General features: G+C 36.6%; 4 protein-coding genes across 4 annotated transcripts; 2 read left to right on the plus strand and 2 right to left on the minus strand.

Moving 5' to 3' along the window:
- Nucleotides 1–39914: 39914 nt before the first annotated feature.
- On the plus strand, nucleotides 39915–76736 carry LOC129261332 (cholecystokinin receptor type A-like). The gene is made up of 6 exons (XM_054899399.2): nucleotides 39915–40278; nucleotides 56575–56831; nucleotides 64004–64121; nucleotides 66602–66918; nucleotides 67427–67639; nucleotides 74466–76736. Exons 1-6 carry the CDS (start codon nucleotides 39915–39917, stop codon nucleotides 74553–74555), a joined length of 1359 nt encoding a protein of 452 aa, XP_054755374.2. The 3' UTR covers nucleotides 74556–76736.
- A 4613-nt stretch (nucleotides 76737–81349) lies between these two features.
- On the plus strand, nucleotides 81350–99424 carry LOC129261331 (acid-sensing ion channel 2-like). The gene is made up of 12 exons (XM_064099111.1): nucleotides 81350–81516; nucleotides 82314–82467; nucleotides 82791–83011; nucleotides 83302–83469; nucleotides 84433–84594; nucleotides 86005–86129; nucleotides 87496–87683; nucleotides 88810–88954; nucleotides 90139–90195; nucleotides 90828–90990; nucleotides 91933–92024; nucleotides 97336–99424. Exons 2-12 carry the CDS (start codon nucleotides 82315–82317, stop codon nucleotides 97551–97553), a joined length of 1692 nt encoding a protein of 563 aa, XP_063955181.1. The 5' UTR covers nucleotides 81350–81516; nucleotide 82314; the 3' UTR covers nucleotides 97554–99424.
- On the minus strand, nucleotides 99053–105855 carry LOC129260152 (probable G-protein coupled receptor No18). Its single transcript, XM_054898192.2, has 2 exons — nucleotides 105729–105855; nucleotides 99053–102463 (listed from the first exon to the last, which is right to left on the minus strand). The coding sequence occupies exon 2, from the start codon at nucleotides 102441–102443 to the stop codon at nucleotides 101211–101213; it is 1233 nt and encodes a 410-aa protein (XP_054754167.2). The 5' UTR covers nucleotides 102444–102463; nucleotides 105729–105855; the 3' UTR covers nucleotides 99053–101210.
- Nucleotides 105856–110785: 4930 nt separating this feature from the next.
- LOC129260151 (coelenterazine h 2-monooxygenase-like) lies at nucleotides 110786–112964 on the minus strand. Its single transcript, XM_064099112.1, has one exon. The coding sequence runs from the start codon at nucleotides 112954–112956 to the stop codon at nucleotides 112453–112455; it is 504 nt and encodes a 167-aa protein (XP_063955182.1). The 5' UTR covers nucleotides 112957–112964; the 3' UTR covers nucleotides 110786–112452.
- Between the last annotated feature and the right edge of the window lie 7518 nt (nucleotides 112965–120482).

The raw sequence follows: 120482 nt of genomic DNA on the forward strand, positions 1-120482 counted from the left end.
TTCACATGATCGTATTGCGTTTTACATCCTATATCAGATGTCAATCTATTACCTGGGTGGAGAGCGGCCGCTATGGAACGGCGTCTTGTTACAAGAAAATACCGCAGAGGATTGGAATCCAGCACGCTATGATTCACGGTCCTGGGGCCAGTAACACACAGTTTAACAATGATCGTAGAACACTTTTCTACGATTGATTCCATTGAATACAATGTACAATCAATCGTAAAAGTCAAGCGTACAATCAAGCGCAAACATTTGTGTTAAGGGACCCCGGTCTAGAATATAGTAACTCTTCAACGTACTCACACCATGTCAATCTGAAGGTCCACCAGCTCTCAAACTTCCTTGTTTTGTCTCTCTCTTTATCTCTCTATAACCTGCTATGTTTTATGTTTACTTCTTTTGACCCACAGTCGCACTTTGCCAAAGAACTGACGCCCATCCGTCTTGTATCGTAGCTGACGTCGTTCCTGACGTATCGCCGTGGCGTTTCGATGCGTCCTTGTCGAATCCTGCTTCCCTGCCGCTCCATCAAATGTTTGACGCGGTCCTTTAAGACTGCACTTGAGTCGGGGCACTCGTGCGGGTTTCCAGGGCAGAAAATATGCGTCTTGGTCTTTTAAAACGGATTGTTTACGGCTGGGTTCGTGATCATGAATTTGATGAGATATTGAGGAGGGGAAGTCCAACCTCTGAAACCACTGATCTTTGGGGGTTTTATGCATCTGTCGTACCATGCTCTGTTTGACGATTTTTTTTTCGTTAGATCAGCCTGACTTTTAGAGTTGACGTCGTCGAATGATCGAATCCCCCTTTTAATATGTCCCCTCTCCCCCTCTCTTCCCTCCCTTTAGTTTTCATCTGTCTCTCCCCTCTTTGCTCTACTCATCTTATATTGTGCATGTTGTATGCCGCCATGTCTTATTTATTCTCATTCATTTTCCCTTATTCAGGCATACCATATTTATATAAATCTGTTCCCAATTGTGTCCGTTTTCTGTACATGTTCTCCATGTAATGTTATCTGTACATGTTTCTCTGTCTGTCTCCATCCATTATGTCCACTTTTTTCTGCGTATTCATTTTCAACCGTCATTCCTTAACCTCTCTCGCATCTCCGTCTCCCCACTTCCCCTTTCTTATTTTTTTTTTTAATACGGAATGTATATATATATATATCAACCACTTCCTTTTCGTTTCCGTTTCTTATCGTTTCCTTGCCTCAAGAACTAAATGTATTTTGTTAAATCTTAGAAATTATATCATTACTGTATCAACCCTTACATGAAATTGAGTTAAAGAAAGAAAATATAACGTCCGGGCTTGCTTTTGATCGTATCATACACATTTATTCGGGGCAGAAAATTTGTAATACCCGTCGTTTCTTTCTCTGTTTAAAGTATACTCTCCGAACATTCTCCCTTTGACGTATTTCCCCCAATAAGTCCCTCATGCCTGAAGCGATATGTCTTATATTATTTCGGCACATTTAAATCTCCCTCCCGCCCCAGACATTTTATTTTCCCATTACAATTCACTTCACGGTGCATCATTTCGCTGTTTGTTCCGATCAAAGCTTTTATTTTGACGTCAATAGCAATTGGATAAAAACCATTTTGGTCATGTATGAGTTTTTGTTTGAGACCTAGTTTTAGCTATGTAATGTTTGGTTGAAACACATAGAGCAGCCCACAAAAGTCCTTTGGTTTTCTGTAGTATACAATGATCAGTATTCCTACGAGGTCTCGAATAGTCCACTGTTCTGCTTCGATTTAAAAATTAGGACTGTTGGATTGGTAGCCTCGAGCTTATACATTCAGGTCTTATTCACAAAACTCGACCGTCTAGGTGTCCTAAAAGTGTTTTTGTTTTTCAAGATGATAGTTGTTTTTTCGGATACATGATCAACATTGATCAATGTTTTTGTTTTTGTATTTTTTTTAATCACGTGCACACTAATAATGCAATGAATAATTCAAAATTTATTTCATGTACACAAAAGATAAAAATAATTTAGAACAATGTAGATAAAGTACCTTATTTAAGGGCCGTACCGGGAATCGAACCCAGGACTTTCATGGTGTAGTCGAGCGCCTCCGGCCACGCGATCCTACTGGAGATGTGATTCACACTGAGGAAAATGCTCGATTCAACAGTGTAGAGATAATTTCTCACTGAGAACACCAGCTGTGCGAGTGTTCACAGTGTGTTCACAGTGCGTTCACAGTGCGTTCATAGTGCGTTCATAGTGCGTTCAAAGTGTGTCTAACACCAGATATGTGTTTATACAACACCAAATTAGTATTAAAATAGCATCGGTTTGATTCCAAACTGGTGTTATTTCAATACTTCTCTGGTGTCGACATATATAGATTCCGGGCTGGTGTTAAATCAACACCGGAGTTTTTGCAGTGTACTAAATATGAGGTTTTATGGAGATAATTTCCTACTTTGGACACCTCTACTGTTTGAATGTCACAGTACACAGTGTGTTAATAGTGTGGAGTCTTTGAATATGAGCTTCACCATGTTAAATCTGAGCTCTATTAGCAATGGGGAGATGATTTCACAGTGTGTTCCACACTATGGAAACCCTATGAACAGACCTTATGCTATGTTCTCTCGAGTATAGAAACTCTAGGCGTTATCTAACGACCTGCGACCCCCAAAACAACAATAGGTCGCTAAATTATTTTTTTAAGTGTTACTTAAAAACACACACATGAGTTTTAAAATGAGATATGCATATTAAAAAAAAAACAACCAACAAACAAACAAACACACTACTACTTGATTAAATGTAGGAGATTGAGTGAGAGTTTAAAAATAAGGAAAATCTTCCAAGCAGTCCACAGAAACACGTGGTAAAGAAAGACTTATATATTGTTTGAGTTGAATTTACAACTTGAAATTCTAATAGTTCCAAGATTAAAGAAGAATGATTTTTTTTTATAGATAAGTTAATTAAAGTTCTAATTCTAATTATTATATTACTTTTAAAGACCAATTTGCTATTTTAGCTTTTTGAAGAGATCCCTCCCTGGCGACTTGTTTTTGGTTTTTGGGTGGCTGGTCACATAGCCTGTGCCCCTCTCCCAGCATGCAGGGAAACTCCATGCGTTATCCAATGAATGTATGAAAGCATCCAGGTAACATGCGACTTCAATTGCGCAGTCACATATCTCCTATAGGGCGGCCATACGACGAGTCGAAAACTGCAGTTTTCACATTTTTTTACCAGCTGCATTGAGGTGGTTTGAATAAAAATGAATAAAACGGCTGTTTTCGACTCACCGTACGGCCGCCGTAGGTGAAATGTGACTGTAGCATCAACAAAGGCGGGTTAAGCGAGTCTGTTGTGGTAATTTCATGCTAATGCTGTATCATATTTCACAGAGATGAATAAATATGTATAACGATTTTATGCAAGTAAACAAAGAAAACTTGGCACACATATTTTACACTTATCGTATTAACCTATTTTATTTGAAAACTTACGACATAAGACGAGCACAGTGCTAACCTTTTGATTTTGGTAAGGAGAATTATAACGTTGCCTCCCTTTTGCAATAGCCTGTACTTGATCATGTCAAGACATTTCTTTGAAGCAAAGTGGATAAAAATGTAAATATTGAATAATCATAGAAGGGGAAATATTGTGAACTGGGAGAAATGGAAGAGAGGGATACGATGATGATAAAAAAGAAGACGCAAATATATCTATGCAAGCAAAATAATTGAGACAATTGCCATTCATTTATTCTATCCATCAACATTTTCCTCTCTCGCTTGCACCCCTGTCTCTCTCCTATTCAATTATTAATCGTATCATCGGATATTTGGTCTATATTTCTTTCAGAGGGAAAGGAAATCGCTGTCTTGGCCATATTTGCTCTAGTTTATATCGGGGCTTCAGAAACTTATCCCACTTCTGTCAAAGTCTTGCCGCGTCCTGGTTTTAACTTCAATGTCACGAGTTATCAAGGATTTTTTTCTTCAGAATTTGCATGGATGCCATGTTTTGCTATCGCGAATGTGCGTTTTCTGTGTTTGCTTTCACTAGAAATGCAATCTCTATTTTGTTCTTGCTTTCTCTTTTCTCGTCCCCGGTTTTTCTCTTCTCTTCATTGATCTAACGCAATATTTCCTCCCTTCTCTGTTTCTCCCCTCCCTCCTCTCACTCTTTCTTTACTCACGTTTAAGTGGTATATGATAGGCTGATTTGTATACCTGCCATATTTGAATATTGTGCCAAAGTCTATCTTCATCCTCTCTCTCTTTGTTGCCCATACCCTCTCTGTATGTCCTTTCCCACCAACGTTGTGCTTTAATATATCTTCATCCTCCTCTATCTAACATGTACATCGATTTTATTTTCTCCCCCCTCTCTATCTCTCTCTCTCTCACTTTATGTATACTTTCTTTAAAACTGGGTTTTTCCCCGAATTCACAAAAAGACGGTAAGTTGTGATTGTTCAAAAATTGAGACCCAATTCAAACGACCCCAAGGCGATGCATCGTCACAGAATATTACCATTGCACTTGTCACCTACTTACTTAAACGGGCGCCAACCGAACTCGCGAATTGTTACGTATACCGTCTCTTCGTCTTTTCCAAAATGACAAATTTGATTTGTATGGTGTCGTTGTAAGTGTTGGTGTTCACCACGGTGTTACTAAAGTGTATAGAGTCAGATAATTTAACACCTCTACGCATTACTTTACACTACACTAGGAAGTAAGTTGTTCTCTGTCCTAAATAGGTCATGGCAGAGGCGTCGATCATGGGGGGGGCAGGGGGGGCGATCGCCCCACCAATGAAAATATTGGGGGGCAAACATATCGTTTTGCCCCCCCAATAATTCTGCATGTGCAAAAAATAAAATAAGATTGTAATATTACACAGAAATCAGCAAGCGAGATTGAGATACACAACTCGTTCTTTATTTAAAATCGTGCTCAAAATGTCAGCTTTTCAGAGTGGAATACAAAAATTTTCAGCTCGCGCTTCGCGCTCGCATCATTTCTGTAGCAAAAACCCATACCTTTCAATGATTAAATAGGTGAATAGAATATCCCGCTTTCAGGTCTAAACCTCAAAAGAACTAACGCTTCGATATGCAATAATCTTTTGTTGAATATATATCTTGTTCTGTATTAAAAACGTCCACTAAACTCATTTTTTTTTCAGATCGAAATATCAAAATTTTCAGCTCGCGCTCGCATCTTTTGCTTTTTTTTAGATACCCATCTTAATCATTGGTACCAAAAATGCTTAGAATATCAAGCTTTCAGGTCAGAATATAAAGAAATTTCAGCTCGCTCTCGGCACTCGCATTATTTGTGTATTAAGATATGTATTCTCCTCAGGAGTTACTACTACAAACAGTCCTAAACAGGCACCTTTTTCCTGTTATCAGGTCAGTATACTAAAAAATTTCAGCTCGCGCTTCGCGCTCGCATTAATTTGTTGATGAGATATCTCATGAGTCATATATATATATATAGGCATATGTGTGTGTGTGTGTGTGTGAGTTTGTTTTGTGTGATCGAGCGCCTTTGGAAAGTTGATTCATGATTTTGCCCCCCCCCCCCCAATCTGAAAAATGGATCGACGCCCCTGGGTCATGGACATCCCCCAAATGACTCGGAAGTGGAAATGAGCGAGATATCATTGCCATTTACAGCTTAATGATCAGAGGGATTGTTGAGATTCGATGATAACAGATCTAATGATCAGTCGAAAAGTGGTTTTACGCTTTACAGGGTCAGCAATTATTCTATGCTGAGGCAACTGTGACAAACAGAACATGAACTCTTCAGTTTACCAAAATAGCGAGGTGAACGTAAACGCGTAAAAATGACAGACGTCTAAAATATTTAAAAATAAGTTTGGGATCTCCTGTACGAAGTCTTAGTTAATTGACCACATGGAATGTATTTTTACGGTAACAGATTAATATGCGGGTATTGGAGTGAAACCATCATCATCATCATTGTCATCATCATCACCGCCACCACCACCACCACCATCATCATCATTACCGTCACCATCATCAATCTTAAATTGTGTTTCTGTTATAATAATAATGACGATAAATTTGTATAGAGCAGCCACTATATAATCTACTGCGCTTTGGTTACTCCTATTGCTTATACTTCTTACTAAAATGATGATCTACTTAAACGCTTCTCTACACAGATGTATCTTCAATAATGTTTTGAAAGCAGGTACAAATTGGGCCCTTCTAATTTTAAGGGGAAGTTGGTTCCACAGTTTTGGAGCTGCGTAGCTAAAAGCACAGTCTCCAAGAGTTGCTTTGGATATAGACTAGGGTATTTTCAACAGGAATCTATCCTTAACACTTCGCATGTTGTTTGAGGTTGATGGCAATTTCAAGAAAAGCAATTCTGAAGACTTGGCCATTCAATGCTTTAAACACCAGTAAAAGCATATTGAATGTTATTTGATAATTAACAGGTAACCAATGCAATTATTCTTAATAGGTGTGATAATGTGAAAAGTTTGGTGAGTTAGTCACAAGTCTAGCACAGGAATGTTATCTTGTTATCATTATCATTATTGTCAATACACATCCTTCCTTTGAAGGAGAAATATATATGCCTCCTAGAATTAGCCGCCTCAATCACCTTGTATTATTATCCCATCTACAGTTCATATAGCTGCAGTAACGCAAACGAAACCGACTTCAAACAGACCGATAACATGCCATTAGTAATAACGTAATAACTTTGATCGGACTGGAGTCTATTTCGCCGATATGACCGTGTAGTATTAATTCATAGTCAGACTTCGGATGAGTGGAGGTTTTAATTAATTTGGAAATAAAAGGAATCGACAAAGGCCCGATTCGTGTGAATGCGTGCCATTCGGGGGTAACCAAAAACACGTGTATTCATTACTTAAGACCATCCATTATTCAATTGTCGATTGGATTAATAACTCTTTTTATCGTGACAGAATAAACGATCGGACAATGATTAACGAACCGACCTCGACATTGAGGTAGCGGAAATGGACGTTTGAATTCACGTTATCAATTTGTCACGGGATAATTTAATCAGCACGACAGATATTTTCCCCCTGTTTTTAAAATAACATACCTTCCGTAAACAGAGGGAGAATTTCAGGATGTAGTCTATTTATGTATTTAATTTAAAATAATATGTGCAATGTCCTGAAGTATTTCTATAAATGAATATTGTTTCTAAGAATACAAGTATATTGTTAATTGTAATAATAGAGCCCGTTAATTTTGAAAAATAATTATCTCTACTTTTGAATATAAACTCTTTGATGAGCCTCTCTGACAAGCAAATTTGAATATTCTTCTTGTTTGTTTTCGGTTTATAACATAAAAGCCAAAAATATAGAAAAGTTACTCATATTTTTACCGTATTTAATTGACTTTCAATAATTACCTTTTTTCAATAAAATGTGACAAAACTTAGCGAATCGGCATGCATATTCTTCTTTACAGATCAGTATAATAATATTTACTTTAACACTATGTCATCATTTATGTCAGTGGCGTCCTCTCTAAAACTGGAAATCTCTCACCGAATGGTAGTCTTGACCTTTATAAACAAATGATTGATGAGCAACTATCTTCTCTACCAGGACCATCTGAAATATATTTATGCATGTGTAAACGTTTGTAAAAGGATGACAGCTGATAGATAGTTGGAGGGGGCGCTCAAGAACCCCCCCGATTTTCAAATCTAGACTTGAATCTCTTATTGCAAAAGTGCACTCAATTTCCTATAGTTTTGTCGAATGTCGTTTGTTGTTATTCAAATAGGTACGTACCCAGTGCACGAATTAAAAGGGCAATGGACGAAAATTAATGATCTCATCAGTGATGGGCAAAATATTTATTTAAACCACACAAACTTGATAGTTATGAATGATGAAAATATGATAGGCTTAGGCCTAGTTTTGATAATAACGTGCAGGCTCCTAAAGGAGACATCCAAGATTGTAACAAACAAGTGTAAGGCATGATCAAGCAGTAATAACATTCCCATACACGCCAGCCCTTTGTGAGTACTCATCTCTCCTTCTCCCAAAATGTACATTGACCTTAATGCTTTGGTGCAACGTTAACACCTCATGGTATCGCAGCCACACCGACGAATCCGGTTCTCAACCGATCACAGATATTACATTCTTGTGCATAGCATTCCGTCGATCGGTTTGTAGTCGGTTTTTTTGTTGTGACTGTAGCAGTTATACCGCAGTCACACAAATTAAACCGACTCCTAACCGATCACAAATATTACATTATTTTCCATATATACCATCAGTCGGTTGAAGTCGGCTTCGTTGGTGTGAATGTCGGATTTTAATATCACAGTCGGGTCGGTTTTGTTGGTTTAACTGTAGCATTATATCGCAGTCACACAAATTACACCGGCTCCTAACCGATCACGGATATTAATTTTCTTGCATATCAGTCAGATGAAGTCGGTTTCATTGGTGTGACATTATATTAACAGTCACACAATCCTAACAGATAACGGGTATTACATTCCTTTAATTAGCATACCATCGGTCGGTTTGGGGTCGGTATCGTAGGTGGGACTGCCACGCAACAATGGATGTTAATCAACCACGCATCCTTCCTCATTATTTCATCCCTGAATGGGTGAAGGAAAACAAAACGCTTGTAAAATTGATGAGGCGTCAAGCTTCGGTCCCTGATCAAAGGGTAGTAAGTTCATTTACGATAACTGCTATACAAGCACCTCTGAAATACTCCGCTAAATCCATCTATTATTTATAACCATGACATTGACGCGGTACTGAAACAGTTAAAGGACTTGACGTTAGCCTTCAGAAGGTAGAATTCAAAGAATCGCCAACCGGAAATTATGGTATTATATTGGCAATCATGATTATTTGTTTTTAGAGAACCAACAATGAAGACCGTTCGGTTTTCTTTTTAATTACTATATCATATGTCAGCACATTTGATATCGATGTAGAGGCTTCACCATGTATTCTTTTGCGGGCAAATTCGATACTACATGACGATAAGTCTGCAGAGGTAAATGTGCTTCATACAAATTGACCGCAGTCATGTTGACGTGTACACCTTACTATCGGAAATGCAAAATTTATGATGAACCTTTAAATCTTATTTTCCAAATATGCATAAACAGTTTCTACATTTTGAATTCTACAGCGTTAGAGGGCATTAATTTTGAAAACGTGCCTTAATTCTCAGTTAGAATCTGACGTTTACGATATTAATCCGATATCATGCAGGCCAAAATTTCAGACAAATAGATAATCATTATTTTTTGTTGATGAGTTCTGTTGGAACAATTTTGAGCATCGGTGATCACTATATGTATATCTCATTGAGTGGAATTGAAAACCCAATTATCCGAGACTTCAGACAATTGATGCGAGTAGACACTAACCCGTTATTCGAGATGTTTACGTTTAACCCTTTTCCATTTCTGTAAAGCATGTAAGAATTGAACCCCAGTGGTAGATCAACGGAGGGGGGGGGGGGGGGTTCGAGACCCTTCCCCGGGTGATCTGGTAATGCATTTATTTTAAAAGATAAGGCCCCTTGAACTGTTCTGTCATTTATGTTCATTTATTTTTCACATTTTGCGGGAGAAAAACGTCGAGAGAATGTGTCCTTATCTTTCGTGTTTATCTTTAAAAACCGCTCTTTTTATCCTGGGCCCCGTCACGGGTTCCCACAATAATGAGATCCTGGTTGCATCGTTGGCTGGCGAACCTCATTCTGATGAAGATATATATATACAAAATGACAAGAAAATATAAAGAGAAAGATATAACGACATAAATGATAAAGGGAAAATTCTTTTTTTCTTCAAATCTGTCCCAGACCGAAGGCAAATAACCTCAAGTTACCTGTCACTAATCTGATCTACTAAATTTCCAAACATGCCTAGCCAAGTAAAAGTAATATATCCTGTTCCACAAATCCAATAAAACTTTATTGCTCTTTTGATATACGGATGACATTTTGGCATGTTGCAAGATCGCTAAACACTGAATAATTAATAAAACGATTGTCATGGCGCATATTGCGACAAAATCTATATTTCAAATTTTCCTCAGCAGCTTTTTTGTTAAACGCCATTCAGGTCAGTGAATCAGTGCTTATATGCTACATGATTTATCAACATCTATCAAACAATTTCTTCATCAAGTATGTGGACTTGCAATGGGTCAATGTTTAATTTGCTGAATATGAAAAAAAAGTATAATAAACTGTAATGGGTCACCATTTATGGTAAAATAAGTAAACATTCACTTATAATTCGGATAATAGCCAGAGTTGTGGGTTATCGTCTTCCTCCACTTGTACACATGGGGGCCGTTTCATAAAGTTGTTCGTAAGGTAAGAGTGACTTTAAGAACGACTGGTGATCCTTCATTGCGGTAAATGATATTCATCATTAAATGTTAATTGGTGGTTATTTAGCGTGTAAGAATGGTTCACCAGTCGCTCTTAAAGTCGCTTTCAACTTACGAACAGCTTTATGAAACACCCACCTGATCTTACTTAAGTACATGTAACTTCTTCATATCTATTGACAATGGTATATTAACTAAACATTTACTTCCAATGGGAATATCTTCAATCTAATGTAGTAAGAGTAATGGGTTAACATCTACTTAAGATTGTACAGTTGATTTTCTATAAGAAACAGCTTTCGGTCAATGTCGACTTTAAATCGTTACGTGATTTAGTAATCGTAACGGGTCATCGTCCACTAACGATGGTTTAAAAATTGTAATGGGCCACCACCCACTTAATATCGGATAACCGATCTATCATGGAGTTTCTAATAGGTTACTATCTACTCAAGATGGTATCATTGATCTTGTATAAGAAGCCATACACTTATAAGCGATAACTTATGTCATACATTATATGGTATAAAGGAAACTGTACTGGATATTTATATACTAAGAGGAAGATTTTGTCTGAATAAAAAGTAAGAGGTCAACATGTACTGATGGTCGTATGTAGTAAATAGGAAACTGATTATGGAGATTATCTACTAAGATTATATAATTATCTGATGTTGTGTTAAAGAAGATATAGTGATGGGTGAGTTTATATTTCTAGATTGTATATCTAAACTCGTGAATAATAAATATGGTCATTGTCAACGAAAATTATATGTCGGATGGGTTAACATCTACTTTAGATGGTAACCGATCGTGTATTATGTAAACTCGCATGGGTCAATACCCACTTAAATATCGTTAGGATATTGTTATAAGATATTGCTGAGATATTGTAATGGGACGTGGTCTTCTTTTGTGGTATAACCGATCATGGATATTGCAATAGGTTAGTATGTACTCAAGATGGTATAAGTGGACATGTACTACAAACTATGGACTTTTGATCATAAAAGATATTGTATAAGAAAAGTTATTTGATCAAGATAAATCATAATTGACCTGGCAAGATAAACTACAATATCTCATTCTGATCATATATCTTATCTTAGATATAGGAAAGTGTCATCTTTGTATACTAAAATCTAATCTCGTTAAATGAGGGTAATAGGTTAACATCTACTTGAGATCGTGTAACCGATCTCATGTGAGAAACTTAAATCGATTTATATCGACTAACAATTGCGTAACTGATCTGGGTCAGATGTCTATAATAGATTTCATATATGAAATATAATTAATACTAGAGAGGAAGAGAGAGAGAGAGAGAGAGAGAGAGAGAGAAAGATGGTGTGCAAGCGTGTGTTTGTGTATTTTGAAAAGTAAAGGGTTTACCAGAAAAAAAACTGCGTGCATTGATCACCTGTTTTTAAACAATTAAATATTTCAGCTCTTTAACATCCTAAAGGGTTCAAACTCACGGTCACATTTCCAGTAGTTAAACATGCAGTATTTCAGCTGTTGTTATTATTTGCGTTATGAGCCCCCCCCCCCCCCTCCCCTCCCCCAACAAAAAAATAGGGGTCCAATCAGGCGTGTGTAGCGAAATTCTGAAAACGTCACGAGAGAAAGGAAATTTGACCTTTTTTAAATGAATCTCTTATATTTTTATGGATCATATTTCCCACACACATGTGTTCGTCGGGTACTTCGAGGCACGGTAGAGGGTTAATCCCGATTGGCTTTTTAAAACGATTGTTTTAGCCAATAACTTCCATTTTGTCAATAGCTTTCAAATATTGTTGATTTATTCTATTAAGATGCGATTTTAATCCCATTTCGTCAGAATTTTCAAAATGCTTTTGACATTATTTCATTCCTTTTAAAGTACTCTAGGTAAGGCATTAAATAGTCAAATGAAGTCGGCTTATAGCATGACTAAACTTGATTGTATATCTCAAATATCAGTTAATCTTTTATCAACACAATGAATATCATGAATATAAACCATGTAAACGGATATACACGTAAGGTTTTATCAAAGTAATATTTTGTTTCTTCCTGAACAGACTATCATCTATCTGTTATGTTCTACTGAAATCCAAACGAAAGTATCCACCCTGTTCTTCGAAAGTCATATGCATTTGGTAAGTGTAATATATAAATTATGATATATAGACTCTTAATAATTTGGTAAAAGAATATAATTTTGTGAATATGATCGTGTCCGATCCAAAAAAAAAAAAAATAGTTGACAAAACCAATCGGAATATCTTTACATTATTACTATTTTTTCATTTTTTTCTTTTATTTTTGGTGGGCAACGTAATGCATTCATCAACACAATAAGTAGTTTGATCAATCTTTTAAAAAGATATAAGGAGTGACCTCCTATTTCTCAGTAAACGGTGATATTCGATTATGTAGAAACGATCGATTGATTGGGAATAATATTATATTTTTACATTTGGCTCTATGCAACAACAAGTAATCCAAAAAACACCGTTTTATTGATAGCAGAAACACAACATTTGCTCTTTTTGAGTGTGACATAAAACTCAATAACGGCCTTTCATCGCAAACAGTAAATTGGAATGGTGTGCTCACAATTTCCTTGGGAAACTCACCGTTACGCGTGCAAAAGAGCATGTCATACTACATCTTAATTTTACGCGTCATTAGCCGCGAGGTCCCGCTAGCTGCCGTCGGTTGTTCGTCCCTTGTCATTACCGCGATATTAGGGAGGAAGCCGCGTGACTTTCTGCTACTATGCCGATGATAATCACGATATATTGCAAGGTATCAAAGTACACTTAACTTCCTATCATACCGTTGTCGCAATTGATTAAGACTTGGCGCTGCCTGCCCATGTGAAACCACAGCTGGCGCCGGTAGCGTCACGTGACCGCACCTTGTGCATCTTGTATGCATTTTGACACGTGATCACATACTAGTATTCATCTCTGCAGACGAAAGCACAGCTTGAATGAATGTAAAATAATTTAAGTCTGCCGACTTAACATCTACCCAAAAGTAGACCTATCGGAAAACAAAACATTGTTACGACATAAGTATTTCCATAATTTTGTAAACGGAAGTTCTAAAGCCCTTCAAAATTATTTGAGAGGATTCACTTTGCAAATCAAATTCAAGAAAAGTTGTCATATTTGACAACTTATCAGACAAGAAATAACATTGAAATGCTGTTCAGACATTATTTTGAAGTAAGATGATGTGCAGGAACTGTGAAAATTCTCAATAGTCCGAAAACAAATTTTTTATTAAAAAATCTCGTTTGTTACATTTACACATTTTGTTGACATAATGTTAGAAGAAAGAATTATATTTCATTCGGTAGAGTCAACAAATTAGTAATGTTGAAGATCAAAGTAATCTATGTTATCACTCTATTCGAGTGGCAAGCCTATCGTTGGGGGATGATATGGAGTATATTTACAACACCCCCTCCTCGCTTGATTAAAACGATATGACAAATCGTCGTTATTGTTTTTTTCAATTGCAGTACTAATAAAATACTCGTAGGCCTAACTTCAAACTTATTATTTTGGGGGATTTTGTAGTTTTAAGCTGGGCGTTCACAAAGACTTATTTCTCGGATTTTATCCTTTGATGGTACACGTGGATAAAGTTGAATTGTTTTGCATCACGGGGACGTGAGTGGGAAGGGGGCAAGCGACTAGAAACTCGATCTAAGCATTGGCTTCGTAACGGTCCATGGTTCGTATCAGATATACGCAAAGATCGATACCAATTAGAGTAATCGATAGTAACCTAGAATGCATAAGTGTATCGAGAGCCCCTGCTCGATGGTGTTAATTTGAATTGAGACACTTTCCGCGGGGCACCATATTGTTGTCAAGTGGTGTTTTTGTATACGCAGTCTTCCAGGTCAAGCTCAGAAGATAACTAAATAGGTAGATTCCGATTGACGCGACGGGACAAAACAATCCAAATATTCGAGAGAGAAGAAAGTGTAGGTGTTTTATGAATTTCCAAACATATAAACATAATGGCACAGCTTTCATGAAGACGGCTACATCCGTGGATCAGTTCAAGGAGTTCTCGAAGGCCAATTTGTTTTGTTCATGAACCTGGAATGTTTATCACTCATGTCTCTTTTGAAATGCTATTACTGTTGAGTGGCCAACATATCATGTGGAGCAGACTGTGAAGCGCCTTGTTACCACAAGGTAAGGCGCTGCTTCCACATTATAAAAAGCAATAATAAAAAGGCACACGAAGAGATTTTCGTAAATATGAACAATCATACTTATGAAAGAATTCTAGATCAAGAAGTTTAATGCTACGTTGGTAGAGCAAAAGTCACCTCATAACCTAGTTTGCACAATGAAAACTTCCCTGGCACGATTCCCAGACGTAGGTTTTCCTAGAGTATCCTTTCCCCATGGGGAAGTTCCGCAGATGACTATCCAAATCCAAACAATGACTTTGATCATACACGATACGCATGATATGCCAACCTTTGAGGACAACTGCCAGTCACTGTGAGAGTTGCCCTTCCAGAGATGCTGTCCACAGACCAATATAGTACCATCACATTCTGCTCGGTCCTGGATTTTAAAGCAACGTGTCCCGCCTTACAAAGGGTTTCGATAGGTTCAAATAAAACTCAAAATAGGAATTGATGTCAAATTGTGCCGTGAAGAGATATGTATCTTTGCCCTTTCTTCCGAATGGTGTGTGATTGACCATATCGGTTTCAAGTATGCAAAGCCAACAGGGTCATAATTCTTAGTTTAAATGCACTTAACCCTTTGTAGACAGGCAGATTCATGATCATGATACTAATGGACTCAAACTCTCCCAATGCATGAGTGCAATCTAGGTTTTACGTTTGTTGTCATATTTAGGCTAGAGGACATAAATTGGAAGGGCATGCTATTATGTATTCTAAATGTTGGTGTCGTTGGCTTTCCATAGTTGAAATTGATTGAATCAATCACAATATTTTGTAAGACGAATCCCCGGTCAATTTCAGTGTGATTGTGAAGCTATCATAGATTCTGCATGTTCTGGCACATAAGTCAGGCTGCTGATTACAGAAACAATATAATATATAAATTATTCTTGTTGATAATACCATACTGTGGGGACTATACAAATCCTATATTATTATTATCATTATTATCATTAGAAACCGATAAATAAGGACACTGAATGTATATTGTGTCAGGTCAGTGTAACGACATAATGACAAGATATTTTAATTGAGAAGAGAGAAACAATTTCAAATTACCATGGCAACGGAAAGCAATCAGAACGAGGGATCTAATGTAAATAACCTACGATCTGATTAATGACTATAAAGAAAAAAAAATTAAAACCAGGGCAGGATACTTTGTATTGAGAGACATGTATGTTTTCCAAAAAAGTGCACGAGGGTCTTACATGTAAGAACTCGCACTTTTGGCTTTGTTCGGTTATATTCCGTATATGTTAATTCATCTCGAGCTCTCAAGATAATTTATTTGTGTCGGTGAGCGTCGAATGAAGATTTGTCGTCCTTATCCCTAGAGTATGACGATCTAGTGTAGCCATGTGATTCTGGAAAAAAAGTGGATATTGATTGCATGAATTTGTTTATCAAGTAATAACAGTGTACTTATGTTTATCATATTACAGTGATACCTGCGATTCACACTTTGAACTTTCTTTTAAAAGTGAATTATGTTGTGCATATACTGAAAACATTCTCAACTACACTGCTTAAAATTTAGCCTTAAAATAAAATAAGTCCCTGCAGCAGAGTCTCGAGAACACCTGTAATCTTACCAGATTGCATAATCTTACAGGAAATTGGTATTTGGTGTATGGAACCTTACACATTTCCTTTAATAAAACACCCTTTTCCCCCATTTTAAACAGACCTGTTCTGTTAAATTGCAGAAAGACTCCTGTTTTATGAATTTACAGAATGATTCTGTTATTGCTCTCTGCAAAATCTTCTCTTTTTTCTTTAAAATCAGGTTTTCTTTTAACAGTGTAGAATAATGTTTAACTTGATGAAACTTAATGTTATTAAACATTTGTGAAGAGAGAATCAGAGCTAAAGTTAGAAGAATTTGTTTCGATATAATTGCAATCTCAGATCGGTGCTAAATAATCAGCAGCAGTTTGACTTACCTTCATACATTTAATCTATTCATTATAGACCGAAAAGATAGTCATGTCAAATTAATTCAATAAAACACGTTGATTGAGTTTTAATTTTAGTGAATCCATGTAAATTTGTTTAACCCGGAAGCAGTTTCAGACAGTGCAAAAAGCCCTTCCGGCTGCAATAATTCAGACGGAAAAGGGACAATAGAAACAAATAAATGCGTGACTTTCACTGGAAGTGAAATAGTATCTGGAAACATAGGAACCTAATATTCTTAATCAGGAGTTCCTCTTTCGAAGCGTGCATGGAAATATATATTCTATGGTAGGACTAAATTCTCGACTGAGGATGGAGTGTTGATGACCGTGTGCTTTTCTTCCAAGAAGCGGGTTTTTTTTTCTTAGCTGGCCTACTTTTATCACCGGAAGTTGAAGTAATTTTTACTGTGTTCTTTACACATGTTTTAATCGATGAAACATGTATTTTAGCTATTATTCCCATACAGTTATCAATAAAGCTAAGCACAAATTGTTCTGATGAATTTAATCTATATTGTTAGAGATTCATGTCACAATTGGCTTTCCATAGTTTAACCACACCAAAGTTTACATTAAACCAGAGTTCAGAATACGGGCCTATGAAGAGAGAGTGATAGCGTGTGCACATGAGCAGAATGAGTGTTGGCGGCTTGGATACGCATTGTTCCCAAACTTCCCATTATATTGTTCTTATACTATTTTACTTTTGCATTGCGTGCTAAGAATTACACAACCAATATAATTATCTCCCCAAATGCGCCCGTATATTAAGATCATGAAGTTCATAATAAAACGAAGAATACTGATTATTATGTGTTATTAAAAATCATATATCAAGTCGAAATATCTCTTCCACTATTACCTTCATGACGACGTTTTTGTTTTTGATGTCATTCCTCCCCGTCCACTCATAACATTTAAAAGGCATTGCCGTTTAAAATTTTACATCATCCTTTGGTCGGCTTGATGTCTTTTCTTAAGATTTTGCCTCCCTCAGGCAGATTTATGTCGGAAGCAGTTTTCTCTATTTCAAAATGGAAGTTACAAGAATCGTGCAAAATTGATTAAAGAAAAAACCCGCCGAAACAGGCGCGGAATAATGTCATATCAATCTCTAAAATCCGTGTTGGGTTGGAGAGATGAATTCAAACAAAATGACATTAAAATGGAAACAATTTTTCAGTGCACGATCGTGTAAGTTGATATTGTTTTCTGTAGGCACGTCCGAGTGGGAACAAAATTGATTAATCAATAATCTAACAGACATGTCAACATACTAGTAAGTTGTCATTTCCTTATCGCAAAAATCAATGCGAGAAGGTGTAAGAAATATATTGGTGTCTTAATGTCAATTTCTATTATCTTGTAAGACTGCTACATCTGCTGAAAGTTGAAAGTTTGTTGAAAGTAGAGGAAGCTATATTATATTAGTTTCATGGTATCTTGTAATTCCACAATCATGAAAAGAAAGATAACTCTTGCTTCGAAAGGAACCGAACACAAAGTTATAGCGGATTTTACTGCTATGGAAAAAGGTATCCTTATACAAAAAAAGGTCATCTTGCAAAATCATTTACCTATAATAATAATAATAATAATAATAATAATATACAAAATTTATAAAGCGCCTTATACGAAAGTTTCAAAGCGCTAAAGAAGGGGGGAAAATACAAGATATCCCAGTAAAAGAACAACGAAGAAACTGAAAGTGAAAACATCGTTACGAAAAATTAATTATACGTACAAATAAAGACATAATCGGCGAATATACAACTTAAATAAAACGGGTCGATTATCATGTATGTAAATTTAGATAATCCTAATAACTAAGAACACAGTCCGCCTTAAAAAGATCTGAACACAATACACTGCAAAAACACCGGTGTTGATTTAACACCAGCCCGGAATCTATATTATGTCCACACCAGAGAAGTGTTAAAATACACCAGTTTGGTTTCGGTCTAACACCAGATAGGTGTTTATACAACACCAATTAGAATTAAAACAGCACGGATTTGATTCCGAACTGGTGTTGTTTCTATGTTTCTCTAGTGTATATATATAGATTCCGGGCTGGTATTAAATCAACATCGGAGTTTTTGCAGTGTATGATAATGTAAATTAACTGAGGGGTATAATTCCATACACAACACATTAGAAGCGAAAATATAGGAAAGTGAAACTTATTAAAAGAGGTGCACTGCAAAAAGTCCGGTGTTGATTTAACACCAACCCGGAATCTATATTATGTCCACACCAGACCAGTCTCGTTTTGGTCTTTTAACACCAGAAAGGTGTTTATACAACACCAATTAGTATTTAAACAGCATCGGTTTGATTCCAAACTGGTGTTGTTTCAATACTTCTCTGGTTTGGACATATATAGATTCCGGGCTGGTGTTAACTATACGGGTTTTTTCAGTGTGGGTTTTAAGGAGGGACTTAAAACAGTTCTAACAATGGTGCCTCACGAACATTATTGGGGGAGATTATTCCAGAGAATCCAGTAACCCATCCTGTAACCTTTCGCTTGGGAGGACATCAAGCCAACGCGCTGGTTTGACATTGTGTATTTCTATTCTTTTCTGCTTCCAAATCACACTGTCTGGGGGGGGGGCACCTGTAATTTGGGAGAAATATAAATGGGAAATTCAACCATCACCGGAGTCATTTCTATATATTGGATTGCTTCTCACATAGGCCCATATTGCATTTCAAATGACCGCAACTAACTGAAGGAAGTTTTTCTTTATGGGACGTTAGTCATAATGAACCCCCTTCTATGCACGATGTTTTCAATCATTTTCTAATAGGAGGACTATACATGCAATATCAATGCGTTATCTTGCAATAAAAATGTTATTCGTCATATTTGACATTAATGCATTAGCATGACTGAGAAGAGTACAGGAAAAACAAAGAAGAAAAGAAGTATGTTTGTGACCATGCGACTGTGCATACAATAACAAAATCGGCTGTCGATTGCCATTTATCCTCATAAAAGGTAAAAAGCCAATCAAGAGTTTTACAACTCTGCCAAATGGGAGGATGTCCACGTTCAAATGGTCGTAACTTATATTTTTTTGTGTATTGAGTTTCCTCAAACTTTCAACACAGTGTTTCTCTGATTGTTCTGTTTACACGACAAGGTAACCTGTTAAGCACTAGCGCACACTCTGCGATTCGTTGCAATCCGAATTTCAAAAAAATTGTAATAACATTTAATATGGTCATTCCAATGAAAAAAAAACCCTTAGCGATCAGAGTTCAGAATGATGGTAGGACTACTGAAATTCCAGTTCGAGTCTCCCTGGAGGAATAAAAACAAATTCAATCCAAATCGTAATCATCGGCTGCGACTTGAAGCCGATTTTGGACTTTACTCCGACTACAAAGCAAAGTAAAATTGTGCATTGTGTTATTCCTAACATTTTGCTGAACTAATAATTTTACTTCACTTTCGCATTTAATGCAAATTTCGATGTATTAAAAATCGCATCGCATCGGCTCGCATAGGAGTGTGCGCTGGGTTTAAGAGTTGGATGCAGGACTTATATGAAATGATGGGTTGACGATAATGATAGAATAGCAAACGACACGGAGTACCTTCAAGAAAGCAGAGGTGAGGGCTATATTACAAGAGGTATCAAGAAACGAAAAACCGACCCTTGTTTTTTCTTATCGCTGTCCTAAGTATCCATTCTTAGAGTCCAGAAGAGTGTAACCACGTCATCATGACGTTCCTAATGGTCCTAAAACCTGTGATTCTGATGATAAAAATAGAAGGATTATCGAGTGCGATGGTTTTAACTTTTCGGTGTTGAAGCGGACGATGATGTCTGAGTATGCCACTTGACGCCTCCAGAGAACTTGTCTAGTAGCATCATATATACACCCTTGCAGGTATTTGACTCGAGATCTAGCTCCCCACTGGGACTCTCTCCCATTTTCCAACACAAACTAAATACTGGCATAATTTCACGAAACTCTCTTGCCATTCAGACCAGAAACTTATAATAGCAATTTACGACCCTAGTTCTTTCCCGTCCGTACTCATTTACTTAACCCGAGTTGAGTGCAGCACGATGTGGATGATTTTTTTGCTTAGGAAAATTAACGCCGTGACAGGAAATTCAAATGTACGACCTTCTGATTGCAAGGCGTGAGTAACAACCACTAGACCGCGACGTTCCCTAGATAGTTTGTTATAAATGTATCATTATCATCTTGCATAATTTATCAAACAATACATAAAGAATATTTTTCATTTAATGTTTAAATCGTCGATTTTGAATAGAAATTCATGTAAAAACAATCATTTGAATTAGCTATTCCTAGTGACGATAAATATTTCTTAAGCAAGTAAATAATGAAAAAAGGGGGAGGATGCCTAAATTATTGACATGTAGACCCCTCCTCTTCCCTCTCGAGTTTGTCTCTTGAGGAGAGTGTATCATCAACATTTTCATCTGACAAATTGTCAAATTTGAAAACTTTCCTTGATTTTGATTGGGCGAGTATGGTGACTATCGGATAAAACAAGACTTGTCAGATAAAATGTCTGACAAATCATTTCATGAAACACTCCCCAGATTTACCATGCTTGCAATGCTCTAATTTCTTTAGAAAGACGAACAACTTTTGTCCAGCAATTAAAGATGGAAGCCATATAAGAGTAGTGATGACCATTAATGCGTTACATCAGTGGCCGCGTTTTCATCCATAGGTCACAAGTGTGTCCAAGTGTCTTGGGTTGGTTTTGTATCTTTACCTAATTGCATGCGCCTGACAATTCAAAGAAGTCTTTCTCCGATTCAGCAAAGATGATGGTTTAGCAGCGGTAGAAAAATGGAAATTGACTGTTTATCGAATGAAACCGGAGAATCGGTTTCTATCAACAGACTTAAAGATGCCATGAAAACCTTGAGAAGGAGATGGTCATTTTTCTTTGTTTACGCGAGATTGTTTCTCCGGAACAAGATAACGTGACGTTGATTGTCGTTGCTATGGTAATTTATGTGTGAGCCAGTTCAAATCTAATTTGCATTTAGCAGAACGAGTCCTAAGACAGTGTAAGACAGCCTGTTATAGATAGGAAAATTTTGTCAGCAAACTCGAAATAACCCGAGATCCTTCGGGTATTACTCCAATTACTATATTTTGATTGCACGTGAAGTTCGCAAAGTGAATAAGTGAATCTTTTAGTTCGCATCCCAACCTTCACTTTATAGTAAGTTATGGGAAGGGTCGGGGGGGGGGGGTTTGGAAAGCGAAATATGAATAGAATATATGATGCTCGAATGAAGATTACCCAATACTGTGTAAAAAAATAAATATGCATGTTTTTTTGCCTAAAATAGTAATCAAAATAAAGTTTCTTGGGAAAATATTCACTCAGCATTTTGTAAGATTTACACATCATTGGCGTTACTTTACCCAACAAACATCCAATTCCCCCCTTTTGTTAATCCTTGATAAGATAATAAGAATGATTCTCTATTATGTCGGCTGTTGACGATCAATAACTGTATATCACAATGGATTGTTAACTTGTCTTTCTTTTAAAGGTAAAAGAAAACAAACAAGGATCCACTGTCAGCCTTGGGTCATCAGCGAGGGCAATCATAACAAGGTTTTTTTTGTCATAAGTGCAAGACAGCGTCGTAAATTCTCTTAAAAAATGGATTGATTTAAATTAAGTTACAAAACATTGGACAGGTTCGAAGCGATATTTAAAAACAAGAAGAAAGTTCTATAAAGCTGTTCCTAATTTTGACTAACAACTGCATCTATCAAACTGTTAAGGGATCAATAAGATTTTTTTCCTTGAAGTAATTCCCGTAGATACTCGGCAAAGAAGCCTTCCACCGCATCAACGCCAAGCATTTGTATATAAGCAAGTGCAAAGGAAACAAAAAATATGTTTAGGTTAATCAGTCATCGCGGATGAACTTATAGACGAATGGAACTATATACTCTCGAGCTTATTTAGTTAAAGTGGAGAAAATGACAAATCTGGGATTCGAACTCACCACTTGTCTTCACAATTATGAGTCCAATGCTCTCGCCACCAGACTATTCTACCTTAGAAATTTGATTTCCCCATCTGTTACAGTTGGATTGTGATTTTTTTTTTTATAGATTAAAGTACTTGTTGTTAGCAAGCGACCCATGTAAAGTTTGACAAAATTAAATCCTTGATTATAACAAATCTAATTCCTTCGGGTTAAACAACCAACGAAAATAAAACAAAAATTGAGGAATTTGCTTTACCACAAGAAAATCGCGTTCAAGTTGTTCTGGAAATCTTGTGTACTCTACGAAAGGCAGTAAAGATCACCCTTTGGTTTCAAGCGCACACCGTGATTTCCCATGCCAGTGCTCGTATTAACTCAACATGCTTGAAAACGTGTTATAGATACTTCAACATCCCATGTGATCTAAGTTCTAAAATTATTTTACAAGCAAAAGTTTGTCGTGCATCGTAGCACAGAGACTCTTATGAGAAGCAGTTTCTTCTGAAATACACTTTACATTCATCATGATTTGGTAAATTTCGAATAGATATTGCTACGGACATGATTATGGAAAGATAATTAGATATTTATATGCGAGCAATTTGAAGTTTGATATTTCGTCATCAATTTACTGGGCTCAGTGTTTTATATAATACATATTTCCAAGCTTTGTAGGTGATGTCATTGATCGATTGATCTTTCTCAAGATTTCTATTGGATACACAATCTTATTTCATTTATTCATTTCTGCTTTATTTGCTTATTTCCTTAAGAAAATATTCGATGCGCAGTTACAGTATTAAAAAAACCCCGGTGTGTGAAGGGGTGGAGGTATGATCTGTTAAGTTTCGCATTTATATTATCATTTACCGATCACCCTATGTATCTATCTCTCCCTTTTGTCAGTCTCTCTCTCCCTCTTTGTTTGTCTCTCATCTCTCCCCCTTTCTTCTTCATAGTTTTATCATGCCGCCTTCTCCTTTCTCGCCTCCAACATCCCCAATCCTTTTCTCTTTTCCAATCCAATTCTTTATGCTCTATCTTTCCTAGCTCCCCTCTCTCTCTCTCGCCTCTCTTCCTCCACCTCCCCCCCTCTCTCTCTATCCCTCTTTCCCTCATTCTCCCTATCTCTTACCATCTTTCTCGATACCTACACCCACTCTCCTCTCCAGTCACGCTGGCAGCTTACCAGAATTGGATGCTGTCTTCCACAAGGGCATGAAGAGTGCTTCAGTTTGATCAGTTTGATTGCAATCATAATTGATTTATTTCTTGGAAAAGGTGCCTCGCCTACATATTTACACTATAAAGCTGTGCATATAAAGTATTTTTGTTCTCTGTCCTTCCTCATCATAATGCTATAGCATTCTTTTAATATTGATGGTGAAAAATATTGTTTTGAATGTCACCGTGATTGTTGCTGACTACAAGAGCAATTACTACCGTAATTGTGCGGCCAATATCATGGCTAATTTCGAAAACGGTTGTGAATTACGATGTAAGATTTTACCTTATATTTTATACGCTGTAAAACATTAGAGTATGTATTACAGTAAATTTTACGAGGTAAATTTTCAGACTCAATTGTAAAATTTGAAAAAGACCAAATTAAGAGGGGAAATGCTGTGAACTCATAAATGTTACAGTATAAAAACACACAAATTTTACGGTAAGCCGTTATTGCAACTTGCTGCGCGACGTTTTACAGTAAAACATTGGGGCATGTTTTTTTCATTGCTAAATTCCATCTTCCGTAGATTTGAAGCCATTTTCACGGTAAAACTGGCCGAAGAATTATGATTTCACTGTAATTTCTCCATAAAATACGGTATTTTTTCATAGAGTAGATTTCTAGATAGCGGCCATGTCAGATAATTATAGATACAAAGGCCTGTATTTTGAAGTTGGGTTTAATTTAAACTCTGGGCCCCGTCTTACATAGAGTTACGATTGATCCGATCAATCGCAACTATGGACGGCCAGCAACGTCAACATGTATTATTCATGTTTGTTCAAAATATTGTCTAACTATGATGTATATTTATGCATTCATTGTTTTTTTGAAAATTCAATGTTTACAAAGGACATTGTGCAAATTTCCTGTAGAAAAAAATATGACACTGATGGATTTCCATAGAGTTACGATTGATTGGATCAATCGTAACTCTTTGTAAGACGGGGCCCTGATCTCAACTTGTGGTTTAATTATGGGTAGCCGATTGTGACATAAATCTGTAAGAGTAGAGGTTCATAGCATCAACCCATTTAACTCTCAAATCATTCTTAACTGTCTGGGAAAGATTAATAAGATAATTGTCCCCACCTTTAGATAATTAGGAAAGAGCACAGCAGCACAAGAAACATACCACACTCTTAAAATTGTTGGGCAACATACTGTCCCCACAACAATTTTTTTTTATCAAATTCTAGGTAGGTTTAAACCAATAATGTGTGCTTTGGGTGAAAGCTACACAGTATTGGTTGAAAACTACCCAAAGTTGGATAATTTTTTAAACCAACTGTTGTGTGGACAGTATGTTGCCCATCATTTTTAAGAGTGCATGTGAACAATTTTGACATGTTTGGCTTCCCATAATTTTAGCACAGAGTGAGACCACGGTCTAAGTATAAACCCGAGTTCAGATTACGGCCCAAAATTTTCAAGAGGTATAGGGGAGGGAAATAATATATGAGCGTCGAGGATTGTTCACAGATTACCTCCAGGGACCCATAATGAACTTGATGAAGTACACGTACCGGAACTCATAAGGTATGAAATGACATAGGAAAAGGAAAACATTTATTGAAAACTGAAACGCCCGATTACGCGCCCTGTTTCCTATCGGGACGCCATCTGATTCTCAAGAGGTTTGCAATAAAATGACCATTGGTGAAAACGAGGACAGCCTTAATGACATCCCATAAAGATGTATGCAATTTCCTTGCTATTATCTTTCCTTTTTCTTTGAACAGGTTTCATGTCTAAAACAATATAGGTTCCTGGTCCGTAAGGACAAGGATGATTATAAAGAGTGGAAAGTGAAACTATTTGACTGTTTTATTGCGCCTGGCCTGAATATGATATTTGTTCGACATTCATTGAGGGTCCTCAAATGACATTTTTCCTCATTTGCGAGAAGTGATCGCGCGGGAGGGAACGCCATTCCACGGGGTGAAAGCATCACCCCCGATCGATAGAGTCAACACTGAGCAGTGGTAAGAAAAATATATGAAAGTGGGAGTTTAGGAAATGGGTTTTATTGGTCGCTCGTGTCAAGCTGAATAAGCAACTGGAGGAAAGGGATGGTCTTAATAATTCATCTTTTTAAAGCAATCAGACATAGGTTTACAGCCAATGTACCAGCGAAAGAATCAATGCATTTACCATCGGGGCTCAACATAACCTCCTCAGGTGACCAATACAAAGAACAATTCAATTTGATATTTTTGATTGCGATACGTTCAAAGTTTTGTTCAAAAAGCTTTTGTCATTAGCTTTTAAACTTTGGCATTATGAAGAATATAAAGTTATCTCTTTTTTTTTCAAGAAAATATAAATTGCATTCATTTCGTTTATTTCCGTTTCCAGAGAATAAACAAGTTGTCTTCTGTCGTATGATAGTGATATGACCATGGAATTGACTATAATGATTGCCACTGAAATATATGGAAAAGTTGATAGAATAATTATGTAATATCATAGAAGAAAATTAGAAATATAATATAGCAAGAGAATGGGAGTTAGAAGTCGCTACATGCATTTCGTTGCATAGTATTGGCCTATTCGTGTTGGCACCGCAACGTATCATATTCAGTAACAGTACCGCTATTTCGGTTTTTGTGGTGATGTGTCCTGGGTCTATTCCATGAAATATTTCAAAATAAATGAAAAAAAAATGGGGAAAAGAGTAACACACGCTCCTTTGGAATCAGCCTATAGAAAGAATTACACTGTTTACCTATCACCATTTATTTTGATGAACCCTAATACTGGAATAAAATTTGGCTGTTAATTGGAGTAAACAGACTTTGTTTTGTATTAATTTGAATTTACTCGTTAAAATGTTGAAGCATTTACCAAAGAACTCATTGTGATAACAGATGGAAAAAACTACACATTTTTTTTGTTCTGTGAATATCATAATGTGAGTAATGATTGGCCCGACATTTAAAAATATTCCTTAGCGCCACACCTGTACTGGAAAAAACCCAAAGTATTTAATTTCCTGTAAAGGTCTGCCTTGCTTCGTCATGAAGGAGTTTACGCACTACGACGCAGGACGGATTCAAGAACATAGAAAATTTATTGTCAAATGCTCTTCATGACAAAGGTCACCTGAGAAGTGTTTGTCAAAATAGGCAAATCAAAACAGAAGTTCGTCCTGGACTCATATTTCGTCAGCTCTGATGAAACTGCCGTTCTGTTATTTGACGGGAATTTTCAATAAATGTACTGTTCTTGAATCTGCCGTTCGTCGCGATGCCAAAACTTCCTTATGTTACATCGTCACAGTGGCAATAATAATAATAATAATAATAATAACGTTTTATTTACCCAGGGTAGCCACTTCAGTTAGGAAACTGCTCTACCAGCGGGCCCTGCATTACATAATAATGTTATTATTACCCTTCCCCAATCTAAATGCTGAGCGCCTAGCAAGAAGGCAGAAGGTCCCATTTTTGTAAGTCTTTGGTATGACTCGGCCGAGGATCGAACCCACGACCTCCCGTTCATGAGGCGGACGCTCTACCACTGAGCCACCATGACCGGCAAGACGGCAACATTTCAAAGCAGTTGGTATGACCCGACTCCGGGCTTGTACCCGTAAACTTTCAGCTGTGAGGCGGACGCTCAAACCACTTGATCACCGCCCGTAACTTTCCTATAATCATATTTTTTTTAATGTTTAAAACATCGGCAGCTGCACCTTTTGTTTAGCCAGCATGTTCCCTTTATCGAAGAAGATCATATGACAGCAGGTGCCCCCTTTTACGTTCCGCTCTAAATCTTTCTCTTTCATTTAGGATCCTACATGTACATTTGATTATTTTAGCGTGCCCTAGGCAAGTATCTCGATCGCATGTGTGCTTAAGAATATTGCATTTTTTTAATAGCCTAAAAACCCAATAAATGTTTGATGGATTTCATCAGCTTCATAATGTTCATTTTATTCAATTTTATCCCTGTTTACTTTGCGATATGAAGAAGGTTTTGCAGTTTAACTCGAGATTGTGATAATAATAGAGGTGGGTTGGGGAGAGGGTTAGGGAGAGATCATTGAGGGACGGGAGAGGATACATTCTCATCCAAGGTTCGTGATTAACATGTAATCAGTCTAGAGGTAACCGTCTTTATTTGAGATTTTGCCCCATGTTCTACAAAACTATTTATATATTCCCCATAACTAATAGAAACAAAAACTCCATATTTGAACAAGATTCGCTTCTACTAGAAACAGTTAATCGCAAGATTTTGTCCTTCAACTCTTCGGACAACGATAATCTCTACATGCGTCACCAAAAAGACAACAATGAAAATTGAACAACGCCAGCCCAGGTAGCATAATACTAAATATTCCCCATTACGAACGTTGGGTACACTGAGAAATCCTTCCTTCTTAACAAACTTTACATTTTCCTCCCTTTTTTCGTTTCGTGCCATGCGGATCAAATCTCGCTCATGATTGATGAGATATTAGGTTTCCCGCCACCGATCCGTGGTATTCTTATGATCACAGGTTGTCAGTCGAAAGTCATGTGACAGGCTGATCAAACTCGGCTCGTAATACCTCTCCATTTTAATATTTCTTGTTTTTCACGCAACGCGGACGTGATTTTCTGCCCCCGGTCGAGCTTTGGCGCCAGCGGGAAAGGCGACGTGGTTAGGTAGAGTAAAAATCGTGACGTTGTATCGTCTGCACTTTAAGGCACGCTTGACGCCATATTTTAGTTTGATTATACATAACCGATATATCAAAGCATGATGATGGGGTAAAAGAAAAATCGTTTGCACCCCTCAGGGGGTTTGCCGTTAAACTAAACAATTATCGCTTGATAAGTTTGTTTATTTTCGTGAACTTCTACTTCGAACCACATTACTTTGGAGCTCATTAGAGCATTCATTTTAAGACTCGTTCAGCTTGATGTAATTTCATCGCGAATTCTCACTCTCGTGGCGTCACGTTGATGCGCAAATCATTTCGCCCTTTCGCACGTTCAACAAGCTCGTTCGTGTCGCTTTCCGTGAGAGAAGTCTCAGAGTTTGGCTTTGTTTGTTTACCACCCTTTTTAATTTGCAAAGCAAGTGTTAATGACTACCGGTAATTGCGTCCAGTGGTTTAAGTAAATTGTCAAAATGGGTGACGATTACCCAAAGGTGATGACACTCGGGATTATTGCAAAACGTAAATACGTCATTGTAACATTCGCGTAGTTTCCGAAATAATTAAAAGGACACTTGATATTAACATACGTCGTGTGGTCTGGTGGTTACAGCGTTAGACAAGAGAGAGAGAGAGAGAATTTCAATGATTCTACTCTTGAGGGCTCGACAATTACACAGTTGTGATATTTTGTTATTTTGGGGGAGAAATACTCAGAAGGAGTAGAATAAAAATCAAAATTTGTAATCATTCAAGTCATCTTCCAGTGGTAAGGATGAGGATATTGATTAGCGAAAAGAAATATGATTTCGTTTTGGTTCGGAAGTAGCCATCCTATTTCATGGCGTCTGAATGCTATCCACGTATACTGAAATTCGGTCAGATCAAACAGATTGTATTCTCAGTTTCACCCCCTTGCTCCCCAATGTCAAAACTAATTTGCCTTCTCTGCGGTACCATAGAATGACACAATTGCGTGATTGGGGTATTATGTCGTTATATACTTCTCTTTTTAACCTTGTCGTTGTCGTCTCTCTCTCTCTCTCTCTTCATCTCCCTCTCTCTCTCTTTTTGTCTCTCTCCAAATGAATAGCCTTCCCTCGATGATCATCACTTTGGAACCAATTCCGTTGACAACAGATGGACCAAAATGGCGAGGTTTTAGAGCTCGGCCGCCCTTGACCAAGTAGATCTCATTTGATTATTTTTGCCATCCTTCCCCTCTCTCACAAACGGCGCCAGTTTACCTCGAACCAATCAGAGCACCACTGCAACTTCTTAACTCTGAAGCGTTGGCGGACCATGCGCTCCTGAAATTACTGCAGTGTCCAACCGACACCAGCAGGATCATGATGATCGTAATATTATCGGACAATTATACCAACCCCCTGCCAGGTCCTGTTATGATATTGCGTCTGTTTCTTTCTACGAAGACAGCATGGTCGTTATGATGTTACTTTTTCAAAACTTGATTAAATTTTAGGTTAACCTTAGCATCATGCTGGTAATTACACGCATTAAATCCTAGATATACATTACTGGACACACCAGTTCTACTGAAAACAGTTGCTATTCTTCCTAATTGCGTCTAATAACGTTTGACCACATGGACCTTGCATGCCTTTAGTTTATTGAAAGTAACGTTGTACTTTCAATAAGCTGCCATTTAAGTTTCCGAAATTAAGATGGTTAATAACGCTCCATTTCTTATAGAATACCATGATGTTCAGCCTTGCATAAGCTATCAAATTTGTTTTTTTTTCTTTCTGAAGTTCTTTCAAGGTCTTCGAAGCGATTTTTACGTTTCTCCATTCCTTGAGTGATTTTCCTATAGGCCTTGATTGAAACGTATTGATCACTCTTCGGTTTCTGTAATGCGATCTCAAATGGGCCTTCATGCTTTTTCTATTGGATCCCGTTGCATTGAATTTGCTGATTTAGATGGGAGGAATATTGAACAGCTAAACATTTTTTTTTCAAAAGAATAAAAAAAGTTGATAGCCAATTACAAGCCGATAGAGAATATTAAAAGCAAAATCATAAAAACACGAGAGATGATGTTGAGCTTTAAAGCTTTTTGAGAAGAATTCAGGATTTAAGATCCTTCAAGGTTAAGTCCTTGCCAACAAAAAGTATCTCGGATTAATGAAGAATTAAGCAAACATAACGCTGAAAAGTAATATCATCAAAATCGGATGTAAGATATAAATATACGAGAGGAATAGAATTCGCTTTCTTAAGGATGAAGAAAGGCAAGATCCGATTATTAGCAGATTAAAGAAAAGCAGTAACAAAATCATGAAAGCAACGTGAAGAGATGGTGTTTCAAGGATCAAACTGATGCCCAAGCAAAAGCTGCTTTGGATTCAATTATAGAGGCATAAAAATTAGCAAAAATAACGCTAGAAACTTAAGATCATAAAAAATCCGATGTAAAATGATTATGTAAGAGGAATAGAATTGTACAGCAAAACACAGAACATTTTCTCTCGGATGACGAAAGCCGAGATTCGATTATTTCCAGATGAAGAAAATTTGAAACAAACACATGGAATCAACGTGAAGATAAGATGTTTTAAGGATGATACTGCAATGACCAAGCGTAAGGGCTATAGAGAAGAATCCAAGATCCCTAAAGATCAAGTAATCAACAGATAGAAAAAATAGAACATAGGAAATAATATAATCAAAATGAAAATTAAGCTGTAGTATTAGAGTTTCGTCGAGCTTTATCAAACAATTAAACTCACATATTGTGGTCGGTATGCAAGTGAGAGAACCGATGACGTCACCAACTTACTGTTTATTTAGTATTTTATTGTTTTAAATATTTTTCATCGTTTCAATGTAAGTTTTGTTTCCAGACTGAACATTTTAATTGCTATTGTTGCAACATCTTGCGATTCAATGAAGAGCTTTCTTGCTCTCAAATGTGCAAAATTTGAAATGTTCTGTACTTCAGAAAATAAACGATTCTGTATTTCAGAAAATAATAGACAAAAACCGAAATGGTGAGCGTGTGACATTATTAATTGTCTCATTTGCATATTACCTGTTTTGCGAAGATGCAGATGATTCTTCGAGAATGTTACAAAATGTTATGTTCAGTATAAATGAAAGACCAATCCATCTAAAAATGCCTCTCACCCCCCCCCCAAAAAAAAATGAGATTGAAGCGTATCAGACGTTCACACTTTATGGAAATAACCAATCACTATTACATGTTCAATCAAGAGTTCCTCATTTGCCAAAGATAAAAAGTTTAGTTTCTAAAAAAATGAGTGAATTTTCACTCGCTTTTTTTACTTCCTTTCTAGAGTGAATATAAATTTACGTGCATTTAACAGAAATTTCACTTTTAAAAGAGTGAAATTCACTCAAGAATTGACAGTCACTCTTTTTCTTGTAGATGTCATTCATTCCATCCGATGAGTGATTTATTCACTTAATTTCTTTTAAGAAAGTATACTGAATACTGATTCTTAGGCAAGCGGTCGTGGAGTAAACAAACTTTAGATTGTCTTAGCAGGCGGGCGCCTGGAAATGGCTTGACCTCCTCGTATCGGATGATGCAGATCTTTAATCTTTCCAATATTCTTCAGATTTTATCATTGTACTCTCTCACACACCAGACGCTCCTATTGTTCCACTATGAACACACTTTATCCACTTTTTTTGCATTATACATAAGGACAGGGCTGTATGTGATAAAATAAAGCTTTAAGCGGTCTCCTAAACATGCGCTCGGTTGGAGAAGGCTTCTCGTATCGAATGATGCAGATGTTTTTCTCAGAATAAAATAATTCGGCCACGGGCGGCCCGTTATAACTGACCGGTCTCCTATACAGTTACACCAACGAAACCGGCTCGAAACCGACTAATAATATGCCATTGGAATTAACGTAATCGATTTGATCGGCCTGGATTCGGTTTCCTATTAGTGAGACTGAGGCCGTAGAGTAACACAGGTTGGTCGCTTGTTCTTCCGAATTCCACCACTGACCGCTCGAAATCTCTTACGTTTCGGAATGAGGATTTTGTGTCCTTGCTCCAACAAGAGCAATGGAAAGGGGAGAGTTTAATGATGAGATGCGGAGGCGGGCTGGCTTGGTTTCGTCGTAATGAAAAACTGAGAGCCCTGGATACAAGAGGGATGGAGAGGGGGTGGAGGGAGCGAGAAGATACACGACAAAAGAACGAGATTAAAAGAATACAGAAAACGAGAGTGCTTCGTGAATCAAAAGGGTGACCTTGCGTTGCTCTGATTGGCTTTATCAGTGGTTTCATTATTTTATCGCATTTTAAATTCTCGTGAATAGTTTTTCAAGGGTAGTATCACTGAGGTCAGAGAATGAAAGAAATGAAATCGATGTGCAAATTTCTTATAGAGAGAATAAAATCCTCGTATACATGGGACATGATTGCAACAGTACTGACTTTCTATCAATTTGTGTTTTTTCGAATCAACAACGTTTATTATCTTGAAACGAACAAATACCAAATGGGTGTTGTTTCATTAAGATGTTTTCGAAGTTCCGAGCGACTCCACGCACTACTCGAACTTGCTCTCCGGTACCAAGTCTGTGATATGGGGATATATCTTTAAGCACAAGAAAGAGTCACTAGTCGTGTGTTAAGACATATGTAACTTACGAACAGCTTTTTTGAAACACCGAACAGGTTTTTTTGTTGATGCCGACGAATGAAATCATTCGTTTCAAATTCTGGGATCTCCCCATATTGGAATTTTTGAAAGTATGATGAAAGTATATGGCATTGATTTTGCATTCATCCATTTCGATATTCCATAAAGTCTTTGGTGGTTTTTTTCGTTCCTTTTTTTTTTTTTGGGGGGGGGCAACTTTACAAAAGTGCAACATTCTTTGTACTTTAAAAAAATATTGGAAATTATAAACTTGATATCCTTCTAGCTAGAGACAAAAACAAACCCCCTTTACGAAGCAACAAATTCCAGTCCATTAAATCAGGATTGCTCAAAATGGCTGTATGAACTGTTTTTGCTCACTTGGTTTACGAGCATGCACTTGGTATACTTTTCAGATAGTCTAATACCACATTTGCTAAGCCTAGCCTACTTGGTCCTCTATAAATCTGATCTAATTGTCATCCGGTAGACACTACACTTTGTCTAATACCACGCTTAATTTCATTCTCATTTAGTTGAATACTCATGGTTTAATATCTACTTTGTATATAGGTATACACTCTAAAAAAGTTTACCCACTCTTGGGTAGAATGGGAACATGCATGTTTAAATTTTACGCAATGTTGCGTTGAAATTTACCCTCAATTCAAACAGGCATTTTGCCCAATATAGGGGGGGGGGGGTGGATACCTATGAAACATGCATGTTCCCTTTCTACCCAATATTGGGTACTTGTAAGTTTTTACTCTCTGTTTCTAGAGTGTATTGTTATCATCGTTTAACTTTATGACATGAATAGTTGGTTCATAAACAGTTCATCTAACAATTTATACCAAGTGGTGAAGGACCGATTGGATATATGGCGAAATGCGTATAGCCAAAATTGAATTGATGAGACAAAACTGAAAGGAGACGAAATGGGTGTGGCCTAACTGGAAATTCAATAAAATAGCCAATGACAATAGATGAATGGTTTACGATCTGGTTGTAGACGAAGTAGGACTAGACCATGTGGGATGAGACCAAAAAGGGGGTAGACCAATCAGCAATTTAATGTTTCAACGTGTTTGGAGAGTTTTCCCATTTTTCGTAATCCTCATTCGCGTTCCTCTCGCGTTTCTCTCGCGGTTCGCGTTCGTTCAACAAGAAAACACGCGGCGGTACAAATATTGGCTTGCTGCGATGACGGACAGGTCTCAATTTGAAAGGAAAATGTTTTTCTTCCCTCGCTCTGTGTTCTACCGCGGTGGAAGCAAATGTATAAGTATAGCGACCTTGACTTTTAAAAGGCAATAAGGCCTTATATGTGCCAGACATAGTTTCAGATAGAATACGACACCAAGCAAAAGTGCATGGTACGTTTCTTTCAAAAGTTTAAAAAGTGTTGAGCTACCAATGATGGTAAATATTGTCAAGAATATATTTTTAGAGATATGTTTCCACGCCTCTTTCACAACATAGTGAACATGCTAAAGAGGAGTGAAGTCTTTGTGTAATGCTACTTTCCATACTTTTTACAGTTAATACGTGTGTAATATTTTGTTGAAGATTAGGTGTAATTCCCGATGAAGATGATTGTATGAAGATGACACCGATCGTAACTGAAAGCCTGAAACCGATTTATAAAATGTACTCAATATCTCAAAATTGTACTCAATTCCTTTTAGAACTCAAGTACTCATATACACATCAGTCATGGGCGGTGCAAGATGGGGAAAAGATTATGATTGACGACAGGGAAACACAAACATGACGACATTCATGTTGAGCGCAGTGACAGATAGAGCTAAAAATCCGAGACGGGGTTTGTTATTGCTACCGATGTTTAGCCAAGTTCTCCATCCCTGTAATCGACAAACAAAGGGGATGGAAAGGCAGGATGTAGCGGTAATGGTGATGAGAAAGATTTGAGATTTAAGGGGAGGAGAAGAGGAATGACTGTTAGCATATTTGCAGTGAGACCAGACCAAAAAGGAGTGTAAATTGACCATTTCTGATGGCGAATATATTGATTAGTTGGGTATCAACTGTGTATATGACTTCGACGGGTAAAAAGGTAGAAGTATGACAACATACAGAAGCCATACCTTTGATTAGGAAACATTTCTCTCTTTCTTTTTCCGCAAATAAAAAAATGAAAAGGGGAAAAAGAAAGATGAAATAAAACATATAATGATTCAAATAGAAAATTATTTAGTGAAAACTACGTACAAATTTATCTGAAAAATTAATTTTGACATTCAAAAGCTCAAATGTTTTGCTTGCTCGCTTTGTTCTCTTGCGCTTATGAAATTGTGTCCCGTATACCATTTTGTTGTCGCTCATTTTGTTTTCGACTCATTGAACCACTGCCTAATCGCAACATATATTACTATGATAACGCCGATCGGAATGTCGATGTACAATTAACAGGTCAACTCGATATTCAAAGTACAAATTTAACAGGCGTTCATTCTCCGTGTTGAAATTAAAACACAATTTTGAAGTGAAAACGTTTCGTTGTTATCTTTATTAAGATAGATGCATTTAATGACGATTTCAAATCTAAAAAGTACAATGATATGTTATTTTGAAACAAAATGAATGTATACCTTAAATTGAAATTTGTTTTTACTTCCCTCAAATTTTTATCACATCTTAGATTTATGTATATATCATACTATTTTATTCGACAAATGTGATAACAATATGCGATGTATATAAAGCCCACTAGATTCTGAATGAAATAAAAATATAACAATACCAGTACATTGCTAACTACTCTCTCGATTTTGTAAGCGTTGGTAAATTCAAACCCTTGATTCGCATGATAAGTGGAATAGAAATAAATGAAATTGTCCTTCACTCTTTTTATCTTCTCATATGATTCCTATATGCATTTTTTTCTTTACTCAATATAATCTCGGTTTTGATGGTTGATTTACATTCTTTAAATTTCCATCGCTTTAAAGAGAGAATCAAAATGATTTTCCTCCCAGGGTACTCAGATTTTTTTAAATTATAAACATATGCAGACTTTTAGTGGACTCTATTATAATAATAATAATAATAATAATAATAATAATAATAATAATAACGCAGTTCTTGTATAGCGCATATCACATTATGTCATAACGTCCCTATCTATAACCATCTCACCACTTGTAACAAAAAATGAACAACTTTGATGGACATGCTCACGCCCTGACATTGGTGAATAGATGGAATAATCCCCGGTAAAAATAACCTTCATTTGATTTGGAAGTGAACAAAGCCTTTCTCGCTGAATAAAGTGTGTTTCGGGAAAATGAATAGCGTTGTATTCGCCTCTCTATAGCGCGAAGAAAGCCTGGAGAAATTTCATATTTTCTCTCTTTGCAAAGTCCATTTCTTGCGTGTATTCACAGTATTCATCGTGATATGTTGCCATGGGAACGTAATCTTTTGACTGAGTAGACGTGCGCATTTTCAGGTAATTTTTCTTCTGAGATGACTCGATGTCGATTATCATTCGCGCTAAGAACCGATGTCAAGACGAAATCGTTAAAATTGCCAAGTCTTTGTATATGCACGTATACAAAGGAGATGAAAGTTCGCTCTGGAGCCAATTTCAAAGAACTGTTAAGCTAGATTCGACTCCCCGAATGAACGTAGGAAGCCCTTTGGGTTTCTCAAGTACTCTACGTTTCGCTTAGCTTAATAACGTTTAAATGATTATTGCTGGTGTTATTAACCAACGTATCATTCCGACATGTAAGTGAAAATTATTTTATTTACCACGAACATTTACTTGATAAAATAAAGTCGACAAAAGGGATTCTGATCAATATTTGACACTTCGCACGGTAGCCATGGTAGTAATTATTCCTTTAAGTCATGATTAACTGAATGTAGATTTATGAAACACCTCGATGAACAAAGCACTTAGCTACGCTTTGTGGCAAGTATAACCGATCGTCTTGTCACAAACGTGTTTCAGATGGTAACATTTAGACACTGTAAAGATTGCGGTGTTAAGAACAACTCGAATCGGTGTTAAAAGGGGCAAACAACATCATGTCACAAATAGGCCTACTCCGTTGGGTTTGAATAGAGTACAAATATGGTGTTAATACAGGAAACAGAATGTGTTCTATGAACGAAATGGGTGTAGAACGACGAACATGAATTTAACACTGGTGTACATTATTTTTAACACCATTGCTTTGCAGAGCAAAAAGTTATACATAACTGTATGAACAACTCTATAAAACACCCTCTGATTAACACGAGTCCGTGAAAAATGACTCTGTTTATATCTACCAAAGAACAAAGGTGTTTTTTCTTTATAAATATGCCTACGCCGCGACACATAGTGGTGTTAAGATAACAAACAGAATATGTTATAATAACACCAATGGGTAGAAGTTAGAACGAACACTATGAACATAACAATAGTGTAAAATGCTTGATGTGGTCCCCTCAGAACACCGGATGGTCGCTGGTGTATTTTTACACCGCTGTTTTACAGTACAAATTTATGCATTACTTTATGAACAATTTTTATCAAACACATTTTGAATAACATGAGTCCATGAAAACACCTGACTCTGTCCATATCTACTAAAGATCACATATTCCTTTTGCATTTTTTTCATAAATAGGCCTATATCGTAGATTTTGAACACCAAATGGCGATGAAATAGCAAAAAGAATATGTTATTATAACACCGCGTGTGTATAACGACTACCATGAAATTTTAAATTCATGGTATTTGTTAAAACACTAGTGTAAAATGCTTGAAATTGTCCCCTCAAAATACTGAATGGTTACTGGTGTATTTTAACACCTCTGTTTTGCAGAGCACAAAGTTATACATAACATTATAAAACACCCATCGATTAACACTAGTCTATGTAAACACCTGACTCTGTTCATATCTACCGAAGATTAAAGGTGTTTTTTTTTTTCTTTATCATTAGGGCTACACTGTGACACAATGTGGTGTTAAGATAGCAAACAGAATGTGTAATAATAACAACATGGGTGAAGTAGGGATGCTGTGAGTTTAAAACTGGTGTAAAATGCCTGATGTGGTCCCCTCAGAACACCGAATGGTCACTGGTGTATTCTTACACCACTGATTTGCATGCAAAGTTATACATGACTTCATGAAACACGCTATATGATTGACACGAGTCCATAAAAACACCCGAGTCTATTCACATCTACTGTAGATCAAAAGTTATCACCCCCCCCCCCCTGGAAGAAGAGATTACAAAGAATAACTTAGTCCCTTTCCATGAAAGAAACTAGTGTGGTAACGTCATCGAATGGAAACTACCATCATGACAGTGTTCGAAAGCCAATCAATATCAATGATTTCATAAAAGATACCATTTGATACTAAAGTGATAGTAACATTTATGCAAAGGCAACCGCTCGTTCATGATTGGATTTTGGGATGCTGAACGACAGGCGATTCTGTTTAACAATCAAGCTCAGTGAATTCCTGAGTGATTGTGTAATTTAATCATCATGCTTGCTGTAATCGGCTCCAACACTTAATTTATCAGACTATTCAAAGTGTTCTATCAATATAACAGCAAAAAAGATATTAATCCACAGCAAAGAATTATGTTTATATTCCCATCGAGTCATGCAGCATCGTGATATGTAATGGCCTTATTTCTAAAAGATTACAGGTGAAGCGCAATGATGGAAACCCATTCATGAATATTTGTGAAGTAATGATTATATTGATAAAACTATGATTGAATATCATCTCTTCTTTCTTACAGGCCAACGGATAACTGCTACTGATGCCCGCCTGACATCATTATAACCAATCGAAGGACGTGAGATCCGCATCATATCAATCCACCACTCTGCGTTCCTGTCGCCCAAGGTACGTCTAGCGCATGCGCACCGCCGAGAGTATCGCTAGTGGTCGATAGCAACGTTGACGTGGTCGTCTACTCTGGAATAAAATGCGATTGTGAAAGCCCGCGTAAACCCATTCACCGTCAAACTTCAGTACGACTCGGGGAGATTGTGTTTGGTGGAGGTACGTGGTGGATGAGTGGTATTTATACATTGATGAGCGAGCGGTACACGACTGGAAGTGCAGTTGTCTCTCTAAGCGTTTAAGAGGGGCCACTCGTTTGCTTGTATTGGAACGGACTTTGGGTTGAATATCACCCTGTCCGATAGGCGGTGAACTTCTCCCAGCGTTCGTAGTGATTTGATACTATTGATCCATAGTTGCGTCATTAATACGTCACGTTTCATCAAAGCTCGTGTTGATGGCTCTTCTTTTGTGTCGTTTCTTTACCGGGAGCAGTCTCGGGAGCTTGTTTGCTTTAATCATTTATCACCGCCACTGAAGAAGCTGCCCGGTGGGGCGAAATCTCCGAACGGATTTTACAAGTGAAAAAAAATTATCATCGTGGATGCACCATTCTTCTATCCCGGCTCTCTATTTATTTGGAAGCTATGGTGAATATCTCCACTGTGGATCACTCGAACAAATGAAATTAGAATTATCTGAAAATTGAACAACTTCTCCAGCAGCGAGCCAATATAATTTTAATTTGTTATCGACCAGAAAATCTAAAGAGACAGCGATCCCCCGTGACCGCGGGACTCGCCTGGAACCCTAAATTTTTACTTATTTTGTCTTGCTGTTGTGTGAGCTACTTCTGAAGCTATTTGAGGATAAAACAGTTCAATTCTTGTTGAAAAAGTGATACATCAACGCGAGAGTATTTGATACTCACCCATCATGGTCAATTACACAGCGGACCTGTCCACTGGGGGCATGGCGACAGACTGGGACGGGGGAAGTTTGGCGTCGACGACCCAGAAACCTTTCGATAACGTTCCCAAGAACCAGTCGGTGAACATGTATCTCCTCATCTGTATATACGTGATCATCTTCCTACTCGCCGTTATCGGCAACATCCTCGTCATCGTCACGCTCGTCCAGAACAAACGCATGCGCACTGTGACAAACATATTCTTGTTGAGCCTCTCGGTCAGTGACCTATTATTCGCGATTCTTTGCATGCCGTTCACTCTTGTTGGAAACATTCTACAGAGGTTTATATTCGGGGAAGGAATTTGCAAGATCATGCCATATTTTCAAGGTAAGTCACTGTTGAAATCACACTAATTCTGCCATATCGAAGTTCACTTGGTATACATCATGAGATCGGAGTCAACCCTTTTTCGAGTCAAAATCATTTCAATCTTCCCATCAGTGTTAAGCAGGATGATGTGTAATTAATGATTAATCGACTAAATTCGAGTAAAAGTATCTTAACAGAGAAGCCCATTGACTCAGATGGGTTTGATTTACAGATATCGTAATTTTACTTTATTCTATTTTGTTTTCTCTTTAGAAATGGAGACTTTTTTTTGTTTTGGTCATAAGTCGTTACATCACATCGAATTCTGATATAATTATTTTATCGTATCTATCGATCCTTCTGTCTCCAAAACTACACAAGTATGATAATAATAGAATGTATCAGCTTCGTGATTAATGTACATAAAACATGAATTTATAATTTTTTAACTACATGAGTCTAAATTTTGAATTTAATTATCTGATGTGCTGTCTAAAATTTCTTAACATATACATATTTGGTTAAGTATGAACATTTCATTAATAAAATATATTTTAAAGGACAAGTCCACCCCAACAAAAAAGCATATTTGAATAAAAAGAGAAAACCAAATAGCATAACAATGAAAAATATGTAAAACTGTAAAACAACTATTTTCGTCCACATTTTTTTGGTAATATTGCTTAAAATACTGCCCTGTATTTTAAAAAGAACGTTGCAAATAATAATTATTTTGAAATAATCTTTTTAAACAATTATTCGAAATTCGTGATACCTATCCCCACCCCACATGACCGGCTTTATGAATCATTAAAACATTACTTAAACAATATTTTCAAATAGCGTTGCTTAAAACTTATTTGATTATAACTGTGCATTTTTATATCGACACGAATTCACCCCTCATAATGCGAGTATCGACAAAATCGAAATCAAATCTAAATATATAAATAAATAACGTTTAGTTGGTCACTCATCTTTTAGGCTTAAGTCACCAGCCAATCAAAATTTTCATGACAAAATATTTGCATTACAAATATTGATGTGGGGGGGGGGGGGCGCATTCAATGCTCGTATTCAGCAATTATTCAGACATTGTCTAATTTTGCAGCTTGGCAAATTGCATTCTCTCAACTTCCCCCAATTTGAATAATTGCAACCATCCGCCAAATAAAGTGTAATTTGATTCTTAGTTATACCTCCGCTTACAGGTGCACGCTACATCAGTAAAATATATAGGACGAAAGCTCAGAAAGTATTCAGAATCTAGAAATTTTTATTAACAGCGTTCTCAACGGAACCCAATTACGATTGATAATTTGCTACATAACTTAAATTTAATATGCAATAATTATAGGAGCCGCCTACTACGTTAGATTCATGAAAGTATGTAAAGATTAATATCTATGCATAAAATACGTCCACCTTGTGCAATTTCAGGATGGCGCAACTGGTATTACTTGATTGTTAACTCTTGAATACAGGGAATATGGTAACACAATGCGTTCTATAATGTCATGAAAATAATTTCAGCTATTGATGAAATTTGCCACAAGCAATACGTAATTTGATACATTCATGTACATTAATCGAAAATTATGCATCCTTTGTTTGGTATAATGGTACTTGTGTTTCCAATGACATTGGGCCTTTTCACACGTGAATCTTGAATTATCATTGCAATGATGATTGCAATTCGTCTTTAGAATCATTGGACATGACACACGGAAAATTCATATTGTAATTTGAGTGAAACTTTACTGGAATTCACCTCCGGAGTAGAATTTGAATTCGTAATTGTGATTAGCGTTCGTGATATAAGTTTGGTTTCACTAAATATTCGTCATTAGCCTTATTTCTCACAGGAATCATTCAAATTACGTTTTTTTTTACCGTGTGGAAGGGCGGTTGTACCACGGCGTTTGATTAAAAGGGAGAAATTGTGAATTAATCATTCCTCTGTTTGTACGGCTGAAATCGTAGCCACTCGAGTTGTAGGTTTGGATCCAATTGCAATGGTTCTGAAGCAGCGACGTCTAATACTACCGATGCAAGTCTATTACTATAGTGATAACAGTATTTCATTCATTATTGATTTATGTAATTTTACTCAAATCGAGCAATTCTGGAATTTATACTTTATGATGAAATGCTCAATATACACATCCGTTTCGTATCTTTGCATTTAATGATTGAGAGAGATGGAAGGAATATCTGCAATATTTTTTTTCTTATTGATTAAGTTAATTGATCTTTTATTTGTCGGGCTTTCAAGTTATAAAATTTTACTAGAGCCTGATAGCGAAATAACTTAAGAATGTGTATGAACAATATTATAATCGTATTCATGTTGGGTTTTTTTGCTCAAAATTGATTTATAGCCATATATTGGCACACAAATTCTATCAACAAGGTAGAATAGCTTTGTGAAGGAAAAAAGGTAATGCTAAGAAATATTTAAAAATGAGAAATTCATATCGCATTAAATGGGATCTATTATCATGATTAAAAACATGGGAGATAATACTTTCAATAGTTAATACCGTTGTATAAATTAGATTGCTTACGTAAAGTTTGTAGTTTTCTCTTATAAAAAATTGATACAATGTTGAATTAACAATGTAATCACTGAAATGGTATAGTTCGATGATTACTCTACAGTGCGTCCCAAAAAAAACTATACACTTTTGAAATGGCTGCCAAATAAAAAATGTAGCACTTTGGGGAAAAAGACTTACATATATGGAAAGCCAATAAAGTCAACTTTCAAATGACACCAAAAAGGTGGAAAACTATTCATGCATGAATGGAATCCAGCCTTGGCCATAAATGTTGTGTTGGGAAGGAGAAATATAAATTAAACAGAATGGTGAAAGTTTGAAAGAAATCGGACAAGCAATAAGAAAGTTATAGCTGCTTTAAAATTGAGATCACTAATACTATGTAGATTTCAAATTGGCAACTGGGTAAGTAATTTATGACAAGGGGCAAGGACACCTTTCCCATAGGCCATGTACTTTATCATCAGGGATTTGTGGTTTTCTCATAAGTACCCATTCCCCTGGGGCAGTAATCTAAATATAACCCATGTAGTATATTGTTTTATGTCCTCATGAAAGAAAAATATAATTTGAAATAAAACTTTTGGGAAAAATGACATTTTAGCCATAATATGTATTGGAGTACATGGAAGAGGAGTCCTTGCCTTACATCACTATGACATCACACATGCGACCAATTTGAAGTCTCCATGGGTATAGTGATTACAAATATTTACAACTTTTAAAAATTCATAGCTTTCTTGTTGTTTGTCCAATATTGTTCAAACTTTCACCTTTCACCTTGTCTGATTTTTCTTTTCCTTATAAAAACAAGTTTTTATTTGGGTTGGATTCCCCTTTAAGCCCGTCACTCTAACAACTATCGTTTAAGCTTTTTAAACAACCGTTTGTACTTTTTAAACAACAGTTGTTAGATTGACATGCTTGAACAATGGTCCATTTTTCCTTTACTGTGTAGATTAAGCATGGTTGTTTAAACCAATAAACTGTTTATCAACTATTGTAAGGTTCATATAGTAAATAGCGTAGTATAAAATTTCGAACAGCGTTTGAGTGTCAGCATGGTCAGAAGAACATATACCCTTGTGGCATTTCTAAACAAAATAACAAGGCGTTAAATTGGAATTACATACCCTGACATTCTGACGGATTATGCTTCAGGATATTCCACATGAGATTACGAATTCTTTATGGATTAAATAAAATGTAAAAGCAAATATTTGGCATGAGTTGTCCCTGAAAGCTTGAGGAGATGAGCTTTATTAGGCTTTGAAACTAGATTTCCTTTATGCGTTCACGTGATGAAGGTATACATTTGAAACCTTGGCACTACTGGCCGTTAGAGTCAAGTTTAATGATGTCCATTGGATAAGAGGAAAGTTGTATCGGGTTTCTTTCCTATAGAGGAATCCAGGGACGCCATCATTCCTGCATTAGCCAACAAGCGAGGAAATTATTGCCTTTTCAGTGAAATATTGTCGTTTGAAAAAAGATCCGATTTCCGGCAACGTAACGTCACTTTCTACTACTTTGTTCAGAGCTTCTCAAAGTAAAGTCCAATATCTATGCTGTATCGTTTTACAGTCTTAAAGGCTTTGGGTGCGTTTTTTTTCCGAGAGAGCGTCAAGCAATTCAGGAGTAACCTTAAGATATTTTAATTTGGACGCGGAGCCGTGGACTAAGTAAACACAATGCAAGTGTAGGCACGGATATTAGTGATGGAAGCATACACGAAGCGCCCTTTTGGTTGTTTAGAGAAATTTATTATTCTTTATAGTCTCCACCGTGCCCACGCGACACTACTGGAATTGGTTTTGTAAAAGGGATACCCAATAGAATACCGAGAGGAAACTTTTCTGGTTATTAGCAGGTGCTATGTCCCTTCTTCTATCATACTTTGATGAATTGTTTTTTATAGACTGATTTGAATATGTAAAAACACAAAATATAGAGTATACCTACAATGGCTTAACGCAATTTTACACTAGCTCAATAGCTAAAAGGGGTTAAAAAAATATATATATGATGCAGTAAGTACACTCGAGGGATGGGGTGGGTTATGTTAGTAGAAAAGGGATATTTAAAGGAAAAACTAGAGCGTAATTGCCGGTACGTTCCTTTTTAAGTGTTAAGTAAGAAATTACACAATAGTTGATAAAATTGTAACTTGTACGTTTCTTGGGTATTTTTTTGTAAGGGTAACGTTTCATGGGCAGATAGGTGGGTTTCGGCCAAATCAAGCGTCAATGTTTACTACCATTTGCGTTATTATTTTTACCCAAAAATGTGCATACACCCCTCTTTATACATTATTTAGTAAACTCTATTAAAAGTATAACCTACACATGAAAGTTAGCGTGTGGGTGTGTGGTAGCAGCTGCCTAATAAAAACGGGAAATTTGATTGTATGCTAATAACATTTGGCATTCCAGAATCTCCATATACATACTAGTAGCAGGGAATTAGTTGAAGTACCATGAAACAAACATATCGAACGTTCCAACATCTCCATCATCAGACCAACGCATCGTCTGGATGCCCATCATCACCGGAATACAGGGGGCGCTGGATGCCAATGAGTGGCGTATAAAACAGAGAGTTGGCTGACGAAGCTAGTGGTTATCTTCACTGATATAGTCACTGTGATGTACAAGACGAATAGGGCGCCCCCTGCCGCCAGATTATTCAAGTAGTGAAAAATGAGAATAAAAAGACAAAGGAAGAAGAAAGAGTAAAGATATGAGAGGTCTTGGTCACGTAGGTCTATGTATTAATAAATTAAATTGAGAAAAACAAAAAGCGACGAAACATATAGGTAATAATTATTTCCCTGCGGAGAAGGGAATGATCCCACTAATAACATTTTCAATAAGTAAATAAATGCATATTACGTGCATAAGAGGGGGAATTGTTGGATCCGGGTATTTTTCCAAGGTTAGGAAGGACGAACTCTAATTGGAAAAAAAAAATTATACACACCAAAAAATAAACAATACGAAAAAGCTAAATGACTTTCGTGGTAGTGCTTGGCTCTGTGACGTCGTATTCTAAAAATAAAAAATAAAAAATCTCTCCAATTTCTTTATAATTTTAATGATGTGTGTGTAATTATTTTAAAAGGGTACAGTCTGACAAATGATACAATGATGAATATACATAATTCATGATAAAATCACCTTAATATAATACACATGGGAGGAGAAAGATGGAGAGTGGGTGGGGGACTAGCGACTGGCTTCAAATTGTTTCGTTTTACATTGTGAAATAATCATGTGTCATCCTCCCCTCTCTCTCTCTCCCCCTCTCTCTCGATCTGTTGAGAGAGAGAGAGAGAGAGAAGACATAGCAATCGAATTTCACTCTTGGAATAATATTTTTAAGCGCAATTCTCAACAGCTTATGTTTTGATATTCAATGTTTTCTTACTATTTCTATCAAGAAGGTATACCATTCGCAGGGTTTCGTGTCATTTGTGACTCCACTAGTATACAGTTGCCAAGCATCTGGTTATCGGGGGGAAATGTCCTTCAAAATGCATGGAATAAGATTGTCAGTTTCTCTTCAGATTATTTGAAAGATGTATAATTCATCACACGTTCATGCGCTTATCTTAAAATAATTTCCGTTTCATCAAGAGAATTTCTTTAGGAAAAGAAATCATTATCGTGAAGGGCTCAACAAGATATCCATTCGTAGGCGTAATGTAATTAAAATGAAACATATCAAGTTTTTTTCGATTTATATTTCCACGCAAATAGTTGCTATAGGCAGGGATTAAAGAATAGAAAACATATGTGTAATGCGTGACATTTTCAAAGTAAGGTATGCAAAAGATTATTTTTAATGTATTCTGCTCGTGTTGGCGTAAATAATCACACTGAGTCTCGGTAATTACAAGGTATGGAAATGAAAAAGGATTATTCGTGTTTTCGTTGATTTGTATTGTACATACTAAATGCGATGATTTTTTTCAATACCGAAGAGGAAAAAGGTAGTGGCAACCAAAAAAATAATTGAAACACTAAGTTTGTCAGTCTGTGATAACAGAAGAAAACTCAAATAAAGAAGAAGCCAATTAAAAGGGGAAACGAAACAAAAACGAATTTCTTTTACGCCAAGCAACTATTAAAAAAGTTTCGGGGGACCCTGCGAAAATAGCGAAGAGGATGGAAAATTCAGACGAAATTGATCTGCGCATGCTCGGTCTTAGATTTCTTTATTCGTGACCATGCTCTGTCTTAAGATTTCTTCAGTAGTGAGCACGCGCTTACCGGTTTTCCTTCTCGCTGTGTTCCCTAATAAAAGGGGATTTTGATTAACCAATTTTGTATTAGAGAAGAATACAATCTAAAATCCTAAGATAATGGTGAATTTTAGATAAGTATGAAACTAAAATCGAAAGAAGATTTGTTTCAACCGAATTTGTACTAGTGGCTAGGATCTACAACCCTAAGATATCTACTACCCTACAACCCTAAGATCATGAGTGTGGGGGGTAGGACCGAGGGGATGAAGGCATTGGGATATGGATTAGAATAATAGAGTCGGTTGATAAACGACGCGTCCTTATCAGATTTAAACATAAGAGATTCTTAAAGAGAAATTGATATGGAATATATGAGACAAAATAGACAGGCCAAAGTTTAACTAAACAATAACTCGATGATGGTGGAAAATGTCTGAGATAGGGGGAGTGTCATTTCCCCCAATGTTTCACGACCAACATAGGAGAAATAGAAAGATATTAATAATAATAATATTCCGCATTTATATAGCGCTTAATACATCGGAACGACGTCTCTAAGCGCTTTACAGACATATTATTACCCCGGTCATCGGATCCTTGCATGCCCGCATACAATGTATGCACCTTCTCCACTCCCTGGGGATCATTCCAACAAGAGTTCCAAGACTCAATTGCTAGGCATACTACATATAGGCTTTCACAAAAGGGAAGAGTTAAATTATTTATTTATTTATTTGTTTCTGAACAATAAGTCAAAATCTAACAAAAAAAGATTTTTGCTTTAGAAACGTCAATTTTTTGCTTGCTCGACTCATTTTTTTAAAATAAATTTTGCTCTATCTGCTATATTTGCCCCCTCACAATTTTTGGCTCATTATGCCACGGGGGGGGGGAGAATGAAAGGAGAGAGGGGTGGGGTAGCGTAGACAAGGTACGGTGGGGTAAAACGGAATGAAAGATGCGTCCATGTCAAATCAAACATTTTGATCCATCTTGCGCGTCAATAACACAAAATCAATATCGGAGGCAAATCACTATCTCCAAATGAGACATTGCGACAAATTAATGTTGTTTGTTCCTCATCGTTCCATTCGTTCTGTCAAGGCCCTTGCTTGTACGTCATTCATTAGCATATCAAAGAATCAAAAGCATCTGAAAAGTTCAAGTTCGCTATATTTAGTTAGAATTAAACACAAACGTATTGATTTGTCTCTATTAATTAAGAATGACAAAATGTCTATCCAATACAAATAATTTACCCCTGACTCCCAACCTTTCCTGGTGACAAAGTATCATGATTACCAAAATGCCGAACAATAATCACACCAAGTTATCTTCATAGAATGATTCATTTTGTTATACACAGATACTGACTCTGATTAGTAACATCGAGGTACATTTTGTACGGGTTAACAGTTATAATTATATAAAGTTTTGAAAAGTGAATAATCCCATTAAACAACAACAAAACAAAGGATAAGGATACAGAACAGTACGGGTATGGAAGTAAAAATTTCTAGATATAGATTTCATTCTTTTTCAAGGGCAAAAACGTTCCGTTAGTTATAAATGAATTGGAAAAGGATTTAGACAAAAGTTGATCATATAGATCCAATGAAATTAATCTGTCATTCCCAGCAACTACTCAAAATAGGCTTCCTATTTTTTAACACAAAAAAATTGAGAGCTTTAATACAATTGTTAGCAAACCACTATAGTTAGAAATGAGAAGATATCATCAAAAATAGCATCACCATCGACAAAAAGTCCATCCACCGTTACATACAGTTGAGATTAGCGCACGAGGCACGTTGTATGATTATAATTATTTTCATGGGCAAATTTAAGAGGACGGTCGTTGGCATTGAAAATATTCCCCTTTATCAATAGTTTTCTTTTATTAAATTGCCAGGGAAAGTTTGTGACGTCATTAGCATAGGGAGGCCTAGACATAGTAAAACGATAGGTAGAGCTGAGACACGAATATTTTTCCCCCTACAGATTAAATGCATGTTATGCTTCGTTTGATTTTCCGCTTTATTACCCTTTCCAACAAAATACACCAATAAATATTCACATGGGTATGCGTGATGGTAAAAACAGAAACAAAAGTTGAATGTATTCTTTGCCAACAAAGCATATAATTCTGATGGCATTTTTTAAAGTTAAGAATGATAACGCATATTGGAAGAGCAAATACGAATGCTTCACAAAAAATAACGGATGTTCCCCGTTACAACAATGTAAGCTTTTTACATGTTTTTATAAGGTAATTGCCAAAACGTTGCTAGGATATCAATATCTTTTTTTCAATTTATTTGTTAATATTTTGTTAAGTGCGTAAAAACAGATACTAAACAGCTTATAAACCTCACTTACCATGCCTATAAGCCTCAATAGGAAAATGGTACATGAAATAGCTATAGATAAATATAAACAGGTATTTTTAGGATAATGGATGACTGAGGCATCAGTTGCAGTAAATTAAATCAATTCTACTAGATAATGACAGTGGATACAGCGTAGATATCGACAATGCATTCGATGAAGCAGATTTAATTGAGGATAAAAATGTATTGATTACAGAAAACTTTTCGCTATCCATGGTTAAATCTTAAATGATATTGAAATAAAAGATTGAATAACCGCGTGTTCAGCAATATAGGCCTTTGCCCTCTGTCAAGTTTAACGGTGTCTTTCGCCAAACGCACATCTTGGCTTCAATGAGCTCGAATTAAAGTATAATTAAAATACAAAATAGATTATGTCCCTGTGATGCGAAGTAACACGTCATTTGATAAATGATTTTAAAATATTTCGCCCAAATAACGAGTAAAACAGTCATGAAAAAAACAAGACACGGGTTTGGCATTTAGGACGCTATGCAACACCATGTTTATTACAAATGAATTTAATCAAAAAACAAACTGTTGGAAAATGGTTTGCTTGAGAAAATGATTTTTTTTCCGAAAATCTTTACTGGCAAAAGTACAGAATGCGTTATTTGGTGCAAATATCTTATCATAAATATATAAATTGACACAAAAATGACATCAGAAACATGTATTGTATCAGCACCAGTATTCGGTTATTTCTTAAATCATCGGTGATGCCCTGGCGACAACCATCTTCTCCCCACTCCCTAATTATAGCTTTTAAAATATTGCATTATTGAAATGACTAATCTCGGTACGTACGTGCGTTTAAACATTAACCACGTTAACTTTTGAGAAAAAAAATCTCAGCAAACAAGCAAAAAAAAAACTTTTCTAAAAGGGAATTTCATTTTCAGAAGATGAGAGCTGCAACCTTCTGTCATTTCATTATTTCCTACCCTCGACTTACATGATGTTTAACGAAAAAAGATGTAGGTTTATGCACAGAGCATTCTCGCCTCTGGTTTCCACGCACATAGTCACATCGACACGTATGCGTTAAGTGGAGTGCCGCAGGGCACCGATGAGGGAACATTCATACTTTATGGCGCCATTTATCAAACATGACGACATTGAATAAATCTATATAATATATCTTTACGTTCTGTTTGTACTTTGTGTTATAATGCTTCATAAAATTGATTACTTCGAGATGAAATAAGGTTAGAGTCTTCAAATCAATGTTTTTAAATTGGGCTTATAACGATAATGCCTTGGCAAGTGAATATCAAAGCGATTGAAGTTCTCGTTGAGAAACATTTATACAGAGATTAATCAAAATTGGAAAGAGAAGCTTTTCTAGGTTAATGTTTTTTATAACAATATAGGGCAAGGATGGAACGATAAGACGTGTCGAATGACGCATTTTCCTCCCCCTTTTTGAGAGGGAGAGGGAAGGAGATTTAGAAAATAAGATTCGGTATGTGCCAAATCAAACTGATATATTACGTGATGTTTCGTTAATTTAGAATGATATGATTGGAATGGAAATGCAAGTGTTCTTATTCTTAATAGTGTACCTGGAAATAAAATATGTACAGTGTAATCAAGATTCTGTATTCCGCCAAGGTGTTAATCTGCTTTATTTTCAAAGAGTGAAATTCAACTCTTATTTGAGAGTACATCGTAAGGATAATAAACACCCCTGGCCATATATGAAGGGGTGGATATGACTTGTAAATGACTTTGAATGCTACTATCCCCTCGCCACATGAAAGTGGAAACTGAATTCGAATGTCATTTTTCGGAATTTTGTCATAAAAATTACATTTGGATAAGTTGTATAACATCATCGAAATCAGCATCAAAACAGACGAGAAAGTTGGCAAAACTATTACGTGCTATCATCTAAGAGGTTTTTAAAAAAGTACTTTGTACAAAATCTAATTTTTCTATTGAAATTTGCTAGCATTTCCATGAATGTGTTTCTTGAAATGACTTAAAGGGGAATCCAACCCAAATAAAAACTTGTTTTTATAAGGAAAAGAAAAATCACAAATGTTGATAGGTGAAAGTTTGAACAATATTGGACAAACAACAAGAAAGTTATGAATTTTTAAAAGTTATAAATATTGGTAATCACTATACCCATGGAGACTTCAAAATGGCCGCATATGGGAAGTCATAGTGATGTAAGGCAAGGATTACTCTTCCATGTACTCCAATACATATTATGGCTAAAATGTCATTTTCCCCAAAAGTTTTATTTTAAATTATATTTTTCTTTCATGAGGACATAAAACAATATACTACCTGGGTTATATTTAGATTACTGCCCCAGGGGAATGGGTACTTAGGAGAAAACCACAAATCCCTGATAATAAAGTACATGGCCTATGGGAAAGTTATCCTCGCCCCTTGTCATAATTTACTTACTCAGTTGCCAATTTGAAATCTACATAGTATTAGTGATCTCAATTTTAAAGCAGCTATAACTTTCTTATTGCTTGTCCGATTTCTTTCAAACTTTCACCATTCTGTTTAATTTATATTTCTCCTTCCCAACACAACATTTTATAGCCAAGGCTGGATTCCCCTTTAAATCTTATGATATTCATGCCAATCCCAATCACTAACTAGTACCCTTCATTTTCAGACTACATAAAACCATTTTAGATCTTTTATAATTTATATGAATACTTTTCGTTTACCCCTGATAATACATTGATGTCTATCCCCGACAGTAATTTTATTTTTTAACCCACTTATATGATGCAAATACGACACTCCACGCCAGAAACATGTCTCAAAATTGACTAATATGAATTACTTTAAAAATTTTGCCATTCTCAGTCAATGCAATTACTTATCGTTTTTGCACTTTCTTGTAACACATACCTCCCATGGGTCGACTGTAAGTTATCGCTGATATTAGCACTTATTAATCGGATTCTAGAAAAAATGAAAATATATGAAATTAGCCAAATTGACATTTATTCCTCAGAGAGGAGCATGGAATGGTTGGATATATGTTTGTTCATGGGCATGGCATCACAAGTCACTTTATTTTAGTGTCACTTTTCAACTGAAGTAAAATAAACTTCTAATTTCTTTTGAATGAATAATATGGATGATATTTGACAAGTGGAATGACTTTAACATTAGATCTGTATAATTGTATAAATCGTATTTATTTCACAATAAAATAAAGGTACAATTTGAACCAGGTCCTATGCCAGAAATAGAGGGAAAAATTATTCTTCCCTGGAAATCGGCAGACTCATACAATGTAAAAGATTTCGGAAAACAAAAACTTTTTTCATCTTCGAGTGAATATGCATGAGGCATTTGAATTATATATGTAAAGCGCTTAGAGATGAGACACCTTTTCAATGTATAAAGTGCTATATAAAAACGGAATATTTTCATTGTTATAGTTGTTATCACCTTTACTATTAACTGGTTAACAGTCCAGTTAACCTGGCAGAATAATATTTCATGACGAATGTGTTACTTTTTGATAAGAGGATAACTAATCCCTCTATGCAAAAATAACAACAGTATTATGCGACCGCTATTATCAATCTTACAATACAGCTATATAGATATGACGGTCCATTCCTAAGCAATAACTTGTCATATTTATTCCTTTGAATGTTGATTTACGAATATAAATGATATAGAGGTACACCTCTGACCACATTGCTCCATTAACTAGTATCACGTGTCGTTTTGGACGATACGTGATATAGACACGAGGAGAGAAATGGTGCCCCGATTTAAGTGCGGTTTCATCTGGGTTAGCGATCGTACGCTTGATTTCCACAACTGATTGTACAATTTGGACAATGCAATCAATCGTAGAAAAAAATGTTATACGATGATTTCTGAGTTTCATGTTACGGGCCCATGTTCATCAGACCAATAATCGACATGTCTGCGTCAACATCAGTTTATTGTTAGAATTCGTTTTAAAAAAAAAGTATGGAAACGTGTGGACAGAAAACTGGAAGCAGCGTACTGTTTTCCCCCCTCATTTTTACCGCCATCATAAGTGTAAATAGAATTGTCTGGCAGACTTCAGTTTGTGCTGCCGTACAGCTGTGTATATTACGGTGTCACTTTCAATTATTATAATGATTTTTCCCGATGACATCGGAGAAGCAGATAATCTATTTCTCACCAACCATGGAATTGCGTTGCTCCACGACTTATATCCAGTCTTTTCATTGAATGTCTTCCTAAGTCTGCTCCTAACTGAAACTTAAACATTTTATATCGTGATCCTTTATGTCTGGATACGGAATCAAGAAACTATAAACGATAGATCGGTGGGGGTGGGCCACATACTCTTGACCTCGCCCCTTCAAATGACAAGTCGAAAATAGAGGGATGAAGAGGAATGAAATATGATATCATATTCTGAATTCTACACAAAAAAAATTATCATAAAATTAGATTTAATATGAATTAGGTCCAAACCTTTCGCTCGCCTTCGACCTTTTTTAAAAAGAAATATTACCCCAACCCGCAATTTTTGCCCTCTCAAAACAAGTTTTGCTAATTACGGAACTGTTTTTATCGTCAGCAAGTTTGCCCCCATTCTGTAAATATTGCGTAGTACGGATAAATCAGTATAAAAGTCATTAACAAGTGATCAAGATTAAGAAAACCATTACAATAAATCTTTTTTTAACAACATGTATATATATATATATATATATCGGTAAACATTATGTCAATAATTTATCCGATTATAAACAGTGTTGGTCGATTAGTGATCGGAATACTTTGAGTTAGTTCATTAAAGAAAACATGTTTTCTTTAATGAACTAACTCAAAGTATTCCGATCTATGTTCGAAGTCTTTCATAAATTCCACCCTATCCCTCATCCCATTTTTACAATGCAAATAGGCTACCAACGTGACATCTATGCCTCGTTATTCATAGTTTTACACGTATTGTGGCAGCACTCATTTTATATTTAGAAGTAAAACAACGGACCATCACCCCACTGCTAGCTTCGGGATGTCCCATGGGGGTATTTAAGGATTTTCTCAGACGTAAAACAAGACGAATGTGTATCAATCATTGCCTAATAGCATGCATTGCGACCAAGAAGAAGGTGTTGAAAATTCCAAGGTTTCTCTATCTTTTTAACTGACGAGGGGGTGGGCTTCATAACCCGTTCATTAAGGCTACCGCACACCTGACGATTGGTCTGCGACTCAATTTTAGAATAAAACGTAGTAGAATTTGATGCTAATATTGAGACTTGGAATATCTTACTGTGTAATGTTCGAAATCATCGTACGAATACCTATGTTCAAATCTGTGACTATGCTATCATCCTTCTTTAATAGAATAAAATCATATTTGATATCTAGTCGTAATGACGTCATAGCAGTCGTATGATTGGCTACGATTTGAAACTAATTTCGCCTTTACTCCAAAATAAAGGCTTGCAATCTTTCAAAATGGTTATATTCGTATTCTTTCAATTAATTTTAGCCTCAAATGAAATGATATGTTCCATTCACATTTTCAGAAAATGAACAAAATGCGATTTGTTCCAAAAACAGATCGCGAACATTCGTAAGGTGTGCGGTGGCCTTGAGTTAAGCACGATTAGGGGCCCCTTTCTTGAGCTAATCGTAATTAAGTCCTGTCCGAGGTTGTTCACATTATAACGGGAGAGCATTTCCTTTACTCCTCATCAAACTTTCCCTTCAAATAGTGCATTTTCCATTTGGAAGTTTGTTAAATATGGGAATTAAATCTCCAAAGATAAGATTTTAACTGCAGCTCATGGTAAAAGTTTTATCATCTGCAATCTGATTACGCACTCAAGATAACAAAATGATAGAAGACTGGAAACTTGATGGCGCTGTGTTAGCATTCGCCTTTTTTCAACCAAGAAATTATAGACCCTTTTACTGTCCATTTCATATTTAATGACGATTATGTCCCACTTTTAAAATCTATCTCACTATGCTGTTTCCTTACTTATTCACGCTTCGGCTTTACTATGCGTTCCCTCTTCTTGTGATTTCCAATTGTGCCCGCGATTTAAACAAACATAGAATTATTCGAACATGGTCACCATTATTAATTACTCTAATCAACGCTACCACTGTAACCGCCGTTATTATCTTCCTCCTGATCAGTTCCTATCTGCGTCATCTATCTTTTTTACCATCTTTGTTAGATTACCACCGCATTACTGATGGGAATTGTTTCATTCGAAACATCTTGTCAGTGTTTTCCACAGCTAATTCGCTCTTAACCAATCAAATGGAAGGATTTCAGTAGCTTATAACAGTTGTCAGTGAAATATCACTGCATTATTTCTTCATCAAAATTCCCCGTTTGCCATTTCACCCACGTGAATATCTATACATTTCTTAATTATGTATGTATTTAGAAATTTTGATTTCGTAAACTAGACTGTCGACGAATACCGGGAAATAGATCAGTGCCATTACAGCTAACTACTCCTATACATCACAACATCTTAAAGTCGTTAAATAATTTAGGCCAACTATATAGAATAAATTTCCATTTGCATGTTTTAGAACATCTTGAGGAAAGGTTGGTTTGATATTTAATTTAACTATAAATAGATAAATTTATGTGAGTTAATTTCCGTTTGCAATCAATGTATACGGTAATTATTCATTATATCTTGAGAAAATATATAGATTTCTAATTATGTAGTTTAATAATTGCTTTTCAGATGATGTCATAAAACATGCATGGGTTAACCTCGATATGACTTTTAAAAATAAATCTGAGCTGCAGAGTCCCATTTGTTATCTGTGTCTGTGTGTTGCAACAATGAAGCCCAGAAAAAATTACGCCCGCAAATCCATTATTTGGGAACTCAATTAACTGAATTATAAAGTGACCTAAAACGCCATCTATGCTATACACTAACATGTGTTATATAAATATCATTAAATTTTAGTCAATGATGATTTTTGTTGGGGGACACAGATTATCTTGAAAGTGTCTGCACGGTTTTCTTCTCCTTCTTCTTCTTCTTCTTCTTTCGAGGTTTTTTTCAGAAAAATGAATTCCTCCTCTTAGGATTACGCCAATATAAACTTTTTTTTCTGCTCCACGCCACAGGTGCATCTGTTGCAGTCTCGGTATGGACTATGTGTGCCATCTCGCTGGAGCGATACCACGCTATCTGCAACCCACTGGCTTCCCGGGCCTGGCAGACCAAGACTAGGGCATGCAAGATTATTGTAGCTGTGTGGCTCATGTCGTTCTTAGTCTTACTCCCATTCGCCATCTACACGGAACACGAGCAGATAGGCCAGTCCAAGTACTACAAGTGCCGAGAAAGGTTCCCCTCTGCCCTCTTTCATAAACTTTACATCGTAAGTATACATCCGATTCAACATGTTGAATGTCTAACCCATGTTCCAGTCATACCAATGAAAGGGATTCGAGATCGATCAAAGTTGTTATCATCGATCGATTTGGAGATAGTTTCGATAGTGTGACTGTAGAATTACCTACCACCATCCATAATGAGTGATAACTGAAATTAAGAGCTTTTAATAGGCCTATGACAAATGAATCAGTGTGTTGCTATGTCGGGCATCAGTATCTGTAATGATTCTCAAGGAACCCGTAAATCCTCGAAACGAATTCTTCATTTAAGGTATCACCTAAACTGGAGCAGGCCCTGGGAAGCGCGGGGGGTACTGAAGCACCCCAAGATTTACCTGGGAGAGGGGGGGGGGGTGCTGCTTGTATTATTCACCATAGGCAGCACCCCCTGGAAATCTGGTAGGTATCGTTAATGCATAATTTTAACCAAAATGACCTTCATTTTGTAGTAAAACCCCTTTTTTCACCTGGCAAATTTAAACCAGCACCCCTGCAAGAGAGATGAAAAATAGGAATGGTGTTTTAAAAATCAATATACGACTTTATAATCGAAAAACTGCCGTGGATCCAGAAAACATAAATAAGATCATCATGTAGTCTCGTTTGCGTTGTCTTGAGAGATTCACCAAGTACAATCTTTCCCTGAACATGGTGAACACCTGCTAAGGGGGCATTTGAAATTCACACCATGATTTGACCGATCATCGATCGAGGAATTCTCGATTGTCGTATTCGGTTCGGATCAAGTTTCCTTTTTTATTTCCCTTGAGCGAATCCCTTTTAACGATCTCGGTATCCGGGGTCGTGTCGATCCGGAGAGAATCGGATCTCCACTGCCAAATCTCGAGTAGATAGGAAGTAACCTCTTAAAATCAGACGCAGTGATTGAACGAAGTTTGACCAAATCGGTTTGAGTACAATTTGGCCTGTGTGTGACGTCATAATGCTAGACAACAAAATGAGTGCTATGTCAATGCCACATGCAGGACACACCAGCGGAACTGACTTCTGGGTAACGTTACATCAACGCTTTCATCCGACAAGTTGTCAGATATGACAAATTTCCTTGTTACTATAGTAGCTGTCGGATAAAATAGGACTTGTCGGATAAAACGTCCCTTCCTGAAACACTCCCCATACCGACCAAACATAATTTCCTACGCCATACAATTGCTCAATGTGGAGACGGTTTCGTCGGTGTGTCCTTAGCATATTCGACCAAGTGAAATAAGATCTAAGTGTGAAATGCTGACTTTGAATTAAGGCAACCAACTATCACCAGAGCCCAATCGACAATTGACAATGCCGTGGCAGTAGTGGTAGAGGGGGGGGGGGTAAAAACTATTGAAAATGTATTAAATCTATCATTACCTAAATTTCAATAAAGGCACATAAAGTACGAAGACAAAGAGACTCACACACCCACACATAAACGGAGTAGAAAATATATGAGAAAATGTTGGGCTTAGAAAGCATAGGCGGATCCAGCTTTTGGCGAAAGGGGGGGGGGGCGCACTGCCGAGCGGCGCACATATTTTTGCACTTCACCGGCGCCATAAAAGAAAATGTTGAAAAAGGGGTAAAGTCTGACCCTGTCAAATGCTCTTTTCAAAATGTAGGATTTCCAGTCATGCCATTTTGCATGACCACACGCAGATAATATTTCCGGGGGGGGGGGCAAGACTCGAAAATTTGGTGCACATCTCACATTTGCACATTTTTCATAGTTTTCATGAAATGTTAAGAAAAAAATATTGTTTTTCACAACAGCAGATGGCGAATGTGCCCCCCCCCCCCTTCCCCCTTGCTGCGTACGACCATTCCCTGAAGTCCACTTAAACATATCTCATTATAACAGAAATACACATCAATTTATACATCTGTACATATAATCTTTCTAAAACATAATATATATAGAGAGATTGAAAAACTATGCATGTTATGTGCGTTCTCAAAATCTCGTGTATTTACCCTTTTATTGCGATGAGGCCAATACTTTTGTATATTAATAGAGATACAATTTTTTTTTACTATTTGTATATATATATATATATATACACAGGGGCGTCGATCCTATTTTTAAGATTTGGGGGGCAAAATCATGAATCAACTTTCCAAAGGCGCTCGATAACACACAAAACAAACAAATTCACACAAACACACACACACACATATGCATATAATAATAATAATAATAATAGCCAATTTTTATAAAGCGCTTTTCCCTGAATGGCTCAAAGCGCGTTACAGCATATTATTACCCCGGTCATTGGATTCATTTCAATCCCGCACGAAAAGTGGACAATATCCACTCCCTGGGGAGCATTCCTTGCATTCATCGCAGCCTCATTATGGCGCTGGCAAAATCAAACATACAATATCTTTCGCATCCTACCGGGTACCCATTTAGCACCTGGGTCGAGAGTGGCAAAGTGTGGATTAACGCCTTGCCAAAGGACGCTAGACCGCGGTGGGATTCGAACACACGACCCTCTGTTTACAAGGCGAGAGTCAGAACCACTACACCACGGCTCTTCCACATATATATATTTATATATATTTGTATGACTCATGAGATAGAAACACATATCTCACCAACAAATTAATGCGAGCGCGAAGCGCGAGCTGAAATTTTTTAGTATACTGACCTGAAAACAGGAAAAAGGTGCCTGTTTAGGACTGTTTGTAGTAACTCATGAGGAGGATACATATCTCACTACACAGATAATGCGAGTGCCGAGGACGAGCTGAAATTTCTTTATATTCTGACCAGAAAGCTTGATATTCTATTTTTGGTACCAATGATTAAGATGGGTATCTAAAAAAACAATAGATGCGAGCGCGAAGCGCGAGCTTAAAATTTTGATATTTCGATCTGAAAAAAAATGACAGTTTAATGGACGTTTGTAATAAAGAACAAGATTATATCCAGCAAAAGATTATTGCAAATCGAAGCGGGAGTTCTTTTGACGTTTAGTCCTGAAAAAGGGACATTCTATTCACCTATTTAATCATGAAAAGTATGGGGTTTTGCTACAGAAATGATGCGAGCGCGAAGCGCGAGCTGAAAAATTTTATATTCCAATCTGAGAAGCGGATAATTTAAGCACGATTTTAAATAAAGAACGAGTTGTGTAGCTCAATCTCAATATACGACTGGTTGCGTAATTATACACTCCCAGTACTAGCAACGGGTTTTAGCAAAGTTTTGGGCTAAAATATCGAATCATCTTCATAAAACACTATAGTAGCTGTCTTAAACTAAAGGCCATAGAGGTGGCACAATGTGGAATGTGTAAAGAAGAAAAGTGACTGACCTTCTTTTTATCAAAGCATTGGAAAATAAGATAAAAATTAAAATATTTGCTCTACGCTTTTGTATGATTCTGGGATTTTTTAAATAAATTAAAGATTTCATGACAGCTGTCATTCTGTGGGCAACTGCCCCGCCCCAGTCCACTCTGTAAGGGCATGCGATAAGCTTTGTTATGACCATTCAACAATAAAATGTATAACCAGGTGCCGCTGATCATTCTTGACCGGCGCCGATCTAGATTTGGTTGGCAATAGGCCCTTCTTCATAATTCTACCGGCGCCTATTTATTGGAACCAGGGGACGCTGATTATTCTTGACCGGCGCCGATTTAGAACAAGTAGTGCTGATTATTTTTACCGACGTCACGTAAGATTAAGGCAGCGGCAATTCATAATTGACTGGCGCCGATTTAGAACCAGGAGGCGCCGATTATTCTTGATCGGTGCCGGTTAAGACTCAGGCAGCGCCGATTTATAACCAGATGGCGCTGATTATTCTTGACCAGCCCCGATTCAGATATAGGTGGCGCTGATTATCCTTGATCGGCGCCGGTTACGAACTCAGGCAGCGCCGATTTATAACCAGATGGCGCCGTTTATTCTTGCCCGGCGCCGATTTAGATTTAGGTGGAGCTGATTATTCTTGATCGGCGCCGGTTAAGATTCTGGCAGCGCCGATTTATAACCAGATGGCGCTGATTATTCTTGTCCGGCCCCGATTTAGATTTAGGTGGCGCTGATTATCCTTGATCGGCGCCGGTTAAGAACACAGGCAACGTCGATTTTTCTGTACCGGCGCCGATTTATAACCAGATGGCGCCGATCATTTTTATCTGGTGCCGATTTAGATTTAGGTGGCGCAGATTATCCTTGATCGGCGCCGGTTAAGACTCTGGCAGTGCCGATTTTTCTCGACTGGCGCCGATTTATAACCAAATGGCGCTGATTATTCTTGTCCGGCGCCGATTTAGATTAAGGTGGCGCTGATTATTCTTGATTGGCGCCAGTTATATGCAGGCAGCGCACTGCTGATTATTTTAAAACGGCGAAGTTGTTGGGAAAAGGGTAGTTAAAAGAAAAGATAAGGAAGATGATATGATTGTGCTTTGCTGGGGGATAGTCTTTCCTTACTGTTGCCAATATTATATCAGTGTATAATTTTTTTAAGCGGCGCCTTTTCTTTTCTTTCCTTTATTTTTATTTTTTCAAGCAGCGCCTTACTTTCTTTTACTTTTCTTTTCTTTTTTCTTTGAGCGGCGCCGATTAGAGGGGGGGGGCGCGCGCCCCCTGCGCCACCCCCCTGGATCCGCCACTGGAAAGGGTTTGCTTTTGTTTATGAAGGAGAGCGAAAGTGAAAGTAAGAAAGAGAGAGATTGGTAACTTACTTGCACTTTCATGATGCTTCACATCTGAAATATCACTAATTAAGTCAGAAGCAGCAGACCATTTCAGCCAATCGTTATTCCATCTCGCGCACCATGGGGCTATCTTCTGCGCGATGTGCCGATGGAGTTTATGTTTCCCATGACCGCTTTCGGCGTTCACGCTGGCGCCACATCTGCACAATGTGATGTGTGCAGACACCTACAGCTTCCCGTATTCGGTGTTTGCACGTGGCGTAGCTGGACTCTGGATATTTCTGTGGGCACAGACAGGGGTCGTATTTGGCGGCCAGTGGTCATAGTGCATTCTGGGAAATAAAAGGGTGGAAAAGGGTAAATCAATTTTTCTAATAAAATAGCCGACGAGTGATAGCCTTTTAAAAATGGTGGAAAGAGCCGCACTCCTTGGCATATTTTCTCTTTCTCTCTCTCTCTCTCTCTCTTCTATTATTTCTGCTCATTGTAAAGTGAGCAACTTGCAGTTTTGTGGCCAGTTTTAAAAACGCTACAAAACGGTGGAAATTGTCCATGCAGAATTCTCCATTAACATTAGTACTTGAAACGGCAAGAAAACTGCGGATTCAAGTTTCCACTTTTTCTCACTGTGTTGTGTTCTCAGAAAGTTTAGTTCAGAAAAAGTTTTCAAAAAATTTCGTCTGCATATTCAGATCTGATAATTTTTCTTAAATTTGACTGCATGGCTTAGAAGCAGTGTTGCGATGGTAACTGTCGGATTAGACAGACTTTGTCGTATGAAAGATCACACAAGTCCTTTCACCTAATGTTCCACTGGACTGAGACGAAGCTATTATATTTCTACTTTAAAGTATAGCAGATTCGATAAAGTCGAGTGGCTCTCGGTATTTTTGTTTCTTAAAATATTCAAGAAATGAATGGCCATGAAAAAGAAGAGAAAATTTATCTCATTCAAATGACCTTGACCCAGCGTCAGACATTAAGCCCAAATGGATTGAATGAATTGTATTGGTATGATATATAGACCTATAATATAGACCTATTAGCTTATCGACGTACTCTACACATAAAAAAGAGTTGTATAAATAAACGACAGCAAATTGCCAATTTCTGTATTCTCTTCATATGTATCTCATACTTCTTTCCCATTTGGGATGGCCTTTGGTGATTTAGGGCAAGGATCCTTTTTAATAGATCAATTTCTTGATGTAACTTCTCTTATCTCAGAGAACTTTAAATTACTTCAATTGCTATTCGTTATTTATGCTCCAATTATCAAGAATGTTCAAACGATCGAGTTGGGTTCTTGTACTCTTTACTACCTGGAAATAACCTTAGTAATATCCTGGAAATCGGGGTTGCGACCATGCAGTGTATAGTTCAGCCGAAGCCTTTGACTTTCGTACGTGTATATTGTATCCGATACAATAGAAATATTAACAACAAATGACATCAATCGCCACAACTTTTTTTTTCAGTGACTCCAATTTACATTCGATGCTGGCATCAAAATGTATACATGGTATAGTGGCATGTATAGTGTCATGTACAGTGGAAACACGAAAATTAAAGGTCAAGTCCACCCAGAAAAATGTTGATTTGAATAAATAGAGAAAAGTCATACAAGCATAATACTAAAAATTCTATCAAAATCAGATGTAAAATAAGAAAGTTATGACATCTTATGACTCGTATCAGCAATCGCGTTGGTGTTATCTGAAAAGAAAGCCACGAGTTCTTAATTTTAAGGTCACAAGTCCAAGTATAATTTCTAGGCATCTCATTAAAAGATATCACAAGGGGGTAATCTATTGACCATCGCAATGATATCAACCATGATGATATTTTACTTGGAAAGAGAGAGCAGTAAAGTGTGATGACTCAGTAATAAGGCGCAGTGTACTGTATTAAATAGTCATAAAATATCAATGAACATCGTCACCTCCTTTTGAATCTTCTTCTATGGTCCATTTATACCACTAAGGTATTGAATATAGGCCTCTTAACGATTCAAACGTAGAAATATATATTTATGTCTCGGTAAATAATGATTGTAAATTAACCTACTGCTGTTAATGAGGATATACCGGTACATTGTAAAGTATTTTATAAAAGAATGAAAAGTTTTAAAAAATCAAGAAAACACGAAAATGTGAGCTTATCGTGTTTTTCTTTGGTTTCAACCCTTTACGGCCTCTTTTTTTCTCTAAAACACTTTATTAACAAAGGCTATATTTCGGGTCTTTTTTCAGCTTTAGAAGAATATGGTATACATGTACAATGGTTGAGGAGCCCTGACGACTTCCAGCCTTGCATTTATAGTCACGTCTCGTTCGTAAAATCGTGGGTAACTTTTCGGTGCTCCCAGGTGTGCAAACTGGGGTGATAAAAATGCCAAGACGAGACATTCCGATCTTTGTTTGCCATCTATCACCCTTCATGTATTGCCCTAATGAGCTTCTCATTTTCTTTTATCTCGGCAGACATGCATCTTCATGGCCTTGATGTTTATACCACTGTTTATGATGTGTATCGCCTATGCCTTAATCATCAGAGAACTATGGCGTGGCATGCACTATGAGAAGAGAAATACAAGAAGAGGTAAGAAACCATAAATAATAAGCTAGAGAGAAGGAAGATTCAATATTCCGTACCAATATACAAATTAAAGGAATATTATTTTTCAGGCGATAGTTTGTTGAAAGAGAAGAGTCTGTTTAGAAAAACAAATTGATGTGCCTTTCAATTACTAGTTTTTGGAAGAAAATGACGGACGGGTGTTGTGACGAAAATTGAATTGCGTATGCTCATCATAATCAATTGGACATGCGCAGATCGAGTTTTACAAGAATCTCCCATTCTGTTTGACTTCCGATGAGCTTTTCCTAGGTCGAGTCCCTACTGTCAGCATTGTTGACTTTGGGCTGCTTTCGATTTCCAACGTACCTTCTAAGACGCATTTATTTTGAGAGGAAAAAAAAAATTGTTATGCACTTGCACAAAAACAGTGACTTTAATATTTTGCCCAAGCGCGTAGGTTCGTCACCGAAATTGCTTTGAAAAATTATGACGCCTCAGTGGAGCCGAAATTTCGATGAGAGCCGAATTTTCGAAAATTTCATGAGAAGCTGCGTGGATTCATGACCGGACATGTGCAGGAAGAAGAAAAACAAGAAGAAAAATATGAAGAAGAAGAAAGAGAAACAGATGAAGAAGAGCAAAAAGAGGAAAAAGAAAGAGAAGAACAGGGGGAGGTACTGGTAAAAGATAAATTGGTACTCCTATGGAAAAAAAAGTATTAGAGATAGTAGCAGAAGCAGCACATAATGATTGCAATTTTAACAGTATACTCTAAATTGTAGCCCCCAAATCAGCCACACATTTCCAGCATACTCAATTATACGCTTACTTTTCACTTAATTACTTGTTTTTTAGTACACCTCTTCTGCCTCTCCTCGCCTCCACGATGGCAGTCATTGCCCGCGTCTTACTATTTCATGAGGTTTCAATTATCGTAACAGTAGAAGAACTTCATTCAGATGTTCGAGGCTATTTCTAACAGCGAATATATTGTTTATACCTCGTTCCCACTATCATCCGATTCTTTACCCGAAAGCCACGATTGGCCTTATGAAACTGATCGCAAAAAAATGAATAAATGAACCATTCAAAAATGTTCTACGATCAATACGCTTGTCACGAACTGATCTAATAACATCATTACGATTACCCCCACGATTAAGTGGAGCAAATCATGACAGTGGGAACTAAGTATTAACGAAAATCGTTGAGAGCACTCGCATCATGACTTGTCAACCTGCAATCAGGAAAATGTGAGTGAACTGCTGCAGTATCAGAATCGAAGATGAGCAATCTTGGCATGTATCCTGTCCAATGTATGGAGCGAAAACTAATTTCGAGTTATAGGAAAAGCCATAAAAATGGATGCTACCATATGATAAGACACCTTTAAAGTTGTGAACCTCACCCGGTGGTACAAAGAGCCAACACTTTTTAACTGATGGCGCCAGATAATGGACTTGAATACGTGAAGGCGCAATCGAGTTGCACACACCTCGAAAAGAAGGTACAATTTTGCACCATTAATACTACATTGACAGCTACTTTGGGGGTGCTTTGGGGGTGCAGTAGGGTGTAATAGTGCACCGAATGTGGCCTTTTTCTAAATGGTGCCACTTTACACCTTTGGAATACATTTTCGTTTGCGTTTAGAAATGCAAATTTGCACCTACATAAAGGGTACAACTTTTCATTTTGAAAGGGTATAAAATGTAGCTAAAATCACCCTTGAAGATGCACAAAACTTCTTAGAATAAAAAGTTGTACCAAAAAGGCGCTCACAGGGTTGCTGGTTGCACTAATATATTGCAGATCTTTAAATGGTGCAAAATTGTACATACTGTATTCTGCACATTATAAGGGTGCACGAATATAAGGTTTACTACCTTCTTAATGGTGCATAATGCCTTTTCCGATATTTGTTGCATTTTAAGGCTTTAAAAGACTAAATAATTTTCTCAGCGTTTTTACATACAGCACCTTTGCTTGGATATGTAGATTTATCATTTCACCATTTGAATACTCGATTTTCGAATTAAATAAACATTGACATCACAAGAGCAAGTTTTACTAAGATGCAATGCGTATCGTCACAAGGAAACCACAATTAAAATGACATCGTGGAATACAGATTCTTATTGAGGACATGGCATATAACACGAAGTGTATGAAATGTAAGCCCTATGTGTGGGCGTTATAGATTTACCTCAATTAAAAGAGGATTAAATAAAAACTCATGGTGTGGGTGTTGGTAACCTTTCAAAAATAGATCATCAAATCACCTCATCAGTAACCTACGCATCCACCCTCAACGAAAAAAAAAGAATCACAATTATAGTTTAACTCGTGATACGATCGCACAGTGTGACGAGGTATTCTTTCCAGCAGTGCAGGAGCTAAATATATGGAAAAATTAGTAAATGAATCAGTTTCAGTCGTGCCTAATAACAAAAAAAAGGTTAAATAATTTCAACATTTTCATGATCATTTCGTCCCCACAGAAAAGGAAGAAAACGGAACACCCCTCAATGACCTTAGCTCCAAGAAGAAGAAAGGTCGAAAGTCATCAATAGACGACAGTAGCGCCACGGAGAGCTTCCTGCGGAAATCCCGCGGTACGGGCGCGTCTTCAAAACGAGGGGAGAGCGCGCACGCAACGCCGAGGAGTACGTCATCGAACACGGCGAAGAAACGCGTTGTTAAGATGCTCCTCGTCCTCGTCATACTCTTCTTCGTGTGCTGGACACCAACATGGAGTATGAACATCTGGGCGACCTATGACCCCAAAACGGCTTACTCATCTGTTACAACTCTACAGGTATGTCTCGTTCTTTACCATCGATAAGGCACTGCGCGTGCGTGCGAACTGGTCAAATGTCGACTTTCAATGAGGACTCAAATTGATTTAATATATTGTAGGATAACTTGGTGAGGGATATATTTTAACTTGCTATGTCGACTTACTTCCGTTATCGCCATTTGCACTATACAGCCAATTAAAATATGTAAAATATTAAACTCTGCATTCCAATATTTCAACGCCAAAAAAAGTAATACAAAAGGAGAATTATTTAAACCTTACCTTATATTATTTAAAAAAAAATGATTGAGAGTCTGAAAAAAAAACAATTGAATCTTGGCTGCTTTAGTTTGTATTTGTTGTGCTAAGTAAGACGCGAGAAATAGTTGTCATTTTTGGCATTTGTAGGACTTTAATATTGTACCGCGAATGCTATTGAAAAAAAAATCTTAAAACATAATAACAATGGAATTTGTTTATATCTGTTACATTTTCAATCTGATTTCTTCTTTGTATTCCCCCTCAGATTACACTGATACGTCTACTGATGTACACTTCGGCCTGTGTGAACCCAATCGTCTATTGCTTTATGAATAAGAAATTCCGGCAGGGCTTCATCGAGGCATTTGGTTGTTGCTGCTGCTTCGTGGGCAAGAAGACAGACACCACGTCATTACCCAGCCAGACGAGTGTCAGACGGCATCCCATAACACGCCCTCATTCGACGAACTATACTAATGTATCCTCAGATTCATCTGTGTAGTATAAGTCTGATTGTATAATGATGACGGGTTCGCTCAAGAAGGTCGGAATTGCCAATCCGAAAGTTTAGCGACAGTGAACTTCTTGTGGGGAACTACCGCTAAGCATTCGGAATGGCAATTGCGAACTTTTTTAGGAAACCCAACGATAATATTTGTAAGGAGTAAGGAGACAAAAGTAGGACTTGAATAAGCAAGATGCAAACGCATTCAGGATTGAAGAATGGGCGTTTAATCTTATATCATGCCGGACATAACCGGACCACGTGACCTACCCCTCAAATAGGACCGTGCCTAAAATTCCTAAAATATATAGGTTGTACTCGTCGGACCCCGATTTACTAGTCTGAACAATCATGATCTAGTAAACACCAACTAAATTGATTCTAAACCGACCGATTGCCATCGGTCTAGAGTCGGTTTCACGGTGTGACTTTTGCATTACTTCCTCAGATAACAATGATGCAAATGAATTTAGGATCGATGAGCAGGGGATCGAGTTGGAACTCATTATTTTAAATCCAAACTAAGTGACCTTTCTACGATACCGGTAGCTGACAGCACCAAATCGATGTCCCCAAGGTCGGATCGATTAGACTGCTCTACGTTAAACATCTTGACTTTTTTGCAGATTACTTTCCACACAGACCTTGATCTTCCCAGATCAAATGACTTGTGAGACAGACACCTCGACCTTTCAACCTGAATTTGAAATTGAAAATACAACATGAAGACATACATGACTAGTCTTTTTTACAAGCTTTCTTTGATAAGTCGCCGTCCACTCTCTCATATAACTGTCTTGACCAGACCAAATGCACCGGACGCTTTCTATAGTATAATATATCTATACTCAGTGACACGGTACTTTATTTGTCATGCAAGACAACTTTGACTATACTCTTTCTTGTTACAAAAATGACCTGATGTGGGGACTCTCAATGCCACCGAAAACACGGAATGTTAATGAATTTTAGTCATTTCCAATCATGACCAAATGATAAGACTGATGATTTAGGACGGAACAATAAATATTAAAGCAGCGGGTTCTGTAATCATTGTTCTACCATCAATTTGAGTGGGAAGAAAAGCAGAGAACAAATTTTACCAGACCTTTCAAATTTGGGGGCTACAGACGAGACAAAATTGAAATCGGTCCAAAAAATAGGCCAAATTAATGGAAAATGTTGACGTTTTCATTTTTAACGGGATAGTTTAAAACGAATAAAATAGATTAACAACGAATCGCTGTTTCTTAAGAGCGCTGATCACGTTACTCATGATCACCTATCTCCATCCACTTGGACTTCTTCTAAACTACCATCACAAAGAACTGCATTTATTTGACACCAGACACCCTGAAAACAGTCTAGGCTTGCTTGGCCATTCGAAGTTTTTTGATCGATTTTTCTTTATACATGTAGCACGGATGCGTTGACTGATATCTACTGCCCGTCTTACTTTTTTATATAAATAAGGGGCAACGTACCATTAAAACTGATTATTCTAATATGAAGCTCTTGGAGACGTTGACATATAGACCGACATCCCGAGCAATGAAAGGAAGACCTTAACCATAAGTATGATTGATAGACACTTACACCTATTAAGTCAAGGACACCAACTGTCCCAAGCAGTGTGCCTACGCGAATACTACACTCGGACTGTAACTGGGTGCGGATGAGTCGGAAGCACCAATGAAACAACCGATGCTAACAGATACATAACTTATGACAATGAAATTCGAATTGGTAGATTCAAACTGATGTAGACACGACACCACCGCAGACCATCAAAACCCGAAGACTGTTGTACAGTGATGTTAGTTACAGTATGACACTGGCCTTTGGCCGTTGTGAAGGTAAACTTTTTATGGTCATGCCAATATTGCCAATACTTGTAAATACGGAGTTCTCAAATTGTACATGGACCATTCGATTCAAATAGGTACAGGGTCAAATTGTGACAAAGGGGATTAAACTGAGACTAGAAGAAACTGACTGCAAGGGGACAGTAACATTGCCAGGTTAGCAGACTTTTTAAAATAAATCAAATGACGACTACCCACCAATGACTACAAGACTGTACACACTGGAACCTTTTCATTGATAGCCATCGATCACAGACTAGCTGATACCTTTACACCCCCTCGACACGTCACTTAACCTACAATCAACGCCCACAAGGTAAACTCGAATCACCATTATCTAGGCAATATCAGAAGCCATGTAACTACTCGAATATAAATAGACTCGCCACCTTGCGTTATGCACGTGTATAGAACCTCGCCTCTTTATTTCATACAAATTATTATCTACAAATTTAACTTCGGAATCCTCCATCTATCAATTTCAAGAGTTCAGAGCTAATAGTGACCATTTCATCCAGGTACCCGATTTTGTATACTTCACGAAGATGCAAAACAGACTGCGTTATACAATTTGTTTTATGTAACAAAGTGGATTTTAGAGATTACCAATATCGCAACCTCGGATCCTCGGTGTATCTTGATGGATGGAAAGAAACGAAAATTTAGAATTGCTTTCCGTATTACATGATATTCATCTAGGCATTGTTTCATCAAGTGAATTATCAGTGATTTTCAATGACAAGTGATGTAAGCTACCATAAATCTTTGCATCTGATTGGCTGTGAGCAAATTTTGTCAGTGAAACCCACTGACAACATTATTTGTGAAATCCTCCCCAGAGCTGTAATGAACCTGACACTGAAATTCACAATAATCATTTACTCGGAGTGCGATTTATAAAAAAAAATTAACTAAAAAAAAACGTACCAGGGATTGATCCAGTTACCATAGCAACGCAATCTACTGACGTCAAATATTACAGATGATATAAGCGGTTAATGCCACAAATGTTGGTATACGGTAAACATAATAAAATATGAACGACAGAAGGTGCCTTGATGCTGTAAATCCTGACGTTTCCGGATTATTTTGGACCTATTATTTAAGACGGAGAATCTGTGATAGAATTCATACAAATCCTCCTGAATATTTGAGAGATCATTTTATTTTTTTCCGACGATTTGATGTCGATCTTCCCATTGATAAAACATCAACCATACTGTGGTCGACATCCATGGAATTGACGGCCAGTTATGATTTGCAAACTAAGAGATACTGTATGAATCAGAAGACGAAATCTTTGTTTATTGAAAAGAAACTGTTACTTTCAAGGAAAATGCATTATTATCTTGATCTCGAAGTTGATATGTTTTTCATAATTAATTTCAGTAAAACTGATACTATAGTTATTCAACAAATAAAGGTCAGAATACGTAATATATTGCACCGAATCACAGTTAGTGACAATTTTCAGACGATTAGGTGGTCGTTTCCGTCCAACCTTTTTCCAAACTTGGTCTCAGACAAGAAAATGATTGCATAGCCTTGGCGAAAAAGACATGCCATCGACTAATCAAATTGACTCTGTAGAGATTTAAACTACTAAGTATTTTCATTCAAAATTCTGTTTGTTAGCAAGATAGTTTGTTTCGGACTTTTAAATCGGAAGCATTATTCGAAGCCGGGCACATCCAATGCAACCAAATTCAGACAGTGAGGAGACCAATGATAAACATTAGTAAACCTTGATAAACCTGAATGAGACTTTCTTACTCAACACGCCAAAACAAATTTGATATTTTTACTTTCGGATACTGACGAAAAAAAGACGGGACTGGACCACAACACGTTACTTTATTTTGTTATTCTTTTAACTCAAGAGGCCTAACAGAAACGGACAAAAGACCGGCAACCGACCAAAGACCGAACGTGCATTTGATAAATTCCTTTTCCACAGGCAAAAACCTTGAGAAAAATATCAATGGCTCCGTAGAATGACCTTACATGTAGATTGACAGTTGGACCAATGAAAAATCAAGGATTAAACCAGTATCATGTTGACAACAGCATCCACCGTGACTTTTGATGTCTGACGATTCCCGGTTTCGTAAATTCCATACTAACTGATGAATGACTTCCTGAAGCATTTGATTTTGAGACGAACAACTTTGGGAAAGTGGTCTAAGAACTATTTGAATTCCTGACCGATCCGATGGATTTATTATTGCCGCAGCAATATTGTTATTAACGTGATTAAGGGTTCAGATTGATAGTGAGATATAATTTCAATTCTTTTGTTCGGTCTGGAATAGATTCCTTAGGATGGAGCCTATCAGCGAAAACGATAAACATCACGACCTAATTTAATACTTCTTTAGCACGCTCACTGTTTATGGTTTTATGACATTATTGCATTCGTTTCTCAAACTAGTACTCACCACGAGCTGATAAATGATTCAAAGACGGACTCAAAACTGCTTGAACAAGCATGACAAGTATAAGCGCAGTATCTGACTGACTTAGACATGGAGGGTACCTTTCTCGAGGCCATCAGGCTAGTTCTTATTACGACCAGAACAATGCTACCATACCCTATTAAACTAGGAAACTAATGACGTAAATCATCGAAGGAAGCGTTTGTTTCTGTAGACCAATCCCCGCTTCAAAATTTATTTGGTTACTGAATAGATTTTACCCTTTGGCAACTGAATGTGATGCGAACTTACTACAGGGATAATCCACTCGGTAATTACAACAAGTAAATAACGTGTTGTTTCATCAAAAACTTGCTTTTATTTTCCGTATGATTTTATCCTAAAATCCTATTTGTATTCAACTGATCGTAAAAGGGGTAGGTCTATACGGACGGAGCGGACGTTTATGAAGACCGTTAACTAATCATTCCTGTCATAATTAACGTCTCTCTCTCACCTCAAATTGTCCACATAGAGTTTTAGGTAGTGGCGCTTTTACTGGAACCCTCTTTCTTCACCCAGTATCTTTGACATGACGTTTACCTATTGACTGGCTATCTTGCGGTGGCATGCTGGCTCAGTAGCCACGATACCGGTAATGCATTTGATAATATGAATGTAGAATCAAGAGTTTTTTCTTTTCTACTTTTTCATGATCAGATCCGTGTTCTTTTTGAGTGACCAGCTGATAAAATATTACTTGACAAACTTGAAGATCGGGTGTACCGTGAGGATCGATTCATTAAACAAATAGAAAGTGACTTTCTTTCACTATAAGCCACTGCGAATATAATGCATCTGATTGCCAGGGGGCAAATCAGTGAAATTCATTGACTAAATATTTGTATGACCCCCCCCCCTTCGGATGTCGATCAACTACATATCGTAAATGTTTTTATTTTAAAAGACCCCCAAAACTAAGACAAAAATTTACTTAACCACCATTCCTGTAAACGGGACCATAATGTTATTGCCAAGAATTATGACACATTACATGCAGTATCTTCCACCGAAGGCGACTCATATAATATAATACAAACAAGCCCGTCGGATATCTTTGCATCCCATAGTACAGGATGTCCTATTTGAACCTATATGTTGTACTTACGACGTAACCATGGTGACAAATAACGGAATACCTCTACAAGAGACCGACGCTGACGTATATCCCTTTCAAGGTTTTATAAGAGGGGGTAAAAGTGCCTATTTTGTCTCTTCCATTGACTTGACTCAATGTTGTGTTAAACATGATACGAAAAAATCAATGAAACTAAAGTGGACAGATATAATATTTGGACTCCAAGCCCATTTATAAAGGTAAAAGACATTAATCTCATTCCTGAGTGCGGACTACATCAATTTCTGTTTATTTTCTTATTTTTCTTAATTGTCTTATAATCGAATTGTGTATCATTATGTACAAAGAGAATATAAAATGCATGCCTGTACATTTTTGTATTTAATATATTCAGAGAAGTTATGTACGTTTTACTGTATATAATCTTTGTACAAAATAGTCTTTATCATCGTCAAAGTGAATTATATCATTATAAATTATTTAGAAAAGAGAGAGAAAGGGGCTAGATTTTTATCAAACATTTCAAAGTATGCATGGTTCGTTTTAGTTTAAACAATTTAACTTTTTTATCATGAGATTAGTATGGACAAAATGTGAATGCTTTTAGAGCGCCTTAATTGTTAGTAAAAACGATTTTTGAACGTATAATTTTGGCACGACTCCAACAATAATCTTATTTATTTGTATCATTGTATTAACCATTTTAGAAGTTTTAAGTTGATATAAGGCACCGTTGCATGCTGCACATATTATTTATGCTTTCTTTTCATTTATTCGATCAAGTTCTAGCGATTATTTTCCTTTCAGAAGTTTCAGATCGCCAATTTGGCTTCTGCTTTAGGAGTTGAGGAATAAATTTGAGCATTGGTTGCATTGTATATCAAAGACCGATTCTGATTGGCTCCTGATCAGTCTTTTCAAAACAAAATGCCCATGCAACAATGATCTAGATTGGACGTTGTCTTTAACGATTGGTCGTAAACCAATGTACAACGGGTCGTGATCGGGCCTTCGACCGGGTCGGAGTGAGTTTTGTTTATTCTCAAATAAAATCCTATTAAAAGTTGCGACATATCATTATCTGAGAAAAATTTCCATATTCTTTGTTTTAAAAAGAACATAAAAACCGCACAAAACGGGAAAGCTATAAAAGGACAAAATATACATATGACACAACCGAAGCGTTGGCCTCAATCTTTTCTTTGTAAATTCCTTACATCTAGAAGCTTCTCGATTTTCCCTATCCTAAAATGGTTAATTTTCTTTTGTAAATTGATTATTTTCGCACCACCTTTCATTTCGACCCCCAAAAGCAATTACAAATTTAAAAAGAGCAGTCAAACTTGTGTAAATATTACTTTCCCTGACCAATATATATACAGAGATGGCCGGGGAGATCTGCTCTACGACTAATCGTTCATTCGCAACAATTCAACAAAATTACCACTCCGGGCCTGGTGAGGGCAGTATAACGATTTGAGTAGGATAAACATTGATCCCCAGGCGTTTGTTGATTTTTTTAATACTTGAAGATATTATACAAGCTCACTAAGGTGATTAAAAAGTATCGATTAGTGATATCGATTACAATTAACCAAACCGGTAATACGAAACGCCATGTTACATATTTATAGCAGAAAATCATAATGAAATTAAAAAAAACAAAAAAACGTTTAAATGAAACCAAGCTTTTGGAGATCTGAAATTCTGACAGGAATATATTACATTTCGTCCATCCATTTTAACAACAGGGTGCACTGAAAATATTATGATGAAATATTGTCTGTAAAATAGATTGAAATTAGTTGAATATACATGTAAAATTATATGGAACGTATGTAGCAAGTTATCAAAAAGGTGGTTTATAATGTCATTTTTTCGATTATTTTTCTAACTTCCTCACTCTTCGAGAAAATTACAATATAGTTTCTTTTACTGATGCTGAATGATTGTCTATAATTTTTGAGTTAAAGATAAATTAATGAAAATATTTTTAGCGAAAAATCTAAAGAAGATGATGTCACATCCTATCTTATTAGACCGCAGTGTAGGGTTTATGTAATTCAACATTTACAACTATTCTTCATAAGTTTTTGCAGCTCTTCTTATAAAATTGTGATAGCAGTGAATTTACTTAAAAGTCTTTAAAAATGCGTTAGAATGCATTTGTATATCTGAATGTTGTCGATGGACACAGGCAAAGAGCAAAGTGTTATGGGAGAACAATCAGTCTGGCATGGGGTCGATGTTAATTCATTATTTCACACAAATTCATTATACAATGACCTGCCTTAAATTAGTATTCGTTATGATAACGATGATAAGTGATACTGGGTCAGGGTGAAATCAGTATTTTTATAGTAATGAATGATAGACAGATATTGCATTTCACCGAATTGAAAATGTTTATTATATTTATTTGTTTGCATACAAACATGCGTCACACAATGTCAGTAATGAGATCGTGGCGTTGTGGCATATTTTCGCATCACGTCCATAATCTTAGCATAAAAGTTACCTTCATTCACAAGCTACAATTCCATTCAATGCACTTCGCTCCGCTGCAAATTTGATAAACGTGTGTGTTGTTGAAAGGCAAAGAAATGTATATTCTTTTATAAATTGATTATTTTTTCTTTCGATTCTTGACCAAGTATTCAAATAATAACGTCAATTCGTTGACATTACACATGTTTGACTGACAAGTACGTTAAACGTTAAAAATATTGCTTTAAATTTGGACGTAATTAGCGTGATTTATAGACAACGATTTTATGACCTTTATTTCTTTAATAAAACTTTTTTGTTGAGGGAGAAAATCTTGATTCTTTAATCACTTTAAGTGTATATCTCTTTAGATTAATGTGTTGAGTTTCCTAAAGCTTTTGAAGTGAAAAAGATGTATGGGAAGTAGTGTGGTTATTTATCGGTAAATACAGAAAGTTAACAGTGTAGTTCTTAAGTAAATGTTGTCATTGTTGTGTTCTCTCTATAATCTTAGAAAATGCATTTCCCTTTGTCACAATTGAATAAAAGCGACAATTCTAATTTCATTTCATGTAAAGGAGAACAAAATATGACTGCCAACACTTAATTGCATAAAAAGCTAACAACTTGTTTGAAGCCACAATATCAATTACAACACTAAAGATAATTTGATTGAAATGTACATTCATCTAGGATTTTTTAATTGTGATAAATAACTAACAGTTAAAAGTAAGTTGAAGTTCACAATTTCATCATACTCAATACATTGAGGACTGCATGAGGAGCCAAAAGTATACAAATGAAACAAGCATCACTTTTGACAGAAGGCCCCCAAAATAAAAAGCTTTGTTTGGTGTTGTATGATGAAATCTAGAGCTACATAAATGAACATTGAATAAATTAACCATGTCAAATAGAGCATGGTCAATTATTCACCAGGCACTAAATGGCTTTTCATCCCAATTCAGCAGCTGCAATGCTACACAATTGCCCCCCTCCCCCCCCCCCCCTCCTTCGGTCAGGTTCTTCTAACACTCGATTCTTACTCTTTCTTCCTCCTTCGTTTTTGATGTTTATTACTTTTTTGTGACTTGATATTTTAAAGCGTGTACTTGACATGACTATGATGCTTCACTGAACGTTTTGTAATAAAAGCTACCTATCTCAATATTGTGTCACATTTTAGTTTTGTTGTTATTGTATTTGGAAAACTTCAGTCAAGCGAAATGAATTACCCTCACATGCCGAACATAATTTTGTCCTATTTACACGAGTTTTGGTGAATTTCTTAATTGTTGCGAAATTAGGTTCTGAATCATGAAAATGTGGCCGTAAATTCGGCATAAAAGGCGGATACCCTCCACTTTCTCAAATTATGTACCGTAAAGTCAATAAAAACAACTATTTACATGTCATAAATTGTGTACACGCTTAAAATGTTGGGCAACAAACCGTCCAGTCTCTACGATGTTGGGTAATGTATGTTGGTAAAAACATATATATATTCTGGGCAATTATCATTCAATTGAGCAAATTTTATTACCAAATTGTTAATTTCTATTACCCAATTCGGACAGATTTTAACCAATAGTTGTATGGACAGTATGTTGCCCAGGGTTGATTAAAAGTTGGGGATTTTTTGCTCAACTATTTTAAAAGTGCACATGGGACAATAATGTTTGGCAAGTGAGGGTAGATTGAATTGAATTGAACTGAATTCATTTCCATTAAAAACAAATAACAAGACATATAAAATATTACATGTGAGATTGACAAATGAAAACAGGAGGCTGCCACAAGGGGTCCTCATATATGAAATCATACATCATGATAGTAAGCTGTATGTCGGATAAAATCGAGAATCGCGTGGGGATGCGCAGAATTGTTAAGTCAAATAAAGGGGGAAGTTGAAGAGTGTGTGGGATGGTACGTTTGTGTGTGGGGGTGTACGGGTGCGTGCACATGCACGTGCGTAGGATTTTGAATGTGTATTTCTGTGTGTGTGTGTGTGTGCCTGTTTATGTGAAGGCGGGTGGGTGGTGTCGTGGGTGTGCGTGAGGGTGTGTGTACTAGACTAGAAGAGAGAGAAAAAAAACGTAATTGGGAAAGAGAAAGACAGACAGGGATAGATAGAGGGAGAGGGGAGAGATGACTGTGTGTGAGGAAAGGAGAAAGAAGTGAGTCTAGGACAAGAAGGGATAAAGAGAAAGGGGCAAATATTGCCAGGTAAAAGGGGGCCAAAAGAGAGCGGAAAGTCAGATAAGTGAAGCCAGTATAAGAAATAGTAGAAGAGGATGATGATGATGATGGTGGTGGTGATGATGATGGTGGTGGTGGTGATGATGATGATGATGGTGGAGGTGGTGGTGGTGATGGTGGTGATGATGATGATGATGATGAGGATGATGGTGATGACGATGAAGCAGAAGAGGAAGAGGAAGGAGAAGAAGAAGAGGCAGAAGAAAGGGATGAAGAAGAAAAAGAAGAAGAAGAAATTGAAAATGAAAAAAGGAGGGAGAAATTAAAAAAAAACAGAAGATGAAGAAGGACGAAAAGGATGGGGAGAAAGGGAAAATGAATTAAAAGAAAAGAATAATAAAAGAGAAGAAAAAGGATCAGTAAGAATGAGAACAAAAAGAAGAACAAAAGGGGAAAAGGATGAACAATAAGGGAAATAAGAAGGGAGGGAAGAAGATAAAGATATTTGAAAAAAGAAGAACTGAAGATAAAGAGAAGGAAGATGAAAAGAAAAAAGTTAGAAGGGAATGCAGTTATCATGTTATGAAGATTACAAGAGCTAGAAGACAGGTTAAAGCCTACCCCCCCCCCTCCCGGGAAAAGTAATTGAAGCCCCTTCTCAAGCACTGAAAAGGCAAAAAATTCAGAATAATCCTTGTCTGTAAAGCCCTAAGTTTTTAACAAAGTTTTTAACAAACTTTACGAAATATATCTTAACTGAGAGCGGGGAGAGGTTCATGTGTATAACCCCAGAAGTTATATTTTTATATTTTGATGAATAATATAGTTTCCTCAAGACAAAAACACATAAAATGTGTTTTCTTTTATTTTCCCAGGAGCAGGTCATTATATTTTCTATAAATATGCAATAAAGTGCATCCATATAGGAAAATCTAGTTTCTATAACAAATTTACTGTCAACCAATCAGATTTAAGTATTTCAGTAGCTTTTAACTGTTATTTCAAATTTGTTATAGCAACTTTTATGAAACGGGCACGAGCACTAAAAAAATCTAGTAACTTACCATTTCATTGCATTTGAAGTTTCACTATTATATTATGTTGTAACCCGCCAAAAATGATGATGAAATCAATTGTATACGTAAAGTGAATTTCAACTCGAAAGGAATGGAACTAACAATAAAATGCTGTCTATTCTCTGACTGTGAGCTACATTCTTAATGTAGCTTCTTGTCGAATTTTAACTTGTTGGAAACTACAATTTGAGGTGATGACTGACTCAGACTGATTGTTAGTTTTGTGACGATGCAAAATCTTCCATATGCGCTAGGTTCTTTCCTAGTCCCAGTCACAAGAGCAGTAGATAACTTTCCATGTTCATCTTCCAAAGTTTAACGATCATCACTTACTACAACAGCATGAAACATGTCATGTATTTCTTCAAATTCTGGGTCATTTACAATGTCAAATCCGAATTTTGCTTTCACATCTTTACAATCCACATCGCAGCATTATCGTTAGAGCTTAAACAGTATACTGCAACGTATTTCCCCCATTTCATCTAACAGATCTCCCCATAAAATGATCAAAGAAACTTACTAAATTCAGTTGCTGTGTAAGCTCACACGACTCAGCTATGTGAATCGACTCACTGAGCAGCCATTTTGACGAACACACTTTTGTTTAAATCTCGCGCTGTGCGCGTGCGCTCTCAATGCTCATCACCATGCTCAATGCGATGATGACCGATTGATCACGTATGGGTGACGTCATACACCAGTATACAATGGCGGTGTATTCTCAAGGACCTTCAAACCACAGAGATATATTTACTAATTTGATATCTATGCTTTAACACATTCTGAAGTAAGTTTTCATCGTCGTTGCGAAGGTCACGCGACAGAATGTTGACCAATCGCACATTAGACTGAGCTGTCATATTTTGAATCACGTTTTCTCATTATATAAACCGTCCATAAAAATGTAGGCACATTACGTGACGTTCACGCGATATCATACAAGCCCGGTCTATATTTTTACTCGGTTTTTTAATAAACCGAAGATATGGAGTAAGGAGCGCTTATAAATGCTTTTGAAAGACACATTATTAAAACCAATAAACTAACACCCACATCCATGAAAGGAAACACAAGCACGAGTACTAACTGTTCAATCTAACAAATGATGTTTAAACAAAATACTCATAAGATTTGAATATTCCACAACGCCTTTCCTCGGTGAATCTATATCTCACACACAGTGCAATTAATAGCAAAATCGAATGACTAGAGCTGTACAGGGGAAGGTGGAATCCCTCTCGCTTAGCCTGGCGGAAATCATCGGATATCGATGGATAGCGCCACCTTCACACTAAACTCAACCAACCAACCAACCGGTCATGGTTGGGTGAGCACAACTTTTCCATAGGCGTTTATTTCATGAGCTAGGACAAGAAAATCACTGAAATCTCGTGTAAACAATATTTTGGTGAACCGTTGTTTAAATATTCCCCTATAATCAAGTGCGTAAGCTGACGATACCATCACCCACTTTTCTTTTTCTTAAAGGTCACGTCCACCCCCCAAAAAAAATTGATTTGAATAACAAACAATCAAAGTAGCATAACGCTGAAAATTTAATAAAAATCGGATGTAAAATAGGAAAGTTCTTCTTCTTTGGGTATACTGCCCAACGCCCCACAATGGGAGCCAACCGGGCAGGAAGTGCGCAGATGTTAATTATACAAGTTATTAATGAAGTATAATTAAAATTCTATCAATAATAAGTACAAGTCGAAGACTCGAAGAGGTTAGCATATTTTGAAGGAGCAGGGATGGAACTCGCTTTGTTCCCTGTGTTGAATGTCATTGAGATTTTCTATAGCGTGAACATTATCTGGAAAATAATTATACCCCCACCCCCAGTAATAGTGTGCATGTTTTGCTCGATTTGCAAAGTTGGCTTAATAATGGATAATTTCTTATATGATCATTATCAGAGGGAGTCATCTTGGGAAAAAAATGAAACCAACTCTGTCTATCTAAGCTTAAAAAACGGTGTAATGTGAGAAGTAAATATGCTGAGATTTTCAACATACCATGGAATTCCGATGGGGAGGTGGTGATGAGAAGGAGACGGCTATTATTGTCTTCAATTGAATGAATAGGTTGTATAGTATTTCTAAAACTAAACTCTCTTTCTCTCCTGTCCTGCTTTCGTCTCTTGCCTCTTTTCTTTTGTTTCCATTACACACAAAAAAAATCATCAGGAAACGGCCGCCCCCGTCCCCTGCCGCTCCATACCCCTGTAGAGCCGCCCTAGCTGGTAATCCGTAATTACCCAATGGAAATAGACATTTCATCTCACTTCTTGTTTGACAATTGAAGGCTTAATACAATGAGATCAATATTTTTATATACATTCATTCGACAATTGGCCGGAAATCCATTCGGTAAACATGCCAAACATATACATTAAGGTATGTAGATATAATCTGTGCGCTCGGCAAGCCGGCATGGAATGTTAAGAAATTAATGGACATCAACTCCCAATTTTGATGGCAGTGGGCGATCAGTTTGATCTGTTCCCGTGAAGGTGCCGATTATTGATCAGCTTGTCGTCGTCGAAATAGAGATAAAGTTAAATCATATCATGCACGGCTTGCCATTCGGGAGAGATGTCGTACTTTTCATAACATATCATCTTTATTTCAAGATTTTGAGAGAGTGAATTTCTGTTTGAATACAGGTTCGTTTAGATTTTTTTTCTTAAATATAAATGTTTATTTTGTGTAAAGATGAGTGACTTGTAGGGGACCTTTAGCAAGAGAGGATGTTATGCAATATCACTGAACACTTCTTTTTTGGTGATTCGGGTTTTAAGCAGTAACAAGCAGAAGCAGTCTGACTGCATGGTAATGTTTTATTCTTAAATACTTTTGTTTATTATGTAGTTTCTTTAAGTGTTTAATCGAGGCTACGAAAACAAGTGAGATACATTTGGTTTTTGTCTGCGCCTATTCTTAATAAGCCCCCTAATTCGAAAAAAATGCAAAATTATAATTTACATTTTTTTTAAGTCTTCAAAATTTGTTTACAGCTCATTGCATGGATCCCACAATAAATATTAGGTGAATCCATCACCTCTTTGTTATTATTAAATATGTGCATCAAAATGCATTGCAACAGCAGAGAATTGATTTATCATAACATTATAGAAATATAGAAAAAAATTATCTTAGAGCACATTATAAGAAAAACATGTATTATCTTCAAAGTAGAATTTCGTCTTAGTCGATCATACTATATATCCTGCAAGAGAGTTGATTATTTGTACTGCCATATTAAACTGCTTATAGCAGTATAATAAAATACAAATATAAGAATATGCAAATATATTGCGACTATTATGACTTATAAGTTATAAGGATATGATTTTGATTCCATATTTTAAGTTAGCACCCGCTACACGTTGCTTCAATTGATTTTTGTTTTGTTATTCATATTATTATTTCATTAAGCACTTGTCATTGTTTATGCATGCAGAATGCCAAGCAAAATTGTGCCAGCACGAGAACGGGGTGCGAATCCCGTGTCTATAATTTCTGGACCACTCCCATCGAAACAATCGTCAAATGCCACATGGACGAAGTATGATCTCAATGTCATTCCTACCAAAGAGGACAGCCATGACGTATTGGTAATACTCCGTGTTTTATTATTCATTATTATTTATGTTGACTACGTTAAGTTGCCAATAATGACAAGAATGGGAATGCGAGGTTGTATTTATACCGTAACCGGTGCGGTTTTAGATCGTTGAATATTGAAATATTGGACACGTGGAGTGATGACGAGCTTACAATAAATAAAATAAATCACCACCACCTCCTCTATAAACCCCCTTTATATAGTTAGCACCTAATTTGAGATATTATTCAAATAGCCATGTCCTATATTTTTTTCTTACCGATAGTGAAAACTTTTCGTCAATTTCCAAACTGAACACATTTTGAATTTTAGGTTGTTCGTCCTGGGGATCACCTTCTCAATGATACAGACAGAAAGATGGTGGTGCCACCGATGACGGACACGGCGACGATGATGATGCCGCCGATGACGTTGCCGAAGACCTTCCACGACCGCGTGTCGTTGATGGGCATAATCTCGAAGACGGCTTCGGAATCGATCGGGGTGTCGGGTTTGAAGTATGCCGTGAGTGCCCGGGAGCACCAAGGAAGAAGGTAAGGGGGAGGCAATCGCTAGAAATATATATATATATAATTGCTTTGCTCTCTTGCTTATTTCAATTAAAAATAATCACATAAAAGAAAGGAAATTTGTAACTTTCTTCATTCTGTACCTATTATCGGTTCACAAATTAACGTCAGTCGGGAGGGGATGCTTGAATATGTAGGCCCTATAACAGTTTTTAGTCAACAAATATCATTACTTATTTCAATAGTGATATGTCAGGCCACCTATTGATCCATATTCTCGTCTGAATACAAGTAAAACAATTGTCTCTTTTCAGATGGATCTGGATCGGTTTGATAACATTTTGTCTGAGTATCGCCAGCATGCAAATAGTACAGCAAGTCTTGTACTATACATCGTACCCAAAGAGTGTCGACATCGTCATCGAACACGTCGACCAACTCGCCTTCCCTTCGGTAGCCATCTGTAATTTCAACCAATACAAGTAAGGGCCAGTCAAAACGACAATTCAATATCAAGAATTAACTCGATAAAGCTCCTTGAACGTCCATGCTACAGTTATGCCTATGGATATTAATCCAAACCGACAAATCCTCCAAAAAGTTCATGAATGTCATGTCAAAATCGATTCCATTTTTTTATTTGGGGGGGGGGGGGCATTAACAAAGTCCAAATTCTTGCTTGCTCGTTTCGTTCGCTCGCGTGTTTTTAGAACATTGGCTCCAACCATCGTATCTCATTCTCTGTCCCCTCAACAATTTTTTTTGGCTCATTAGGACACTGCGTTGAATGTTAATAGTCACACAAACTGACTCCAAACCAACATGATACATCTCCTTGGTATTAAAACACGATTTTGAGTTGATGCCGTCGGTATGATTGTTGCATAAGAAAATAATCGTAATCGAGTTGTGAGTTACTGCTTACGGTTTTGATGACCCTAGCAATTGCCTTACAACAGAGTCAAGATTTAGCTTACCATGTCAAAAAAGGAGTGAAAAGCGGGTTCAAGAACATAGAAAATGTTCTTTTTAAACCTCCTGTATGACAATGACCAACTGAGAAGCCTTGGTGATTCACAACAGCAGTTTCGTCAAGCTCTTCCTTGACTCTAGACAAACGACACATTCCAGTTTTTCGTCAGTTCCGAAACTGAGGACGAAACTGCTATTCCGGTTCACCAATTTTCGACAAAAATCTCCGAGCTGTCCTTTTTTCAATTGACGGGCATTTTCAATACATTTACTTTGTTCTTGAATCTGTCGTACATAAGTATATTTTCTCGCAGTCTCTCGCCCCCAACATAAAAAAAATACAAATCATCCTTGAATTATATGATCCTTTGATTCGCATTCATTTGTCCTTCGTTCGAAGTAGCATTAATTCTTATGCTTATAGTCAATTTTAATACGTAATATTCATTCCAGACATCATGTTCTTTTGTCAGGAGGAATGCTGTAAATGGAACCATATTCCAGGGACTGTTGATGCAATACCAGGCAAGGGGTTGGCCTGTTCCGTGGGAAATGTATGAACCTCACCTCAACAACACAAACATGACTGCAATACTTGAGAAAACGGGGCATAATGTTAGCGATTCATTTATTGGGTAAGTTCATACTCATCTCTTTCACCATCACCTTGCTTAAAGAAAACAATTATCAATTTGGCTCGAAATGTATTTCAATTAAAACATCTCATGTTGTTTCTGCTTCTTGCATTGATATGTCATCGGTGTTATCATGGTAATTGTTCATTTTTATCGCTTTCATTATTATTGCAATCAATACATTTTATTCATGTAATTATTATAATCATATTATTATTGTTACCATTATTTGATTTTATCATAATTTGTTCATGGTCAAAATTATTTATGTGCTACTATAAACATTATTGTATTACAAACATTGTTAGCAATGGCATTATCTTAATCATTGGTTGGATGTTATCCGAAGTTCAAAAATAAAATCTCATTTTTCAAACCTTCAACATCAGCTCAGTACAATGATACATAAGTACTTCAATCAGAGACAATGATTAAAGAATACAAAATAAGTATCTCTAAGATAATACTTGAATTCAATAATTCTATCAAAAGAAGGCATTTTACAAACTACGAGGCCTACTCAACACTCCGTTTTGTTGAAGGTTAAATGCAATCAAGAAAATGCTTATTTGAATGAAATTATGAAAATGCAAGCATTATATTCAAAGAAAGATATTCTAATTCCGTTTTTTTCTCTTATTATATATATTCTGCGGTATCTAATTAGAGAAGCAGATATGCAAACTTTTTAAGACATGGATTTTATTTTGAAATTTAGAAATACCGTCTGCAAAATCGGTAGCGTAATAAGCCAAAAATTTTGAGGGGGTCAGATATGGCGTATCAGGCAAAACTTATCAATTTTTTTTTCAAAGTTGCGAGCTAACGAAGCGAGTGAGCAAAAATTTCAAAATGAAAATCCATATTTTATCGTTCGAAATGAAATCTGAAATAGAAATACTCAGTAAATTCTTTTCGCCCAATCGATCGTGGGCCAAGCAGCCACTGTGCAGCACCAGATCGGCGTAGCTCTATCCCTTGAATTGTTGAACGCCAAACAGGGTAGTAGCAACTTCAATCTTTTAACGTCTTTTGGTCTGACGAGGTCGGGCTTGAACTCCCAACCTCCCAGTGTTGTGAGACGGACGCTCTACCAACTGAGCCAACACACCGGTTTGACAATTTTAATTACCAAAATGAAATTTTGTGATAGATTTTCAGAAAAATAATATGATATTTCACCTTTCTTTCTTTCCTTTCCCTTGGTTGTGACAAATTGAGGGGGGAGGTCAGAGCTCCCCCAAACCCTTCATCTGTATGCCTCTGCGCCAGATGACTCTTTGGTATCCTTAATTCAAAATGTCTTTTATTTACTCACGCTTGCGTGAGGAATCATTTTAGTTAAATGAGCTTTACAACTAGGTCTTCGTCATAGTCTCTGCTCTCTCGATCGCTTCTTGATATTTGTAGGTCGTCCTTTGGTCAAACTAGACTGAATGACCACAACTTCTCTCGAGTTATAACGGACTTCGGACAGTGCTTCGTGTTCAACACCGAAGAACAGTATCCAGAGGATTTGATGATCGACGCTGCAGGTATGATATTAACGGATTCGGTCACATGGGCCACGTAAGCTGGGGACTTTTTTCAAAACCGTGTACAAAAATGCAAAAATGACCATCATGGGAGTGTTTCATGAAAGAACTTGTTTGACGTTTTATCCTACAAGTCTTCTTTTATCCGACAGTTACTATAGTAACAGTGTTTCTCAGCCAATCAAAATCAAGGAAAGATGTCAGATGCGACAACCCGTCAGACCAAAATACTGATGAAATTCTCCCCTGATTTTGATTTTATTTGCATGGTCAGCCCCCTACCACTTTTAAAGCCCCTGGTCAGAAAAACCATAGGCCTACTTTCTTTCCCTATATATGACCAAGTCATCCCAACGAAATCGAATCCGGACTGATCAAATCATAGTACCTTACTTTTAATGACATACCATTAGTCGGTTGGGTGTCGATTTCAATTGTGCGACTGTGGGATGAGCTTATGACTTGAATGCGAAACCGGGGGAGCGTTTCATGAAAGTTGTCAGCACTGACAAGTTGGCTTTCTCCGACAGTTACCATAGTAACAGTCAGAGGAAAGTGCTCACAGCCAATCAAAACCAAGGATTTCACTGAAATTGTCAGCACCGACGATTTAGTCAGCGCTGACAACTTTCATGATAAACCCCCAAATGTCCTAGAAAAGACTAAGCATTGGTTTAGGCCCTACATACTTTTTGCTTTAAAAAGACGTCCTAGATCGAAGTAAATTTCACTGAAAAGGAGATTACTAATATAATATCTCTCGGAATGTTAAGTGAGAGGGTGTGTGTGTGTTTTTTTTTATTCCCACCATTTTAAGGTTACGCGTGTTTTTCTTCACATTATGACTTGGATTATCGGAAGAAGCTATCATCACTGCCACGCATGCCTTTTATCAATTCCCATCGTTTCATTTTTTAACGAGTCAATATAGGCTTTTTGCTTCCCTGGCGCCCAAGCTTTTTCTGTTTAATTTGAAAACGACTGATTTATACTAACATAGCGTAGAATCAATGACTTTGGTGTCGTATTCTTTGTCAGACGGTGCTTTATCTCACGATGCCAATATGAAATAAACATCTTGAAAGTTAGAATAAAAATAAGATCACAGTTACTATATGTCATTCACCATTTTACCGATCGGTGCATTTCCAATGGCATACGGGATTGCACAATCATCTGTCAGTTTAGACAATGATGCTGGTTTGCCCTGTTGACTATGGCGTTAGAGTGAAAGAATATAGCAGATGAACAGTGATGAATATGTTTTTATCCTCTATTTGAAGGTATTTATTATTTTAAAAATAATTAATCCCTTTAATCAGATTGCAAAGCACTGTAAAAATCAAATAAATCATTACATACCAAGGTTACACTTCTGGGCTGCACGTAACAATGGATGTGGATCAGGATAACTATTACTACAGCGAGGAGTCCCGATACAATGCTGGGTTCTTCGTATACCTTTTCTCGAAGGGAACTTTTCCGCACGTGAGAGATCTTGGATTCAGCATTTCACCAGGCTTTGCCACACAGGTCGGCATGGACGTGAGAAAGGTAAACGACCACGTCTTCACTCTTAAGGCTTAGTCCCACTGCACTTACGGATGCAGAGATCAGAGGATGTAAAACGGAAAAGAATATTGCCATCCGTTGGAAAACGTTATGTATCCGTTGTGTACTCTTTGCATGCGTGTTTCATCCGCTCTATATCCATCGACGGAGCATCCGTTCACTGCGATTTCATTCTCTGGAGCGGATGAAAACGGATGAAGCCACCCCAAAATTGTGCTTGTCCGCTGTATCCGTTTATGAATACGGTTTGTGTCCGTCAGCCAGTGGGACCAGGCCTTTAGAAATTTTAGAACTTTTTTTGTCCCGTTGCTGGGACCTTTGAGGGTTCTTCAAATAAGCAGAAAACTGTTCTAATCAGTCTCTGAGAGCCATTGGTTTTACAAGGAATCTGTTAAAGTTTCTTTATACAACAGGGAGTTCTTGACGGTCTAAAAAACCCTACACAAGATTGACAGGGTTCCCCACACCATCAAGAATCGTATAGGTTGCATATAGGTTCCTTGTAGAACCAGGAAACGTTTCTAATAATGAACCATTTTCTCCTTCTTTGAAGAACCTTAAAAGGAGAAAGGAAGGTGCTAATCAGCACTTTTCCCCATAGAGAGTGTAGTAAGAGATTTGCTCGTTGTTCAGAAGGTTCCCAATTATTATTCCATAAGGTAGTATCATAAACATGACAAGGAACTTAACCTCTGCAAGAAGAGGACTTGTTATGTATTTCATGGTACATTACAATTTATATTAATCATTAAAAATAAGGAGACATAAACATGGGAGTACATTTTATTTTCGTTTTTTGCCAATCGAGAGAAAATGTTTGAAGTTCCGAAGAGGCTACCCTTGTTAAATAAGACGTTATTACATTGTTATCATAAACATTTTAAAAAATGAGAAATAAATTTTTAGGTATTTAGAAATGACAAAGTCTAATAGGCTATTTCGTTCTTAGTCATTGGCCCTTTGACCCCCTTGTATTCATTTGCTTCCAATTCGTGCCACTTCCAATTCGTGCCACGCTTTTGAAGTTAGGAAAATATTACGAACCAGATGAATAGCGATTTAAGATCATTTCTTTAAATCAATATTTATTACGATTGATTGCATCAAGGTGACCAACCTTCCTCCACCTCGTGGAAACTGCTCCGATGCCACTATGAAGTATTTTCAGAGGTATGGTTACGCCGAGTGCCGGATGGAGTGCGCCACCGACTACGTCGTTCAGATGTGCGGGTGCAAAATGGCGTTCATGCCTGGTGAGTTGTGTTCACATAATGGACTGTGCGATGATGTGATTCACTGTGTAAACGCGTACCAATTTAACAATGTGAAGACATACTGTGGACAAATTATTAGTGAGAGTGTTCACAGTGTATGCATACACTGGACTGTATGAAGATGTGTTTCGCAATGTAAAATGCTCAAACTTAACATCATGAGCGTTATTCAACACTATGGTTACCTCCATAGTTCAAGTGTTCACAGTGTATTCAAATAACGTACTATATATTAAGATGTGATTCCTAGACTAAAATTTAACAAAGTGAAGATATATTAAGTTCACACAGTGGACCCCTCAGAAGAACAGACTGTGGCTGAAGAGGGCCATCCAGCCCACGATAGAAGAATAATAAAATGAACCACCACAGTGAGGATGTTCACAGTAAATTGAGAAAGTGGAGATGTGATTTACTGTGATAACACGTGCTAATTTAACAAAGAAAAAAAATACGCTGAAGTTCAATCTGTGGAAACTTCCACATTGCAAGTGTTTACATTTAACTCATACAGTGGACTATTTGTGATTTCCTCCTATGTTAAAACGCTCCAAAATAACAATGTGAAAATAAATTCACTCTGTGGATACCTCCACAGTGTACTCACAAAGTGGACTACCTAAAATATGATTTCCTTTGTAAATTTTTACAATATGAAAATAATTTCCTCCTTTTGATAAATCCTCTGTGAGAGTGTTCACAGTGGTTTCACATAGTCGAACTGTGAATATGAGAAGGTGCTCATAGTTAACCGTGTCAAGTTAATTTCCCATTGCGTGCCACGTTGTAAACACACTGTAAACACAATATGGGACACTTTATTCTTTCTAGCAGGGTTACGGGAATGAGTGTCTCTGTGACTTGTCATGGGTCAAAACGTTAAACAAAGGGTCGAATTCAATGAATGAAAAAATAACGCGTATAACACTGAAAAATTAATCAAAATATATGGAAAGTTATGGCATGTTGATAGCTGCCCTTATTTTTACATGCTCGCATGTGACGTGATTAAAAAATCTGGAAAATAGTACCTCTGTATAATTTGATATTAATTTGGTCATTCTTAATTAAAACGTACCTCTAACAATTGTGATATTTAAAACTTTCCCTTTAAATGCCACTTGATTAACAAATGAATTTGGATTGATTTTACTTGTTCTCAGGTCCCTTTCGTGAATGCAACCCTGTGGAACACCTTCGTTGTGCGATTCACCAATATGGCAAGTATTTAGGCCTAAATATGTCACAGTCGCCATCCACTACATTTTTCGTCTTATGGTGTTAACATATTATTGTCCATGTTTTATTCAAATTCATTTATTATTTCCTGTATGACAATCATTGTCATTATTTATTGTCAGTCATTGCAATATGTCTGTATTTGTCATGTTTATATGTATTTACATTTGACAGGTTTCCCGTAGAAAGCAATCCAATTGGTTTGAACGGGGACTACTCTTTTTTTCAGAAAACGTAAATTAATAGATAAATAAATAAATGAATAAATAAATGAATCAATAGAATGAAAAAGAATAAATAAGTAAAATAAAGAAATAGGCTCATATGTGATAGAGGTTGAAGTAGTTTTGTGTGAAAATCTGATCATATACTCTATTTTTTCTGGTTTTACCTTTTTTTTTGGTTACAAGACCGGAATGGCCATTGAGGGGATCAAAAAAACGTCGATTTTAAGAGCTGCGTTAAGTAAGAAACCAACAAACAGCTTTTTAACCCCTCCCCGTTTATAGGCCTACCTTTGAGTGACAAACCACGCGGTTCTATGTCTTTATAATGTATATTTACACCATGTGACCTTGAATGTGGAATTGTATCTTTTTCATTCTCCATATAGAGAAAACATTGGAAGGAGAGAACTGTTCCTGTCCTATTCCATGTTCCTCTATGACCTATCATCCGACCATCTCCCAAGCAATGCACCCCTCACCGTTCTACGCAGCTTACCTTCAAGATCTGTTCCGATTACGGGGCGTCGAAATCGATGATGATTATTTCACGTGAGTCGGAATTCTGAACATTTACCCAATTACATGTATAATAACAACTGCACAATTTTTACAGGAGGTTTACTGACAGTGAATCATAACGACTGAATCTGATAGCTTTAAACTGTAATTGCAAATTTGTTTGAATAAAAAGTTTTATGAAACTAGCCCCATGAAGCGACGTAGGGAATGCGTTTCGCAGAATACAAGCTACACACCCTGAACCTGTGTATATCCAAGGTCTCGCCTCAATTTTAAACAAGAAAAATGTGATAAGGTTATGACCATGGGTAGTTTTGAGCCCGTGCCATTGGTTATAAGGAATAAGAAAATTAATAGACAGGATTGTTCATGACAAATAATGTTTATTTCAATCCAAATATTATTGATCAGAGACGACCGTTGACCTTAATCCAATTGCCTAAAATGTTACTCACATTATAATAATGACATGCAATATTGCGGATTTGCGAAACCTTTAAGATCTGATGTTCGTTTAAAAAAACATAAGGGAACTAAAAAAGATATCACACGACCTTAATGCTATTTTTTCCCGTTTGGTGATCAGGTCGACATGTCTTAAAAAAAAGACACGTGTTTATGAAAACTTTCTTTAATACGTACACAGTAAAAACTGTGGTGCTAAAACTGACACCAGTTGGTGTTAATAGAGGACCACACCCTAAGGTGTTAAAATTACACACTAGAGATAGAACATAAGACCAAAGAGTGTAAATGTAACAACCAAAGGTGTTGTAATAACACCTATAGGTGTTAAACTAACACTGTCAATTTAAAACCGGTGTAAAATAACTGGTGTGGTCCTCTATGTACACCGGTTAACACCACAGTTTTTGCTGTGTAGTATTCAGGTTGTTGTTGTTTTCTATTTACCCTGAGGAATCTCATTAACGAGCTATTTTTATGTATTCATTTTTTTTAAATAATATATAGCAAGAACATCTGTCAGCTGGATATTTACTTCAGGGAATTAACCGTAAAGCGAGTTTTTGAACAACCAGCCTACACCTTCTTCGGATTGATGTGTAAGTGTTATAGACACACATAAAAGGAGTCGGATGACGTATTGAACAGCCAATGTGTGTCCTATGACACGATCACAAATATCGCAATGACATACCGTGTGAATCACAAATTATTGGTGCCATTTCATAGAAAATGTATCATGGGGAGCATAAAGCCATTTTAAATAAGAAATTTCGAAAAAAAAAGTAATTTGACTCGTATTAATCACAATGCGTGTCACTTGGGGGAGTTTCTGTGTTTATTCTTGTGAATGAGGTCGTGTGACGCACCCCTGACACGGACAGCCGCCTCCAGTTGCCCCCAGAAATGTTGAAAAATTAAGAATTAGTAGTACCTTATACCCTCCCCCTCTCCGATCCACATTTTCTCTTGCTCTATATTTACCCCCCCCCATACACACTTATAGTCCGGGTTATAATTGAGCAAGGTGCCACACGGAAAAGGAGAAATTTTCATATAGTGCTTCTAGACCAGTTTTTTACGCTGAATATGAATATATGAGGTAACCAGGCTGTATCCTGAAAATTAACCCGTGAGGGCGCTTTTTTCAAAATGGCCGCCAAATTTTCAGAACATTCGAATTTTCGTACATAGATTTTGACATAAACATTCCATTGCCACAAAGTTAGTGTCATATGAAAGACAAATAAATTTCCTACAATTTGGTACTATTTAGAGGGGATAAGTAGGTCATTTGGCTGAGATTTTAAGTAGAAAACTGCATTTTTTGCCATTTTTTCCCAAAAATTGAAAATGTTGCAAATACATGATTTTACATAATTCTAAGAAAAATGGATCAATTACCTTGAAATGTTCCAGAAAACTTTATTGATATACTATTATTATGTGGATGAAATTCCAACTCTGTATCATTCTTTTTAGGAAAATTATAAGGTATCAAACTTGAATACTTCATTTTCAGAAATGCCACTTTTTGTATGCATTTCCATAGACTAATACGTATAACATGTATAATACATGTATGTATAATGTATAGTAACAAATGTAATGCAATTATCTCCGCTTTTCAACCACTTGGAGAGTTAAGAGTAGGCTTTTCTCTATCAGCTACATAAAAAAATGTTGGCACATCAAGGTCTGACCCTCTCATGGGGGTGGGGGTGTCGAAGTCACCCCCCCCCCTGCCCTTGGCTATATCATGTTGTTGTATATTTGTTGGAAAAAATACTGTTTTTGGAGCACCCATGAGGCAACAGGCATATCTGCAATATACAGTTCAGCCACTTTGATTGCGGCTTTGAAACTACTTGGAGAGGAAACAGTAGGCTTTGTTCTACCAGCTACATCTAAAGAAGTGGCACATCGAAGCCTATATACCACTCTCGGGGGAGGGGGGCTTTGCTTAATATTGCCAATTTATTTGAAAATTCACAATTTTGGACACAACATTGAGGCCAGAAAGCGTTTGTGCTTTGTTATACACCCCATTTTATTGATTTGAAACCACTTAGAGAGGAAAGAGTAGGGTTTGTTCTACCAGCTACATAATAAGCACTGGCACATCGAACCCTAGCCCTCTCAGGGACTGTCTAAGTCAACCCCCCCCCCTCTATATCATGTATATTACCATTTCACCACGCTGTGTCACCCATTGAGGCATAAGGGCATTTCTACTATATATCATATAGCCAATTTTATTTTCTTGCAATTACTAGGAGAGGAAAGCGTAGGCTTTGCTTTATCAGCTACATATTATTAAGAAGCGCTGGCACATCAAAACCTACCCCTCCAAGGGGCTGTCTAAGTCAACCACTCCCCCTCCATATCATGTACATTGCTTATCCATGGAAACTACACCATTTTGAATCACCCATTGAGACAAAAGGGCGTTTCTTCTATATAGTACAGCCAATTTCATTTTCTAGCAATGACTTGAAGGAAAGAGTAGGCTTTGCTATATCAGCCACATATAATGAAGTGCTGGCAAATAAAAGCCTACCCCCTCCGAGATGCTGTTGAAATCACCCCATCCCTTATGCATTATTGCATATTTATTGAAAAATTCACAATTTTGAAGCCCCCATTTAGGCAAAAAAGCGTTTCTGATATATAGTTCTGCCACTTTTACTGCCTTGAAACCACTTGGAGAGGAAAGAATAGGCTTTGCTCTATCAGTGACATAGAGAGATTAGCTGGCAAATAAAATCCTACTTCCTTCAGGGGACTGTCGAAATTCCCCCCCCCCCCCCTTGAAATTCACAATTTTGGAGCCCCTATTGAGGCAAAAAGGCGTTTCTGATATAGTTCTGCCACGTTTAATGCCTTGAAACCACTTAGGGAGGAAAGAATATGTTTTGCTTTATCAGCCACATATAAAGAACTGCTGGCAAATAAAAGCCTACCCCCTCCAGGAGGCTGTCGAAATCACCCCATCCCTTTTTCATTATTGCCTATTTATTGAAAACAAAAATCACCATTTAGGAGCCCCCATTGAGGCAAAAAGTCATTTCTGATGATGGTTCTGCTTTTTTTTCACCCTTGAAACCACTTGGAGAGTCAGAAAAGAATAGGCTTTGCTTTATCAGCCACATATAAAGAAGTGCTGGCAAATAAAAGCCTACCCCCTACAGGAGGCTGTCGAATTCACCCCACCCCTTTTTCATTATTGCTTATTTATTGGAAAAGTCACCATTTTGGAGCCCCCATTGAGGCAAAAAGGCTGTTTTGATATATAGTTCTGACACTATTACCGCCTTGAAACTACTTGGAGAGGAAAGAGTTGACTTTCCTTTATCAGCTACATATAAAGTAGTGGCTCTACTCTATACCAGAAACACATTTTTTGCCTCAATGGGGGCTCCAAAATGGCGAGTTTTCAAATGAATTGGCAAAAATCGTAAAAAAAAGTGGGGTATTCCGTATTATCTATATTCCCCTCAAGTGGGTCAGGCTTCGATATGGCAGCAATTCGTTATATACAGCTGAAACAGGGGAACCTACCGTTTCCTTTCCAATTGGTTTCAAGAAAATGAAATTGGGTGTTTTATACAGCAGAAGTGCATATTGCCACAATGGGGGCTCAAAAATTGTGAATTTTCAAATAATTAGGCAATAATAATAAAGGGGTCGGGTGATTTGACAGCCGCCCAGATGGGTAAGCTTCAATGTGCTAGCACTTCTTTATAGGTAGCTGATAGAGCAAAGCCTGTTCTTTCCTCTCTAAGTGGTTTCAAGGCAATAAAAGTGGCAGAGACGCCTTTTTGCTATATATCAGAGATGCCTTTTTACCTCGATGGGGGCTCAAAAATGGTGAATTTCCATAGATATTTATTGATTTATTCAACAAGGGTGTCTATAGAGGCTGAAAAGCCGAATTGCATAACCATTTACCATCATCTTCGAGATAGGCTGCAGAGCCCTTTGAAGATTACAGCAGATGATGATGATTTACATAAAAATACAATCAACGTCAAATAAAAAAAAGCTCAATTTACACGAATTCTACATCATAAGAAATATCAAAACACATAGAAAGTTTGTTTATCATGTTGAGGCCGCAAGTATCAAATATGTAGATAGGCAATAATGCAATTGGGGAGGGGTGATTTTGACAGCCCCCAGAAGGGGGTACGCGTTTATTTGCCAGCACATCTTTATATGTAGCTGATAGAGCAAAGTCTGTTCTTTCCTCTCTGAGTGGTTTCAAGGCAATAAAAGTGGCAGAGACGCCTTTTTGCTTCAATTGGGGCTCCAAAATGGTGACTTTTCAACAAATAGTCAAATACCGAAAATTGATGGGGTAAATTAAGGGAATAAGCTTCGATTTGCCAACACTTCTTTATATGTAGCTGATAGAGCAAAGCCTACTTTCCTCTTCAAGTCATTGCAAGAAAATAAAATTGGCTGTACTATATGTATAGTAGGAACGCGCTTTTGCCTCAATGGGTGATCCAAAATGGTGAAATATCCTATAAATCGGTAATATACATGATATAGAGGGGGGGGGTTGAATTAGACAGCCCCTGAGAGGGCTAGGGATCGATGTGCCAGCGCTTCTGTATATGTAGCTGGTAGAACAAACCCTACTCTTTCCTCTCTAAGTGGTTTCAAATCAATAAAATGGGGTGTACAACAAAGCACAAACGCTTTTTGGCCTCAATGTTGGGTCAAAAATTGTGAATTTTCAAATAAATTGGCAATATTAAACAAAGCCCCCCCCCCCCAGAGGGGTAGGCTTCGATGTGCCACTTCTTTAGATGTAGCTGGTAGAACAAAGCCTACTGTTTCCTCTCAAAATAGTTTCAAAGCAATCAAAGTGGTTGTGCTGTATATAGATATGCCTGTTTTTGCCTCAATGGGTGCTCCAAAAAACAGTATTTTTGCCAACAAATAGGCAATATACAACAACATGATATAGCCAAGGGTGGGGGGGGGGGTGACTTCGACACCCCCACCCCCATGAGAGGGTCAGACCTGGATGTGCCGACACTTTTTTATGTAGCTGATAGAGAAAAGCCTACTCTAAACTCTCCAAGTGGTTGAAAAGCGGAGATAATTGCATTAAATTTGTAACTATACATTATAGTATACATGTATTATACATGTTATACGTATTAGTCTATGGAAATGCATACAAAAAGTGGCATTTCTGAAAATGAAGTATTCAAGTTTGATACCTTATAATTTTCCTAAAAAGAATGATACAGAGTTGGAATTTCATCCACATAATAATAGTATATCAATAAAGTTTTCTGGAACATTTCAAGGTAATTGATCCATTTTTCTTAGAATTATGTAAAGTCATGTATTTGCAACATTTTCAATTTTTGGGAAAAAATTGCAAAAAATGCAGTTTTCTACTTAAAATCTCAGCCAAATGACCTACTTATCCCCTCTAAATAGTACCAAATTGTAGGAAATTTATTTGTCTTTTATATGACACTAACTTTGTGGCAATGGAATGTTTATGTCAAAATCTATGTACGAAAATTCGAATGTTCTGAAAATTTGGCGGCCATTTTGAAAAAAGCGCCCTCACGGGTTAATTTTCAGGATACAGCCTGGTTACCTCATATATTCATATTCAGCGTAAAAAACTGGTCTAGAAGCACTATATGAAAATTTCTCCTTTTCCGTGTGGCACCTTGCTCAATTATAACCCGGACTATTAAACAATCTCGGTGCCGCCACTGCTATTCACTTAAAAGTACGAAGATATAATACCCATTTTTATCGAGTTGTTAAACATAGGCATTTAATGCAACATAATTTAATTTGGAATGTACTTGATCACGTGAGTTAATTCAAGTAGGACAGAGGTCAAATGATTTCATCTTTAATCTTTTTCAGGTGACATCGGGGGCTCACTCGGTCTATGGCTCGGAGGCAGTGTTCTTACGATAGTCGAAGTCTTCGACCTTTTCGGTCATGCCATTTGTATTTATACGAGAATCACGAGGAGGGGAAAACCGACGGACGGTCATGGTCATCGTGTAGTCGGTTCTACACTTCGGGCTCGCTTCGGATCGACCAATGACGACATTGCTGCTCCGAAAGTGTCTCCTTAAAAAGTTATTTTTCGAGCTCCTATTGGTAGTTTGAAACCATATGACACCAAGAATAAAGGGTGGAAAAATGATGTATGAAAAGTGCCATGCACATGATGTAATACGCTGTATATTTCACAAATAGTCTCTATCAGTATGGCCATGACGGTAAAATATGATTATAGGTATTCATCATCCTCTTTAGGGCTGAAAGTATTTGAGACTATGGCTAAGGATTTATTTTGCTTGGACAATGAGTTGCTGGATCCCCTGATACACCAAACGTATAAGATATTTCAATTTTCAAGGAAAAAATGTGGAATCAACGAACTGGATCCCCTCCCCTGAATGCTGACGATAAGATTTTGTTAACACCCCCTCTCACTCACACGCGCGCGCGCACGCACGTACACCGCCCTCTCCCACCCAGGCATTTCTCTTCACGCAGACATCTATGAAATGCTGTACTTGTCATAACAATTTACATGACAACTCGTATTCGTAATGTGTCACAAACATTTTTATTCCTCCATTTGATCGTTTGTGACTGAGTGTCAGTCTTACAAAACACGAAAATAGGAAGAGATAGTTTAAGAAAGCACAAAAAACAGAATTTATTATTAATTTGGATCAAAAAATATAATCAGGATCAACTTTGCCTTGTTAGGCTATAAATACCAATAAAATTATTTAGAAAAGAAATCGAAATGAAATTTAATCCATTACTTCAGTGATTCTTCAATTATTTAAAACTTTCAAATACGCATACTGACAAGACTACAAATGATCGTACTATTTCCGGGACTGTTTCAGCCTCTTCTGAGTTGAAATAATGACCCCATATATTAATGTCGCGCCAACGCACAAAGAGTTGACTTTCGTTCAGGTTTCACCAGTATAGCACCCGTGCAATTTCAGTTTCCGTCTATACAGGCTCAACAGTACATGTATTTTATTTTACTTTACGCCAACTTCCGATAGCTCGGAATTCTGAGCATGCACAAGCATATCATGTTCACGAATTCCCAAGAAAATAAGTTCGTCTATTCATTCCTTCATACTTGATAGCTTGCTCAGTTTCGCAAAGTAACAACAACCATGGAAAGGGGGTCAATACAGAAGTATACAGAGTAAATTTCAATTGCAGATTAGTTCATTGTAGGCTAGTTTCAATCCTAATTACCAGGCCCGTTGATACGTTCAAGACAGAACAAAGCATGAGATCATGAAGAAGTACTTTCGACGAACTTACTTAAAAATAACCTACTTTACTATATTATAGTATTAGATATACTGGGCATAAAGTACCCTGTGAAATGAATCTCGAATACAGAATGTATAATTAAAATATGATTTTATAAATAACATATATATATGTTACTTTATTAGCAAGATTATTAGGTTCCCTGCAATATTTAGTACACGGAGAACCACTCCTTTTACATGTTTTAGGTGGCACCCTAAAAATGTGGCAGGGGTGGTGGTATTGGAAAAATGAGTAAAGAAACCATTTACATGTATTTCATAGGCATTTTTATTTTATTGTTATGTAACTCATTTATATTCCAGAATTATAAAAACATCAATATTTACAAGAATATACCAGTACAAACAAACAATTCAAGACAGATATTGAATGATGATATAGACAATTCGTGGATTGTAAGTTTATGCGATACCCTTTTCATTAAAAAGTCATACGATAATAATGGGAACTTTTTAAAGTGAGTAATAGGAGTAATTAATGGAGGGACCTACCAATTCAATTTAATTCGTTTATTCCTTTCCATTAAAAAACATCGCAATATGTGCATTCATGATATAAACAACTGAGATATACATGCAAGAAAAACGAATAAAATACATAAGCATAGCAAGTTAAGATTATAATTAAAAGGAAAAAAAAAGAAAAATGAATACATGTCGAAAGCTTTTTAAAAGCTTGCAAATGACAGAAGTCATTTACAAAATAAAAGATGCTGACTTGTTTGTGGTAGCTTAAAAGAGAAAGGGGAATAACAAGTCCGGGAACTCCATATTTGGCACCTTTGATATCCAGCGCAAGTTTAATCAATTTTGAAATATATATATATATATTTTACAAACATAATTAACAAGCAGTATGTCACGGTTAGATGTAATATGCCTCTATCTTGGTGCCATAGATTATCTAGTCGATAGGGATTCATATTCCACCTATAAAATAGTAGCCTAACCATCAATTATACTTCTTGGTGACGTTGTAAATTTTATTCATGACTTCCTGCTTCTCAAAATCAAGTTATTACACCTCTGATAGGTGTTACGATATAGTTTGATGCGCAGTGGCGTAGCTAGGATTTTTTTCCTGGGGGGGCACTGGGGGGTCCTTGCTTTTTCAGGGGGGGCACCATTTTTTCGGTGTGTGTGTATGTGTCACAAGGGCGGATCCGACTTTCGCCAATAGGGGACGGTGCCCGAAATTATCTTCACCTATATTTTCCCCGATCAGTTACTTCTTAGTTTTATTCTTATAAAATAACATTAACATGAAATAATCTCATAAGCCTTATAAAAAGTGCGAGCGCGAAGCGCGAGCGATTTTTTTTTTACATTCATGTATTTTGTCCTGAAAATTTAATATTCTGGGCAATGTTATGTATGATCCTGAACAAGATTCGTATGTAACTAGATGGTTACTGCGAACGCCAAGCGCGAGCAGAAATTTTTATTAACTGTTCTAGCATTATCGAAAAGGGACCTGTTTCAATAATTATTTCAATTTTTTTGACATTCCGACCTAAAAATGGTAATTCTAAGCACTTTTTGTATTAATAAATGGGATAGGTATGTAACAATCAATTGATGCGAGCGCGAAGCGCGAGAGGTAGAAAATTGAGATTTCAGACCTAAAAGCGGGACACTCTATTCATATTTTGTAAATCATAAATAGGATATAGTTAATTGGGTATCATTAATAATGCGATCATAAAGCGTGAGCAGACAATTATTGATATTCTGATGTGAAACTGGATAATTTAAGTACATTTTAAATAAAGAACATGCAGGCTATCGCGCATGTTTTAGATTTAGACCTAGAATCTGGGCATTCTGAATACATTTGTTTAATGGAACATTATGGAATACACCTAGACAAAATAAAATTGGCAAATCAAACAATGTGACCACGCAGCGTGAGCTTAAAATGCTGATATGTAGACCATAAAAACAAACATTTTACAGAGCACTTAAATTTGTAAATGAAAAAAAATAATGAAAGCTCGATGTCCGAGCTAAAATATCTTTTGTATATAGACTTCAAAACTTGCTCCATATCAGCCTATTGAGCAAGATATGAATCTCATCGAACAGGCAATTCTGGCGCGAAGCGCAAGCAAAAATTTTATATGGTAACATGAAAGATTTTTTTTTTTGCAAGTCTTCCCCTCACATTATATCATTCACTCGTCTTCCTCCTCTTATTTTCCTCTTCTTCTTTTTTCTTCTGTCTTTCTTCTTTTTTTCTTTTTTTTCTTTTCTTCTTTCTCCCTTTTTTTTTTGCTCTGCCAATTTTTTTCAGGGAGGGCACCTGGGGGGGCACACCAAATCTCAGGGGGGGCACGTGCCCCCCCCCCCATGCCCCCCGTAGCTACGCCACTTCGAAGGCGTGACGTGTCTCATAACTGCAATTACGACGACCTAATTCTGACGACGAATGCATGAAATTGGCTCTGGAATCTCGTGAAAGCGACAACGGACGATGGCTCTCATCACCCTGCGGAACTCCGGCATTGTCCTGGCGTAAATGAGTGGATTGATACAGCTGTTGAAAGTCTTGAGTAGCGAGGTCCAAGGTGCAGCCGGATCGGTATGGGGAAGTATGCAGCTGATGGCACACGGTAGCACGCAAATGAAGAAGGCTATGATTACAACGGCCAGTCGGTTGATGACGGTTACTTGGTAACGGTCGATGCGGCTTTCTTTCTTGACTTTTTCACTTTTTCTTGGGATTTTGCTTGGAACCCTCAGTAGATCAGCGCCAGGTTTGTACGGAATCTTGGACCCGTTCTCACATTTCGATTCAGTTGGGACCTTTCTAGAACTTTCGATGTCGCCAGCAGTGGCATTACTTGCTTCGATTGCCTGGCTTGTACTAGATTCCCAAGTGGAATGGCTCAAGGCATCGGTCGTACTGGTTAGTTTGATAGAAGAAAACTTCGAGGAACTCATCTCAAGGTTGATCTTTGCACTTCGACGGGTTTTCGACATGGCCGACGCGTGTTTGGATACGAAGAAGTAAATTCTGGCATAGATGACAACAATAACAAAAGAGGCGGGGAAAAGTACGCCAGCTCCGGTGAGCAGACTGTGAAAGCCTGGGATCCTGGAAAGAAATAGATTATCTTGCGAGCAGGACTTGTACTTTTCAGAGTAGCCCAATTTTACCACACCAGCAGAGTATGGCACAAAGACCAAAATCGAAGGATATGCCCAAGAAGCAGTCATCATGAAGACAATGTTCCTCGGTATGAATAATTTCCTGAACTGCGCGATCGGTTTCGTCAGCAGATAATAGCGATTGAAGGCAATGGCGACAAGCGTCAGGACGCTGGCACCAAGGCAGATGTAAAACATTGCGGCGCAGAGGGTGCAGATCCAGTCCGGGAGTGGCCAGCCAGTACGACTCAGCATTGCAACGGCATTGAAAGGGAAAGTGAGGCACGCGAAGAAATCAGCAAAGGCCAAGTTGACGATGAACCAGTTGGTTGGCGAGCGGAGTCGTCGGGAAAGGATGACGGCAACGATTACCAGGGTGTTGCCAATAGTACCAATGATTGTGAAGATGATCATGGCTGTAGCTATGGTGATTCGCTGGTCGTAATTATCAAACGAGAACGGTTTCGTAGAGCCGTTGCCTTCCATTGCCTCCATTCTTTAGTATCGCTCTTCCTCTGGACATAAAAAGAAGAGAGAAAATATGTATAATTATTGGGATAAGCAAGAATTGAGGACAAGCAATTCATTCAGATTTTTTATATATGCTTGAGGAAATATAAGTCGTCAATATTCAAGAATGATTAGACTTATCACCCAAATAAATGGGGGATAAATCAAAGTGGCTTGCCCAGGTAAACGACAATCTCCACTGTTCAAAATTTTGTATTATTTTCTAGTAATTACTATGCAGTTTAAATTGGGATGTCATGAGGAAATCGCCGTTCGCTTAGAAAAACTTCTCTGGCAAAGTCACTGATCATCAGCTCTCCCTTTTTCGTGGAGACATTAAATATTAAATGTACTTCAAGGAATGAAGGAATGGAGTTCAATTTCTATTTCAATGTCAAGTTTTTGACAATGGAATTCATTTGCATAACTCATAAAAAATGAGCGAAATTAGAGCAGAATTCGACAAAGAACAATAATAAAATAAATCATTTTAAAAGTTGAATAATAAGGGTTTAATACTAATGGCGTATGTGTTGTCTTTAAGGTTTCGGGTAGGAACTTGTCCCCACTTTTTTTTCAACACAATTGCCATCGCTTTCATATTTTCTTCTCGGGTTGATATTTTTCGTGTATGAGCCAACAATTTTGAGGGGGCCAGATATGGCTTATGGGACAAAACTTTAAAAAAATGCAAGATAGCAAAGCGAGCGTACAAGAATTTCGACAATGTCATTACAAATCTAACTTTATGATATATTTTCACATTATATTAACTTGGAAAATAATATCATACTTCACGCTTATCTGCTTTCATTTCTTTTCTTTTTCTCATTTGTTCTTGGGAAAATATGTTTAGGAGAAAACCACAAGCTCCTGATGATTAACAATATTACAAATGGGGTCGTTGTTCCCTGACACAATCTACTCAATTTCAGATTTATAGTATTAGTAATCTATTTTCCCCCAATGGGAGCTCAATTTTACACAAGCTATGGTTGACTCAAAAATTATTTGTGAAATACTTTGTTTTATAATATATATACATGCATGTCGCTCGATGTAAATAAGCCAAGCATCTCATTCAATTTAATTCCAATTTAATTATAGCCCTAACTTTCTCATTAATTACCTTATTTCTATCAATCTTTCACTATTCTGTTATTTTTTTTTTTTTTTTATATTATTATTATTATTATTATTTTTTTTTTTTTTGGGGGGGGTAAATAAGTATATATCTCCTTTGACATAAACCATTTTGTGTCCAAGATTGGTCCCTTCGAATTTGAGAGGAGTCCATCTATATACCTGTCTTAGCACCGAATATTGTGAATAAAGTTATTTAACAGAACACCGTGTACACGTTTATATTTAGGAACGAATAGTTCGGCGTATAGACTGTGCGCACGTAATAGGCAACCAATCAGTCCAAATTATTGCCTTTATACATATTGTATGAATCATTTTCAGACTATCCCTCCGAAAAGAATATAGCATAATAAATACTTTAAAAAATTATTTTGTCCGTTTCGATTCGAAAAACCGATATATGCATCGTGATAAGTGAAGAAGATGAAAAGAGACACATCCGTAATGACCGTATGACCGTATGGAAAAGGACATTAGATCACCATATCCTCTTTTTATTCCGCAAAACAAGTTAACAGATGTCTTTGTCAATTGCGTTAAAAAGCATGGTAGGCCTATAATACATGTGTATTTTACTTAGCGTCATTTAGCATAATATTTCATCTTAACGTATTAGGTAAAACTTGGGTTGAGTTTCAATTGAGACTAATGCAGAAAAAATTCATTTATATCAAAATGAATTGAAAAGTAGGAAAGTCATACTTTAAACAAATGCTTCACATTGCTATTATGTTAATGTACCTACATATTTTATTCTGTAATAATTTGAATCAGTCTATTGTACATATAAGTATGTAGTTTAATTGCTCTATTTGCATATATCTGTATATATTTACTTTTTTTCTTTTCAAAGGGCCCCATTAAAACCATAGTTTTGTGCTGTTTTGGATAATGTGAAATAAATAAATGAATAGCGGTGAAAGAAAAAGAAGTAAACACATAACAAAAGAGATTGTATTCACAAAACTGGAGTCTGATATGTCTTATCGTTTATTGAAATATAGGCCTATTTAATGATTGTGATATTCATCTCTGAAACTTTACTTTTCCTTGTACGCTATTCATGGGCCTTCTTTCCTATGTAACGTCATAATATTGATCTGGGTCCATTCTATGGAATGATTCTTATTAAAAACGATCTCTAGCAACTACATTTGATATTTATTTGTGTCTAATTGTATTCCGAATTCGTGAAATTGAATGAATGAATGAATGAGTCATTTAGTCAAGAAGAAGATGTCATCACTTTGAAAGGTCTAATTAACAGTAAATCAAACCCCTTTTCAGGATTTTTTTCTAGGTCATAAGTCATTTACTTTTAAAAGTCTATTCTATTAAGCCAAAGTCTGTATAATCCAAATGAATACTCTTTACGTGTGATTATTATTTAGCCAAAACAATGGCCGTGCGCACTTGGTAACAAATTTAAATTTGTACGAAAAAATTACATTAAATTGCAAAACATATTGTCTTCAAAATAAGGAATTCTTTTTAAAGCACTTTTAAAGACGGTTTATAATTATTCTGTACCTTTCATTTAGATATTAGTGTTAGATTGACACATAATCACATTATTAGTATATTGATGTTATTACTTGAAAAGGAATTTTTAAAATTACCTTTCGGACCTACACTAACGTAATATTAATATAAACGATCATAAAAGAAAAGGCTGCTATAATAATATTATACCCATGGACTGGAAACATCAAGAAAATTATACTCACTTTTAAAAATGAAAAGAAATGTAATAGTGTCGTGACAAATAATTATGATAGTCATATACAAGCAGATTTGATCGAAATTGGTATCATGCCTCCGGTGTAATATCTAAATGCTAGTCGAGTAGTCATTGTTAAGTTCAATTACATTTTGCTCCGGCGACAATTGTTCCGCTATAAATTCTACACACTAACTGAGTTATTAACTTCAACATTGGATATAATGATATACCCTACCCTAAACCTAACCATAATACTAACATAAAACCCTATTACAACCATAACCATGCGTTAAACGAAATACATGTAAAGCCAGGCCAGGGGCATTAGTTCAGGAGCAAATGTCATGTCACCTATTGTTATCGAAATAGAAGTGCGTATGAAAACAGTAAATCATACATACCAGAGATTAAAGAAAAAAGAAATTAGCCAGGACCAAATCAGATGTAATTCACAGCGAAGCAGAATTCGAACTGAACTGAACTGACAAGATGAGGCTGAACTATATCTATTTCGAGTGGGTGCTGATTAACGGATGCCAAAAGGAAGCGGACATGGGGAGACAAGAGAGAGAGAGAGAGAGAGAAGAAGAAGAAAGAGAGAGAGAGAGGGAGAGAGAGTGGAAGAAAGAGAGGGTGAAGAGGGAATGGGGATGGGAGGCAATGGTGGATGCATTTTTGGAGGGTGATTTTTCTTGTTAATATGAAAAATTATTTATTTTAGTTTTTAAAGTAGGCTGACACTCTCGTTTATCAAAAGCAGTCTTGATACGTAATTGTCATGATTGTTTTAGCGAGTCGAGCGCGCGAGAGGAAATCACGCTTTTGATAGTATTAGGTATGTCACTTTGATCGCGGCGGTAATCGTTTTTTTTTTATTTTTTTTTTTACAAACCATCCTGTATCTGCAATTTTTCATTCTTCCTCTTCCTTCTATATTCTTCTCCTCCTCTTTTTAATCTTCTTTTTCTTCTTCTCTTCTTTTTCTTCTTCTTCGTCTATTTCCCTCATTTTCTCCTCCCCTTCCCCCTCCTTCCTGTTTTCTACATTGTTTGCGGTGGTGGAGGGGCTGGTCTCACCCCCCTCCCTGGATCCGCCAATGGTTAGATATGTGGGCTGCATAGAGAAAATTGTCTCGCATAGAAACACTCGCGTACATTATGGGGCCACTTTGCGACCAAGGAAAAAAAAGGAAGAAAGGGAAAGGAAAAGGGGTGAATAATTGTATTATTATCTGAATATCATGTAAAAATCTAGCACAAAATTACATCTTTGTATAAAAATTCAAATCTTGCTGGTAGCTTTTTAGAAATTTTGCCCCATTAGGAATATATCTGTCCCCCTCAAAATTGTTTGATTTATTACGCCGCTGCATAGAATGATATTTACCTTCAATCTGCCAAATACAGCCAGATAAGTTGTAACCTTATTTTCTTCCCCAATTTCTCTCCCAATCGTTTCTAATCTTTGAAAATGTTGTGATCACCTGAATCCAATTCCTTAATCTTCTTGAATAAAATGTAAATAATTTTAAAAAGGATGTTTTATTGTACTCTCTCAAATCAAAATACACATTTACATTCCATAAGCAAGTTGTACAAATTATTTGAAACATGATTATAAATTATACAATAAATCCATATCCCATATAATTATACAAATTATACATCAAAATTCAAAGATACTGGAAATTACTACTGATGCGTTTCAGCAATTACAAAATGAATTATTAACAAAATGTATGAAATGACAAGAGAGAAAATAAAAATGATAAAAAGTGATGTTCTACCTCCCAACCCCCCCCCCCTCCGTCCCCAGGTAAGGTAAATATTGTATTTCGATCTGATTCTTAACGCAAACATAAATACCAAAAAGGAGAAGTTGTGGTTTTAAAATTATCATTCTATCTCAAGAAAAAATAATGATATTATGAACAACAACATAATGATAATGTTGCATAAACTAGATAAAGAAACAAAAATGATGAATAATTTCCTCTTTCAAGAGCGCGTCATATTCTAGACGCCATTGGTAGTTATGCATTTAAAGGCCCCCTCACACCTAACCGAATTGCCTAAAATATGCCTTGCGATGGCTGGCGAAAGGCATTTTTTACAAAATCGTTTTCAATGGTAACTAATGGTAAATCATATTTACCCTTCGTGTTTAGGTTCGTACATCTTCTGAACTAACAGCTGCGATTATTCAAATTCGCACGGAAATTTTGAACATGTTTAAAATTTCCCGACGAATTGAAAAATCGTTGGTCATCTGTTTGAATTCGCATCTCTCATTTAGTCTGCGGTAATCGTTCGTTTATCGTTCGTGTGTTTTTGTCGCGCATAGTCCCTCTTCGCGCTTTTGCCAAAGTGGTCCGATCTCGAAAGAACCCGTAACGAAGCAACACGATGACACAACGAACAAGATTGCCTGATCTATTCCCTCGTCTTCGTTTCTAATCGCACGCCATATCATTCATTGGTCACTGTTCCTTGGTCTTATTGGGTTATATCAACCCTTCGCTCGCCTTCGGCAGCAATTTTCTCAAAGAGGTGAACCGAAAAATCGATATCTTTTTAATATCGTTTGTTGATAAAATTTGACAATAGTTACTGATCGCATGATCTGACGGAAATTTTATTTGAATTTCGTTGAATTCGCGTGCATTTCGTTCATTTTCCCATTCGTCACCCTTCGTCCGCCTACATTCGGTCAGGTGTGAGGGGCCTTTAAAGATTCATGTTGACGATTGTTGACGAACATACGAGTGTAGAATCAAACATGATCATGACCTCTTTCCTTCCTGGTATATACCCATCCATATTCCCTTTTCCTCTTCCCCTTTCAAACTACCTCTTTCGTCTTAGTGGCCATGGCGGTGGTTTTTTTCCGGAAGTATTTTTACGTCTCAAATGCTGTTTAGAAGTCTCAGGTTTCCTGTATTCACTCTCAAATCCTGTATAAGCTCGGTTTTAATCTCGGGGATCTGTATTTCACCAAGGTTCCATTATGTAGGCCTAACAAAGCACTTTGTTTTTGGCTGAAAATTCCCAGTTTGTTCACCTCTCGAAAGTATTTCATTCGAAGGTTCCCCCTTTATTATGTCAGCGATGAATCGAGTTTCTCGTGACTGTCGTCATCGCTTTAAGGCACCAGAAATCAAACATGGACCGCAACAGGATCCTTACATTGAATGTTAAATTACGCATGGTAATATAGGTACAGAGGCGTCGATCCTGGGGGGGGGGGGCAGGGGGGCGATCGCCCCACCAATGAAAATATTGGGGGGGCAAACATATCGTTTTGCCCCCCCCCCCCAATAATTCCGCATGTGCAAAAATAAAATAATGAGATTATAATGTTACACAGAAATCAGCAAGCGAGATTGAAATACACAACTCGTTCTTTATCTAAAATCGTGCTCAAAATGTCTGCTTTTCAGTTCTTAACCTCAAAAGAACTCCTGCTTCGATTTGCAACAATCTTTTGTTGGATATATATCTTGTTCTTTATTAAAAACGTCCATTAAACTGTCATTTTTTCAGTTAGAAATGTCAAAATTTTCAGCTTGCGCTTCGCATCTATTGTTCATTTAAATACCCATCTTAATTATTGGTACTCAAAACGCTTAGAATATCAAGCTTTCAGGTCAGAATATAAATAAATTTCAGCTCGCTCTCGGCACTCTCATTATCTGTTAGTGAGATACATGTCGTCCTCATGAGTTACTACAAAAAGTCCTAAACAGGTACCTTTTTCCCGTTTCCAGGTCAGTATACTAAAAAATTTCAGCTCGCGCTTCGCGCTCGCATATTAATTTGTTGGTGAGATATGTGTCTCTTTCTCATGAATCATGTACATATATATATATATATATATATGTAGGCCTATATATATATATAGGCGTATGTGTGTGGGGGGTGGTTTGTTCATTTTGTGTGATCGAACGCCTTTGGAACGTTGATTTATGATTTTGCCCCCCCCCCCCAATCTGAAAAACGGATCGACGCCCCTGTATAGGTATACCTGTTATTCACTTCTATATGCATTCACCTTTTATCCTCCACCACCACCAATATTTCCGATTCCCATCCCTCCTCCTCCTATCCGCACCTCCCATCCTCCTTCGTTTCTCTCCCCTGTGTCTCTTTCTCTCTCATTTTCTTTCTTATTCTTTCTCTTAATCTATCTTTTCTTGTTTTTTTGGCATGACAGCCTATTTTGATTGAAAACAAAATTGTGATTCGCTAATATGATTGTGTTGTGTTTGCCAGAAGATTGTAACCCATTTTTATACTCTGTAGGCACAGACCCTAATTGAGGCTTTGATCAAGGTTGGGTCTTGAGGAGGTTAGAACTTGTTACTTAAGTCTTCTTTTTCGTAACTTCAACACACAATGATTATCTGACTAATCCCATCCCCTGAATTTCAGACCGTTCTGTAGCCTATTTCAACATTTTCAAGAAACCGGGGTATGTTCCTGAAAAGTAATCTCTTCATGTGGGCATGACGTGGTCTAGTGGTTCTGACTCTCGTCTTTCAAACAGAGGGTCGTGGTTTCGAATCGTAGCCATGACGTGTTTTCCTTCAGCAAGAAATTTATCCACACTGCGCTGCACTCGACCCAGGTGAGGTGAACGGGTACCCGGTAGGATTAATTCCTTGCATGCACTGAGCGCCGGTGATGGCAGCTCGAGCTAAAGCCGGGGTAATAATAGCAAGCGCTTTGTATCCTCAGGCAAAAGGCATTATATAAATCCAACTGTTATTATTATCATCATTATTATTATTATGTAGGCCTATAATCATCTACTTCACTTATAAATAAAAACGTCTTGGCAAGATGCCTACTGTAAGTATATATATTTACTTCATGTAGAATCTTTATAGATAAATAAAGTCCAAGCAAAACAAATGCACCTCTAAATATTATAAGCACGGAGAGAATGCAGTCAGATTCATGACAATTTGGCAGAGCTCCCATTAATTATTGAACTTTTTTGTGTCAATCTTAGCAGGATGCTTACCTGGGGAGAAACGAAAGTGTTGTTGCAGACAAGGGCATTTAGGTTGCAGAAGAAATCGCAACGGAAATTTTTTTTCCTATCACTCTCTCTCTCTCTTTCGATCCGTTTTCTGTCTTTCTTTCTTTCTTTCTTCCTTCCTTCCTTCCTTTCTTTCTTTCTTTCTTTCTTTCTTTCTTTCTTTCTTTCTTTCTTTCTTTCTTTCTTTCTTTCTTTCTTTCTTTCTTTCTTTCTTTCTTTCTTTCTTTCTTTCTTTCTTTCTTTCTTTCTTTCTTTCTTTCTTTCTTTCTTTCTTTCTTGTCTTTTCGATCCCTCTCCTTTCTATACCATTGTCTTTTCTTTTCGTTTCTCCTCTCTTTCTTTTCCCCCTCTCTTCCCCTCTCCTTCCTTTTCTATCCCTTTTCATTTCGAATAAGTATATTGGAGCATTTAGGACTGATTGGCAGTGAATAGATTCTTTATGATATAGGCCTATATTTGTGTTTGGATAGAAAATTTGTTTATGTCTTATTAAAATGTACCTCATCGTAAAAATAAGCTCGAAAATGTACAAAAATATACACTAGTATTCTACAAATTACAAACCCAGCACTTTGGATAAGTTCCACACATTTATATCAGTGGGTCAAACTTGACTCAGAATAGCATTAGCTGGTGCATGTGTCAGATCTTTCTTGCAGCGGTAAAACGACTAGAAAAAATGAATTTGACTAGGAATGATCACTTGATATTTGAGTAGATACAAGTCAAAGTAAAAAGGAAAATACATCGTTCTGACTCAGAATCGAGTTGATTCTTATCTCTGATGCTATTCAGAATCAAATATTCGGGATCGACAATATAATATTTCATATTTTGCAATTAAAAACACAAATATATTACACTTTATACCAAACTTGCATCGACAAGGCTTCTACAAACCATTCTTTCAAAATTAAACTAAGAACTTTGAATTTACATCCGATATTGATTATTGTTTTCACTGAATTGCGTGTAAGTCTTTCTCCTCTCTTTCCAAATGAACGATGTCATCAATACCTTAGTCTCTTGTTCAAATCAATATCATATGTGGCTTACACTTACATAGTACCGATTTGTGTGATAGGCACTTTCAAAAAATAAAGACGAGATATTATAACCTTGTAGATAGGGAATCAAATATATTAATGGAGAAAGTTCTTTGGAATATCTACTAGAAAATGCCTCCATAAATTCCATTTCGGATTTAGCATGTTTAGTTCATATATGTTAAAATTACAACAGATTCTGTCTAACATGTCTAAGTCGACTTTCAATAAGTCGAATAATCGCCGAATCTTAAGCAATGTTTGAGACTAGAATATAAAAAAAATGTGTTGACAGCATTTTCCATATCTTCTGTATAATTTGCCATAATCGAAAAGATATCTGTGGTCCCAAAGGGATTCGACTTAGGAAGAGTCACCAGCCCCGATGAACTAGATTCTCACGACATTGCTTTGCACAGTGACTATAGGATTCTTTATTGATTTGACTTGGAATGATCAATCCCGTTCCACAAGAAGTTTTGTTCTAGGTGTATCTAAATTTAAATTTAATTACGTCTCCGAAGGTATACGAAAAGAGGATGGATTGATTTACTATCAAATGAAAGGTAATGTGTTTGCGTCATGCCATGTGTTTAGCATGTTTAATTAAGCTCAATATATGCATTCGAAGCTCGCATGACATCTAGCTGGCTGAACACTTTATACAGAGGAAATTATTTGTATATATAGCTTGTATCCTGGTTCAGAGTTCCAGAAGTCGGTGATATACCTGCATATTTGTCGCCACTATGAACGATAAAAGGCTATATGAGGCGACATCTACATAGTCCTTTATTAGATTGGACAAACTTCAAAAATTGTTTCATGCTGTACAGTCACACCAACGAAGCCGACTACAAACCGACCTATGGTATGCCATTGGAAATAACGTAATTTAGCCTTTAGTCGGTCTTGAGTCGGTATCATTGGTGTGGCGGTAGCGTTTTCAAGCAATGTATGATATAAATCTTACACAGATTTTTCTGGGGGATGTATCTAAGTTTACTACACTCTATAATTCATTTCCAAGATAAGTCTATTTATAAATTTCTGATAAGAATTCCTTGATGTGATCCCCTATCTGGATGGGAGAGTCTTCTTGGAGGAAATGGTGGCCCTCGCACCTGACCTTCTTCTGGTTCGGCCATTCTCCGGTGGTCCTCTCGATCCAGTCACTGAAGAATCCAGGAGTGGCCAGGATGCACAGTTTGGGTAGATCCGCCGAGTCATTGAGGAAGGCGTTGTAGGCCGTAGCTCTGACGATCATTTCGTCCGGGCCATCACCCAAGATGGGAATCTCGCGAGGCCATGTCAGGGTCGGACGCCGGTCCTCCCCGGGGTTCTTGAAGGGCTGGCGGTAGGCATCCATCTCCTCTACCCGCAGCTTCCGGATGACGGCGAAAGGGAGGAGCTGTTCCACGAACACGTTTTGCTTCAGGACCATCTCTTCACCGGCCTCGGAGCGGATACCCTGGAAGGTTTCCCGCAAGGTGCCGTCAAAGAGCTCCCATCCTGGAAGGGCTTGTATTATACTCTCCATATGCACCAGACCTTAAGGAAAGGACAATGTTCACAATTACAATCGTATAGGACTACGCATAGTTTGGCGGTGACTTTGCTCAAAGACAACCCCTCCCTGGATATAATAAAGTCCATCAGAATAATTGTAATAGAATTTTGTTTTACGTAACTGACTAAATGTAGTGTCCATAAAAACTTCATTAAAATTTCCGTTATTCACATGTTATTTTATTTCATTTTTGATTTATTATAAATATATGTCAATACTAGTTGGTTGTGAATTCATATTTTGATTTTGGGTGGTTAATATGCCCCCTAGCTACCCCAAACAAATTTGAAAATTTTTATTTTTTAAATGAAAATGTTCACAAATTTCACCAAAATTGTGTACGAAATTTTTCAACTTCCCTCAAGAAAATGAAAAAGTGTTCCAATGAAAAGCTCAGTTTCTTCGTTCCCTCGATTTTGAGTTTCTTCAAAAAAAATTATGCATCCCCCCCCCCCACCCTCTGAAAAAATCTTCATACGGCCATGAGCAAATTATCTTTTTATGTGAATCAAGAAATAAATCTCCTCTTCTAAATATCTTAATTTGGACAACACTTGTAAACGCTTGAAAAGTTGGTGAGCATGCCTCTGTACAATCTAATATTTATCATGTTCATTGATTCAATGTAAAACACACAACAAAATATTGTAAAAATGTGAGCACCTTTTGAAAGAAAATATTGTATCATGAATATGTAATTTCACTGTAAAAGATTTTTTTTCACAGTGAGTATGGCTAAAAATTCCATCGGATTGTTCTGATATTCTGAAAATATTGAATATATGGAATAACAATACTATGATTGTCCGAATCCAGGATAGTTTCTAAAAAGAAAATACAGAATTAATTCAAAACAGTATAAAGTAAAGAAAAATAAATTAAACAATTAAGTATTAATAACCTTTAAAAAATTGCTATCACAGATGGGAAACATCTATGATAAATAAGTTTCCACTTTATGTTTGAAATAGCAGATATATAGATTCACAAAATAACAAAATGCCAAAAGAAGGTATTGACTAAGATGAATAGTATTTGCCATAAATGGAAATTGGTTATATGCTCTGATTTTTTTAAATAAATACTTTAAGTTGAAATGTGGAACAACCAGTTTTCATCTATGTATGCATACAATCTCATGTAAAAAGAAGAAGAAAGGTGACTTTTATTTCAGTACATTGATGTATTTATTGTATCATTCACTCAAACAGCACAGACCACGGATTATTGGCCACAGATATACGAATGGCATGTGGTGATACAATTCTTAAGACATGAAATTTTAATTGACAGATTGTACAATGAATAATACTCAAACATTAAAAACATCCAATATGTAGATAGTGAAGTAGACATAGGCTTGTAAAACTAGAAAAAGTGGAGTAAATAATGACTTCATAGCTTGTATAGAGAGAGTAGTCATTTTCAAGTTTGACAATTTTGAAATAGAATGATGATATAATTATATTGATACGAGAGAAAAAAAAACAAGTTGTGACATTAACAAGTGGAATGCCTCTGGCCGTCTCACCTGCATCACGCGATTCAATATAGCAGCAGTGCTGATTTTGAAAACTACTATAACTCGCACAAGATGTTCAGTGATACTTGGTTACTCTTATTTCCACGTTTTATGAACTAGACCAATACACTTATAGAGATATGATGGCAATTCAACAAATACCCCCAACGTGGCCAAAGTTCTTTGACCTTACATGACCTTTGACCTTGATCATGTGACCTGAAACTCGCACAGGATGTTCAGTGATACTTGATTACTATTATGTCCAAGTTTTATGAACTAGACCAACACACTTTCAAATTTATGGCTGTAATTCAACAAATACCCCAATTTGGCGAAAGTTCATTGACCCTAAATGACCTTTGACCTTGATCATGTGACCTGAAACTTGCACAGGATGTTCAGTAATACTTGATTACTATTATGTCCAAGTTTCATGAATCAGATTCATAAACTTTCAAAGTTATGATGGTAATTCAACAGATACCCCCAATTCGGCCAAAGTTCATTGACCCTAAATGACCTTTGACCTTGGTCATGTGACGTGAAACTCATGCAGGATGTTCAGTGATACTTGATTAACCTTATGTATAAGTTTCATGAACTAGGTCCATATATTTTCTAAGTTATGATGACATTTCAAAAACTTAACCTTAGGTTAAGATTTTGATGTTGATTCCCCCAACATGGTCTAAGTTCATTGACCCTAAATGACCTTTGACCTTGGTCATGTGACATGAAACTCAGGCAGGATGTTTAGTAATACTTGATTAACCTTATGGCCAAGTTTCATGAACTAGGTCCATATACTTTCTAAGTTATGCTGTCATTTCAAAAACTTAACCTCAGGTTAAGATTTGGTGTTGACGCCGCCGCCGTCGGAAAAGCGGCGCCTATAGTCTCACTCTGCTATGCAGGTGAGACAAAAATGTCCTAGTTAAACGTAAAAGAATATTTTTTGAATTATATTAAGAACGAAATGGAAATAAAATACATGATTCCATTCATTCACTTTATACAATTATTGCAGTCATTAAGCATAGTTTAAAGTGCTTGAGCTAGTATGACCGCATAATCACAATTGGACGAGCAATTGAGTGGATCAATTATGTTTTTACAGAGAGTCAAGATATTTTCTATTTTTCAAAAGGAAGATTTTTTTTTCCTTGTATAATTACTTGATAAACACTGTAAACATTTTCCGGAATATTAATATGAAAAGAGCATTCATATGACTGTCAAATGAGAAGAGATCAATATTATTGTGTATATTAAGCGAGAACATAAGAAATAGGCATGTTTATCATGCAATTTACATTAAATATTTTTAAGATGTATTTTGACCTTGGTTATGTTTCTTTGAAAAACTAATACGAGGAGATCTGTAACTCAATCGATGAAAGTAACATCACTATTAGCAATTTTCTTCAGCCTGATTTTCTCGGAAATGTTTAAAAGCTGATGGAAGAATGATCAGGAAGTAAATTGAAGAAACTTCGATTTATGTTTAATTCATTCTAGATAAACTGGTTGAGCACAGACATAAAAATTGAGAACTCATTAGGCCAAAGGTGCTGTAAATAGAAAATAAATATATATTACTATCATTTCCCTTACTTTTTTTTTCATTATTTATAATTGCATCTACTATAAAAAAAAATATTTTAGGGTTTTGAAGCTTCGACTTTTACCCTTTTTCATTTGGATATTTATAAACACATTCTACAGCACCGGAATCGCTGTTCGCCTATTCTCATTTCAATGATCTGTGTTCATCTTAATTTATTCCTACATTGCATTTACCTTTGTTATGTTAAACGGTTGTAAATTCCCGGTCACACACTAGATATTTTTTTAGGAACGAATGACGAGAAAGAATGCTCTTTCATAAAATAAGGGCAAGGTTCAAGCTCTTTACAGATTTAACGTTCTTACGTAAGAAATGGATTTCGTAGGAGACCCCATGGGAAAGTCCTACTCTCCTTTGTTATGTGTGGTATTTATGTAGGGAAACGCAGTGCGAGTCTCTTGTCTTGTTCAGGTGTTGTTTTGGCGTCGTCTTTTATGTTATATGTCTTGTTTTGTCTTGTATTTATGTTTTAAAAAAAATCCCTCCGATGGCTTTTATATGGGTTATGCTATGTTTCGATCTATGAATAGTAAGTTGAAAATTATCTCCGTAAATTGTAGGGGTCTGGGAAACTTGCAGAAAAGAAAAGATGTATTGAATTATCTTAAAAGTAAAAATGCTGATATTTGTTGTTTATTAGATACGCATTTCGTGCCTGAGATAGAGGCTATTGTTGAACTTGATTGGGGCGGTTCATGTTTTTTTGCAAACAAATCCTCTAATGCTAGGGGTGTCGCGATATTATTTGATAACAAAAATCAGTGCGAAGTGAAACAGGTATTATATGACAAAAATGGTAATTATGCTGCTTTAAGCCTTTGTATTGGACAATTAGAATTTTCTTTGATTTCACTTTATGCCCCAAACGAGGATTGTCCCAGCTTTTTTGAAGAATTAGAGAATATTATATTACACCTAAACGATCCTATTGTAATTATGTGCGGAGACTGGAATTTACTCCAGGATCTTGATTTGGATTCATATAATTACGTTAGATTAAATAATAAAAACTCACATCACAAAGTTACAGAAATGAAAAATGATTTTAACTTAATTGATCCATGGCGATCTATTAATCCAGATTTAAAACGGTATACTTGGAGACAACCTAGTCCTTTAAAACAAGGTCGTTTGGATTTTTTCTTGATATCTAATCAATTACTTTCTTTGGTTTCAAGTTGTCAGATCCATAATAGCTATAGATCTGATCATTCATTGATTAGTTTAGAACTCAAATGAGATAATGGTCGATGTCGTAACAGATTTTGGAAATTCAGCAGTTTACTTCTAAATGATGAGGAATATGTAAAAATTATAAGAGATAAAATAAAAGAAATAACAATGAATTATATTGACAAGAATGAACACAATGAGGCTAAGTTTGAGGATATCAATAAGAAATCTTGCAAATTTATTGTAAGCGACCAGGTATTTTTTGAAATTGTGTTAATGGAACTACGAGGATGTACGATTAAATATGAAACACACAAGAAAAAGGTGATAAATAAAACAGAAATGGACTTAGAAAATAATATAAAACAATTGGAAATTAACTTAAATTTGGTCGGTAATAAGGATAACATATTAGAACAGATAGTCTCGTTAAAAGAAGATTTGGAATCTATAAGAAGAGAAAAACTTAAAAGAAAAGAGGAAAGAGTTATATTACAAGAATTGAAATATGGGGAAAAACCCTCCAAATATTTTTTTAACCTTATGAAAAAACGTAGGACAGAAAAACAAATTATTCAACTGCTTGATAAAAATAATGATGTGTTATATATGGATGAGGAAATAAAACGAGAAGTTCTCATGTTTTATGAAAAACTTTACGGTTTTCAACAGGTGTCAGATTTTCGTGATATTTTGCAAGAACTAAAAGAAATCGAACATAATCCAGTTTCAGACGAAAAAGCAAAAATGATAGAAGGTGAGATCTCTTTCGAAGAAATTCGTAAAGCAATTAACAATTTGAAGACGGGGAAATCCCCCGGTCAAGATGGGTTTACTGCAGAATTTTATAAGTTTTTCATGCAAGATATTGGAATTTATTTATCAAGAAGTTTGAACTCAGCATTTGCTTGTGGAAACTTATCACATTATCAAAATTTAGGAATAATAACTTTGTTACCGAAGGGGAATAAGCCGAGAAACTTGCTCAGAAATTGGCGACCAATTTCTTTACTTAATGTCCAATATAAGATTCTTTCCCATTGTATTTCGAATAGAATAAAACCGTTGTTATAAGAAAATATACACAACGATCAAAAAGGTTTTCTCGCTGGTAGATATATAGGTGAAAATATTAGAATTATTTATGATATAATTTCCTACACAGAAAATAATGACATACCTGGTATAATTCTTTTTATCGATTTTGAAAAGGCATTCGATTGTGTTTCGCATGATTTTTTATGGAATGTACTGCACTTTTTCAATTATGGTGATAATATTATAAAATGGATTAAAGTTATGTATGCTAAATCTACTTCTAGTGTTTTGGTTAATGGCTGTTTAACCTCACGTTTCAACATTAAAAGAGGATGTCGCCAAGGGGACCCCCTCTCTCCCTATTTGTTTATACTGTGTGCAGAGATCTTAGGGATGTTAGTAAGAAAATCTCAACGGATTAAAGGCATAGTTATTGATAAAAAAGAATACAAACTATTGCAATATGCAGATGACACCGTTTTGTTTCTCGATAGTAAGGAAAGTTTGCAAAATGCACTAGACCTTTTAGACATGTTCTCGAAATATTCTGGTTTAAAGGTTAACATGACTAAAACGCAAATATTGTGTATTGGGTCTCTGAAAAAAACTGTTCAGATTGATTTGCCTGGGACTGATAAAACGTTGATTAACATGAAATTCGTTAGATATTTAGGAATCGATTTCTGTATTGGTCTGAAAAATCTCCCTGATTTCAATTATAATAGAGTATTTGATAAACTAAAAAGACAAATGATATCATGGTCAAAGCGTAATATTTCTGTATTTGGTCGTGTAATCCTTGTCAAATCATTGCTTGTTTCACAATTCAATCATTTATTCATGTCTATTCCAAATCCGTCTGAACATCTTTTAAAATCAGTAAATGTGTCTTTTTACAAATTTATATGGAAGGGGAAACCCGACAAAATAAGCAGGAAACAGATTGTTTGTAACTATGAAAATGGTGGACTTAAAATGATCGATGTTGGACACTTTTCTAGAGCTTTGAAGCTGTCTTGGATAAGAAGAATACTGTCAAATTCATGTGAAGAAGTTTCTCATTTAATGTATGCATTTTTGAAACCGTTAGTAACATTAGAATGGGGTAAAGGGGATATATATTTCACCAAACTATCACTCATGGTCCGAAACAGTTTTTGGAAGGAAATTTTTATTATAGTTTCCTCCTTTATTCGAAATGTTCAGTGTACTTCTCTTTTTTGGCCGGCTATTCCTTTATGGTACAATTCTGATGTAAAAATTGGTGGAAAAGGTATATTCTTAAAGGAATGGTGGGACAAAGGCATTAGATTTATTAACGATTTATTAGATGAGAATGGAAAACTTCTGGAAAGAGATGAGTGTGAAAAAAGATTTTCAATCAAAATTCAGTTTCTTCATTATTATTTCTTATGTCAGATTATTAAATGTAAGTATAAAGCTCAGTTGAATACGTGTAATATGAAATCTAATGAACCATTATGCCCTGCTTATATCTTTCATTTACTGAAGGACAAAAAAGGATGTAGACATGTATATTATATCATGTTAAAAGAAAATGATGATAACTTGACTAAATTGTGTAATAGATGGTTTGTCAATGGCATTTCGATGGACACCAGAGATATGAAAAATTATTTTAAAACGATGTTTCGATGTACAACTTATACTACAATGAGGTACTTTCAGTACCGACTGCTAAATAAGATATTATATTTGAATAAGGATCTTGTAAAGATGAAAATAACTGCAGATGCAAAATGCTCTTTTTGTGGAAGGGAAGAAGAAAACGCTATACATTTTTTTTATCAATGTCATGTGGTAAATCTTATCTGGGTACGATTTACAGACTGGTTATACAGTTTAACAAGATTTAGAATAAATCTTTCTGCTGTACATGTTTTGTTTGGTTTCACAGAAAAAAGAAACGATGCTTTAAATTGTTTAATAATTTGGACGAAACAACAAGTATACTCTGCTCGTGTGGAAAAAACCATACCTAATTTTGAGAAAATTAAACAATATATAAGAAAATGTTACAAAAATGAGAGGCAAATCAGTATTATGGAAAACAAAACACATAAATTTGATAAAAAATTGGTAAATTTCGAAAGAATTCTTGTCATTTTGTAA

Source organism: Lytechinus pictus, chromosome 5 (genome assembly GCF_037042905.1).
Source record: "Lytechinus pictus isolate F3 Inbred chromosome 5, Lp3.0, whole genome shotgun sequence".
Lineage (NCBI taxonomy): Eukaryota > Metazoa > Echinodermata > Echinoidea > Temnopleuroida > Toxopneustidae > Lytechinus > Lytechinus pictus.

Bases quoted from the DNA above. Each gene is read 5' to 3' on its own strand.
- LOC129261331 (XM_064099111.1), top strand. From the start codon at position 82,315: ATGCCAAGCAAAATTGTGCCAGCACGAGAACGGGGTGCGAATCCCGTG. The intron at 86,130-87,495 runs GTATGATATTAA...TTACATACCAAG, and splicing joins TTTGATGATCGACGCTGCAG to GTTACACTTCTGGGCTGCAC. The intron at 88,955-90,138 runs GTGAGTTGTGTT...ACTTGTTCTCAG, and splicing joins CAAAATGGCGTTCATGCCTG to GTCCCTTTCGTGAATGCAAC.
- LOC129261332 (XM_054899399.2), top strand. From the start codon at position 39,915: ATGGTCAATTACACAGCGGACCTGTCCACTGGGGGCATGGCGACAGAC. The intron at 56,832-64,003 runs GTAAGTATACAT...TTATCTCGGCAG, and splicing joins TCTTTCATAAACTTTACATC to ACATGCATCTTCATGGCCTT. The intron at 64,122-66,601 runs GTAAGAAACCAT...TCGTCCCCACAG, and splicing joins GAAGAGAAATACAAGAAGAG to AAAAGGAAGAAAACGGAACA.
- LOC129260152 (XM_054898192.2), bottom strand. From the start codon at position 102,443: ATGGAGGCAATGGAAGGCAACGGCTCTACGAAACCGTTCTCGTTTGAT.
- LOC129260151 (XM_064099112.1), bottom strand. From the start codon at position 112,956: ATGGAGAGTATAATACAAGCCCTTCCAGGATGGGAGCTCTTTGACGGC.